The sequence below is a fragment of the Pinus tabuliformis genome, chromosome 8 (assembly GCF_031772625.1).
Source record: "Pinus tabuliformis cultivar Carrire ecotype Pingquan chromosome 8, CPIR1, whole genome shotgun sequence".
Taxonomy (NCBI): domain Eukaryota; kingdom Viridiplantae; phylum Streptophyta; class Pinopsida; order Pinales; family Pinaceae; genus Pinus; species Pinus tabuliformis.
In genome coordinates this window covers 606,128,786-606,272,964 of record NC_142294.1, presented here as the reverse complement: position 1 = coordinate 606,272,964, position 144,179 = coordinate 606,128,786, and positions in this window count along the sequence as shown.

Sequence of the window (144,179 nt, the reverse complement as noted above, 5' to 3'; positions counted from 1 at the left end):
TCCTCAATGCTTATTCAATAGAAACAAAAAGTATATAACTATACCATTGTCGACCTTTCAGGGAATTTAAAAGAAAAATTAACTACATAATGGTCATGATGAACAAACAATAGTTATACTTGTCGTCCCACTCGATTCAACCAACTTGTACTTAATTAGAGGCATCTGAAGCATGACAAATTTGGGTGTTTCCTTTCGAACCAAAAAAAATGTTCTGCTTCCCTCAGTGTTTTGAATATACAAAACTTTCTTTTAATATTAACGCTTCATGTCATTCAATAGTATCCCAATTTAGGTTCAACTTTTACAAGTTAACCAACGTGTCATCTTGTAGTTATCGTTTTATATTATTCTTTAAATATTAATTCCTGATTGGAAAGGTAGCAAACAATGGAGTTTCCTTAACAAAATTTAGAACTAAATTTACCAAATATGAAATATCTCAATGCGGTTTATCACACATTTTGTTTCTTTACGTTGTTAATAAAACAATTTTCCTCTCTTTACTTGCTTTCTCCTACCATGAACAAATACGATGGAATTTGAAAACTAGCATACATCTTTCACGTTTCTAACTTGCTTTGAAACCCTGCAGTGGCTAAAACAATTTTATTTGAATCATGATATGAGAGGTGGTGTATTCGTGTCACTCCTCGTCAAATACCATTATCTACATAAGCCATCTAAATCGGATAATATGTTGGAATATACCTTTCTAATTAAGAGGGAGTGATGTGAATCCAAGTGGAGGGGTCAAACTGCACTATGTTGAAGTTCTAGAGACGGTTGAGGTTGAGCAGCTTGAGGTAGATAACTGTTCCTAAGTACCGTGCTACCTCCTTCTCTAGGCCGACATCAAACATTGGTAGCATTTCTTAACAACAAGGTCTCTGATGCCTACGTGCACCAATGCATCCCCTCAACACATCATCACAGGTTTCTGGCTTCAGTGCCTCTTCTGTACATGATTAACTCTCCCTGCCTGATCCGCCACTCGCAGGGCTACCTCCCCACTTGGAACGCTACGAGTACCTCTGTATTTTCCACAGCCATAATTGAACCCAAACCTGTGACATCGATATAAACACATCAAATTCCATTATCACTAGCATTCGTCGTTGTAAAATGATCAGTATAACTGTGAGTTCAAATAGAAAATCCAATTTCTAGTTTTGCTCTCTATGTTAATAGTTACGATTCTTTCCCTTCCCATAAATATAAAGACGTGTATATCTTTTTTGCAAGAATGTAGCAAATTTCCCGTCTACTTTGATTCAACCCATGTTTCAACAGAACAAGGATAATCAGAACAAGTAATGACAATTGAGAAAAAATTAGAGCATCGTAATTCGGAAAAAAAATTTCAATATGGATTCCTATCGAGCAAAGGGAAAATATATTGTCCTTGAGAAACTTAGGGATCCAGATTTTATACCAGATTGTTCTATTGATAAAGCAACTCTCGGCAAGAAAAATCCCAGCCAGGAAATTTTGGTCTAAACTATTAGGGTATCAACAACAAGACACCTCCTTGAGGCATCATCATGGGCGTGGACAGCTGCTGCACAGAGCTTCCTCACACTGCCCTTAACCAGTCCAACTTACTTACCATTAATTTTTTTATCAAGCATGCAGTGCAATTTTTTTCTGGTGTACAGAGTTTGCTGACGCCAAATCCATGCTATCTCTAGTGCATAATGAGGTCTACAGAGGACTGAGCTTGCTCACTTATTTATGAGTAACCTCAATGCATCGAAGGATAGAGTACTTAGTTAAAGGTTGGGATAAATATTATCTTCATGGCTGGGTTTATCTTTTCATGATTGTGTTGATTGCTTGGATAAGACGGATAACTTGATCCAAATACGGGTGGGGATAATCATTATCCCAACCCAACGCCTTCAACTCATTGGATAGGTACGCACCATCGACAGAAGGAAACAAGTAGAGATTCGGATTTTTTTAATCCCTCCATGGAATCAGTAATGTTGGCTTTGTGCATGGCTCCAAATCTGTGGTAAAGCAGACACGAAAAGGGAAACTGCTGTAATACGACCCTTTTCTCCGATTCTTCTATGGAAAAAGGTATCGCAACCCAAACAACATCTATAATGACACGCATTGTTTCTTTTACCCAGATGTCACTCAATATCCTCAAAATGTTTTTGGAGGTAAATCTATCCTCTGCAACCGCCTTCAGTTCAACGAACTATCGGAGAGGGTGACGACTTTTGTAATTTTTTTGTGCTTTTGAATGTGTTGTTGCTAAGCACTACCCATAAAACATGGGTTACAGCCTACCAACCTGGCGTTCATCCAATGCTATCGCTACTTTTTCAATAGCACATGGGAAATAAATATATCACCTAAAGATAACATTTTCGCATCAAGCGCCAAGTCACATGGGAGGGGTCACCATTCTTCCAGCAATTTAATTAACCAACTTATTTTCTCCAGAACAAAATACGAGCCACTGTCTCGCAGAAGCCTCGTTTCGATGTTGATTTCCCCTCTTTTCTTATGTATACCTTCCTTTCTTCTTCTATTGAGGAGTTTCTCAAACCACTCGTTGCACCATCTTCCTTGTGGAGCATCCAACGTTGCATACATAATCGATATTGTATGCCAAACATAAATGCAAATGAATAACATTTTCACCTCTTGTTCTGAGAGCGGAACATCATGACCTATTTCCGATCGTCTGAATGTAGCCATATTGGCATCAACATCGCTAGGAAAATACATTTGTTTATAATGATATACAATGTGTGAGGGGAAAGCTACCCACTAACCACAAGAAGCTATTGCACATCGAGTGGATAATCTGAGAGGCAGATTCACATGATTGTATAATCTTAGATTGACTATGACAAGTTCAACAAGAAGTCAATGCTCATTTATGGATTTTCCATTTTTACTATACTGACCCAAGTCTGATGTGTAGTTATATTTTTAATAAATGTGCACCTTATCTGATATTTCTTATATAACCCATTATTAGTTACAATTTTGCATGGAAACAATTCAAGTAGTGTTTCACATTACTTTTGTATAATCATGAGAACATGTATTACAAGCAGTCCATATGAATATGCACTTACAACTTGACTCGTGGCATTGTGTATCTTAGATAAAATTAAGGTTTGGTCCAAAAGGGCGAACTTCTTTAGTTCTTAACTTAATCAATTAAAACCCTTATTTAATAAGAACCATGTACATAGAAACCCTCATTAGTTTGAAATATGATTGACATACACACATGTTATTGATCATTCAATAACCATGTTTATGTTTGGATTCACCTTCAAAGAATCCTAATTTCCCTTGGTGGTGAGAAATCATTATGAAATTCAGGTGTTCAAATTTCGAGATTACTTTCGGGTTTTTTTTTATAAACTTTTTATAATTAAAACCTATCAATGAAAACACTATGAATATGGATTAGTGCATAGGCCTCAATGTTTGAACATATGGTCTGATACCATTTGTAACATACCTCTTCGACACCCCCTTAAATTTACACCAACTACTAGTAGGTACTTCCTAGCCACAGTAGTAAAGGCAACATAATGGGTTCCTTTACTAATTTTAGCTTGTAATAAATTTAGATGTAATGGTTGTCACCTACGCTCATATATAACTATCTCATAACAAAGCTAACACTGACAGTTCTAACCATGCCCACATCACATCACATGTTGGGTGTGGAGCGTGATTATCTTCTGTATTCAAAGGCATCACCGCATTGGACCCCGGTTTGTAATGGGGCGGCAACGGGGTGACTGTGACCTTTGGGAGTCCCCCCTAGTGGGGGAATCAGGGGCAGCACCCCTGAAGCTAAAAATAGATGTAAATTTGCCTTGTAAAATGTTGTAATTTCGTAGTCAATCTGGGTCGTTCATTAGGCAGAGATATAATGGTAGAAGTTATGTTTAATTTAGGGCTTTTTTCCCTAGAAGGAAACCCCTCACTATATATGAGGGAATTGTATTGTGTCTATGTAGATCTATATTCTGAGTGACGAAGAGAGAGGAGATTGAGAGTGAAGAGGGAATTACAACGGATCTGTTGTAGGTTGTATCTCTTCAGTTTGCTGGATAATATAAAAGGAAGGACTGCTTATTTCTTCATGGATGTAGCCCAAACTGGGTGAACCGCGTATATCTATGTCTCTCTTGTTTTATGTGTTTATATTTCTGTAATATTTTATGTGTTCCATTTCTTTGTAATATATAATTTTCTAACAACAGGGGAGGGATCAATCCAGATTACTGGATATGATGTCATCCATACACTGTAACTAGCTTTGCCATATAACATGTTCATGGGTTCCTACTGCCATGGCCGAGAGTAGAACTCTATCACTTCACAACATAATCATGTATCATAATCCTTTTGCCACAGTTGCATGGCATGTTAACATGTGTAGCTTAAGGATTATGCATAGTTGGTCAAAATAGCAACATTAGATGCATAACATAAATAACCGGTACCATAGTTTATACAGTTGAACCTTAACCACAGTTATCAAATTTGCATAGCAACTCAAACATGACTATTCACTATCTTACAAAGACTGGTTAACAATAATACTGCATAAGATCCATATATTGTGATCGTTACTATAATTAGATTTGTGTGCATACATAATGTCATCTCATAAATGCCATACGCAATTCATTAAAACTCGAGCAAATGCTAAGGAATTTACAATGTCTCATGCATAACTATTTGCCAAGTTAAACTAGAGATATCACATAAGTTAAAGGCATACTATATTCCTTCATTACATTTAATAAGGATCAAGTTCAGATTCATCAACTATCTCAACATTAACATATGACTATCTCATAAACGAAGTTAGTACCAGTTATTCTACTATTGCACAATGGTCACATGCAGAGTCGATCATGAGTAAACTAACTCCTTGGCACAAGTAGTCACAATTATCTACTATGATTCTACCACTAACTTGGATGCCCTAAGAGTCACATGCATAAAATTGTTATTATTTTCATGCATACCAATAACACATCATCTATACAACTGAGCTATATGATTTAATGACATAGAGAGTAAGAGACCAACATAAAAATCATCCCACGCATGTGAAACCAACAAGATAATAAATGAGGACAACATCACTTGGAGAGCGGAGCACCACCACCCAACCATGAACCACCTCTGATTCCCCCCTAGCCGAGGTTCTTGCCATGGCTCAACTAACTCTAATTGATTTATGCATAGGTATTTAATACCCTTTTTCATGATATAGTTTCTTTTAGTGGCGTCCTACTTTTAGGTGGATTTCTCATCCAATTTCCTAGGGCTTTTTTCAAAAAATCTCGCCTTTATCTCCTGCAAGGTTTTTCATCATAAAAACTTGCGTTTATCTCTTGTAAATATTTTATGTTTTTCTTGATAAATATTTATCTCCAATCCATCCATCTTATCTAGAATCACATCTAGAAGGTTTATCATGAAAGATTTATCCTATCCCATTCCTCAATTGGATTTGGTAAGAATCTCATCTCTTGGTGTCTCGCTTTTCCAAGTGACTAATTTATTAATTATTTAATAATGTATTTACTTTCCATATTACACATCATATCTAGCTTTCCTCAGCTTAGGTTTGCAATAGTTTAACACACAAGGGAGGGGTGCTACAATGTCTAGCCTTCGCTAATAATAATAGTGGGCTAAAATATAATGATTTTTGAAGACAAAAGTGAGGAATTCCTCCATTAATGATGCATTGCAACTTCTATGTTGTTTAACTGCGACTAAAGATAGTGCATAATTTTACTTGATAAATGAAATTGTTCAATATTGGGACAGATTTTATGTCGATGTTGTTTGCTTGATAAATTTAAAAGATGTTTGTTTGGGACCTTTACCATTGTTTTTGAACCTTCAATATTGGTTTTCCATTAGGGTTTAAATATTAATTGGTTGGGTATTTAAATATTGGGTAGTGAATATAGAGTAAGGATTATATAAAGACGAATAATTAAATGTAGTTAAGATTTGAAATATTAATATCATTGTAGTAGTTATTTTATTGGTAGTAGTTGTTTTATTATGTTCTTCATTAAAATGCAATAAAGTCATTTTATGCATAGAAACAATCAATGTGAAATTTGGATTTTTTCGCATTATGCGTTCGAAAGCATGGTATTTTTGATTGCCAATCTCTTAAGCCATGGATACTCCCATTTGGTACATTAGATTTTTAATTATTTATTTGGTTGTATTTTGGGATTTCTAAATTTCTTCTATGAACCATAGCTTTGAGGACTTAATATCTCTAAATTTCTCCATTGGTTTTAATAATCTTGATAATCTTGAGGATTTAATTTTATGTGACAATTACATGTTGGGGTGAGTTTATAGTGAGTTACACAATAATTTCTCTTTATGGATTGGATCATTATATTGTTCTTCATTTATTTTGATGTTTACAGAGTGATAAAAATTGAACTAATTAGCTTGCAGGGTAATTTTAATGGTGGGTTCCATTTTGGAGTCATATTTTTGATCTTTGTTTTGGTATTTCAATGTGTAGAAAAGTCGAAACAGATGAAGTTTATGGTTGTTCCCATTTCCAAAGGTCTGAAATGGTTTTTAACTAAACAAATTTCATTTCTCAAGGCCACTTTTGGTTGTTTTTACATTAGCTGTTTTTTGTTTCCCATGTTATTGGGATGTATTCGTCTGGGAGGGGGAAGAGCTTCCATTTCATTCATGGGGTTTTAGTACGTTCATCGAACTATAAGACGTCAACAACCTAGATTTTTAATGGGAAAGGATCCCTTAGATCATGTGATTGACTCACACGTTGGATCACTCATTGTAGACTCATTGAGGTTCTCTCCTCTGGCCTCAGTTTCCAAGTGGTTTGGATTTTAGAGATTTTGATAGAAATTGCAATGACTCAAGCAATCAACTGAAATTAAGAGACACAAATTCTACTACACTAACCTGCGGAATGGAAATCACAATTTAGAATGACATGTATACACATGCAACGAGAAAAACCATAAGTACATAGTGATTTCTAGGGGAACCCCACTCGGAAAAACCCATCAAGCCTCTTTGCATTAATTATTTGAATAGAGAAACTATTACAATTGCATGATCCAGTTCCGAACACCACCTGCAAATGAAAAATTATTCCCTTTGTTGAATTATAACCTCTTGCCAACACTTAGCCAATTTCTGCCCCTTCCATCCTCCTATTTCCTTTCACAATTTTGAGATAATTTGAGCTCCTAAATAGTAGGTAAGTCCTCATTTCCTTGCACAACTCCCTAGGAATTGATCTCTTGACTGCATGCAACAACTGTACACTCAACTAGTATACAATTAATATTACACTAGCCTATCTCCTCCACTTTAGCTGGTAAATTCAAATTCCATGCATGTCTAGGTTATTTTGGGCTGATTGATCAGTTAGCTGATAGATCTTTGAGTTATATTTTTGTCTCACTACACAAATGAGCTTCAACTAGCTCTATTAATTGTTAGATGTTAGTTAACCGAGTACAGCTAAAAGTAACTTAACTAGATTGCCATAATTTATCAATCAACACATGCATGAATGAACTCGAAGCCCACTAACTCAAATTCGCTAATCTAATTGAATGACAAGAACCATGTCACACTAGTTAACTAACTCCAAGTTGTCCAACTGATGTGAAAATTGAATTTACTCAATTTGACTAAGGCTAAAGTCAAAATTTTCCTTTATTGCTACACTTTCTAACACTTCGTCTTAGCAAGAAAGGGAATTTTCATCACCCCTATGCTACACCTATGGGATTCAAATTTACTTCTTAACAATTCCTTTTTCAAGATTTCAGCATCTTGCACCATAGTTGGAATGTATTGTAGCAACATAATTCTCCTCTACACATAGTCCCGCAAATGATGATACTAGATATCAATGTGCTTGGACCTGTCATCAAATACCCGTTCCTTGGAGAGCTTAATGCAACTCTTATTATCACAATATATCACTCTTGGATCCATCTTTTGACTGAAAATATACGCAAGTATTTTCCTCATCCATACGGCTTCACATCTTGCTTGACTTGTAACCATGTATTCAATTTGTATTGAGTTGAGAGCCATACATATATGCTTCCTGTTGTACCAGGAAATAACTACATACCCAACACTGAAGATAGCACTTGAAGTACTTTTTCCTATTTGATAGAATCCCTACCCAACCTACATCGCTGAAGTCTTAGAGATTCACTCCTTTTGTCCTCCTGTACTATAATCCATACTCGGTAGTGCCTCTAAGGTACCATAACACATGATTCATTTCCTTCCAATACAATTTGGTAGGCATCACCATAGTTTTCCTAAGCTAGTTGACTGTGTAGCACATGTCAGCCCTTATGTTCACAAGATACATCAAAGACCCCACAACCTTCCTGTAAATTGTAGCATCAACCTCCTCACATGAAAAATCATATCCCTCCTCTACTTTGTAGCTAGAGGTGTGTCCGTGGGCTTAAAATTATCCATGTGAAATATCTAAAGTATTTCAGAGGCATACTTCTCTTCAGACACAAACAATTCACCATCACCCTACCATACTTCCAGATAGATGAAGTAGTGCATTAAGCCCATGTTTTTCATCTCAAATTCCCTTGTAAGATCCTTTTTCAAGACCAGGTTAGTTGCCCATCACCTGTCAATATTAAATCATCAACATATAAGAAAAGAATAAGCAACTTATCATCTAACACAATGTGATAGAGTTTCACATCTGCTTCACTTTTGGTGAAGCCCAATCCACAAAGATAATTGTCGATCTGAGTGTACAAAGCTTGGGGTGCTTATTTAAGGCCACACAATGATCTCCTTGGTATGTACACATGTGAGTCTTGATCATATGTCTCAAATCCTTTTATCCTCTCTATATAAATATCCTCCTCAGCAACACCATTGAGAAAGGTGATCTTGTTGGGTCCCTATAATACTAGTGATTACCCCATTACTATTGTAGTTATACCCCTTATTTATATTGTTGTGCCCCTATTACCCCCATATTGTTATTTCTGTGCCCCATAGAATCCCTCTATTATTATTTTTGTGGCTTTATATTATTATTGTTAGGTCGGCTGGATTATATTGTGACTCCTTAGACTCCTTTATATAGAAAGGAGGTTATTTCATTTGTATCATCCAAAAATTGTTCATTTATGTAATGTAAAGGAGGTTGCCCCCTTGAAGAGGCTGAATTCTAAGGTGTTGATCTATCTTTTCTATCTTTTCTTGAGCTGGTTTCATAACATTTGGTTTCAGACCTTTGGAATCTAGGGTTTCGCTACTCCAAACAGTTCCTTGTGGCATTTTCGCTATAAATTTTTTCTGTGACGTTTCAGAAGTTGCAAAAAAAACCCATTTGAGAAATCGTGTTGAACCTTGGGTCAAAATTTCAGAGCTTTTCGCGTGATATTTGCGGAGATATGATCTGAGGAAGCTGGTCTTTTTGTAGACTCCTGAATTACATTCAAAACAGGTGACCTGGGGAAAATCGTCATAACTTTCTCTCTGGGAACCAGATTGAAATTTCGTAAGAAGGTACAGAAATAGGACGGATTTTAGTTTCTTGTATATCTTTTTCAGAACCAAAGATCGAAAATTGTACACGTGGCACTTCATAGAAGTTCACTCTTCTGGAAAGGTCTATAATCAAGTCATCTTGGGAGATTGTGCATAACTCTTTCTTGGAGATTCCAATTTGGATTATACTTGTGGCATTGGAAAGAGGACATAGAGAGCCACTATAGGTCACAAATTCAGAACTAGATGATTGGAAAGTACAGAGATACATCAGAGGAAATATCAAGCTCCTACTAAGTGAAAAAAGGTGTGTATATTTTTTTAAATTTTTGCTTAAGCTTGGTTTGAAAATTTATTTTGAAGGAATTAAAAGGGAATATGAGAGAATTATTATCGGTAACTGATGCCCCGAGGAAAGAAAATGCAAACACCTAGTAAGGAACCTGAAAGCTCTAGCATGACTCATGAAGAAGAGGAAGAAATGCTACATGATATATCAAAATTACAAGAACAAGTGCAACAAATGTCACGCTCACAAAAGTTAACAGAAGCTAAGCTAAATGGCATGGAAGCTAAGATGAATGGCATGGAAGCTAAGATGGACAATTTGAAGATAGATTTGAACACAAATTTGAAGACAAGCATGGAAGATTTGAAGACAGATTTGACAAATTTTCTACAAGAAATACTTACTAATGGTGAAAAGGTAGTAAAGGAAACTCATGATGAGAAAAAAAGAAATGTTAATCATGATTCCATATACTCTAATGTTGGATCAAAGAATCACCATATTCCAAAAATCGATATGAGGAAGTTTGATGGCAAGGATCCCGCCACATGGATATTACAGATGGAACAATTCTTCGATCTCAATAATGTGCAAAACGCACAAAAGGTACGTATGGCAACTGTATAATTGGAACCAAATCAGTTTGTATGGAATCAATGGCTTTGTTCTCGTAAACAATTTATCACTTGGGCAATTTTTACGAAAGAATTGATAGCACATTATGAGGATACAAAAAGCAACATTTTTTTAGCCAATTGATAAGTCTCAAACAAAAGGGTTCAATAATGGAGCACATTGAAGAGTTACAAAAATTGAACATAAGGGTACAAGATATTCCAGAGGAGCATAGGATTGATGTGTTCATAGGGTCTTTAAAGGATAATATCCAACATGATGTTCGCCTTTGGGAACCTGATTCATTAGAGAACGCATTCAGGTTAGCAAGAAAAACAAAAAGAAAAATTATGGCAACCAGGAAGCATACCACTCACAACTATAAAGACGGAAGTGTTGTTGTCCCTAGTCTTCCACAACCTACAAGGTTGACACCACAATAATTGGAAGAAAAAAGAGAAAAAGGGCTTTGTTACAGTTGTGATAGCAAATACACAAAAGGTCATAAGTGTGCTGAGAAGAAATTATTCTACAGAGATTGTGAAGAGGAAGAAGAAAAGGAGCAAGAAAGGTCAAAAGAAGAGGACATACTCCAGGAACAAAGCCTAGATGAAGAACAAATAAATCCGACCATATCTTGTAATGCATTGGTGGGAATTACCACTCCTCGAACCATCAAGATAGAAGGACAAATCAAGAAAAAAAAGGTAATAGTGTTGATTGATTCAGGAAGCACCCACAATTTTATTCATTGTAGGGTAGCAAAAGAATTGAATTGCTTCCTATATCCAGCACTAAAGTGTCAAGTGATGATTGAAAATGGAGGAACAATAAATTTCTCTGGAAAGTGCCATAATATCAAGCTATCCATGGGAGAATATGTATTGACTAGCCCAATGCTTTCCATTCCAATGGGAGGTGTTGATGTTGTACTAGGAGTCCAATGGCTACAATCCTTGGGTACAATAGCTTTTAATTTTCAAGAACTTTTCATCAAATTTTCTATGGAAGGAAAGGAAGTTGAATTAAGGGGTATTGCAGGGAAACCAGGAAAGATAATAAGCTCTAATGGCATGACAAAGCTTCTAAAAAGGGAGAAAAGAGGTGTAATTGCACAATTATGTTCACTAGATGTTTCCACATTGGAATCATCTATTTCTCCAGATCTCCAAAAAGTTCTGGACAGTCATTCCAAGGTATTTGAGACTCCCAAAGGTCTCCCACCTATGCGTGATCATGATCATGTTATTCATTTGATTCCAGGAAGTGTTCCTCCAAACATCAGGCCATATAAATATCCCTATGTCCAAAAAAGTGAAATTGAACGTATCGTTGCAGAAATGCTAGAGGCTGGTATAATTCAACCGAGTCAAAGTTCTTTCTCAGCTCCAGTAGTATTGGTGCACAAGAAGGATGGATCATGGCGCATGTGTCCTGATTATAGGGAGCTCAACAAGCTCACTATTAAAGATAAGTTCCCCATTCCTGTCATTGATGAATTACTGGATGAATTGCATGGATCAATTTACTTCACCAAGTTGGATCTTTGTTCGAGATATCATCAAATCAGAATGAAGAATGAAGACATTCCGAAAACGGCATTTAGAACTCATGAGGGTCATTATGAATTTTTGGTCATGCCTTTTGGCCTTACCAATGCACCTTCAACATTTCAAGGTTTGATGAAAATTTGTGTTAGTATTTTTTGATGATATACTAATCTACAGCAAGTCTTGGAAGGATCATGTTGAACATGTTGACAGGGTGCTACAACTATTGGAGGAGAAACAATTATATGCAAAAAGATCCAAATGTTTCTTTGGAGTCCAGGAGGTGGAATATTTGGGTCATATTGTATCTCATGAAGGAGTTAAGGTAGACCCTAGCAAAATTAAAGCCATTAAGGAATGGAAAATCCCCACATCCATAAAGCATCTGCGAGGATTTCTTGGGTTGACAGGGTATTATCGCAAGTTTGTTAAGAATTATGGGAGAATAGCAGCACCTCTAACAACATTATTGAAGAAAGATTCATTTTCATGGACTCCGGAAGCAACAAAGGCCTTTGAACATCTTAAAGAGGCAATGTGCCAAGCACCGGTCTTAGCTACAACGAACTTCACAAAAACCTTTATTTTGGAATGTGATGCTTCAGGAAATGGAATTGGTGTTGTTCTAATGCAAGATGAAAGACCCATTGCTTTTGAAAGTCATCCAATCAAGGGAAAGTTTTTAAGAAAAGCTATTTATGAGAAGGAAATGTTGGCAATACTCCATGCACTTAAGAAATGGTGACCCTACCTAATGGGAAGACACTTCAAGGTAAAAACGGATCATGATAGCCTTAAATACTTTTTAGAACAAAGATTATCCTCTGAAGAGCAACAAAAGTGGGTCACAAAGATGTTGGGTTATGACTTTGAAATCATCTACAAAAAAGGGAAGCAAAATGTGGTGGCAGATGCACTCTCAAGAAAGGATGAGGATGTGGAAGCATTTTGTGTGCCATTTCTATTATCCAACCAGATTGGATAAACGAAGCAAGGGAGGAATGGAAGAATGACGAAGAAGTGTGGGCACTTATTCGAAAGCTACAACAAGATTCCAGTACTTCTGATACATTTAGCTGGAAAAATGATTCGTTATGGTACAAAGATCGCTTATACCTCTGTAAGAATTCCCAGCTAAAACAAAAGATTCTTATGGAATTGCACAATTCTCCCTTAGGAGGGCACTCAGGATTTTTAAAAACTTACCACAGGGTTAAGAAGGAATTTTTTTGGGATATCCTTAAATCAGATATTCAAAAGTTTGTGGCGGAATGTTTGGTTTGCCAACAAAATAAAGTTGAAACAATTAAGACACCGGGTCTATTACAACCTTTATCCATTCCAAGCCAACGTTGGGAGGAGGTTTCAATGGATTTTATCACAGGTTTACCCAAGTCTGAGGGAAAGAGTGTCATCATGGTGGTAGTTGACAGACTTACCAAGTATGCACACTTTTTTGCATTATCACATCCATTTAAAGCCAGTACAGTTTCTACTGCATTTATGGAAACAGTTAAAAAGCTACATGGAAACCCAAAGATTATTGTAAGTGACAGAGATCCCATTTTCACTGGAAATTTTTGGACATAATTATTTTCTTGTCTTAGTACTCAGTTAGCTCATAGCTCATCTTATCATCCTCAATCTGATGGGCAAACTGAGATAGTAAACAAATGTTTGGAAGGATATCTTCGTTGCTTTGTATCTGATAAACAGACACAATGGGTCAAATGGTTGCCTCTAGTTGAATGGTGGTATAACACTTCCTTCCATACAACAACAAAAATGACCCCATTTATGGCACTTTATGGGTATCAAACACCATCCATCACATCATATTTAAGAGAAAATTCTAAGGTTCAGGTAGTGGAACATCACATCGAACATCAACAACAAGTCCTCCAACTCTTAAAGGATAACCTCATGTTGGCACAAAATAGAATGAAACAACAGGCAGATCAACATCCAGCGAAAGAAGTTTTGATGTAGGTGATTGGGTATTCCTACAGCTACAACCATATAAGAAAATGTCCCTAAAGCAAGCTAAGAAGGATAATAAATTATCACCAAAGTATTATGGTCCGTACAAGGTGTTGCAAAAGATTGGTACTATGGCATACAAATTGGAGCTTCCTGCAGCTTCTCGATTGCACCCAGTTTTCCATGTTTCATGTTTAAAGAAGGTTATAGGCGACAAGATCCCAATTCAAACAATATCACCAGAACTTGACGAGGAAGGAAAAATTATATTGGAACCGGAAGTAGTCACATAAACAAGAACTTGACAGCTACGAAATCGATCAATTTCAGAGTATCTTATCAAGTGGAAGAACTTATCCGTTGAAGATTCCACATGGGAGGATGAGAATTTTATGCAGAAGTATCTAGAACTACTCAAGCGTTGAGGACAACACTTTTTTGGAGGAGAGGGGCATGTTGGGCCCCTATAATACTAGTGATTACCCCATTAATATTGTAGTTATACCCCTTATTTATATTGTTGTGCCCCTATTACCCCCATATTGTTATTTATGTGCCCCATAGAATCCCTCAATTGTTATTTTTGTGGATTTATATTATTATTGTTAGGTTGGCTGGATTATATTGTGACTCCTTAGACTCCTATATATAGAAAGGAGGTTTTGTCATTTGTATCATCCAATAATTGTTCATTTATGTAATGTAAAGGAGGTTGCCCCCTCAAAGAGGCTGAATTCTAAGGCGTTGATCTATCTTTTCTATCTTCTCTTGAGCTGGTTTCATAACAGATCTTCACATCCATTTTGTGGATCTTCCAACCCTTCTACATAGCCAATGTAAGAATTGATCTGATGGAGGAATAACTTTCCACAGGGGTAAATGTTTCCTCATAGTCAACTCCCTCTACCTAAGAAAATCCCTTGGCCACAAATCTGGACTTGTACTTCTCGATGCTCCAATCAACTGCATGCTTCACTTTTCAGATCCATCTAGAACCCACCAATGATTTCCTTTGTGGTCTCGGCACCACCTCCCAAACACTATTATTCATGATGGATTCATATTCTTCCACCATGGCATCAACCCAAACAGGTTGAGAAACTGCTTCCTTAAATGAAGAGGGCTTTGTCTCAATGAGCTCATTCATGAGAGGCATGTAATCAGTGTACCTCTCAGGTGCCCTCCTCTACCTGCCAAATTTGAAAGAAGTCCTACATGCTCCTGTGCATCCTGCACCAGTATATTAGCTTCTTTGGTTCTCTTTCTCCCGTCTCTGGATGTTTCTAGTTGAGTGGGTGTCTCCACTCGACCTCCTATTTTCTCCTTCATTTGTGGCTACTCCACAACTTCTTGAAGCTCATATTGAGGCTCCTCCTTTGGACCTATAAGCTTCTTCTCATGTTGGATACTCAACTCTTATAAAATGGAACATCTCATAGCTTTCTCCTCATGAAACTTGACATATGTCCCATCACTACTGTCATTCTGAGTGAAGGAAGATACACCCAGTAATTGTGTGGAGTTTGGGTGTATCCTACAAAAACTCCCAACTCCACTATAGGCTCAAGCTTGTTCCTCGAATCCTTAGGGACATGCCATGTAAACTAAAGCTACAAAATTATGAAATGAGACACATTAGGCTTTCACCCAGAGAAATATTCCTTTGGTGTGATCATAGCAAGTATTTTATGAGGACTCTAGTTCTAGAAATAAACTATTGTGTTACATGCTTCTGCCCACAAATGCACTGGAAACCCCTAGTCATGTATCATTTCCCTTGCAGCTCCAACTATGCTCATGTTCTTCCTTTCAGCAACCCCATTTTGTTGTGGGTTATGGGGTGCTACCAATTCTCATCAAATACCTTCTTTGGCACATAAATCCTTGAAGTCATTCGAAAAAAATTCACATCCATTGTCTCTCCTGAGAGCCTTCACCTTCTTCCTAGTCTCATTCTCAACTAATGCCCTAAATTCTACAAATTTTGAAAACACTTCATCATTTTTCCTCATGAAGAAAATCTAGCATTTTCTAGAGAAATCATCAATAAGAATGACATAGTACTTATGTTTTGTTGTCGAGGCTGTAGAAAATGGTCCACATACATCAGAGTGGACTCAATCCAAGATTGCATCCATTTTGCTATCTCTTCCATGGAATGTGGATTTGCCGTATTTCCTTATTTTGCAACCCTTGCAGACATCATGCTCAAGCGAGCCTTTAGGGAGATGAATGGTAATCTGTTGCATGAGTTTTAAGGCACCATGGTGTAGATGACCCAATATCTTGTGCCAGAGTTCTCCAACATTCTGACTCTGAACATTTTCTACCTTATTGCATAATACAACACATGCTTCCACCTCAGTTTTGAACAGGTTCTTGACTTAAACTCCAATATTCTTCACTTACCTAGAAGTTATGTGTCTCAAAAAAGCTTTCCCTTTACTAAAAATAACATCATAGTCTCTATCCTCCAAATTGCAACAAATACCAAATTATGCTTGAGACTTGGTACATACATGACATCTTTCAAGTGGAAATGGGAGCCCAACTCCCTCTTAAAGCATGCAATCCCAATTCCTTTGGTGTTGTACCTCCCATCATTACCCAATTTGATGTGCATTTGGAGATCCTTCTCCTCTTGGTTATTGAAAAATTCCTTACACACTATCATATGGAATGAGGCACAAAAATCAAGGTACCACATGTTAGAGCCTAGATTTGTCTCAGGCTGAAAAGACAAGGTTCTAGGTCCACATCAAACCATGCTCAGCCTCGTAGCTAGCCCTACGAGGACAAGAGGGGGCTCTCTCTGGGTCAATCTCGACAAAAGGTAATCGATGAGGCTCGAGATGACTAAATTGGCAATTGATATTAGGCTAGGTATGAAGTACAAGGAGTTTGAGGTTGATTTTTGAGGTTTTTGTTGAATCAAAGGGAAAGGCAATTTTGGGTGCGGGGATGAGACACAGTTTTTGCAGAGGTCTACTTGTGGCAAGGTAGGCGACCGTCTTGATTCTTTTAAAGAGAATTAATGGCTAGATCTGACTGGTGAGAAGCTAAGGAGAGCAATAAGCTTTCAAGGATTCTCCTTAAACAGATGAAAACATGGAATATCAAACAAATTCAAAGGCAGAGCATAACAACATTCTGACTCTGCACATTTTCTACCTTATTGCGTAATACAACACATGCTTCCACCTTAGTTTTGAACAGGTTCTTGACTTAAACTCCAATATTATTCACTTACAATTACTGAAAGAAGCACACCATCAACACATAAAACCACATGGATCCCAAATAGTGCTGCAAAACCCTGGTGTTTCCTTTGCCAAAACTGTAGATGTGAATGTACAATAGAGTGTCCAGCTTTTCCCAAGAGTCCAACCCTGAAAATGACTTAGAAATTACATAATATAGGCAAGCCAACCTATTCCCTTGCCTCTAGGGGTGGAGCTCATCATTTTAGGAGCTGTTTCAACCAATTCTAAACAAAGCACTACAATCTAGGCAATCAAAACAACTTGCCTCTATAAGGTAGGAAATTGATTCATTCATTAAATTTTCACTCTTTGTTGAATGAATCTTCTAGAACAAGTAAATAAGTGACAAAATTACATCATGTTCACTCAATTACATTAAGAGAAGTCAAAAATTACATCACAAAGAAAAACTAGTCAAACTGGCCGAATTTCTGAGCTGAAAGATGAAAAATTGGGCAAAAAATCTATATGCGCCGTACTGATTTCTATATGTGCCACGCTACTTTGCTGCTGATTTTTGGGCACTTTTTGAAGTCCAAATTACGCTCATGTTGGCCTATTGGAAAGCCCTACCTATCTACTTTCTAGCCCAAGTGGAATTTTCTAATTTGGTGTCCATTTGCCCTGTCAAAATCAAATCTCCCAAGACTGGTCAAAATGTGCCAAATGAGGCTGCCCAAAGGCAGAGTGCTGTTACAGTCAACTTTTGGATGCCTTCCTCAACTCCAAATTGAGCTCATGATAGCTCATTGGAAATATATTTGTGTCTAGTTATCATTTGACTCATCAAGCAATTAATTTGGCCAACCAAGCTAGGAGAAAACTTGATTTTCCCAAGGTCACGTCAGAGGTGCATTCAATTCTCCTGAGGAAACGGTATTTTTGACATTTCTCTAAAACCATGACACTTGTGTAAAAAGTGAAGGAGGTTTTTCTTCCTTGGCCTGTTATGGACAAAACCTCTCTTAGTTTTCCAAAATTCATCTTTTATTGCTCAGAAACATCATTTGAGTGAAACCTATCCCGATGTGTGGAACAAGGGAATTGTCGAAATGAAGCGAAATGAAGGGGATAAGGGGCTTCTAAATTCTTGAGAAAATTTTTGGAAGTAGGGAGGGATACTATGAAGCAGGGGAATGTGGAATCTCAGAGATTGAGTGAGGGGAAGGGGTCCAAAAGGGCAAAACACAGGCTGTTATCGGGAAAAGTGTCTATTTAGAACTATTCTATCCCACTAAGGTGTGACAACTACCTTAGAAACAAATAGAGAAAACTACTTTTGTATTCTTCTTTATGAACTATAAACAAAGAGGAATAGGATGAACCAACCTATTTCTTGTGCTAGTCCTTCGATCCAATCTCTTTTCTCTTTGACAGCTTCCAGCTACCTGCTCCCTTACTTGCCCAGCTTCACCAATCACCTGTAAGGTCACAGAAGAAGGAAACTATACAAAAACATGGGTTTATATTCATAAATATCTTAGGATCAGATTTAAGTTAACCATACAAATGTAACAAACATCAATGAAACACAAGCATGGAGAAGAAACTCAAATAGTTTTATTGATATTCAAGAAGATACAGGAGGAGTTACAACCGATGATTCCTGACCCAGCATCAACCTCCCAGCAAAGAAGTCCCTTCTTCACCCCCAACAAAGCATAGATCACCCAATTCTCTGATATGTATCTCAAAACCAACAACAATTCCTTACAATGTGCAAAATCCCAACCTCTGGATCTCTGGGATTAGGGATCCATATATAGATGTATGCAAGGAGGATGAGTCAGCTCATGATTTGATTAGTGGCTTCTCTCTGTCAGTTCTTACTTCCACTTGGAGACTGAAAGCCTCTTACTCATCCTTGGTCGAATTCAGTGAGGCAAGTGTCATTGGATAAGATTCTGGAAGCTTCCATTGTCTCTCCACCTCGTGGAATGACACTGCCACTTGTCATTTCCCACTCAACGCACCCTGGTAGTGCATTTAGGTGCATTGCAATGCACCTAGCTAGTGGACTTAGGTGCTATGCAACGCACTTGGCTAGTGGAGCAGCTGAAATGATCCTGTTTTGACTTATTCTGAGCAGTTTCTGGTGGATAACTTCTGGGAGAAGTTGTAATTTGTTGACCTTGTTCCTTTAGGAGTTAGAACAACACTTTTAGGGACATAGGAGCCCTTGGTTTATGGAAATTTCATGCTTAGAGCTGTAAGGCACAAAAATGTCTATAACAGTTGCCCCCTAAAGTATGAGGCTGTTTATCGGGTGAAATGCTTTATTAGGAGGATCCGAAGTTCTTTCAATGCTGGGAGGCGACCTATAATAAGATACAATACAATACATTATCTTCATATTGTTTTCATGATCTAGCTGAGGCGGGCATTCCCATGCTCAGCTTTATAAATTCATTTTCATGTACATAGGACAAACAATCGTCTGATGGTAGACTGATGATTCTGATAGGGCCATCATCCTTTTGGTAGGGATTATCTATGCTGCAATGATGTACATTTCAATGTCTTTATTTTCCTGAATATATATCGCAGCCCAGATGGATGAAACTAGATCCAGGGTCTTCAATCTCGTCCGATCTTCACTCGAAGTACAAGTCAATCCATGTGAGAAATGTTTTGAAGTCGAACATGGAAAGACATTGCTTGATTACCAGTCAATGATGTAAACTGTTAACAAGCGTGAGAGGAATCACCGATAATGATAATGACCCTCAAGCTACTGCAGTACAATTCACGTGGTTTGAATAAAGTACTTGGCGTCGAACACCACGCAAAATCTTTCGGTCGAAGGTCATTGATGTAAACCTGTCGCCGGAAGTGAGAAACTTGCCATTGAGGCATGCAAGCTTCAAAGTACTGAATGGGGTGTTCCTAGATCAACTTCTTGGATAATGAGCTGATGTCGACAAGAAGTGATCCATCATAGGAGGGTCTTAATGAATCCCACATCAATGACATGGAACGGAGCAAATGATTTTGATGGAGGTGAAAACGATCTGATGATATATGGTTCAGGGTGGCGGTCATGAAAGAATGGAGTATAATGTATGGTAGTGGGCGGGACACAGGTGGCCTTTCTGGATGACTTCTCTTGAACATGTCGGCAACACTTATGTGATGGATTGGTAGAATTAACCCCAAATGTTGATGGTATGGCGAGACCATGGCGATGTGACCGGTGAATGAAACAACCCAACTCGACTCGGGCATGGAGTGGAAGCGTCATGTTCAAGAGCGACTTGTTACCAATAAAGATTCTTTGAGTTTTCTTCCCAATTTTTCCCCAGACATTGCTGACCAGTACCTCTTTATTTTTGTCAAGCTTGAGGAGGATAACATATGCTTGTTCTATAATTTTCCCTTCGGGCAAACCCATCGCTATGTTTTAACGAGCCTAGCGATATTGAAACTCGTTCTCATCTAAAGACAAGTTTGTCGCTATTAATATTTTTAATGAGTCTAACGACAAAGATAACTCGGTCCTTTTCATTTTTAGAGAGTCTAAAAAAGTACGTAAAGGTAACTCCAAAATTCCCTTTTCGTCGTCTAATCCCTTAAGTCCGAAAAAGTATAAAACAATACAGAAGGGATGAATTTTCGATTGTTTTAACGAGCCGAACAAAACAAGCGCTCGATCTTTTTGTGCAATAATCCCTCAGGTCCAAAAAGATTAAAATATAGAGGAGGGATAGCACTTCCGGTCCCTTTAACGAGCTGGAAGGCCAAGGACTCGACAATCTTTTCATATTTTATGAGTCAGTTGAAAAGAGCTTAAAGAAGACTCGTCTTTTGTGGAACGAGTGATAAGATGGGTAGCAGTTGATTCCAGGTAAGGTTTGGAATTTTCCAATCACGGCAGTGTCACAAGGATGGCTAGTGAAATCACTCTTCGCAGCTGTTCCTCAAACTGGGTAAACAAACAAATGGAGGTGAATGATTGGCCAATGAAAAAGTGGAGGTGACGGTGCAAACACGACCAAGGCTTTAATGGCTGAAATACTACATTCACGGTGGTTATTTACCAGGGGATAGTTCATTTTTTAATGAGCTTAAACGCGGGTGGAAACATTTGCTCGGTCCGGGTTTATTTTTTAACGATATTGAACCTCGCGGTAAACACTGCTCAATTAATCCAGTCATATGATAAGAATGTCTCATATAAAAATGGCAACTTTTAGATTTTTGCCCCACATCCTTTCTTTATGCAAGTTAGGTGACGGCTAATCCTACGAGTTTAAAGGGTTAGAGGTCCTAGAAATTTAAAAAAATAAATAGTCGCCCTTCGCTTGCGCTCCAAAAGGTTTGCATGCCCCCAGGTATAAAACAGAGTTTCAAGGTCACCCTCTATTCGAGCTGACAAAACATTCATTTTATCAGGAAGGGTACTACCTCTTACAGGTTACCCAAAGATTGTTCTATTCACACAGCAAACAAAACACTTCTTCGGCGATGTCTACCGAGATAAACGAAGGTGAGCGATGATGCCCGCCAACTCACATAAATTTGACAAGAGAATCTTATTCTATAATAACCCCTCTTCCAATCACGGATGGGGTACAGACTAGTCATATTCTCTCGTGGAAACCTACCCTATACCTGAAGTTTTCCTACCGAAGTAGACCAGGACGCATGCCCCCTGGGTTTCAGTCATATCCCTCCGAATTACTCGCGCTCATCGGGAGGATGGACTGGAAATTGAGACATTTCTTGCGTGAAAAGACCATTTAGGGACGGTATATGACTATTTGCTATGCGTGATCCGGGAAATGAAAGCTGGTCCACGAGCTTGACCACTCTTCCTTCCTGCGGAAAACACATTACTCTAAAGAGTGAGGAGACAATCGCTCCCATGCAATAAATATAGTCTCGTCCAAGGAGTAGGTTATAATCCAAGGGTCCTTGAACTACCATTACGTTCATGCTAACTGTCTTCCTTCTCAATGTTATGGGCACATCGGGAAGGATCCCTAAAGGTCGACTGGTTCCTTTATCAAATCCTGTCAGATTTCTCATCTCAGGCAAAAGCGATGGCGAACCAAGTGCTTTCCAAGCAGTAGAGGAAAGGATACTCACAGACGCCCCCTCATCTATGATGGTACCAGCCATGACCATTCTATATATTTCAATGATAATTCGGAATGGTATGATTGCTGGTAGGTGGGGTCTGCCTAGTTGATTCCAGTCGAAGGAGACAACTAGGTTACTTGGAGGTGGGACCAAATAGACGGCCGAGTATGGCTCTGACGAACTTCCTTCCTGCGGTAAAGTAACGGGTATATTGCCCCCATGTTCGTCGGAGTTTGTGTTTATAAAGAGAATTTGGACGGTGTCATCCTTGTTCTCTTCAGTGACTGTATCATCTGAAGACGAAACCTCTGAAGGCAAGACCGGGTCAACTGTCGCCTCGAACCTTTGACTTTCATCTGGTATGGATTCAGTTGGTTTATCTTCAATGATAGGCACTTCAGCCGACCACCTGAGCGGGCCAGCTGGATTCTCAACTAGTGACGGACTCGGCAAGAGTTTTTTATATCCAGGAGGAAGTCGTAACGGTGAAACCGGACAATCATCCAAAACTCTTTTAGCTTCGTCTAAGAAGGGACACAGGTGGAGGTCATGATTGCCTTCGCACAATTTACAAGATAATCTAGCTTTCCCTTTTTGTCCTGGGGCTTCACTTTCATTAGTTGACGGCGTGCTTTCAAAATGATCACCAGAGGTTGACGACACCGGGTTGTGCAAACGAGGAGACCAGTCCCTTAGTATCCGGGGGATGCAAGGACAATCTCTGTGAAAGTGGTCTCCTTTGCAAAATTTGACACATGGCGATTTAGGCCTGGTCGGTGCAGTGTGTGGATTTTCGTTAGACGACACTCGTTTCCCCCATTCGCCTTTGGCTCCTTCTTCTTCTTCTCTTTCTTCTTCTTTTCCTTCTTCTCCTTAGGAACATGGCTTTTAGCTTTACCAGTTCCATCAAGCGAAGAGGAAGGAGGAGAGGAAGAATTAGAGGAAGTAGAAGGCTGGTGGGCAACTCCGGACTCGTCTAATTGTTGATTCGATTGTTTAGGAATAGTGGTGTTCTGAACAACATTGGTTGAGAAGAGCCATACCGGCAAGCCAATTGTCAGTCCTGGAAGCGACAATGTGGCCATATGGGGCGCACCAACATCTCCCCAAGAGGAGAAGGGACTAGGATTTCCACCAAGGGGAATTCCTTGGTTGGTAGGCTCCATTTTCTCAACCTAATATCAACATAGGAAAAGGGTATGAATATTCCGTTTAAAATAAATTTTAACACGCTTTGACACAACTTGCTTTTTCAGTTTTTAAGAGTCGACAAAAAACAAAAGATGACTCTAGTCTCCTTCGATTTTTAATGAGCCTGAAGTGACAAGTGCTCAGATGAACCTTTTCCGTTAAGGAGTCTGAAAAGGAACGATAGGGACTGCTCTGGAGGTCTAGGTAGAGGGAGTACCAAACCAATCACAAAACTGCAGAATACTTTTTACGGTACGGCAGTCAATCTTCCTGAATGTTGTGTTCGGTGCATTGCGATCAGTAGCGCGGCCGACACGGCTTCCTATGGATAAAGGATTTAAGCCTATAGGGGTCTCCCAATATATACTCGACGGTACGTGGGAGCACAAGTCCATACTGGCACTTATCGTCTCAAAGTGGAGGAATCACCCAACCATCAGTGAGGACAACAGTTACCAGGCTTTACGACGCCGGAATGCGTCTCTAGCCTAGACCTCTAAATGTTGTGCGTTAAGTTCCAAAGCGTTGTTAGGTTCATTGAATTTATTTTAAGTTGATCTTTCTTATGAATTTTGCCTTTTGGGTTCACCACGAGATGTAGATGTAATTCGTAAAATGCAATCTAAAGATGATAAACAAACTTTTATCTCTTTTCAACAATGAAAATCCTAGCTACTAGGGGAAAAGAAAGACACAATCTTTTCGCAAAGAGCATACTGTAAATGCACTTTTCCTAAATCAAGCCAAACAGACGGTCAATATGAAAATGCACATGCATGTATTTGTTTTTCACTTTCTTAATATTGATGCCTAAAAAGAAAGTTGATGTACAAATCTGAATTTGCTTTCAAGCGACAAACATAAACAAGCTTCTTTTCGAAATCAAAAGGTAGAGATGATTACGAAACTTTATGATTTTGAAATAAATACTCGTTTCGACACTAGAAAGTCACAAATTCAAACCAAAGGAAAAAGTAAAAGCATAATCGACTATCAACAGCAAATAAACTTTCTCCTATGATCAAAGTCGACACTTGCGACAGATCTAAATCAAAGGACGACAGTACGACTATTCTACTTTTGCAATGGAAAACTGTAAATGACTCAAAAAACACATAAAAACATCTACAGTTCTTTTGTACAACTGAGGCAGAATATCAGTAAGGGAAAGGGGTTTGAAACAGTCAAATACTGATCACAGGCTGCAAAAATCAGAGACAAAACTGGAAAGAATGAAGCAAAGAACCTCAACTGCACAAGGCTAGGCTGATCAGCGCACCTGTTACACAGAGAAACTGCATTGCAGCGCAAGTAGCCCTCTCGGAAAGTGCGTTGAAATGCATAACCTCTTCATAGAGCCTGCGCTGGGGCAGAAACGAGAATTCTATCCGGGTTCTAGGTCACGGTTTGCACTTTAACCTTTGGTTTTTGGCCGAGTAAAAGCAATCAGTAATGCACAATCAGAGGTAGATCTAAGGGGGGGTCTAAGAGCTATCACAAGGGCAATCAGTTAGTTTATGAATCAGTTGTTCAAATCATAAACAGATCCAGTGAATGGATTGAAGCAGCAGATGTCTACTTTTCATTTGTTAATGGCAAATGCAGTTCGATTGCTACTTATAAGTTTATGAAACAAACAACTAGAGAAACACAAACAAGCTAACTAGACACGATCGCCAGCGGAGTCGCTATTTTGTTATCGGGAAAAGTGTCTATTTATAACTACTCTATCCCACTAAGGTGTGATAGCTACCTTAGAAACAAACAGAGAAAACTACTTTTGTATTCTTCTTTATGAACTATAAACAAAGAGGAATAGGATGAACCAACCTGTGTCTTGCGCTAGTCCTTCGATCCAATCTCTCTTCTCTTTGATAGCTTCCAGTTGCCTGCTCCCTTACTTTCCCAGCTTCACCAAGTACCTGTAAGATCAGAGAAGAAGGAAACTATATAAGAACATGGGTTTATATTCATAAATAACTTAGGATTAGATTTAAGTTAACCATACAAATGTAACAAACATCAATGAAACACAAGCATGGAGAAGAAACTCAAATAGTTTTATTGATATTCAAGAAGATCCAGGAGGAGTTACAACCGATGATTCCTGACCCAGCATCAACCTCCCAGCAAAGAAGTCCCTTCTTCACCCCCAACAAAGCATAGATCACCCAATTCTCTGATATGTATCTCAAAACCAACAGCAATTCCTTACAATGTGCAAAATTCCAGCCTCTGGATCTCTGGGATGAGGGATCCATATATAGATGTATGCAAGGAGGATGAGTCAGCTCATGATTTGATTAGTGGCTTCTCTTTGTCAGTTCTTGCTTCCACTTGGAGACTGAAAGCCTCTTACTCATCCTTGGTCGAATTCAGTGAGGCTAGTGTCATTGGAGAAGATTATGGAAGCTTCCATTGTCTCTCCACCTCGTGGAATGACACTGCCACTTGTCATTTCCCACTCAACGCACCCTTGTAGTGCATTTAGGTGCGTTGCAACGCACCTAGCTAGTGGACTTAGGTGCTATGCAACGAACTTGGCTAGTGGAGCAGCTGAAATGATCCTGTTTTGACTTATTCTGAGCAGTTTCTGGTGGAGAACTTCTGGGAGAAGCTGTAATTTGTTGACCTTGTTCCTTTAGGAGTTATAACAACACTTTTAGTGACTTAGGAGCCCTTGGTTTATGGACATTTCATGCTTAGATCTGTAAGGCACAAAAATGTCTATATCACGGGCCCAACCTAGAAAATTGCCAGGTTGTAGCAAGAAACTAAGGTTTGTGCGAAAATGAGGAATTTGGGGGATTTCAGTGATGGGAAGTGTTTAAGAATGTACATGAAGGATAGGGGAAGGTGTATGAAAATTTGGATACAAGTTTTTCTAATGCATTGAACATTCAAGAGAAATTGCCTTCAAAACCCTAGGAGAGGGAAATGAACCTTGCCTAGGCGCAACTGAAGCATGAACAAGGTGTAAAATGACCCAATGGAACCTAACATGATGATGAAAACCCTCTGAATGATAATAGAATCAGCTGAATAGTGACATAGACTAACATTTGTTCAACTTTGTAAGGAGTGAAAGCAAACCCTAGACCTAATGCCTAGTGACCAAATTTTGCTTGAAGACTCACTGAAATGAAAAAATTTGACCTTGACACTCTGAGACCACTTTGTAAGAGCATATTTGATCACTGGAGGAAGGCTGGAAAGACTGAAACTAACACCACACACTCCCCATAACAGTGTTGGTCATGCATGATATTAGGGTAAGGTCCAATTCGAATTATGAAGTCAGTGCTTCACCTTTTGCTCCTCTTGACGGCTTATTATTAGACATTTTGTGTGGACACTTTGTAACATACTTCCCATATTCATGGTAGTGAAAACATTTTATCTTGCTCAAGTCTTTATTCTTGCCATTATTTTGGCTGGAATCTCATTTGATTTGGGTCTTCCTTCCTTTTCCCTTCTTACCCTCTCTGCTCTGAATGATACTCCATCTCTGGCATTTCTCCTAATCTCTTCTTATAACATAGCCAACCACAACCATTTCCAATTTGGTAATTTCTCCCTTCCATTCACAATGTCCTAGTAGTTGTGCCAGGGTTTTGGAAGGCCTGGAAGAGCAAGGATCACCATGCAAAATTCTCCCCAACCCCTCCAATATCATCTCAAACTTGAGTGAATCTTGTTAGTATTGGACCATAAATTCATTCTTTTTCATCCTAATGTTTCGAAGTTTGTCTTTCAGGGCCAATTTTCTATCGTCACTATTATTTTCTAATAGCTCAATCAATGTCTTCCACATAGAAAATGGTGTCTCTTTTCCATGGATATTTGAGAAAAAATGGTCTCTCACACCTTTCAGAAGAATTCTCGTGGCCTTTACAACATCATTCTTCCATTGGGTTAACTGTTGTGCATCCGAATTTGGATGTTTTGCAATATCATTTTTTATATATTCTAACACACCATTGTCATCAAGTACTACCTCCATCCGGTCCTTCTAGGATATGAAATTTGAGCTACCCTATAGAGAATTCTCTAATCTTAGTCAATTGAAAGACGTTAACCCAAATCTAAAGAAACACTGCTACACTAAAGCTGCAAATTCAAAATTCCTGAGAGGGAAATTTGAAATACTGATTCTAATATGATTTCAGGGCTTCGATACCATTTAGAAATTTTGATAGAAATTGAAATTTCTCAAGACATCAACTAAAATTAGGACACATAAATTCTACTCTACTAATCTACGAAATGGAAATCATAATTTAGAACCACATGCATGGACATGCAACGAGAAAAACAACATGTACACAGTGATTTCTAGGGGAACGCAACTTGGAAAAACCCCACAAGATTCTTTGCATTAATTAGTTGAATAGGGAAACGATTACAATTTCTTGCTCCAACTCTGAGCACCACTTGCAAAAGTAAAATTGTTTTCTCTACTGAATGAGAACCTTTGGCCAACACTTAGCCAATTTCCGCCTCTTCCAACCTCCTATTTCATTTCAAAATTATGAGCTAATTCGAGCTTCTAAACAATAGGGAAGTCCTTATTTCCTTGTGCAATTCCCAAGGAATTGATCTTCTGGTTGCATTCAACAACTATATACTCAACTAGTATATAATTAATGTTACACTAGCCTTTATCTCCTCCACTCCAGCTGGGCAGCTAAAATTCCATGCATGTCTATGCTATTTGGGGCTGACTGACCAGTTAACTAACATCTCTCTGAGTTAGACTGTTGTCTCAATGCACAACTGACCTTCAATTGACTCTACTAAATGATAGAGGTTAGTTAACTCAGTACAATTGAAAATAGCTAAACTAGATTGCTATAATTTAGAAATCAACTCATGCATGACTGAACTACAAGCCCAATAAATCGAATTTTCTAATCGAACTGAGTGACAAGATCCATGTCACACTAGTTAACTGCCTCCAAGATGTTCTGCGGATGTGGAAATTCGATTTACTCAATTTGACAAAGGCTAAAGTCAAATTGAGACTTTTTTGCTACAATTTATGACACAGATAGACTATTTCATCAAGGGAATTATTGTAAAACAATTCAATATACTAAATTACATTACACTAAAGCCCCATCTCAATTGTGATTTTGAATTAAATTGTATAGTTTATTTTATTTTTTCTCAAGGTAGATTGAGCTTAGGTTAAGGTGGAAGAATGATGTGATGTTGTAAGTATGATTATATTTTCCACTTTAATTTTTCAAAAAACTACCCAGTATGTTAGAGATTTTGTAATGTAATGTTTAACATTTTGACTAAGTCAAATTAGATAAAAAAAAAATTAAATTAAATTAAATTAAATTAAAATATTAATATAATGTAAACATTTTAACTCCATCAAAAAATAAAAAATAAAAATAACACTATAATAATAATATAATGATAAAAATAAAAATGGCCCATGGTATTGAGAACCCATGGTATTCACCCATGGTATTCATGTGGAATATAGATTATTAAGAGGGCAAATTAAACCAACTTAGATCCATCTTAATTTTGGATCTACTAGAGAGGATCAAATCTATCACTCTAAAAGAGTTTACACATCGAGAGATTTGATCTCTCCACACTTGGTAGATCCAGAATTAAAATAAATCTAAGTTGATTTATTATAATACACACTAAACAATAATTTATAAAATTAAGAAAATTGTTACAGTTAAATTAAATTATTATAACTATAAATCTATTTTAAATTTACATTTAAAAATTATTAATAAAAAATAAATATTAAAAATTTTAACATTTAAATTTAATTTTTTATATTTATAAATTCAAATTTATTTATTTTTTCCTTGGAAAAAGCGTAATTTTCATTAATAGTATAAGAAAATTACATGTTGTATAATATTGCTTGTATGAGATGCTGTCACAGAAGGGGTCACTTCAAAGATATTATAAGCTTTTATAGAAAACCATCATGATGTAAATTGATAATAAACTATAGAGAAGTTTAGTAATCATTAGGAAAAAGTATATACCTGATTTTTGTTCCAATATACTGTAGAAACCATCTATGTACATAGAAAAAGGAAAAAATAGAAAAATTCTTGAATGATCTAGAGATCATTCAATGGGTGATCATTCATGTCCATGAATGGTCGGTGATAATAGTTGTAGAAAGTGCCTTCCTTGAATTCCTGTATCTTCCATTGACCTCTGTTCAGCTGCGCTGCTTCTTTGGAAAGACGATCAACGATCTCATTCCTTTCCCTGTATATATGTAAGCATGCAAAGGAATCAAATTGAGACTTTAGTAAAAAGATATCAGTCAGAATATCTCTAAGTGTGTGCAAGTGACAATGATTAACTTCATTGGTCCAGTTTATAGTGAGCTTTGAGTCTCCAAAGATCTGAATCTTTTGGCAGTTTAGTTCTCTTGCAATAAGGAGGAGGTGTTTTAGACTGCTCAATTCAGCAAAATTGTTGGTGCCTCTACCTAGACCAACTTTGATTCTATAGTTCACTATGTTATCGAGATGAAAAATCGCTCCAGACCCAAGGGGGTTTGACATCCAGGTCCTTCGGGAGCAGGTTGTAGATGGCTAACAACGAAGTACTGAAGGCTTCCCAATCGATCTTGGCATCCATGAAGATGGTTTTCTTTCTGTTAAGCCAGATACCCCAACAAATAAGCAGTGGTAGGTTTCTAACTTTCTGTGAGTTGGCTTTTAACCACCAACTATGCCAAGCCTCTTCAACTTTTTGCCCCGTCCAAGCAATATGAAAATTCAGTGAAGCGAGGATCCTTAACCAAAATGATTTCGAGACAGGACAGGTAAGGAATAAGTGAGTAGTATCTTCCTCATGTTGCAAACACAGGCAACATTTGGAGGGACCAGAGATAGCACGACACATAAGCATTAGTTCGGTAGGAACTTTATCCATTAGAATGCACCACATGAAAAGCCTAGTTTTAGGGGGGGCTTTTAATTTCCAAAGATGTCGCCACCACTAGGAAAATTCCCCAGAGTGTCTGGCAGCCATTGAGTACACATAACCTGCTTTGGGGGAATAGATGCCTTGGGAATCAATCGCCTAAATAAGGACATCATGTTTTTTAGTGATCTGCATGTTGGCGTCCTCTAGGGAACCAATGAAAATCTGCCAGTCTGCAACCCAAGCATCAGGAATGTTGAGCATTCTGTGATCCATCCAGGGCTGGCTTTGCCTAATGTCGTGATTACCAATAGCTAACTGTGCTAAGTGAGTAATAATAGAGGCCTGTAGGAAAATTCAAAGAGGTCTGGGAAGAATATGGGCATTCCTGTAGCCACTCCAGGCATCTAGTCCAATCCGCACTTGCTTCCCATTGCCAATATTCTTGGCCAGACCTCGCTTGATGAGGGGAATAGAATGAGATATTGCTTTCCATGTTATGGAGGAACATGCTAAAAGAACAGAGTGGCTACGGATCCAGTCCAAAACTGTGAACAGATAAATATATTTGTAAAATGCAATTTCCTACCAAAGACTTCTAGAGTTTATAAGATGCCAACAAAATTTTGCAGCCAAAGCATCAACAAATAACTGAAAGTTTTTTATGCCCTATCCTCTTAGTTTTTTTGGCTTGTCAATGCAGTCCTAATGAACCCAGGCAAATGTTCAATCAATGCTTTGACCACGCCAAAGGAAACGGCAACAAAGTTGTTGAATTGTTTTTAAGATGCCTTTAGGATTTAGGCCAACGACATCTAATAAACTGGGATAGCTTCTAGAACTGATTTGAGTAGAGTGAGCCTGCCTGCACAAGAGAGCCAGCATTGTTGCCAAATGTTGATTCTGCTTTCTATCTTAGCAATAAGGCAAGCCCAGTCTACTATTAGATAACCATTTGGTTTCAATCTGAAGCCCAAGTATTTTAGGCTAGCATCTAGGTCTTGTCTCGCATAAGAAAATAGTTGACTAGAAAGTCTTGCTTCATTCGGCTAGCAGGTTATTATGATAATTGTTGATTTCACAAAATTTGGCTCCATACCTATAGCTTTACAAAAAAGGGATAGTATGGACTTGAAAGCATAAGAGTCTTGAAAGGATCCATTTAAAAAAATCAGAACATCATCTACAAATAAGAGATGGGTTAGAGATGACATATCAGAGATCCAGCCACCGGCCAAGGAGCTTTCCTCTTTTCTTTTTTTAATCAGCCTGCTAAACCCTTTCATAATGAGGAGAAAAATCAAAGGTGAAAGAGGGCATCCCTACCTAAGACCTCGTTCCACATGAAAGATACCCGAGGCTGCTCCATTGATGAGAATGTTGTAGTTGATTGAGGTAAGAAAACCCATGATCCAATTGATGAAAGCAAAGGGGAAACCAATGTGGGTGAATGTAATCCAGAGATAAGACCAACAGGCACGATCAAAACACTTTGGAGAGATCAATTTTTAGGATGACTTCTTTTTTATGGATCTTTTTGATCGAGTGCAGGCCTTCTTGAGCGGTACCAATGGCTTCATGGATCTGACGATGATAGAGAAAGGAAAATTGTTCCTTGGAAATAATACGGGAGAGAAAGGGCTTGATATGAAGAGCAATTGTTTTGAAGATGATTTTGTAAATGCTATTGTAGAGGGAAATGGGCCAGTAGTCATCAAAGGACAAAGGGTTGTCAGTTTTTGGAATAAGGGCTAGGAAGGTTGAATTGAATGGCTCCAAAACTCTACCAGATCTTTGACATTCTTTTATGGTCTATAGCAAATCTTCTCCTATTAGCTCAAAGAAGGAGTTGTAGAATTCAGCTGTCCAACCATCATGTCCTGGGCTCTTGTCCTTTTTAAAGCACTTCAGTACCACTTCTAGCTCTTCTATGGAAACCTCAAACTTCAAATCATCAATTTCCTCCAGATTGATAAATCTAGGTAAAGCCTCAATTGTGTGGATGATTCTTGGAAGAGTTATGGCTATGGGGGCTTTGTAAATTCTAGAGAAATGTCTAATCCCCATGTCTGCCAGCTACTCGAAGGAGCCCACTATCCTTCCATTCATATCTTGTAACTCCTAGACTGTGTTGATGGATTTTATGCCCTTGGCATATCGTTGAAAAAAAAAGAGTTTTCATCCCCAGCTTGAAGCCAGATCACTCTGCTCTTTAGTCTCCAACTTTCTTCTTTTTAACGAAGTAGTTTAACTCTTTCAATTTCAAGCTGAACCAACTGGGCCTTTTGCATAACCGAGTATGTACCATTGGGGGCTGATTCTTCAGAATCTAAGAGAGCCAATTCAATCCTTTGGAGATCTTCATCATATTTCCTTTGTTTTTCTCTAGCCCAGATTATTGTTTTTTCTTTTAAGGTTACTAAATTCTTCACAAAAATCTCCTCAGGGGAGAAGAGCTCTTCTTGAGACTAGTGTATCCAAGAAGCCGAGACTAAATTCCGAAAACTTGGCTTCAGTAGCCAAGAGGAGTTGAATTTGAAAGGTGAAGGGGGTTTTGAGGAGTTACCCTTGAGCTCCAGAAAAATGGGAGAGTGATCAAAATTCCCACCACTCCCCACCCATTGACAAAAAAGCTTTAAAATATCCATGAGAGGGGCTTTGATCAAGAACCAGTCTAGCCTTCTAGCAATAGCTTCAACCCCCATTCTGCGATTCCTCCAAGTTGGTTTAAGCTTTGCAGGGTCAATATTCAGAAAATCATGGGAGTCGAGAAGATTTTCAAAAAAGGCCGTGAGATGGTCGCTTTGGCCCTGGGAGCCCCATGATTCAGCTAAACAAAGTGATAAATTAAGATATCTGCCAATGATTATATTCTCTTGATTCATAAAGTCAGCTTCCAAAATATGATTCCAATAAACTTCTCTTTTCTAGCAAGGCCAATAAATGTTGATAATCCTGAAAGGTCTGTTGAAATCCATTGATATGATGTCAACCCCTAGAAAACCTTCACCTCCCTAGACATTGAGGATTTTTGTGGTGCGTTTATTAAATCCCAAAGAAAAACCTCCAAAGAGTCCCTTCACATCCAGGAAGTGGAAATCCCAAGCTGGGAGAAAACTTAAAAGGAGCTTATTGACCTGTAGACCTTCTCCCAGGGTTTTTTGTAAGAGTATTGCATCCAATTTTTCAGACAGGCAGAGTCTCTTTAGAGCCAGTTTTTTATCAAGGTTGGCTAGACCCCTACAATTGAAGGAGAGACAAATCATGGGGGGGCAATGAGGGGGTTGTTGTTTGCTCTAAGAACCCAATCGGTTGGGGTTTGGACCTCGGAAGCCACTTTAGCACTAGCCCTTTTGATTTCCTTGGAGAGTTTTGATTGGCGACCGTGAGGAGGTTTAGGGGTAATGGTGGGGGCGTGGATCAATATCCAGGCTGAGGGCAGTCGGGGGAGCAACGGGAAGGGACCCAAGGAAGTAACGGTGAAACCCACTTGAGAGCAGGCAGACATCAAGCGAGGGGGTGGTTTGGTCCACATTGGGATGAGGGATGGGGGATGATGTAGCAGGAGGTGCAAAGGGAACTAGACAGACTAGAGAATACAATATATTAACTTCTGCTAATGAACCAACAAAACTCATAGTAGTAGTTAAATTAACAGAACCCATTACAACTTGAGATAAATGAGGAAGAGAGGAGGAGGGAATACCCGCAAATGCCATGTCCCGAGATTAGGATTGGACTAGAAAAGGTTCAGTTGCTCTGGCGGACTGATGAGATGTTGCCTGCTACAGCTCCGAGTAGAGGGTGGAGTAGTCTCATGGATGTCCACTGGAGAAGGAAAAACTAATTCCTGAGTTTGAGTGGAGCATGAGACCAACAACTTAACTAGAATATGATTCTACCCATAAATTCTTGGGCAATCTTTATAGAGATGCCCCACTTCATGAAATTTCCGACAACAAAAGGGAATGCCTTCTTAATCTAGTATTGTTGTCGGGTAATGTCGCTCATCTAGAGTAAGTAGATCTCTACCAATCCTTCTTTGGTGTCTAGGTGTACTAGGATACGAGCCATCGCTAGGGAGCCTGTATCTTGATAATTTCTGTCATGATCCAAGTAGACACCTAAGTCATCTCCTATAACCTTGAAGATTTCCTCCCCCCAAAACTGTAACAGAAGAGCAGGCAAATGAACCCAAATTGGTCTAGCTCCATGGTTTTCCTTTTCCAGGTTGAATATTGGCGACCATATTTTCAACAAAACTAGGGTCATCTCAATATGCCAATACCGAGTGAGAACCTGTTATGAAACCAGCTCACAAAAATATAGAAAAGATAGATGAATGCCTTAGGAATAAGCCTCTTCAAGAGTGCAACCTCCTTTACATTACAGAAAGGAACAATTCTTGGATGATACAAATGACAAGACCTCCTTTCTATATATAGGAGTCTAAGGGGTCATAATATAATCAGAGCCGACATAACAATAATAATGTAAGGGCACAATAATAACAATAGTGGGCTTCTATGGGGCACAATAGTAACAATATGGGGACTGCATGGGTACAACAATATAATAAGGGGGTTGTACTAATAACAATAAGGGGTTACACTAGTAGTACAGGGGCCTAACATGCCCCTCTCCTTCAAAAAGTGTTGTCTTCAACGCTTGAGTAGTTCTTGATGCTTTTGTATAAAATTCTTGTCCTCCCATGTGGAATCTTCAGTGGGTAAGTTCTTCCACTTGATGAGATACTATGAAATTGATCGATTTTATGGTTGTCGGGTTCTTGTTTCTGTGATTGCTTCAGGTCCCAATATGATTTTTCATTCCTCTTCAAGTTCTAGAAATATTGTTTGAATTGGGATCTTCTGCAACTTTTCAATGAGTGGCCATACTTCTTCGTCCTTATTCCATTCATCCCTTTCTTCATTTATCCAATCTATTTGGATAATAGAAATAACACAAAACAATGCTTCCACATCCTCATCCTTTCTTGAGAGTGCATTTGCAACAAAAAATTTCTTCCCTTTTCTGTAGATGATGTCAAAGTCATAACCCAACATATTTGTGATCCATTTTTTCTGTTCTTCTAAAGATAATATTTGTTCTAAAAAGTATTTAAGACTATCATGATCCATTTTTACCTTGAAGTGTCTTCCCATTTGGTAAGGTCGCCATTTCTTAAGTGCATGTAGTATTGCTAACATTTCCTTCTCATAAATAGCTTGCTTGAGATGTAGCAGTAAAAATACCCAATCACCTACATCAAAACATTTTTCACTACGATGTTGATCTACCTGTTGTTTCATTCGATTTTGCACCAAAGTGGCGTTATCCTTTAAAAGTTAGAGAACTTATTGTTGATGCTCGATGTGATCTTTCACTGCTTGAACCTTTTTCTTCTTGATATGTCATTCTATCTTGAGAGTTTGAGGAGTGGTAATTTCTTGCAATTCTTTACAAGATATGGTTGGATTCATTTCTTGATGCTCTATGTGATCTTTCACTTCTTGAACATTTTTTTCTTGATATGTCCTTCTATCTAGATAGTTTGAGGAGAGGTAATTCTGGCCAATGCATTACAAGATATGGTTGGATTCATTTCTTCTTTCTTGATGTGATCCTTCAATTCTTAAACCTTTTGCTTCTTGATACATCCTTCTAACTTGAGAGTTTGAGGAGTGGTAATTCTTGCCAATGATTACAAGATATGGTCAGATTCATTTCTTCTTTCTCTGGGATTGGGTCCTGGTGTATATCCTCTTCTTTTGATGTTTCTTGATCCTTTTCTTCCTCCTCTTTATACTCTATGTAAAATAATTTCTTCTCAGCACACTTATGACCTTTAGTGCATTTTCTATCACAATTGTAACAAAGCCCTTTTTCTCTTTTTTTTCCAATTGTTGTTGTGTAACCTTTGTAGGTTTTGGAAGGCCATGAGAAACAACACTTCCATATTTATAGTTGTGAGGGGTAGAATTCCTTGTTGCCATAATTTTGCTTTCCACTTTGTAACAAAGCCCTTTTTCTCTTTTTTCTTCCAATTGTTGTGGTGTTGCTCTTTGTATTCTCATAATATGCTATAATTTCCTCCGTGAAAATTGACCACGTAACAAGTTGTTTACGAGAACAAAGCCCTTTATACCATAAAAATTGATCTTGTTCTAAATATGAAGATGCAATACATACCTTTTGTAATAGTGGTACACCATGTAGATCAAAATATTTCTCCATCTGTAGTATCCAATTTACCGGATCCTTGCCATCAAACTTCCTCATCTCTCTTTTTCTTGATTTTAGGAGCTCAATCTTGAAACGACTGTAACTCTGTACTTTCGGATCTTTAAGTTTTGAAATTGCAAGTTGCAATAGCCCTCTATGTCCTCTTTGCAATGCCACTAGTTTGATCGAATTTAGATTCTCCAAGGCAGAGTTATGCACAATCTCCCAAGGTGACCTGATTATAGACCTTTCCAGAGGAGCGAACTTGTATGAAGTGCCACATGTCACTAATTTGACCTTCGGATCTAAAAAATATACACAGGAAACTATAGTCCGTCCTCTTTCTGTAACTTCTTACAAAATTTCAATCTGATGCTCAAAACAAAAGTTATGACGATTTTCCCCAGGTCACCTGTTTGGAATGAAGATTTCTAAAGGAATGAATGAATTACAAATATGAACAAAAAAAGAAAGGTACAATGAAAACAAAACTTTAATTCATTAATAAAAAAGTACTGCAAACTATGTACATGCAAAATGGAAATAAACTAGCTCAGGCGATGGTAACTTATCTCTAAGAAGAGATGTGGTGGCTACATGCCTTTTGAATTGTCTTAAAACGAGGCTTGACAAACTTTTTATCATGAAGAAACAATGTGAAACCCTAAACATCCAAAAACATAACCCTAGGAGATGAAGCACCAAAATCTGGTGGGCCCCATTGGGGTTAGTTGGAACGTTAACTTCTCAGGGTCGTAACTTTGGCATACGATCTCTGTTTGACTCTCATAATACCTCATTTTGAAGATCTCCTAGGGTAGCCTAAACAATGATTGGAAAACCATCTAGCACATTTTTTGTCTCTCTGTTTTCCCAAAAATAAATGTCTTTTAGGCCCTCAAAATGGCTCCAGAAGTTCAAGACCTGAAAAAATTCCAAAAATATTAAGTTGTGCTACAATCAAGGATATTAAAAACAAAAAATGGTGCGGGGTCCAAGTGGAACAAGCGAGTGGCAACCAATATCCATCTGAATCAATCCTCCCCCCTTAGGAAGCAATGATCCCCATTGCGCTGAGTGCTTCCATGAGATGGAGAAACTTTTGTTGAACTTAGTTCCTAGTTGGTGCAAGGGTTGGCTAGATTTGACAATCCAATACAATTGGATCATCTTTTGGTGAGTGTTCTTGATCTATGTGTCCATGATCCTATCAATTGTGGCATGTTCCATGTGGTCTAGGTTTATCTTTATTGGTGTGAGTTGTTCCATAATATCTTATGTGTCTAATGATGGTGGAAAGTATGGCCAAAGGTAGTCCACATTGAGAACTCGGTGCAGGCCAAAGAATAGGGGAATGCTTAGCTCAAAATAATTATCCCCCACAACCTTGGCGATGGTGTAAGGTCCATATATGAGTGATCCGAGCTTCCGATGGGCTTCAGTAAGGAACTCTTGTTGCAAATGAAACCAAACTTTTTTTCCCAACTAAAACTTGTGTGGTACCTGATGTTGGTCATGTCCTTACTTATACTTGGCATTGGAATTCTCCAAGATATCGTGAACCCGTTGGTGGATGTGCTAGATGTGTTCAATAAACCTGATTACCTTATCAACCTCAAGTTGTATATGTGTGGATTCTTTGTGTGTAGCCACATGAGGCATGTTGACATACATCAGACACAACGGTGGAAATCCCGGACCCACTTGAAAGGGACTGCGATCAATTGAGCTATGGAGAGCTCTGTTATAACTATGTTTCACATAAGGAAGGCTTTCATCCCAGGTTTGTGGATGATTGGAATTGTACATGTGGACTATGTTCATGATCATCCTCTTAATGACCTTTGTCTAGCCATCAGTTTGGGGATGGAATGTAGTCGAATTTGTGAGATTTCTGTCCAATAGTAACCAAAGGCTTGACGAAATTGTGCTCAAGAACGTGCTATCCTGATCTGATATAATGGTCTTTGGGATCCAAAAGTGTAGCCATATTTGTTCAAAGAAGATTTTGGTAGTTTCCTATGCTCTGATACTCTTCTTGTAGGCCACTAATATAGCCATATTAGAAAATTTGTCCACGACCACAAATACACAATCATTACCTTGCTTGGAAAAGGGAGGCCATACAGATAGTCCATGGATATGGATTCCCAGGGTTGGCTAGGAATAGGCATAGGAGTTTACATCCCTTGCTTCTTAAGAGTCAGTGCAAGACCTGATATATTTTCTAACATCTTATCACAGTTTTGGCTAGTAAAATTACTTATGTAGTGCAACCAAAAATTTCTCCACACCAAAGTGTCTTACGACTCGACTGTAGTGTGCCTCCCAAATTAGCTTGGAACACTTGCTTGAAGGAAAAAAAAGGTGGCCTAGGTAGCATAATAATGAGTATTGGAGGTAGAAATCGAGAACTTTCTTTCCATTGACTAGCGTCTGGTATGTGGTGGCAAAATATGGATCATTTTTGTACAGTTGCGACCATCCAAGGGTCTCTTGGCCACAAGAGTTCAAAACAATTGTTAGTGTTGTGACTAGAGACCGCTGAGGTAATCTGCAACATGATTAGTGCTACCCTTTTTGTATTTAATGTTCAAGTGGAATTGTTGTAGATATGTATACCACTTCTGATGACAATCGTCCTACAACTTCCCTTGTGTCTATATAAACTAAAGAGGTCGGTGATCAATGTTGTTGTTGGGAAAAGTATCCAATACGGAATCACCCTATCCCATTCTAAGGGTGATAGTACCTCAGCAACAACCGAATGCAAAGCTATTCAAGATTACTTCTTTATGAGATGTAAGAGAGAGGAGAAAGAGATCCACTAACCGTTGTCTTCCACTAATGATTGATCCAATCTTCTCCCTTTGCTGCTTGCTCCCAGCTCCTTGCTCTTTCACTGGCCCAGCTACACCAAGATCCTGCAAAATAACAAGAGAGGGAAACTACAAGACGCATACATTCATAATTGATTCAAGGATTAGGATAAATCAAATATACAAGTATCAATACGCCATGGAGACACATGCATATAGAAGAACCTCAAATGCTTTATTAATGGAAGAAGTAAAGTTCCGAGAGTGTTACAACCATAAGAGGCCCAATCCAGCAACACCTCCCAGCAGAAAGAAATCTCCTCTTCACCTCCTTCAAGCAAATCACCCAATAGTTCTATACTCAAACCAACAGCACTTCCTTACAGTCACAAGATCCCAGCCTCCTTAGACCTCATGAGAGAGCTCTATATATAGGAGATTTGGAGAAAGGATGAGTCAGCTTGAGGCTGGCATGAAGCTGACTAGTGTCCTCTCCCACTTCGGTTATTCTTCAGTTCTTAAGTCCACTTGGAGGTTCTTGCTTCCACTTGGAGATCAAGACTCTCTTACTCATCAATAGGTGAATTCCCTGATCCAAGTGTCATTTTGGAAGCTTCCTGGGCATTTGACACATTGAGGAATGACTGTGCCACTTGGCCAATCTCGCCCAGCGTAGGTAGCCTTCATTGCTTTTGACATTTAGCGCAGGTACAGAGTGGAGCAGTTGACATTCAGCGCAGATGCTTAGTGGAGCAGCTGACATGATCCAGAATTAGCTTTTTTTTGAGTGTTTTCAGGTGGAGAACTGATTTTCAGTGCTGTGGTTTGCTGACCTTGTTCCTCTAGGGGTAGGAACAACATGTTTAGGGACTTTGGATCCCTCAGATTATTGACATTTCATGCTTCATGCTGTAAGGCACAAAAATGTCTATAACAGTTGCCCCCTAAAGTATGAGGTCGTTCATCGGGTGAAATGCTTTATCAGGAGGATCCGAAGTTCATTCAATCGCTGAGAGGCGCCCTGTAATAAAATAAAATACAATACATTATTTTTCATTCTGCTTTCATGATCTAGCTGAGGCGGGCATTCCCATGCTCAGCTTTATAAATTCATTTTGGTACATATAACAGACGATCGTCTGATGTTAGACTGATAATTCTCTGCTGAAATTATCATCCTTTGAGTAGGATGATCATCTGCTGCAATAATGTACATATCAAATGTCTTTATATTTCCTGAATATATATCGCAGCCAGGATGGATGAAACTAGATCCGAGGTCTTCCAACTCGTTCGATCTTCACTCTAAGTACAGGTCGATCCATGTGAGAATTGCGCTGAAGTCGAACATGGAAAGACATCGCTTGATTACCGGTCAATAATGTAAACCGTTAACAAGCGCGAGAGGAATCACCGATAATGATAATGACCCTCAAGGTACTACAGTACAATTCATGTGGTGTGAATAAAGGACTTGGCGTCGAACACCACGCAAAATCTTCTGGTCGAAGGTCATTGATGTATACCTGTCGCCGGAAGTGAGAAACTTGCCATTGAGGCATGCAAGCTTCAAAGTACTGAGGGGGTGTTCCTAGATCAACTTCTTGGATGATGAGCTGAAGTCGACAAGAAGCGATCCGTCAAAGGAGGGTCTTAATGAATCCCGCATCAGTGACACGGAACGGAGCTAATGATTTTAGTGGAGGTGAAAACAATCTGTGAGATATGATTCAGGGTGGCGATCATGGGTGGATGAAGGATAATGTATGGCAGTGGATGGGACACGGTTGACTCTTTCTGAACAACATCTCTTGAACATATAACGACACTGATGTGATGGATCGGTAGCATTACCCCAAATGCGGATGGTTTGGCGAAGACCATGGTGATGAGATCGGTGAATGAAAACAACCCAACCCGATGTGATACGGAGGACAAAGTGTCATGTTCAAGAGCGACTTGCTACCATTAAAGCTTTGAGGTTCTCCCAATTTTTCCCCAGTCATTTCTGACCAGTACCTCTTTATTTTTGTCAAGCTTGAGGAGGATAACATATGCTTGTTCTATAACCTGCCCTTCGGGCAAGCCCATCGCTACGTTTTAACGAGCCTAGCGATAGGGAAACTCGTTCTCGTCTAAAGACAAGTTTGTCGCTATTTAATTATTTTAACGAGTCTAGCGACAAAGACAACTCGGTCCTTTTCATTTTTAGAGAGTTTGAAAAGGTACAGAAAGTTAACTCCAAAATTCCTTTTTCGTCATCTAATCCCTTAAGTCTGAAAAAGTATAAAACAATACAGAAGGGATGAGTTTTCGATAACTTTAACGAGCCGAATAAAACAACCGCTCGACCTTTTTGTGTAATAATCCCTCAGGTCCAAAAAGATTAAAATCTAGAGGAGGGATAGCTCTTCCGGTCACTTTAACGAGCTGGAAGGCCAAAACTCGGCAAACTTTTCATATTTTACGAGTCAGATGAAAAGAGCTCAAAGAAGACTCGTCTTTTGAGGAATGAGTGATAAACAGGGATAGCAGCAGATTCCAGGTACAGGTTGGAATTTTCCAATCACAGCAGTGTCACAAGGATGGCTAAGTGAAATCACTCTTCGCAGCTGTTCCTCAAAAATGGGTAAACAATCATATGGGGGTGAACGATCGGCCAAATGGAATGGAGGTGGCAGGTGCAAACACGACCAAGGCTTTTTATGGCTAATAAATTTACGATCACAGTGGTTATTTACCGGGATAGGTTCATTTTTTATTTAAAAATGAGCTTAAACTCTAGAGGAAACATCGCTCACTGCTTATATTTATTTTTTAATGAGCATGAAGACCGCGTTAAAACTGCTCGGATCTTGCGTTTATTTTTTAACGAGCATGAACTTTATGCTAAAACTGCTCGATAATACCAGTCATAAGATAAGAATGTCCCCTGTGAGATCTCTATTTTTTATAGAGCTTCATCTTCACTAAGCTTTACTCCCTCTCATCCTTTCTTTATGCAAGTTCGTGTAGAAATTTTGAATAATATGACACATATTCAACAGAGATTATCCTGATCATACAATTTAAGCGGAACATGTATAATACATAATCTCCTCTACGTTGATCATCAAATTACAGAAGCAGAAACATCCACAGGCACACATAGAAGCATCAATCAAACTCATAAACACAGTATGTATCCCGGGGAAAGCATCTCGCTAAAAACCCCACACTATCTGTATATTATATTGATTGAATCATGTAACAATACAAAGCATAATACTTCTCACAAGTATCTCCACCTGTTACACACAATACAGCTCAGATTTGATCTCCAAATCTCTCCCGCTGCTTGCCTGCCTCCACTGCTCAAACCTGCTCGAGAACTGATGAGAATAGCTTCCCAAACTCGATTTTACACTGCAAAATAGTCACCCACACTATGTTGGATGTGAGCAACAGCTATAATATCATGAAGATACATGAGCAAACTCATTGGCATACTCAATCCTTTGATTGTGCAAGATCTGATGCACAACTATAGTCACAACTGATAGCAATCTGATCCTCTAACACCTGTCCCTGCTGAACTAAACATGCACTGACATGCAATTGAGTTAACTGATGTATTCTATAGTTGCATTATGAGTTAATAACTTGTGAATTAATTAATAACTAATTCACCCAACTCATCTTTAGTCTATTGATCAGTTAGACTAAATACAACCAATTTAACACAGCTAAACTGAACACAACTCCATCAACTGTACCTCCAGTCCACTAAACTCAACTCACTTGAGTTCTAACTGAAGTCATGCATGCAACAACTCAACTGACTCATAAGAAAAACGAATTTCCTTCTGTCAGCTGCATGTGCCACTTCCGTAGCTCAAACTGAAGTGCTCCAAGAGAATAAGATTAAGTTTATAGTCCAAATATTATTGTGAGATAATAATATTTGACTTTTCTATTTTTGACTTTGATCACTCACACTGTGATCACTCACACTGTAATCACTCACACTGTGATCACTCACACTTTCATCAAAAATAGAAGTCCATCTATTTTTCCCAACTTGATCAATCATCCATAGACATGATCCATATGTCTAAAAATAGACATAGTCTAAAAATAGACTTGCGCCAAAAATAGCCTGCGGGCCCACTTAGTGAAGGCGACTCTTTTCACTAAGCTCCATCATCTTGTTGCACTCTCAACAAGCATTTCTTGTTGCACACTTTTCAACACTCCCTCTCAACAAGAAAGGCTTCCTCTCAAACCCGATCCTGTAAGTTTGGAATGTTCTCCATGCAACACATTTGGCCGGTCCACTTGCTCTGTCATCAAAGTCTCTGACTGTTATTGCCTCTGTCAACTGAAACTCTGCATCTCTGTGCTCTTCAGTATCTGACTGCTCTAGCCTCTGTCAGTTTGATCTCTGACTGCATCCGTGCTGCTGCTGGTTCTATCTCCCAGCATTGCATCCGCACTGCACCTCCCAACTGACCTCCCTGTTGGGATAGAAACATCCTCTGATGCTGAAGCTCTACCTGCTACTGACAAGTGCTCCCTCTCTGACATCTGCGCTACTGCAACATCTCCATGCATCTCGCACCATTGCACACCTCTCTGTGCCGCCTAACACTGTGCAAAACACTTGTGCCTCTCGCATTGCTACAGCCTGCTAGCTATGTGCTGTCCTGGGATTCCCTGCACTGTCGCTCTCTCTGCCGCTCCATCCGCATCTGTCTCTACCCAATCAGTCAGTTCCTGCTACTACACATCGGGGCTCCCGTAGCAAGGTCTCATCCAAGAGGTTGGGTACCTCAAGGATCTTACCCCTCCTCCTTGGGACAATCAATCCACATTACCCCACCTCCTACCTGGAGGTATGGCTGCATGCGATCCCTCAGCCCACCTGGCTTGAAGTTTCCCCCTACTGGAGGTCTCTGGATGAGTAGATGTCTCTACTCGATCTCCTTTCAGCTTCCCCTGTTGTGGCTCCTCCACAATCTCCTGAAGCTGCTGCACCAATCGTGGCTCCTCCACAATCGTCTGAGACTTCTTCTGGCTTTGCATGTTGATAGGTAATATACGCTCCCTCTCAACCACCAAGTCTCCATCAGTTGCCTTGCTGCTCAAGGCTTTGCATGCATCTTGAACCTCAAGAGCATACAGGTTCCTGACCCATGAACCAATCTCATGACAACGAAAGCATCTCACCTTCGATTTGTCAACATTCTTCCCATCATTGGAAGAACAAGATTCGGAAAGAGAAACCTTCCCCTTCCCCTTCCTCGCCTTACTCGCTAAGGCACAGTTCTCCTCATCATGCACAGATGAAGAACTGTCTCTGGTGCTCCGTCTAATCTCCTCCTGCACCAAATCCAACCATGGTCGTTCCCAATTTTGCAGTTTCTCCCTTCCATTCACCGAGTCCTGGTAGCTATGCCAACTCTTAGGAAGGTCAAGGAGTCCTAGACTCACCATCCTCATCATCAACAGTAACCCCCACACTTCCCAGCTCATCTCGACACTGAGTGAACCTCGTGAGATACTGGGGCATACTATCTCCATTCTCGAACTGAATGTTTCTGAGTTTTATCTCTTGCTTTGGAATTAAATTCGAATTCCACCAGCACAAAACTCAACTGCTTCCGATCTAGAATTCGTGAGAATAGTAGATCTGATGATCAATCCTCGCTTGATATCCTGTAAAAATCTCTTCTACAAATCAAGCAGCTCTGATACCATGTAGAAACTTTTTCTACAATTATCTAGCTCCGATACCATGTAGAAATTTTGAATAATATGGCACATATTCAACAGAGATTATCCTGATCATACAATTTAAGCGGAACATGTATAATACATAATCTCCTCTACGTTGATCATCAAATTACAGAAGCAGAAACATCCACAGGCACACATAGAAGCATCAATCAAACTCATAAACACAGTATGTATCCCGCGGAAAGCATCTCGCTAAAAACCCCACACTATCTGTATATTATATTGATTGAATCATGTAACAATACAAAGCATAATACTTCTCACAAGTATCTCCACCTGTTACACACAATACAGCTCAGATTTGATCTCCAAATCTCTCCCGCTGCTTGCCTGCCTCCACTGCTCAAACCTGCTCGAGAACTGATGAGAATAGCTTCCCAAACTCGATTTTACACTGCAAAATAGTCACCCACACTATGTTGGACGTGAGAAACAGCTATAATATCATGAAGATATGTGAGCAAAATCATTGGCATACTCAATCCTTTGATTGTGCAAGATCTGATGCACAACTATAGTCACAACTGATAGCAATCTGATCCTCTAACACCTGTCCCTGCTGAACTGAACATGCACTGACATGCAACTGAGTTAACTGATGTATTCTGTAGTTGCATTATGAGTTAATAACTTGTGAATTAATTAATAACTAATTCACCCAACTCATCTTTAGTCTATTGATCAGTTAGACTAAATACAACCAGTTTAACACAGCTAAACTGAACACAACTCCATCAACTGTACCTCCAGTCCACTAAACTCAACTCACTTGAGTTCTAACTGAAGTCATGCATGCAACAACTCAACTGACTCATAAGAAAAACGAATTTCCTTCTGTCAGCTTCATGTGCCACTTCCGTAGCTCAAACTGAATTGCTCCAAGAGAATAAGATTAAGTTTATAGTCCAAATATTATTGTGAGATAATAATATTTGACTTTTCTATTTTTGACTTTGATCACTCACACTGTGATCACTCACACTGTAATCACTCACACTGTGATCACTCACACTTTCATCAAAAATAGAAGTCCATCTATTTTTCCCAACTTGATCAATCATCCATAGACATGATCCATATGTCTAAAAATAGACATAGTCTAAAAATAGACTTGCGCCAAAAATAGCCTGCGGGCCCACTTAGTGAAGGCGACTCTTTTCACTAAGCTCCATCATCTTGTTGCACTCTCAACAAGCATTTCTTGTTGCACACTTTTCAACACTCCCTCTCAACAAGAAAGGCTTCCTCTCAAACCCGATCCTGTAACTTTGGAATGTTCTCCATGCAACACATTTGGCCGGTCCACTTGCTCTGTCATCAAAGTCTCTGACTGCTATTGCCTCTGTCAACTGAAACTCTGCATCTCTGTGCTCTTCAGTATCTGACTGCTCTAGCCTCTGTCACTTTGATCTCTGACTGCATCCTTGCTGCTGCTGGTTCGATCTCCCAGCATTGCATCCGCACTGCACCTCCCAACTGACCTCCCTGTTGGGATAGAAACATCCTCTGATGCTGAAGCTCTACCTGCTGCTAACAAGTGCTCCCTCTCTGACATCTGTGCTACTGCAACATCTCCATGCATCTCGCACCATTGCACACCTCTCTGTGCCACCTAACACTGTGCAAAACACTTGTGCCTCTCGCATTGCTACAACCTGCTAGCTATGTGCTGTCCTGGGATTCCCTGCACTGTCGCTCTCTTTGCCGCTCCATCCGCATCTGTCTCTACCCAATCAGTCAGTTCCTGCTACTGCACATCGGGGCTCCCGTAGCAAGGTCTCATCCAAGAGGTTGGGTACCTCAAGGATCTTACCCCTCCTCCTTGGGACAATCAATCCACATCACCCCACCTCCTACTTGGAGGTATGGCTGCATGCGATCCCTCAGCCCACCTGGCTTGAAGTTTCCCCCTACTGGAGGTCTCTGGATGAGTAGATGTCTCTACTCGATCTCCTTTCAACTTCCCCTGTTGTGGCTCCTCCACAATCTCCTGAAGCTGCTGCACCAATCGTGGCTCCTCCACAATCGTCTGAGGCTTCTTCTGGCTCTGCATGTTGAGAGGTAATATACGCTCCCTCTCAGCCACCAAGTCTCCATCAGTTGCCTTGCTGCTCAAGGCTTTGCATGCATCTTGAACCTCAAGAGCATACAGGTTCTTGACCCATGAACCAATCTCATGACAACGAAAGCATCTCACCTTCGATTTGTCAACATTCTTCCCATCACTGGAAGAAAAAGATTCGGAAAGAGAAACCTTCCCCTTCCCCTTCCTCGCCTTACTCGCTAAGGCACAGTTCTCCTCATCATGCACAGATGAAGAACTGTCTCTGGTGCTCCGTCTAATCTCCTCCTGCACCAAATCCGACCATGGTCATTCCCAATTTTGCAGTTTCTCCCTTCCATTCACCGAGTCCTGGTAGCTATGCCAACTCTTAGGAAGGTCAAGGATTCCTAGACTCACCATCCTCATCATCAACAGTAACCCCCACACTTCCCAGCTCATCTCGACACTGAGTGAACCTCGTGAGATACTGGGCATACTATCTCCATTCTCGAACTGAATGTTTCTGAGTTTTATCTCTTGCTTTGGAATTAAATTCGAATTCCACCAGCACAAAACTCAACTGCTTCCGATCTAGAATTCGTGAGAATAGTAGATCTGATGATCAATCCTCGCTTGATATCCTGTAAAAATCTCTTCTACAAATCAAGCAACTCTGATACCATGTAGAAACTTTTTCTACAATTATCTAGCTCCGATACCATGTAGAAATTTTGAATAATATGACACATATTCAACAGAGATTATCCTAATCATACAATTTAAGCGGAACATGTATAATACATAATCTCCTCTACGTTGATCATCAAATTACAGAAGCAGAAACATCCACAGGCACACATAGAAGCATCAATCAAACTCATAAACACAGTATGTATCCCGGGGAAAGCATCTCGCTAAAAACCCCACACTATCTGTATATTATATTGATTGAATCATGTAACAATACAAAGCATAATACTTCTCACAAGTATCTCCACCTGTTACACACAATACAACTCAGATTTGATCTCCAAATCTCTCCCGCTGCTTGCCTGCCTCCACTGCTCAAACCTGCTCGAGAACTGATGAGAATAGCTTCCCAAACTCGATTTTACACTGCAAAATAGTCACCCACACTATGTTGGACGTGAGCAAAAGCTATAATATCATGAAGATACGTGAGCAAACTCATTGGCATACTCAATCCTTTGATTGTGCAAGATCTGATGCACAACTATAGTCACAACTGATAGCAATCTGATCCTCTAACACCTGTCCCTGCTGAACTGAACATGCACTGACATGCAACTGAGTTAACTGATGTATTCTATAGTTGCATTATGAGTTAATAACTTGTGAATTAATTAATAACTAATTCACCCAACTCATCTTTAGTCTATTGATCAGTTAGACTAAATACAACCAGTTTAACACAGCTAAACTGAACACAACTCCATCAACTGTACCTCCAGTCGACTAAACTCAACTCACTTGAGTTCTAACTGAAGTCATGCATGCAACAACTCAACTGACTCATAAGAAAAACAAATTTCCTTCTGTCAGCTGCATGTGCCACTTCCGTAGCTCAAACTGAAGTGCTCCAAGAGAATAAGATTAAGTTTATAGTCCAAATATTATTGTGAGATAATAATATTTGACTTTTCTATTTTTGACTTTGATCACTCACACTGTGATCACTCACACTGTAATCACTCACACTATGATCACTCACACTTTCATCAAAAATAGAAGTCCATCTATTTTTCCCAACTTGATCAATCATCCATAGACATGATCCATATGTCTAAAAATAGACATAGTCTAAAAATAGACTTGCGCCAAAAATAGCCTGCGGGCCCACTTAGTGAAGGCGACTCTTTTCACTAAGCTCCATCATCTTGTTGCACTCTCAACAAGCATTTCTTGTTGCACACTTTTCAACACTCCCTCTCAACAAGAAAGGCTTCCTCTCAAACCCGATCCTGTAACTTTGGAATGTTCTCCATGCAACACATTTGGCCAGTCCACTTGCTCTGTCATCAAAGTCTCTGACTGATATTGCCTCTGTCAACTGAAACTCTGCATCTCTGTGCTCTTCAGTATCTGACTGCTCTAGCCTCTGTCACTTTGATCTCTGACTGCATCCGTGCTGCTGCTGGTTCTATCTCCCAGCATTGCATCCGCACTGCACCTCCCAACTGACCTCCCTGTTGGGATAGAAACATCCTCTGATGCTGAAGCTCTACCTGCTGCTAACAAGTGCTCCCTCTCTGACATCTGCGCTACTGCAACATCTCCATGCATCTCGCACCATTGCACACCTCTCTGTGCCACCTAACACTGTGCAAAACACTTGTGCCTCTCGCATTGCTACAGCCTGCTAGCTATGTGCTGTCCTGGGATTCCTTGCACTGTCGCTCTCTCTGCCGCTCCATCCGCATCTGTCTCTACCCAATCAGTCAGTTCCTGCTACTACACATCGGGGCTCTCGTAGCAAGGTCTCATCCAAGAGGTTGGGTACCTCAAGGATCTTACCCCTCCTCCTTGGGACAATCAATCCACATCACCCCACCTCCTACCTGGAGGTATGGCTGCATGCGATCCCTCAGCCCACCTGGCTTGAAGTTTCCCCCTACTGGAGGTCTCTGGATGAGTAGATGTCTCTACTCGATCTCCTTTCAGCTTCCCCTGTTGTGGCTCCTCCACAATCTCCTGAAGTTGCTGCACCAATCGTGGCTCCTCCATAATCGTCTGAGACTTCTTCTGGCTCTGCATGTTGAGAGGTAATATACGCTCCCTCTCAACCACCAAGTCTCCATCAGTTTCCTTGTTGCTCAAGGCTTTGCATGCATCTTAAACCTCAAGAGCATACAGGTTCCTGACCCATGAACCAATCTCATGACAACGAAAGCATCTCACCTTCGATTTGTCAACATTCTTCCCATCACTGGAAGAACAAGATTCGGAAAGAGAAACCTTCCCCTTCCCCTTCCTCGCCTTACTCGCTAAGGCACAGTTCTCCTCATCATGCATAGATGAAGAACTGTCTCTGGTGCTCCGTCTAATCTCCTCCTGCACCAAATCCGACCATGGTCGTTCCCAATTTTGCAGTTTCTCCCTTCCATTCACCGAGTCCTGGTAGCTATGCCAACTCTTAGGAAGGTCAAGGAGTCCTAGACTCACCATCCTCATCATCAACAGTAACCCCCACACTTCCCAGCTCATCTCGACACTGAGTGAACCTCATGAGATACTGGGGCATACTATCTCCATTCTCGAACTGAATGTTTCTGAGTTTTATCTCTTGCTTTGGAATTAAATTCGAATTCCACCAGCACAAAACTCAACTGCTTCTGATCTAGAATTCGTGAGAATAGTAGATCTGATGATCAATCCTCGCTTGATATCCTGTAAAAATCTCTTCTACAAATCAAGCAGCTCTGATACCATGTAGAAACTTTTTCTACAATTATCTAGCTCCGATACCATGTAGAAATTTTGAATAATATGACACATATTCAACAGAGATTATCCTGATCATAAAATTTAAGCGGAACATGTATAATACATAATATCCTCTACGTTGATCATCAAATTACAGAAGAAGAAACATCCACAGGCACACATAGAAGCATCAATCAAACTCATAAACACAGTATGTATCCCGGGGAAAGCATCTCGCTAAAAACCCCACACTATCTGTATATTATATTGATTGAATCATGTAACAATACAAAGCATAATACTTCTCACAAGTATCTCCACCTGTTACACACAATACAGCTCAGATTTGATCTCCAAATCTCTCCCGCTGCTTGTCTGCCTCCACTGCTCAAACCTGCTCGAGAACTGATGAGAATAGCTTCCCAAACTCGATTTTACACTGCAAAATAGTCACCCACACTATGTTGGACGTGAGCAACAGCTATAATATCATGAAGATACGTGAGCAAACTCATTGGCATACTCAATCCTTTGATTGTGCAAGATCTGATGCACAACTATAGTCACAACTGATAGCAATCTGATCCTCTAACACCTGTCCCTGCTGAACTGAACATGCACTGACATGCAACTGAGTTAACTGATGTATTCTATAGTTGCATTATGAGTTAATAACTTGTGAATTAATTAATAACTAATTCACCCAACTCATCTTTAGTCTATTGATCAGTTAGACTAAATACAACCAGTTTAACAAAGCTAAACTGAACACAACTCCATCAACTGTACCTCCAGTCCACTAAACTCAACTCACTTGAGTTCTAACTGAAGTCATGCATGCAACAACTCAACTGACTCATAAGAAAAACGAATTTCCTTCTGTCAGCTGCATGTGCCACTTCCGTAGCTCAAACTGAAGTGCTCCAAGAGAATAAGATTAAGTTTATAGTCCAAATATTATTGTGAGATAATAATATTTGACTTTTCTATTTTTGACTTTGATCACTCACACTGTGATCACTCACACTGTAATCACTCACACTGTGATCACTCACACTTTCATCAAAAATAGAAGTCCATCTATTTTTCCCAACTTGATCAATCATCCATAGACATGATCCATATGTTTAAAAATAGACATAGTCTAAAAATAGACTTGCGCTAAAAATAGCCTGCGGGCCCACTTAGTGAAGGCGACTCTTTTCACTAAGCTCCATTATCTTGTTGCACTCTCAACAAGCATTTCTTGTTGCACACTTTTCAACAGTTCGGACACGGCTAATCCCAAAAACAGATAAATAACCGCTCCTAGCTTGCACTTCAAAAGGTTTGCATGCCCCCAGGTATAAAGTACAATTTCAAGGCTACCCCTACTTATCCGATAAAACATTTGTTTTAAAGGGTGAGGCTTGCCTCTTTCTGGTTACCCAAAGATTGTTTTGTTAACACCATCAAAAGAAAATGTTTCCTCGGCACTGCCTACCGAGGTAGACAATGGTGAATGACTGTTGTCAAACAAGTAACCTTAACAAAAGAATCCTATCCCAGAACAACCCCTCTTCCAAATACGGACGGGGTATGGACTAGTCATATTCTTTCGTGGAAATTCTACCTTATACCCAAGGTTTCCTCTGCCCGAAGCAGACCAGGATGCATGCCCCCTGGGTTCCAGTCCCATCTTTCCGAATCACTCGCACTCATCGGGAAGGAGGACTGGGGGTGGAGACATTTCTTGAGTGAATAGACCATAGAGGGTTGGTATCTGACTATTTGCGATGCGTGATCCCGAAAATGAAAGTTGGTCTACGAGCTTGACCATTCTTCCTTCGTGTGGAAAACACATTACTCTAAAGAGTGAGGAGACTATAGCTCCCATGCAATATATATAGTCTCGTCCAAGGAGTAGGTTATAATCCAAGGGTCCTTGAACGACCATCACGTTCAATTGAACGGTCTTCCCTTTTAATGTAACAGGCACATTGGGGAGGATCCCTAACGGTCGACTGGTTCCTTTGTCAAAACCCGAGAGATTTCTTATCTCAGGAAAAAGCTTCGGGGAACCCAGTGCTTTCCAAGCAATAGAGGAAAGGATACTCACAGATGCCCCTTCATCAATGATAGTGCCAGCCATTACCATTCTATAAATTTGGACTATGATTCGGAATGGTATACTGGCTGGCAACCGAGGTCTGCCTAGTTGGTTCCAATCAAAGGACACAACCAGGTTGCTTGGCGGTGGGACCGAATACACGGCCGGATATGATCCTGACGATGTTCCTTCCTGCGATAAAGGAATGGGCGCATTGCCCTGATGCTCATCAGAATCTGTGTTGATGAAAAGAATCTGGATGGTGTCATCCTTATTCTCTTCAGTGTGGGTGTCATTTGAAGATGAATCTTCAGTGACGGTGTCATTTGAGGATGAAACCTCTGAAGGAAGAATGGGGTCAACTGCCGTATCGACGTTTAGACTTTCGTCTGGTCTGGATTCAGTAGGTTCATTTTCAATGACTGACGCTTCAGCTGACCACTTGAGTGGGCCAGCTGTATTTTCAACCAACAAAGGACTTGGCACGAGTTTTTTGTATCCAGGAGGAAGTCTCAATGGTGAAACCGGGCAATCTTCCAAAACTCTCTTCGCTTCATCTAAGAAGGGACAACGGTGGATGGCGTGATCGCCTTCACACAGTCTGCAGGGGGATCTTGCTCCCCCTCTTTGTCTTGAACCTTCACTTTCGCTGGTTGACGGTAAGAATTCAACATGGCTATCAGAGGTTGATGCTCCCGAATTGTGCAACCGAGGGGACCAGTCCCTTAGTATCCGGGGAATATAGGGACAATCTCTATGGAAGTGGTCTCCTCTACATATGACACATGGCGATTTAGGCCCGATCTGTGCTGTGTGTGGATTTTTGTTAGATGTCTTTTGCTTGCCCCCAGTTGCCTTAGGCTCCTTCTTCTTCTTCTCTCTCTCCTTCTTCTCCTTCTTCTTCATGGGAGCTTGGCTTTTGCCGGCTCTACCTTTTGAAGATGAAGGATTGGAGGAAGAGTTATAGGAAGTAGAAGGCTGGTGGGCAGCTCTAGACTCATATAACTGTTGACTCGACTGTTCGGGAACCATGGTGTTCTGAACTACATTGGTTGAGAATAGCCAAATCGGCAGGCCAATTGTCAGTCCTGGAAGCGACAATATGGCCATGTGGAACGCACCAACTTCTCCCCAAGAGGAGAAAGGACTAGGATTTCCATCATGTGGAATTCCTTGGTTGGGGCGTTCCATGTTCTCAACCTACAGATCAACGCAGGAATAGGAGGTGATTATGTTCCGTTTAAAATAAATTTTATAACGACGCTTTAGACACAACTTTCTTTTTCACTTTTTAAGAGTCGAGAAAAAGCTAAAGATGACTCTAGTCTCCTTCGATGTTTTAACGAGCCCGAAGTGACAAATGCTCGGATGGAATTTTTCAGTTATAGAGTTTGAAAAAGGCCAAAAGAAACTGCTCTGGAGTTCTAGGCAGAGGGTGTGCCAAACTTTTCGCAAAACCACAGAATACGTTTTACGGTACGAGTGGTCGATCTTCGTGAATGTTGTGTTCACTGCATTGCGATCAGTAGGGCGGCCGACACGGTTTCCTATGGATAAAGGCTTTGTTCCTATAGGGGTCTCCCAATATATACGCGACGGTACGTGGGAGCACAAGTCCGTATTGATACTTATCGCTTCACCGTGGAGGAATCACCCAACCACTCAACGCTAAGATATCACGTTTAACGACGCTGGAACACGTCTCTAGCTTAGACCTCTATGTGTTTGCGTTATGTTTCAATGCGTTGTTATGTAAATTCAATTTATTTTAAGGTTGATCTTGTTTAGCAGTTTGCCTTTATGAATCACCACGAGATGTATAGTAACACTCCTAAATGCAGTCTAAGATGATAAGCAAGCTTTTCAATCTTTCAACTTTGAAAATCTTAACTACTGAGGGAAAAGAAAGATAACATCTTTTCACAGAGATCACACACTAATGCATTTTTCCCTAAATCAACATGCAAACTGTCATAATGCACATTCACAATGCAAGTATTTCTTTTCTCTTTCTTAATGTTTGTGCGACACAAAAAGAAAGCTGTTGTATAATTTCGAATTCAATTTCAAGTGAAAGCAAACAAGCTTGTCCAAAATAAAAAGACACCTTAAGATTTACTTGTTTCGACACTAGAAATATGTAAACTCAAACCATATGAAGAAAGCAAAAGCTCAATCAGCTATGAACGGCAAATAAACTAACTCTTAAGATCAAAACGACACTTAATCACAGGTCTAGATCTAAGAGGCCACGGCAAGACTAGTTCACTTTCGTTATGGGAAACTGCAATTGATATAAGAAATACACAAAGAACAAACACAGTTTCTTTATACAACCGAGGCGGAATAGTGGCAAGGAAAGTTGGTTTCAGATAGGTACATTGACTGGTAACAGGCAGCTAAACAAGAGTGAAAACAGGGCAAGAAACAGCAGGAAACCCCAGTAGCACTAGGCAAAACTGGTTCAGCGCAGGTAGTACACAGGCAGTTTGACCTTCAGCGCAGGTAGCCCCTTCGGGAACTGCTCTGAAATGCAGACAACCTTCACACAACCTGCACTGAAGAACGAAACTTTCATTTCTCTTGGTTTTCGGGTCACAAATTGCTCAAAAATTCACAGTTTTTGGCCAAATCAGAAGCTATCAGTCAAGTACACACTAAGGGATGAAAAGGAGGATGAAAAGCTATCACTAAGAGCTATTTAGAGTCCTTGTGGATCAACTCTTCAAATCATAAACTTGCCTAGAAACTGAGCTAGAGTAGCTGCCCTCTACTTTGCATTTGAAAGATCCAAATGCAGTTCGATTCGGTACTCCCTTTGTTTATGAAATGAATAGCAAAAACACAAACAACCAACAAGATACGATCCCTAGCGGAGTCGCCAATTTGTTGTTGGGAAAAGTATCCAATGCGGAATGACCCTATCCCACTCTAAGGGTGATAGTACCTCAGCAACAACCGAATGCAAAGCTATTCAATATTACTTCTTTATGAGATGTAAGGGAGAGGAGAAAGAGATCCACTAACCGTTGTCTTCCGCTAATGATTGATCCAATCTTCTCCCTTTGCTGCTTGCTCCCATCTCCTCGCTCTTTCACTGGCCCAGCTACACCAAGATCCTGCAAAATAACAAGAGAGGGAAACTACAAGACGCATACATTCATAATTGATTCAAGGATTAGGATAAATCAAATATACAAGTATCAATACGCCATGGAGACACATGCATATAGAAGAACCTCAAATGCTTTATTAATGGAAGAAGTAAAGTTCTGAGAGTGTTACAACCATAAGAGGCCCAATCCAGCAACACCTCCCAGTAGAAAGAAATCTCCTCTTCACCTCTTTGAAGAAAATCAACCAATAGTTCTATACTCAAACCAACAGCACTTCCTTACAGTCACAAGATTCCAGCCTCCTTAGACCTCATGAGAGAGCTCTATATATAAGAGATTTGGAGAAAGGATGAGTCAGCTTGAGGCTGGCATGAAGCTGACTAGTGTCCTCTCCCACTTCAGTTATTCTTCAGTTCTTAAGTCCACTTGGAGTTTCTTGCTTCCACTTGGAGATCAAGACCCTCTTACTCATCAATAGGCGAATTCCCTGATCCAAGTGTCATTTTGGAAGATTCCTAGGCATTTGACACATTGAGGAATGACTGTGCCACTTGGCCAATCTCGCCCAGCGCAGGTAGCCTTCATTGCTTTTGACATTCAGCGCAGGTACATAGTGGAGCAGTTGACATTCAGCACAGATGCTCAGTGGAGCAGCTGACATGATCCAAAATTAGCTTGTTTTTGAGTGTTTTCAGGTGGAGAACTGATTTTCAGTGCTATGGTTTGCTGACCTTGTTCCTCTAGGGGTAGGAACAACATTTTTAGGGACTTTGGATCCCTCAGATTATTGACATTTCATGCTTCATGCTGTAAGGCACAAAAATGTCTATAACAAATGTGGATGACATCTCCTTCCCTGGAATGTAACGTTTCCATTATTGACAAACCTGCAAGATAAATTACATTTCTTATCATAGGTCGGGTACTTCTAAATTGCATTGAAAAGAGTCTCACTATGATAGGCCACTGGATTCGCATGCTGGGTTACGAGAACACCAATAGCATAGTCAAAGCAATTTATATCAATTTAAAATGGCTACTACAAGTCTTCCAAAGGTGCATTTCTCTAAGATGGCACAGAGTTTGTGCTACCCTAAGGTTTGAAGGATATGTTGAATGTGTTTCAAGTGCTCTTCCCAACCTTTTTTGAAGATGAGGATGTCGTTCAGATAAACAACCATGAATGGTTTGGTGAAGGGTCACAAGGTGTCATCCATCAACCTCATAACAGTAGCAGGGGCATTTTTCAACTCGAAGGGCATGACTAACAGGTGGTATTCCATACATCTGTGGGTTCTATTTGGTGATATCTAGACTTCAAATCAATCTTGTTGAGATACTTTGCCCCCTTGAGCTGGGCTACAAGGTCATCAATCCAAGGGATTGGATATTTGTTCTCGACAGTAATTTTTTTTAGTGTCCGATAATCAATGTAGAGCCTCCAGGTCCGATACTTCTTCTGTACAAATGCAATCAAGCTCCCACGGGGTAAGGAACTTGGTTAAGTGTTCCCTTTTTACAACAACTCATGGATCTGCCGCTTGATATCTTCATTTTCCAAAATGGAGTGGCAGTATATCAACTCATTATATAGGGGTGCTTTGAGAGTCAAATCGATCAAATGCTTGACCTAACAGTGAAAGGGTACCCCTGTGGGTGAGGAGAAGATGTCCATATATTCTTCCACGAACTTATCCACCTGCTTTTGATGTGTGGAGGAACCCTTCCTACGGGCCATGATATTCCACTTACTTTCAGATTGAATCAGAAAGAAAACAAATTTCTCGGTATGGGAGATGATCTTACTGCATTACTTAGAAAATATAAAAAAGATGGGAGTAAGAGGGGCTACATTTGGTATCCTGTATAACTTATTTCCCAAAGTAACAATAATAGTGCGAGACTTAAAATTATACACAACATGATTCTTCCACAAGTATGGTTGGCCTCATAACAAATCACAAATTTCAAGAGGAGAAACATCTCACAACACCTCATACGTGAAGGGTTTGATGTTGTAGGGAAGGAGACATTGCTGACTGACACGAAGATCTCATCCTTAGTGAAGCCATCTGATGGTGTATGACTATGGGTATGGTGTGGTCGGTAGGCCCAACGACTTCATGACCTCTCCTAAAATGAGGCTATTTTGGCTCTTGCTTTCAACAATGAACTGCAACAGAGAACCATTCACCCACATCTGTGAGTGGAAGAGACACTTCCCCCTCCTCTAGATCTTCAGGCTCAATATTCTGGAACTTCATTGTGGCAATGGTGGCATTGGGTTCTACATCAATTACTTGATTCCCCTTGTCATTCCCCTTGTTAGGTTCTCGCTCAGAATCAGAACATGCATCAAACTATGATGCTTTCAACTCGGCCACCGATGACTGCTTGGCACAACACTCATTTGTGTTGTGAGTGGGGCTCTTGTGAAACTCACATCACTTTTCATTGTCCTTCTTTGTCTTTGCGGGGTTGTTCATTTCTTTTGGCTTCGATGGGTTGTCCTGGTTCTCTCCATCTTGGCCCTATCCTCCTTTATATGGTTTGGGGGTTCTCTTACCTTGCTTCTAATTCAAATATCCAAAGTATTTCTTTTTTGTTTAATTTTTTGTTCAATCTTGGTAGCATGTCGGTATGCTACACCAAGTGAGGAGATGTCTAGGAACTTCATTTCTTCTTGAATGTATTTGTGCAAACAAGCACAATACTTGACCACTAGATGTCACTTAGAAACTTTGATACCGAAATTTGTGCTTAGAGTATGAAAAATATTTGTGAGCTCATGATGCAGAGCTCTTAGCTTCTAGAATTAACAAACATCTTTTACTTTTGTGATGTTAGAAGAGTTGCATATGAAAGAGTATGAAAAGCCACATGTGCATACTGTAAAGAAGAGGAAACATAATGAAAACCATCGAATCAAATAACACACCCACATTGATAATGGAGTTCACCTATTTTGGGTTAAATCTTTGGTCCCAATGTCAAGATTGGAGAGGCCACTTTGTTAAATGTTGTAAGGTGATGATGAGTACATGGTGCATTATTTGTCATTACAAGGATACATTCCCTTAGACAGAGTAGTGTGTCTCTCCACTAGATGTTCTCCTATAATAAATCTCACTCATATGGACCCTCCTTCAAGATCAGAAGCTAGTAAATTCTCACATGACATGGCATACAAGTATCCTTCAATGTAATGGTAACAAGGATCTCAACAACAAAATCATCATCTCAGCAAATCAAAAGAAAGACATGGAATCACTACATCATATACCTCCACTTCCAGGGATGGCCTGAAAATGTAAAGTTCAGATGAAGAAAAAGACATCACCATTGGATTTGTGACACGAAATCATGTCGAATGACTATAAAAATGACCCATTTCTCACACTGTCAAAATATGGACCCTCAGGAATCTCAAAGATTCTCCAAAGATTCATTTTTGAAGATCGAAGAAAAATTCGTTGCTCAGAATAGAAAATTAATCATACCATCAGACTCGTGGCAAAATTCTCATTTGTTTAAGTATAAAATTGACATGATTCTGTCACTATGAGAAATTGACTCCAAGGGAATCTTTTAGATTCCTCATGATTCCACGAAGTTTCCTCATTGTTGACTTCTAGAAATTATGTTGCTTAGATGAGGAAATTGATCATACCATTGCATTCCTTTCCAAATTCTGAGAAAAATGATTATCAAGTTGGCATCATTTTGCCTATGTTAAAAATCAACCTCCAAGGGAATTTAAAGATTCCCTAAGCATTAAATAATATTCCTACAAGATTCTATCTCGAACAATGTTCTAGGCATGGTTCCACCTTGGCCACTGTTTCAAGGTACCTCCCTCTCGACCCTTGTGCTCGACCTTCATTGGATGGACAATGAAATGAGTGGTTTAATATAATTTTTTCAGAAGAGAATACAAGGTAAGGGTCGTTGGCCCATTAGTAAAATGTGGGGTTAGTTTATGAGGGGTTGGGGGTCAAATCCCCACCCGTCCAAACATGGCGTATGTTTTTTTTGGCATATTTTAGTTTGAATGGTTGGTTGGTATTGGTGTTGGTTGTTTGTGTGAATACAATTGGAAATATGTGGAAGTCAGTGTGAGTGGGACCGATCGGCCAATGGCTAGGCAAGTTCGATCCTGCCAGCCTCGTTTTCAACGATAGTCAATGTTGGCAATATAAAAATGGTCGTAGGCCATATATGTATATGATATATAAAGCCTTGGTTGGGGTGCCCTTTTTAAAAATAATTTTTAATTTTTTATAAAACAACTTAGACATAATTTTGCCTCCAGATTTTCGAGGTCACCGGAAAAATTAAAGAGGTGACAAATTTTCCTGTTCCATCCGTCAAAATCCATGCACCGACAAATGTCAAAATGTTTCCTCGTTAGTGGTTTCCATTGGACCTAGTTTGACTGAAACTTTGACCGGCTATAACTTTCACATACGAACTCAGATTGAAGTGTCATTCACGCTGTTGGAAATCTTGCGTCGAGATCTTCAATTTGACCCTAGTTTCACTTCAATCCAAAATTTTTGAGTTTTGAGATTTTCCAAAGCCACTTTTAAATTTTGAGAGTATTTGAAGCCACTTGGATCATTCCTCCCTACTAAGGAGATTTTTGTCCTCGAAAATCATGAACATAATCTACAACTATTGTGTTAAATTGTCTATAGAACAAGTGTCCTGACAGGTCACACTTCCTTCCCCTTCACCCTTGTTCTTTGGAGCCATAAGTGATGAATCGACGCTTGGATCCTCTGTAAACCTATAGTACAATCTTTACAAACTGCATGTTTAATTACATGACCAATCATGACCCAAGGATCCCAATACTTGCTAATTGTTTATAACACACACTTTGTGGTCAAGTTTACATCATAATAGAAACCAATGCCCCAACTATCAATAAAAGGACAAAACATCATCGTTTCTTTAATAAGTGATGGAAAACACATAATCACTTTTAGAATTATATTGCAACACACAATTTAAAAAATGCATCCATGAAAAGCTATTATATCTAGTAAGACCATCTCTTACTTAAAAAAGTGAATGGATCATCCCCCTATGGTAGATTCGCTTGTTGAACATCTTCATTAGATTGTTCCTGCATGGGTTCTTTTTCCTTGAGACATTGTTTTGGATGGAGTCTCCAACATTTGGCTCTTTGATGTCCACCTCTATTCCAATCATTGCAAAAATTATTCTTCCTCCATACCTTCTTAACCTTCTTCCTTCCTTGATGTGGGAAAGGCCTTTCATGCCTCATCTTTTTTCTTGTTGCCATTCTCTTACATCACTCAAAAACCACATGATTATGCAAACCAAAAAAAATACATAGTTTTCTATGCCATGATTTATGTTAATCATTAACAATATGCTTGTAATCAAAATGAAATTTAGAATATGGAGACTTTTAATACTTCTGTTGTCTATGTCTAGTGTAATCCTCGCAATGAGAGCTTGCCTTGGCTCTTCCTTTGCAATGTACACTCTTATGGGAGGATTGTGATGTGTTCCCATCGTCCTCTTTACTCAATGGTTTCGACGATGTATTGGAAGCTTCTGCTACCTTGGAGGACTCTCTTTTAGTGTATCCCATCTTGGTAAGGAGTCTTAGGCTAGTTCCTGAAATGGGTACCTCAAGGATTCCAACAGAAATAACGTCACGTGAAAACGAAACTGAAGAATCATTAACATTGTTTACCTCAACTGTCGATTCTGAAGTAGGTAATGATGGATTCGCTAAGCCTTTATTGTGCTTCAATTATTTCAAGGCCTCTTCCATGGCTCATAACCGAAGCTATAATATTTGTTTCTCCTCTTTTTCTTATCATAGAAGTCTCCTCAATTCAAAGTTTTCTACTTGAAGGCTCTAATTGATATCCTCATCTAAATGATGAGAAGATGATGAAGAAGACAAATAATCACTGGAAGATGGAGATGGAGCATCATCCTCTTCTATTTCTTTCTCTTGCTCCTCTCTTGCCATTTTATTCTCATAATCTGTATACATTAAATATACCTTGTTGGCCATCTTGTAGAAGGCCTCCTAGAGATCTTTGTCATCCTCCATTTCCTCTCTTGTGGCACATCCAATCATGCAATTCGCATCAACAAGAATACCTCTCTAATACCAAATTTGATCTCGATCTCTTAGCTACCAGAATTAACCAAGATATTTTACTTCTGTGATGTTAGTAGAATTGCATATGAAAGAGTATGAAAATCCACATGTGCATACTGTAAAGAAGAGGAAACATAATGACAACCATCAAATCAAAGCACACACACACATTGATAATGAAGTTCACCCAGTGTGGGTTACGTCTTCGGGCCTGGTGTCAAGAGTGGGGAGGCCACTTCATTAAATTTTATAAGATGATGATGAGTACATGGTACATTCTTTGTCATTACAAGGATAAATTCCCTCAACTAGAGTGGCATGTCTCTCCACGAGACGTTCTCCTATAGGAACTCTCACTCATATGGGCCCTCCTTCAGCATGAAAAGCTAATAAATTCTCACATGACGTGGCATACAAGTATCCTTCAACATAATGGTAACAAGGATCTCAACAAAAAAATAATCATCTCATTGTTGGCTTGATGGGCCCGGACCCAGGTTCAGCATTAGTCAGCCAAGAAAATCCCTACACCACTGGCCCTTTTGGCATCAGTTCGTGGAGCACAAACTGAAGTCTCACCTAAAGCAGTATGGGGGGATGCAAGAACCAAGTTTCTCCACCATTAGATGGTTGTGATGTCGATTTTATACCTTAAACCGTTCCTTCACGTAGATCGATAAGCCTTTAGGGCTTATCGATATACTTTCTCTTCCGTCTCTTAGAACCTTCACGAAGGTATACGATCGTCCTTCGTGCAACCCTAACTAGTGACTCAGGCACTTATGCACCTTTGTTACTACATTATTTTATAATTTTTCAAATTATCTTAAGTGTTCTCTAATTTTACCATGCAATTAAGATTATCTTCACATAAACATATATCCTTATTTTCATTCATATAGCAGATAGAAACATATATATTCGTGCATCAAATTAGCATTATAACATAAACCCAGAACTTAACATAACATAATCGCATGCAATCCATGGAGGAAAAATACATATTAATTTCAAAATACTTCTCGTTATTGATGATTCAGATTTCCAGTACAAACTCTATCTCCCTGCACACACAACTATAGGGGTCCGTGCACTTAGCTGCGAACTTCTAACCTAGGTCTCTGCACACTCAGCTGCAGAGCCTCTTCCTATGATAAGACTCTTGATCTTATCTCTTCATAGAATCATCAAGAACTTAAACTTACTTAGAACTCTACTTCTCTCCCTTAGACTCTTGTAAGACTCCCTTTTTATACAATCTCATGGTCCGCGAACCAAGGGCAGATCTCTAAAGCTGACACAAGCTATCTAAACTGAAGGCGGAAACCCTTTTTTGACTCTTGATATCTTCATGCTCCGCAACCACAAAATACAAAGAATTTGCATTCCTTTATACAAAATTCGGGCTTTCTGCCCCAAAACTTGGGCTTTTAACCCTTAAATTGACCCTAAGGGGCCCATTCCCAATAGGTGCCCAACACAAATATGGTGATTCACCCCCAAGTCACTCTGCTGGTGTGAAGATATTGTCGTGAAGTCCTTCTAGCTCCACTTATACCACTGTGACTTTGGTAGTACACTATGTTTTTGCGTGCTTCATCTCCTCGACCAACTACTCCATTGGTAACCCTGCGCCGTTTGACTGAATTTTCTGCTAAGTCTCCTGCAGACTAGCTAGCTTGCCTTCAATAGTGGCCATGATCAAATAGGACTTTTCCAACCAAGGTTTTAAGCGCGCCTTCAGCATGACTTCCTTGTGTTGAGTTGCATCTACCTGCTCTTTCAAAGCCTTGGCCTCTTGCAGCTTTGCGAGCCTCTGCGTGATGGCGACAGTGTGCGTCGTCACTTTAACTTCATTATAGCACTACTACAGCTCCCGTGCTTCTATTTCTAGCCTCTGCACAGTGGGGTCTTCTTGTAGGCTAGTGACCACCTTGATCGACTGCTCGAAGAGTTTCATTCAGTCCTTCGTTGTGCTGTCTACTACTGCTACAACATCTTTCACAACTAACTCGCGATGTTCATTGATTTATGGTGGAGTCGAAGGTTGGGCCATCAACTGCAACTCTATGATTTTGAGGTTCAGTTCCAACTAGACCTTCTCCAATTCTGTGTGTGCGTTGCGTACCCTAGCAGCGACCTTCCAAACCTGTACATCTACTAGCTCAGCCTCGAGAATGTCCATCTCTGGGACAGATCTACATGTCTTCGCCATGCCATGCACTGATTCTTGTCCATAAGGTATTTCACAAGGTCAATGGTGGAGTCTCATTGTAAAACCATTTGTGCGTTGTTTACCTTCTGCTCACTGATTACCTGTAATGCATGCTATTCACAGGCCCGTAGTTCCACGATCATGACATCCTACAAAAGGTGAAGCACCTCACTGGGAAGTGTCGCCAAGTTAAGTCCAACTCCCTTGAAGGTGCTGACAGCGCGCCTGTCAGCTTCTATCTCTGTAATCAGTGCTCCATCTGACAACACTATTCCTTGGGGATCCCATGTGCGTAGCATCCCCGCGGCTTCTGAGGTGCTAGGCACCAAACTGGTTGACACCACACCAGTTTGTACCTAATATGCATGGATCTGCAGCTCATGCAAACCCATCTAGATAGCACACAAAGACTATTGTTGTTGCTGCTCGAGCTACTGCAATAGTTCTATGGTGGCATCCCTCACCATATCACCTATGTCATTCAAGTCACCCTCCGTTAGGGTGATCAGGTAGAGAGATGGATTTCTTGCCTTGGAATTCTTCCACGGCCCTACTTTTTTTGGATCTCTATTGCACTTGATGTGGAACAAAGTCGTCTTCGGGTCCACTCCTCCCTGCTTTGTCTGTTTTTCCTCTTCCTCTGTCTCCGGGGAAGGTGACTTCTGACTTCGGTTAGAGCCACGCTCCTCTTCCTCCACTTGTCCACCCATCTACTTCACGACAACGCACTATGCCTTGGACTTATCCTCAGCCTCCTTTCTTCTCTTCGCGGTCAACTATTCCATCTTTAGCCTGACTTCTTCCTTCTTTCATTGTGTAGTGGACTTGCTAGATCCCGCTATCAAGTCCATGGCATTGCACCAATCTGCCAGCCAGTGATCAAGGACCATTGCAATCATGTCATCTGTGGCCAACTATAGTAGGTCATACCATTCTTTTCAAGGTCCTTTCACACACGTATTGAGACATGGCGGAAGTCGGCCTTGAATTCCACGTACTACTACAGGTTATCAAAATTTGTTGGTGACAACCGTGGCTTACTGTTGATGGCCATATGGATGCTCATCTCCATCAAGATCCAGAAGATCTTTTTGTCCTTGATTCGCTGAGGATCCTTAATAGCACATAGCGAAGCAAACTTCGCTGCTTCCGGTAAGTCTGGCATGACTAGAGGAAATTGGCTATCCTCATGTAGCTCCCATGCAACCAACACTATGGACAATAGTAGTCATGCATAGTGGAATGTCTTACTATGATCTTGTGCCTCATGGTAGTTCATGAGGAACTCATCACAGAGGTAGTGCGCCCAGTTAAATTGTATGCTCTCTGTGCACTAGGCCACCAAGGTTATCACTAGTGCTGGCACTTCATATGCGTAACACTTCGTCATGGCCTTTCCTGCCAAGATTTGCGTCGCCACCTTGACTGCGGGGTCAGAGATACGGGTGATGGCATAGTCATGCGACTTCTTTACTAACTTGAATTTTTACTTCATCGCCTCAGCAAGGGCATGCTCGTCGGAATTTCCTCCAAATGCCATGGTCGGATTTTCTCTTGAGTGCGGCAGCCGTGTGATCCTATGGATCAACATGTTAGTGATGGTTATCGGCTCCTCCAACCACAGACACCCATCCTTCACCAAGCACAACAGCTACTCGATCATGATCATCGTGATGGGTGCACGATTGTAATGCAGCACCCATATAAGGTTTAGAAGGCTTGCCTTGTCCACACCTTTTGGCCACTTCCTCGGCTCCAAAGTGGTAACTCCAGTGTTTTTGTAGAAGACACAGTGCATAAGTTGGCCTATCGCTAAATGAGGAAAACGCTCCATGTCTGCTAAATCCTAGTCTTCCAATTTTAGAAGGGGTACACACCCCAAGCATGGTCCCTCAAATACAATTTGGTCTGGTAGTAGGGGTGTCTACAGGGTTACCTTATTCTCCTTAATATCCTTCAGCACCTTCGTTTTTCCCTGCATGGGAGAATGTACTCAGGTAGCTTAGAAATGGGGTCAGACCCCTCAACCTCAAAATCATATATTTCCATCACAATATCCTCATCATCCATGGGGATTTCTTTGACCTCTTCTTCCAGTTCTGGGTTAACCACCTTGCCCTTTTCCTGCATCGTGTGCTTATCCTTCTATGAGCGGTTTCTAGGAGATGTGCACATCGGCTACGGTGTCGCGACCTGCTTACCTTTCCTGTTCTTTGGACCCTCCTTGGTCAGGGTAGGCCTCAGCTTGGGTGACCGTTGTGACTTAGGTACTTCAGTTGGTACTTCCGTAGTTTCAACCTCCGAGGCAACTCCCTCGGCTACCGTGGCTACCTATGGAACAACTCCTTCAGCGGTCATTGCTTCCCCAACATTTACAGTCTCAGTTGGTGTCGACATGATGCTATTCAACAACTTCTCTGTCTCCTTTGGCAACTTCTCGAACACTAAACTCACTATTAGAGCTTCAAAGTATTCACGGTTCATGTGCACCTGAGAGCTCAACACCTTAATTCTCAAAATGCCAAGTGTTTTTCGCTGGGTAACCCATTGTAATTTATAGGCAATTTTGAATTCAAATCAGACGTTCCCCCCACAATTGTTTCATTAATGCTAAATTGGCGGAATATTTTCGAAGATCTGTTCCATAAATTCTGACTTAAATTCCCCCCCTCGCTCCATTTGGTCGTTTTTTCATCGTCAAATCATAAATAGTGACTTTAACGGTCATTTTTCGGTTGTCCTGCACAGTTTTTCCTTTGGTTTCACAGCTGTCTATGCACTTTTGTGAGCTCTGTGACGTTTCTTTCTGACCCGGGCAATGTAGTTTATAGTCCCACATGTCCTTTCAGCTGGCTAGAGCAATAAGACTGTGCTTCCCTCATATATTCACAATCGACTGCTATTCACCTTCCCTGGGAAGGGTTCTCCATTCAATTTGACCAGCTGAACTGCTCCACCATCGGTAATCTCCTTGATGGCATACGGCCCTAGCCAGTGCATCCTAAATTTCCATAGAAATTTATCAAAGTTGCTGTCATATAACAAGACTAGATCATTTACCTTGAAGGTGCGCAGTTTGATGTGCTGATCGTGCCATGCCTTTTCGCACTCCTTTTGAATTTGTTGATGAAATCCAGCTAGAAATCGGTCCTCCTCAAGCTCTGTTAGCTGTGCGAGCCTCTCTTCCAGGGCTCCATGATCTTCCATTCTTGTGAATGCCTCTATGTGTAGATAAGGTATAATGTATTCAATTGGAATTACAGCCTCTACGCCATAGATGATTCTGAAAGGCATTTGTCTAGACAGCTTCTTGCAAGTTGTTCTATAGGCCGATAGCACCATGGGTATGCCCACATCCCAGTCATTTCTCTAAGAATTACAAACCTTCGTCAATGTTCTCTCTAGTATCTTTTTAAATTCTTCCACCATGCCATTAGCCTATGGATGATAAGGTGTACTTTTCTGATGATACACTTGAAATTCCTCTGTCAACACGCTGATTGATTCGTTAAGAAAGTGCGTACCGCGATCACTCATCAAAATATTTGGATACCCAAATCTTGTCAACACATACTAAAAAATAAATTTTGCTACTGTCGTGCCTATGTTGTCCTTCACAGGATGTGCCTCTGCACATTTTGTCAAAAACTAAGTCGTGGTGATGATGTACTGCGCACCTGTCTTCTTTCCTGGAGGCTGAATTGGTCCCACAAAGTCAATTGCCCATTTTTTGAATGGTTGTAACGTCACCTGCAAGATCAGAGGTAGCTCATCCCTTTGTGATGGCCTACCAGTCCTTTGACATGCATCACATGCCCTACAATATGCTTTCGAATCATCATGCAGGGTCAACCACCATAACTCAGCGCGTAGAATCTTCTGCGCTATTGCTTTCCCTACATAATGTCCTCCCACAGCTCCTCCATGAGCCTTAGCAAGGATGCTGCTTCATTCAAAGTTAGTCACATAATGTCGCAATATTTTTTATGATCCCATTTTGTAAAAGTGCCCTACAATGATAGAAAAGTCTGTCGCGCGCACTACTAGTTCCTTCTTTTGTTCACTTGTATAACCTTCTAGAGCCGTTCCTCTCATCAGGAAGTGGATAATATCTTCAAATTGACTGTCCGCGACGCACACTGTAAAGAGTTGTGCATCAAGTAGTCCTTCCTCTAAATTATTATGTTCCTCTCTAGTTTCAATGCATGATAGATGATCAGTTCCCACATTTTGTCATCTTGGATTCACAATAACTTCGAAGTCATATTCCTGGAACAATAGAAACCACCTACATATTCCCCCCCAACATTGGAATGTTGACCAGCTACTTCAACACGGAATGATCTGTAAACATCTTAAAATGTCTGCCCAACAAATAGTGCCTAAACTTTTGGAGCACGTGTACCATAGCTAATCCTTTGCGCTCTGTTGTGGAATAATTTCTCTCCAATTTAGACAGCTTCCTACTTGTGAACGCTATAGGATGATCCAATTCTCCCTCACCTTCTTGTTTCGGTACAACTCCCAGTGCAATACATGATGCGTCCACGTGCACATAAAATTCCTTCTTCCAGTTCGGGAAGACTAGGATCGACACGGTGACCATTTTCTCTTTCAGCGCATCCAAGCTCTTTTGACATTCATCATTCCAACAAAACATAGCATCCTTTTTCAACAATTTCTCCATATTTGCGGTGATCCGGGCGTAACTCTTGATGAACTTCCTATAGTATCCAGTATGCCCCAGAGTTGCATGCAGCTGTTTCACACTCCTCGGCACTTCCAAGTTGATTATCACTACGATCTTCGTGGGGTCAACCATCAATCCTTGTTTGCATACCACATGACCCAACAAGATCCAAAAAGGGACACAAAACAAACACTTCTTCATATTGAGTGCAATCTGGTATCTCTTACATGTATCTAGAATCAAGTGTAGACTTTCCACATGGAGCTTGACCAATCCAAACACTGTCCAATCATCAAAGTATACCTCCAGAAATTTATGAATGAAGTCTTTGAATGTTGCAATGACTACGGGTGAAAATATCTTCGGTGCATTCTTCAGTGTAAAAGGCATTACAGTGTATTGAAAACATCCCCATTCAGTTGTGAAGGTCGTCTTGCTTCTATCCTCAGGCGCAATTTTGATCTGATGGCACCCAATGAACCCATCAGTGAAAGAGTATGCTTCTTGGTCGCCTACATTTTCCAGGACCTTGTCGGTGAACGAGGTCAGGAAAGGATCATGCACACAAGCATCATTCAATTTCCTGATGTCTACGCATATCCTTATTTCTTCCTTCTGTTTCGTTTCCTGAACCACTATTGGGCTTACCCAATTAGATTCTTCCACTAGTTCAATAATACCTATTGTGATCATCTTATCTAGCTCAACATGGACACTTTCCTTATAATTTGGATTGAGGCAGTAAGGTCTTTGTTTCACAGGTTTCACATCTAGTTTTAGGGTGATCCTCATGACACCCAGGTCTCCTATTATTCCTTTCAGGTGAGAAAACATTGTGGGGAACAAATCCTGATATTCGTGTAGTAGTTCGGCGACCTTATCTACTCTCGCGTCATCCCAATAATCCCTAATCTTTGCAAACTTCGGCTTTGCTTTTGTGCCAATGTTTAACTGCCTAGTTTTGAGTGGTGCAGTTATGTCTGAGTTTTCTACCTGCGATCCTTCAACTTTGCAGTGAACTTCAGTTTCTGGAATATTAATTTTCCTGGGATCCTCATCCTCTTCTTCAACGGTCACGTTATAGCATTCTGGGGTGTGGCTCAGCTGAGTGGTCCAATCAGGTTGAATTAGATCTAAAGGATCATGTGGTATCCTAAAAATCGATGCTTTAACCTCTTGTAGTTCTTTGTCAATACAGTCAAAACAATACTCAATGCTGAGCGTCATTATGAACCCCTAGCGCAAAATATCCCATTCTTCAGTTTCATGGTGGAGCTCCGTCTCTAGGTACCGATTCATTGGTATGACATCTAGGGTATGATAGAACAGATGCGCCCATTTAGGATGAGGCTCTAGTCTATAAGCTTTAGTCCATTTGGCCAAGTGATCACGCATATCATCCCTCCCATCATACTTATCTGTCATCCATATTTTTGGTTGTCCAAAAAATATTCTCATCATCCTCCTATATTCATGCCAATCATCGAAACTAACCTTGTGTGTACCCCACCATATTGTAAGTGCAGCACATAGCACCCAATCCAAGGCCTATAAGCGATGCATTTCTGGCACTTCCCTTTCAAATGCATCCAAAAATATGGGCATCCGTTGTTGGATTCACCCAATCTTGATATCGCTGTTATCTTATATATATGGTCCAAATCGTCATTGATTTCATAATCACAGACCGATTCAGTATATTGTAGTCCTTCTGCAGGATCCAGGGTACTACTACACGAAGCGATTTATTTTCAGTCGTCATCTTTCACTTCTTCAGGTTCATGACCCCATTCATATCAGTATCCCAATCAATCCCAAGGAGTGCAAGGTAAGGGTTGTTGTCATCCACAATTTCTATTACTTTAAAATCGGCCAATGCACTCATGCCTTCAATATCTATAGTTACTCCCTGCAATCAACTTATGGGAATGATCTTTCGAGCATTTTCCATTCTTAACTGAATTAGAGACCATTGCAGTGCAGGTCTCCCCATCCGCTCCCATGTCTCCTTAGGCAGAACATTCGCGTTCGACCCTAGATCCAGAATAATTTGATCCATCTCATATTCTCCTATCTGCGCAATGAGTCTCATCTCATGTCTCGTTCTTTCCTTATGCTTACCAAGCTTTCTGATTACGCACAATTCTCTAGTAGCACTATCCTTGCCTGTGCATTGATTGATCAGTTCTGACAGTCCCTTTATAGCCTTACTATCGCAGAGTATTTTCATGCAGGTCTCCAAGAACGTGGTAATCATGGATGGGTCTATTTCTTCAATTTGTTTCTCCTGACTTCCTGAGGCAGAGGCCTTAGCGAAGCTTTTCTTTACTTCCATAAATGTTTCTTTTGTGCACTCCAGATCAAACCCAATCTCCTTTTCTAGTGCTTTGTGAACCCACTCACCTTCTGCATGTCGCTTCCCTTTATCCTCACCAGTCATCATTCCACTTCGCAATATAATTTTTACCTTAGGGTCTTCCTCACGAGGCTCAGCCCTCATCATATGGAGGTTCTGCATCGACTGTGCCCCCCTTTTGCGAATCTTAGCCAACAATATAGGGCAATCCTCAGTCGCATGGTCAAACTGGGTACAATAGTGGCATGACATTCATGTCAGATTTGGGCCATCTCTTGCATAGTGTCCTGGTCCTCCACAATTGTAACAAATAAGCTGCCCTCGGCCTCTACCAGGCCCCCCTCCACCTTGGCCTCGACCATGCCCTTGATACTCACCTCGTGCTCCCCCAACACCTTGTTCCGGAGGCAGCATTTCTACCTACACTCTGTATGCAGGCGTATTGTCCATCGTTAATTCATAAATACGACAATTGTGCTTGTCATGACCATCATTAATTCATAACTACAAAAATTGCAGAAGAGATGTTGTGGTGTCTATACGAATTTCTGCAGCAAATGGATATTGTCATTCGCATGGTTCCCAACTACCTGCCATATAACACACCATAGTGCGAGCCCTGTACTTGGCCTTGTTACAGCCTCCGGCCTTAGAGTCATTGGTCCCCCTACTGCAACATAATTCACAAATATTGGACAATGATCCTTGTCATGCACTTGACCTTTGTATTTTAGGCACCATACTTCTTCGTGGGCCTTTGGTCGAGCTATTCTATATTTCTTAAGGTTTTGCAATTCAAGGAAAAGGTTTTGCAACTGCGTGTGAATTTATTGAACCCCCAAATTAGCATCCTGCATTGGTGTCTCATGCAGTCTCATCACGATTTCCAGAGCTTCTGCCTGGGTCCCAATCTTTTGTTGTGATAGTGCAACCCTTAGGTGGGGTAGGAGCGAGGCCACAAACCATTCACGGTGTTGCCCATTAGTTAGGTTCATGTTGGCTTCACAAATCATACACTTCAATCTTTGATTCAAATCAAAGGGCATCTCCTCAGGCTTCATCATGATATCCTTGAATCCAACAATGGATTTCGCTTGAGACTTAGGCCTACTAAATTCCCTATTCAGCGCAATTTGGATATCTACCAATGAAGATGTCAGGTTCTCAGTAATGTACTTAATGTAACACTTTAGTGAGTGATCCTGCAAAGCACTAACCAATGTTGCTTTCTTCATTTGATTGTCCGTGATACCGTGAGCTTCCCATACAGTCTTTGCGACGAACCAAAACTGTTGAGTCTTCATTTCCTACTCCCTTGAATACAGGTAGCTTTACAGACGTCGCCATGTTGAATAGTGGTGGAGGTGGTGGCAATGTGGACGAAGGGGTAAGTGGAAGAGGTGAGGATGGAGGCGGTGTAGGTATTCGTGGGAACCCTTGTCTTATCAACTAAATAGCACTCAGTGAGGAAGCCTGCGCTGCTCCTTCATCATCACTCAAAAGGGGCTTAATCAACAGGCTATACTGAAGATCTTTTCTCCCTCTGTCCCTAAAAGACATTCCACTTCACGTAGCTCCAAACATCAATGTATCTGCATGACTTAATTTTCACATAAGAGAATATTAATCCAAGTATTTAATGATTTCAGGTACTTACCTCTGTTGTGTGTGGAGCATGATTGTTCAGAGGTATTTGTTTCAGTCGGATGTATACCCCAGGAAGTTTGTACACCCCTCCACGGGGGGGGGGAGGGTGCGCGGGGGACTTGTCCCCACCGCGGGGGTCTGGGGGGGCCGATCGCCCCCGACTGGGGGGTCTGGGGGCCAGTGGTCCCTTGGCGGGGGCTCGGGGGTAGCGCCCCCGAAGCTAAAAATAAATGTAAAATTTCCTTGTAAAAGTATAGTAATTTCTAGTCAATCTAGGCCATTCATTAGGCGGATGATCTGATGGTAAAACTTATGTTTAGTTTAGGGTTTTTTGCCCTAGAAGGTAACCCCTCTCTTTGTATGAGGGCATTGTATTTGAGGCTGTGTAATAGATGTGTAGATTGTGACCGAGAAACAGAGAGGTGAGATTGTGAGAGAAAACAAAGGATATTACAGCGGATCTGCTATAGGTTGTGTCTCTTCATTTTGCTAGATAATAGAAAGGAAGGACTGGCTGTTCAGGGTGGACATAGCCCAAACTGGGTGAACCACGTATATCTGTGTCTCTCTTGTTTTATGCATTTTCTATGTTTATATTTCTGCAATATTTTATGAGTTCCATTGCTCCGTAATATATAATTTTATAACAATTGGTATCAGAGCCAAAGGTCTATTTGGCTGATAAACTCACAGGAAAGAAGGGTTCCTCGTTCGAGTGGGAGTAATGGTAGAAGATGGTAAGTTTAGGGTCGAGAAATTTAATGGCCAAAACTTCTCGCTATGGAAGATGCAGATGGAATATTATCTGTATCAGAAAGATCTGTACCTACCATTGAGTGGAAAAACAAAGAAGCCAACGGCTATGACAGATGAAGAATGGAACCTTCTCGATAGAAAGGCACTCGGAACAATACGGTTGTGCCTCGCTGCGTCAGTCGCCTTCAACATTTCGAAGGAAACAACGACAGAGGGTTTGATTTAGGCGTTGTTGAAACTATATGAAAAACCCTCGGCCTCAAACAAGGTATTTATTATGAAACAATTATTTAATATGAAGATGTTGGAAGGTGGATCTGTTGCAGATCGTTTAAATGATTTTAATACAGTTACAAGTCAGTTAAGTTCTGTAAGGGTAAAATTTGAAGATGAAGTTAGAGCTCGGTTATTCTTGTGCTCATTACTAGAAAGTTGGAATGGTTTAGTAATGGGCATTAGTAACTCTGTCTCTGGATCTAGTACTTTAAAGTTTGATGATGTTGTCGGTGCTATCCTTAGCGAGGAAATGCGACGGAAAAGCTCCGGTGAGACATCGAGTAATGCTTTAAGTGCAGAGTCTAGGGGAAGAAAAATGGAAAGAGGAAAGAGCTCAGGATATCGTAGTAAATCAAGGAAAGGTAGATCCAAGTCCAGATCGGGGATAGTGTGCTAGAAATGTGGAAAGAAAGGACACCTAAAGAAAGACTGTAGATCTCGGAAGAGAATAGAAGGAGATGCACAACAAGAAAACAATCATGAATCAAATGTGACAGGTGAGGTGTTACAAGATGCTTTGATTCTTCTTTTCAAAAATATCACTGATTCCTGGGTGGTAGATTTAGGGGCTTCATTCCATGCCACACCTGATAAGAAATATTTTCATGAGTATGTTCAAGGAGATTTTGGACAAGTTCATTTGGGTGATGATAAACCCTGTAAAATTATTGGAATGGGTAAGGTTATTGTAAAACAACAGAATGGAAACCAATGGCTACTAAAGGAGGTAAGGCATGTTCCAGATCTAAAGAAAAATCGGATTTCAATAGGGCAGTTAGGCGGTGAAGGTTGTGTGACAACTTTCACAGATAAAGCTTGGATGGTAACCAAATGAGCCCTGGTAATAGAAAAAGGCGAAAAGGTTGGTACATTGTATTTAGGCAATGGTATTTCTAAATCTGTTAATGCTTTAAATTCCAAAGGAGTAGATGCAACATTATGGCATCATAGGCTCGGCCACATGAGTGAAAATGGGATGAAGATTCTTCACTCAAGGAATTTGTTGCCGGGTTTGAAGAATGTTGATTTGGACTTCTATGAGAATTGCATTTATGGAAAGCAAAAGAGAGTCAGATTTCTCAGAGTTGGGAAAGAAAAGAAGAGTGAAAAATTAGAGCTTGTGCATACAGATGTATGGGGACTTGCTCAGGTATCATCTCTCGGTGGCTCTCGTTATTATGTTACTTTTATTGATGATGCAACTAGAAAAACTTGGATTTATTGTATTAAGAATAAATATGATGTATTTGATACTTTCAAGAAATGGAAAGCTTTGGTTGAGATTGAGACAGGAAATAAATTGAAGTGTCTTAGATCAGATAATGGAGGTGAATATTGCATCAAAGAGTTTGATAGGTATTGTTTAGAGCATGGAATTCGCAGAGAGAAGACAGTTCCAAGAGCACCACAAGAAAATGGTGTGTCAGAAAGGATGAACAGAACAATCATGGAGCGTGCAAGGTGCATGAGATTTCATGTAGGATTTCCTTTACAGTTTTGGGCAGATGCTGTAGATACTGTTGTTTATCTAATAAACAGAGGGCCTTCAAGTTCCTTGGATGGTGGTAATATAGAGGAAGCATGGACAGGAAAAAAGGTAAACTACTCTTTTTTAAGGCCTTTTGGTTGTGAGGCCTTTGTCTATATTGATAAAGAAAATAGAACAAATCTTGAGGCAAAGTCAAAGAAATGTACCTTTATTGGATATGGTGTTAATGATTTTGGTTATCGCTTAAATGAATACGAAAATCACAAAATAATTAGGAGCAGAGATGTAATATTCAATGAAAAGGTTCTGTATAAAAATCAGTTGCATGAAAAGAAACACGAAAAAGAAAACAAGGAATACGTAGTTATTGATGAAATCACTGAAAAAGTAAAGGTGTCTGAAAATAATAATAATTAACAGCAACCACTAGAACAGCAACAGGCACCCCAAACACCTGAAAGTGGTGTTAGAAGATCTACCAGGATAAGTAGACCCCCTGAACAATACTCTCCTTCATTATATTATTTATTGTTGACTGATTTTGGTGAACCCGAATGTTATGAAGAAGCAATGTAGGTTGAAAGTAAGAAGAAGTGGGAGGTAGCCATGGAAGAAGAGATGGAGTCCTTAATGCATAACCAGACTTGGGACTTAGTCAGGTTTCCTATAGGAAAAGCTACATTGAAGAATAAATGGGTTTACAGGCTGAAGGAAGAAGATGGAGGAAAACAGAGGTACAAAGCTAGACTTCGGGTGAAGGGGTTTGCACAGAAGAAAGGTATTGATCTTGATGAAATATTTTCTCCTGTTGTTAAACTGACTTCAATCAGAACTATTTTAAGTCTAGTAGCAGCTAAAGATTTGCATCTTGAGTAGTTAGATGTAAAGACAACCTTTCTCCATGGGGATTTCGAGGAAGAGATATATATGCAGCAGCCACAAGGATATGAGGTGAAAGGGAAGGAGAAGCTAGCGTGCATGTTGAAGAAGAGCTTATATGGCTTAAAACAGGCTCCAAGGCAGTGGTATCTAAAATTTGACAAGTTTATGTCTAAACAAGGTTATACTAGATGCCACTTTGATCATTGTGTTTATCTGAAAAAGGTAAAATGATGGCAGCTACATTATATTGTTATTGTATGTAGATGACATGCTTGTTGCAGGGTCTAACATGTAGGAAATAAATGTTCTCAAAATAAAATCGGCAAATTCATTTGCAATGAAGGATTTGGGATCTGCAAAACAAATCCTTGGTATGAGAATCACTAGAGACAGGAAAAATAAAAAATTAACATTGTCTTAGAATGAGTACATACAAAAGGTGTTGAAAAGATTTAATATGCACAATGAAAAACCAGTTAGTATAGCTTTTGCTAGCCATTTCAAACTTAGTAACGAAATGTACCCAAAGACCCAAGAACACATAGATTATATGTCTAAAGTTCCATATGCATCAGGAGTTGGAAGCTTAATGTATGCAATGGTCTGCACAAGGCCTGATATTGCACATGCAGTGGGAGTTGTAAGCAGGTACATGAACAATCTAGGAAAGGAACATTGGATGGTAGTGAAATGGATTCTCAGATATTTGAAAGGTACCACAAATCAAGCATTATGCTTTGGTGGTGCAAACATTTTTCTACAGGGATATGTTGATGCAGATATGGCAGGTGACAGAGATAATAGGAGGAGCACTACAGGATATGTATGTACTATTGGTGGGACAGTTGTCAATTGGGTTTCAAAAATACAAAGTGTTGTTGCACTTTCAACAACAGAAGCAGAGTATGTTGCTGCTATAGAGGCTAGTAAAGAAATGATTTGGTTACAAAGGTTTATGGGTGACTTGGGTAAGGACCATGATATGGGCACATTATACAGTGATAGCGAAAGTGCCATTCATCTTGCAAAAAACTTAGCATTTCATTCTAGGACTAAACATATAAAGCTCAAGTACCATTTCATATGATCAGTATTGGAATATGGAGATTTGAAGTTGGAAAAGATACACACTAGCTAGAATCCTGTAGACATGCTAACAAAAGTTGTAACCAGGGAGAAACTGAGAATATGCTCAGTTTCAATTGGTCTTCAAGGATGACGATGAAGATGAGAAATAGCCAGGTCCAAAAAGGAGTCATTGTCCAGCAAATGAAGCAGCGGTGGAGTTTCTACAATCATTCTCTAAGTGGGAGATTGTTCATTGTGGAGCATGATTGTTCAAAGGTCTTTGTTTCAGCTGGATGTATACCCTAGGAAGTTTGTACAGCCCTCCACGTAGGAGGGTACGGGGGTGACTTGTCCCCCCCGCGAGGGTCCAGGGGCCAGCGGTCCCCCACTGGGGGCTCGGGGGCAGCGCCCCCGAAGCTAAAAATAGATGTAAAATTGCCTTGTAAAGTATAGTAATTTCTAGTCAACCTGGGCCGTTCATTAGGCAGATGATCTGACGATAGAACTTATGTTTAGTTTAGGATTTTTTGCCCTAGAAGGAAACCCCTGTCTTTGTATGAGGGCATTGTATTTGAGGTTGTGTAATAGATGTGTAGATTGTGAGCGAGAAACAGAGAGGTGAGACTGTGAGGGATAACAGAGGATATTACAGTGGATCTGCTGTAGGTTGTGTCTCTTCATTTTTCTAGATAATAGAAAGGAAGGACTGAATGTTCGCAGTGGATGTAGCCCAAACTGGGTGAACCATGTATATCTGTGTCTCTCTTGTTTTATGCGTTTTCTGTGTTTATATTTCTGTAATATTTTATGTGTTCCATTGCTCCGTAATATATAATTTTATAACAACCTCGCGGTCCCTTGAACAAGCGGTGCTCTGCTTCGTTGTAACCGACCAAAGTATTAACCGCGAACTCTATCACAAACCCTCCTATTACACAGTTGAGCCAATGATCGACAACACACATATTCTTATCTTCAAAGGCTTCCAATCTCTGTACTAACTCTGGGGTCTAGACAATCGGATTGTCAAGTCTCCACCTTCCTTAGTCGTCTGCCATCTTTGCAATCCACTTGTATAGTTCAACCAGAAAATAATAGAATATTTCGTGAATTTGTGTGTACAAATATCTACCCAACCATTACTCCTTTGTCAATCGTGGATTCCCATTTTCTTGCATCGTGGATTCGTGGATCTTTCTATCCAATCTATCTTCAATGTCTTTCTTAGTTGGATTCCAATAGTGTGACATCACACATCTCGTTATGCAGATCCCGGTCCCGAAAATGAAACCATTTGCTTGTTTGATGGGTCCTGACCCAGGTTCAACGTTAGGCAGCCAATAAAATCCCTACTCTACTGGCCCTCTTGGCATCAGTCCATGGAGTGTGGACCAAAGTCTCACCTGAAGCAGTATGGGGGGATGCAGGAACCAAGTTTCCGAACCCTGAGATGGTTGTGATGTCAGTTTTATACCTTCAGCCCTTCCTTTGCGTAGATCGATAAGCCTTTAGGGATTATCAATGTAATTTCTCTTCTGTCTCTTAGAACCTTCGCGAAGGTATGCGATCGTCCTTAGCACAACCCTAACCAGTGACTCAAGTACTTACATGCCTTTGTTACTTCATTATTGTATAATTTCCTGAATTATCTTAAGTGTTTTCCAATTTTATGATGCAATTAAGATTATCTTCACGTAAACATATATCCTTATTTGCATTCATATAGTAGATAGAAACATATATATGTGCGCATCAAATTAGCATTATAACATAAACCCATAACTTAACATAACATAATCTCATGCAATCCACAGAGGCAAAAAACACAGTAATTTCATAATACTTCTCTTTATTGATGATTTAAGTTTCCAGTAAAAAATCTATTTGCCTTGTGCACACAGCCGTAGGGGTCTGTGCACTCAACTACGGACTCCTAACCTAGGCCTCTCTGCACTCATCTATCGAGCCTCTTCCTATGCTAAGACTCTCGATCTTAGCTCTTCATAGACTCATCAAGAACTTAAACTTACTTAGAACTCTACTTCTCTCTCTTAGACTCTTCTAAGACTCCCTTTTTATAAAATCCCATGGTCCACGGACCAAGGGAAAATCTCTAAAGATGACACAAGATATCTAAACTAAGGGCAGAAACCCTTTTTGAATCTTGATAACTTTTCACTCCACAGCCACAAAATGCAGAGACTTTACATTCCTTTATACAAAATTTGGGGTTTTTTCCCCAAAACTTGGGCTTTTAACCCCAAACTTGACCCTAGGGGACTTGTTCCTAGCACTCATCAAATCAAAAGAAAGTCATGGCATCATTACATCATATACCTCCACTTCTGTGGAAGGCCTGAAAATGCAAAGGTCAGTTGCATAAACGTACATCACCATTAGTTTTAGGGCACGAAATCACATCGAATGACTGTAAACTCAACCCCTTTCTGTCACCATCAAAATCTGGACCCTCGGGAGGCTCAAAGATTCCCCAAAGATTCATTTTTGGAGATGGGAAAAAAATTATATGCTCAAAATAGAAAACCGATCATGCCGTTAGACTCGTAGCAAAATTTTGGTTCATTTGAGTATAAAGATGACATGATTATATCACCGTGAAAATTGGCTCCAAGGGAATCTTTTAGATTCCTGATGATTCCACGAAGATTCCCCATTGATGACTGTCTAAATTTTATTGCTCATATGAGAAAATTGATCACACCATCACATTTCTTGCGAAATTATGAGAAACATCACTATAAAGTTGGCATCATTCTGCCTCTATTAAAAATCAGCCTCCAAGGGAATCTACAGATTCCTCAAGAATCAAAGAATATTCCTGCAAGATTTTGTCTTGAAAAATGTGCTAGGAATGGTTTCACCTCGGACATGGTGTTAAGGTTCTGCCCTCTCGTCCCTCGTGCTATACCTACATTGGTTAGACAATGAAATGAGTGGTTTAATATAAATTTTGTGGGCGAAGAATACAAGGTAAGGGTCGTTGGCCCATTAGTAAAGCATGGGGTCAGTTTCCATAGGGTTGAGGGTCAAATCGACAATTATACAAACATGGCGTATGTTTTTAGGGGATATTTTAATTTTAGGGGTTGGTTGGTATTGGTGTTGGCAGTTTCTGTGAATGCGGTTGGCGGTATATGGAAGTTAGTGTGAGTGGGGCCACTTGTGGAGTGGGTCGGCCAATGGCCGAGCAGGTTCGATCCCCGCCGGCCCCATTTTGAACATCGTTCAATGTTGGCCATTTAAATATGTTCGTAGGATATATATGATATGATATATATAACATTGGTTGGGGATTTGGCAGGCTCGCCCCTTTTTTTAAATAATTTTTGAACTTTTATAGACCATGTTGGACATAATTTTTCCATTGGATTTTTGGGGTCACTCAAAAAATAAAATAGAATACAAATTCACCCATTCTAGCCACTGGAATCTATGCACTGGCAAATGTCAAATTGTTGCCTCATTAGTGGCTGCCACTGGGCCTAGTTTGACTGAAACTTTGACCGGCCATACCTTTCACATACGAACTTAGATTGAGGCATCATTCACACCGTTGGAAAGCCTATGTTGAGATCTTCGACCTGACCCTCATTTCACTTTAATCCAAAAACTTTGATTTTTGAGCTTATCCAAAGCCACTTCCTAATTCTAACTATTTTTATGTCACTTGGATCATCTCATGCACATTTTGGTCCATTTGTTGTTATTGTTGTGTACTCCACTATATGTACGTGTCCTCATCTCTCCCGACGGGGTAATATTGTTCCTTGACAGCATCTTAGAAAGAGTTCCAAGAGGGGACAACCATAAATAGAGAGGGTTCCTTGGCCTGTTTCTCATAGTAATTTTCACGCTAGTCCTTGACATGGGGGGCTACCTTTAGAAGTGCAAAAGTAATCTTCTCCCTATTAAAGAAAATATGGATGGAAAAATAACCCTCCAATGGATTCAACAAATTATCTACAACATCTTCATCTAGGGATATTGAAGTTCACTTGTACCTTAAAGGGGGTGGCGACTCTGAAGTGAGTGTTAGATGAAGATGCGTTGTTGATGTGCATCCGTCGAAGGATTTGGGAAAAGTTTTCCATCATCTCGTTCCTTTTCCACTCAAGGGATTCTTTGAGAAATAGTTTGATAGGGTCTCCTGCTCCCTTGTCTTTCTTTTTTTCCACCATGGGAGATCATTGGTGTTGGTGAAGATGGTTTTCCAATGGCTCAACCAGTTCCAATCCCAACTCCTTATACCCCGACCTCGGTCGAGACATGCACTAAAAAATAGAGAAAGAACAGATTTCTTTGATACCACTGATCCAAATTTATGAAGGAACAAAATAAAATATATAGATGGACATAAGCACAGAGGTACAATGAAAACAAAACTTTAATTCATTAATAACAAAGTACTAAAAATTGTTTGCATGTAGAATGCAAATAAACTAGCTCAAGCGATGGTAGCTTGTCTCTAAGAAGATATGTGGTGGATACATACCTTTTCAACTAGCTTACAATGAGGTTTAGTGGCCTTTTTATCATTAAGAAATAATGGGAAACCCTAATCATCTAAAAACCTAACCCTAGGAGATGAAGCAGCAAAAGCTGTACCCCATTTGGGGTAGTTGGAATGTCAATTTCCTTTGGTCGTAGCTTTGGCATACGATTTCTGTTTGACTATCATAATAACTTTTTTTGAAGATCTCCAAGGGGAAGATGAGAAGAGATTAAAAGCTAATCTAACACTTTTTCAGTGTTTTCTTTTTCCCAAAAAACATCTTTTAGGCCCTCAAAACGGATCTGAAATTTTAGGACCCGAAAAACTACCAAAAATAGTAAGTTGTGCTACAATTAAGGAAATTGAAATGAAACAGCGGTGGGGGTCCAAGTGGAATAGGCAAGTGACCACAAATATCCACTTGAATCACATCATCCACATCTTCAAATTCAGTAAGTGTTGGTAGTTAGGAAATTCTAAGGTAAATGCTTTCAATTATCTTGATTTATTAGGGATAATGGAAATGATTAATTTGCAATTTCTCATATTCCTATGAATTCACCTTCTTTCCTATTTAATTTCATCGTTATCATATTCTTTATGTCACTTTGATTACTTCCTATCCATCTCACAACCTTGATCCTTTCATTATTCTATCCTAAGTCCCTTATCTTTATGATTCCATAAGGAAGTGTTGGGTTACGAGTTGTAGGCATTTTATATCTGAATGACATAATACCAATGATGATGACAATGTTTATAACAGTACCAAGGGAGATAGTGGCTTGGTTCTCAGATTAATAGCTTTAGTGTGATTACAAGGATAAAACAAGCTCTAGTGGTGAGTAGCTCAATTATTTTTATGAATCTGGAATCTAAAATGGCATGGGGAGTCAAAATTGAAAACAATGGATAGAGTTTGATAACCAGTGTTAACGATTGCAAAGGATCATAAATATTCCCTTCTGTTAGCAACATGTGTAATTTGTGTAATAACTTTAATCTGGTTATAGTTTTCACATCAAACTAGGCTTGAAAAACTTGAAACGTATAGTAGAAATACGATAAGGGTGTATTGGAGGTTTCTATTTGTTGATTTGGTTATTCATAAATGGTCAATTTCTACTACATGTAAATGGTGATTTTTTTTTACGCTTGTGTATTTTTTATTAATGATGGAAGTTTGAATTTGAAGCTATTTTATGAAATTTGGTGCTCATAGGTATGGCTATGAGTTTTCAACATACATGATAATAGTGTCAACTAGCCTACAACAAACAAGCGAAAATGGAAGAGTACATAAGGGCCATAGTAGATGGTGGGTAGTTGAAAACAATTGAGTCTATAAAGTAGAAAAGTATGTCATCAAAACTAACAGTTCAAGTGAAATTGAAATTCCATGCCATAAGCAGGCTAAGGCCTCAGTGATTGAACCTCAAATCTTACAAGATGTTATAAAGGAGCAAGCACAAAGAAGAAAAAGAAGATGAAATCCCATGCCCAACAAGAAAACCAATTTCCTCCTCTAAAGGAGAAGTTGTCTGACATTTTGGCCATGATGTTCTCACTGATATTTTGGTTGCAAATGTCCAAGAAAACTTGGCAACAATACTCTATGGATTGCAAGTTATTTGTTCAAATGCCAACAATGCTATGTTGGTGTGTACAAATTTTGATATTCAAATGTTGGAAGCATGAAAAAATTGAGAATCAAATTGTGAAAATCGCGCACTCATCTATCTAGTGCATATTGTATTCTTATTTTTGCAGGATTGGGTTTTTGTCCAACTAGCATTTCTACGATTTGCAATTATTTTATTGCCTAGGGGGGATCTATTGGCTTCCTTGCTCAAGAAGTTTTCCAATTTTATCATAGTACAAATAATGATTATGATGTTGACAATGAAAATGGCGATTATTGGCTCTTTTTTAATATCAATATCTTTCATTTCAACCATTTTTCTTGTAATAAGTAGACACACATGGTCTTGGTCTCAGGAATGAACATTCTTTTGTTATATTGCATTCATTCCTTGTGATTATCTATAGGTTTTTGGTTCTGTTAGTAGCTAAGAATTCATGAGGCATTCCTTTTGAATTCATATCCTTTATATTGTTTGTCAAAAGAAATCTTGGTTTATTTTGGACACACAATTATTTTGAGGGTGTCTAATTAATTAGTACCCTCTATACACTACGTTGGCATTGGCAGTGATGGATACTACAAACATAGGGATCTCCTTGATATATAGTCCCAATTAGACCTCACACCATTTGGTGTAGGAGTCCCAATCCAAATATGATCCAACTGTCGTTACTTAAAGATATGCCTTGACTTTTGTTTTAGCACGAGAGAGAAGTGAAAATGTCCTTTTGAATGGGGAAGAGAGTGCACCTTGTGAATGTTCTATTGCAAATGTATCAAAGTTCTCTTACTGGAAAGGGGAAAATAAAGTGAACCTTTAAGAGATAAGTAATAGTACTACCCTAATGGAGACACTCATAATTGAGAAAGGCTCATCTAACATCAAGCGAAATAGTTCACATAGAGGCAACGATCGTTATAATATTAGAAGACATTTCCGATAATTAAGAATTGAAGTCACCACAATAGTTCATTCACTCCAATAAAATTGAAAGAAAACATGAATCATAGACATCCAAAGAATAGTCTCAGAGATATCCACAATTCATGTGCGAAAATGTGTTGGCATGTAAGGCTTTGATATTAAGTAAAATTTGCAAGATAAATAAATACAATGAACATCACTAGCTCCAATAATGGAGCCTTAGATCCACTACTTTCTCGCAAAAAGTACTAACTCTTTCTCTCTAATTCATTGTGGGATAAGACAAGGTTAAAATTCCTTTACATGAGAAATGATGATCCTTTATAACTTGAGGCATGACCTTTCACATCGCCATGAGTCTTGACTTTCCAACTCCTAATGACCTTTTGACTTCTACAACCTTTGGAATTTCAAATGACTTTTGGAATTACATATTTATTTTGGTATTAAATGTCTTCTGGACTTCCATGATTCTTTTTTCCATACATAACTATTGGAATTCCACTTATCTATCTTTACAATGATTACAACATTACATCATAACTTCCACATCATCATGTGATGAAAATGTCACATGTCACTATATTTGATGATTATGACTAATATTTACTGATGACATGGAATTTCTTTAGTGGTGACATGATTTCCACTTGTGTCTTCATTCTTCATGCAACTTTGATCATTGATGTATTCACTCTCCAAAGGATCTTTGATTTAATGGAGTCTTCAAGGTGCTTTGATCATGAATATTACAAGTGTTCTTTGTTCTTCAATGCTTCCTTTGTTTCCCTCTTTTGATGATATTCCTCATTTGTTTTGCATGTTATTCCTCGAATACTTGTATATGTAATCACTCATGACAAGCAACCATTAGCCAGAAAATCTCCTATTCTACCATGTTCAATGCATATTTTATGTTCATTCCTTGCCAGTGTGTCTAGAAGGGATAAGGAGCGCTTATGGGTGCAAGGGTGCATGTCAAAAGGTTGAAGGCTTGAGAGGTGGAGGCTTTAGGGCTTCATCATGCACTCATGCACTCAAGAGAGAGAGGCAATCAAGGTAGGCTCCATGGCACAACTCTGAAGGACGAATGGAAAGGCTTCAGGCTTCCTGAGTGTGTTGTGCACTTGAGGGAGATAAGGAGGGTGGAGAAAATACTCCTGAAGGTTGAAGGATGGAAGATTCAGGCCTTCGGGGTGGACCGATGCACTCAAGGGGCCTAGGAGGGTGCATAGCACAAGTCTGAAAGCTGATGGGAGAAGCTTCGTGCTTGTAGAGTGCGCTTATGCACTCAAAGTGTTAATAGGGCATATGGTACAATTGGGAATGCTAAAGGGTGAAGCTTAAGTTCTTTGGGGTGTGCTCATGCACTCAAGGAGGGAACACTTACTTGAGTCAAAGGAGTGTGCTCAAAGGAAGACTTGGTTTCATAAAGGGCATAGTTTGAAACAAGGAAGGGGAAAGGGTTTAAGGAGTGCACTTTGTGATCTTGGAGGGTGCATGACGCACTTCCAAACAACAAAGTATCCCTAATTAAGGCTTTACAATGTGCTCATGTGCTCTTTGCCTTGATGGGTTTGCTTTGCAACCGAAATTTTTCCAATTCTAGCACATAGGGTAATGGGCCAACATGATGAGTTTAGACATAAAACTACATGTGACACATACCAACTCGTCAAGAAAACCTAGAAAATCTTGAAAAACGATAAGTATACATTAAAACGCCACTTTGCATGCATTCTCCAAGTACAAGAGGTGAAGTGTGTGCAAATGTGACCAAAAGTGTTGTTTTAAAATAACAAGGATGTTATGACCATGGAATGCACTTAATGGTGTTCTGATAATTAATGTGACGACACTTGAGAACATTATATAACTCTTGAAACATATAGAATAACATGACACGACACTTGTCGATCAAGGTGACACTAAATATGACATCGAAGTAGGCTCCAAAATTTGAATGTAGTGATTTTTTTTGGAGGGCGTTGTAGCAGCGACAACACTTGGCGACACATTGGGAAAGCTTCATCTTCTATGTCTAGGAATAGGTTTTATTTAAAGGGTTAGAAATTTAGGAAGTATCAATTTCCTAGATTTCCCCCTTTCAACCTGATTATATACATAACATCTGACTTTCTTCTACTTGTTTGAACACAGAGACGATACACCATATCACAATTGTTTTAGTCCAGGAAAGGATAATATGCATGACAAGTTTATGATATTCAGAGTAGGAGTTTTCATCTCTGGTGTTGCACCACCGCTAGCAGGCCTAGACAGTACCCTGTTTACACTTTAGGAGCACAAATGTTGCTTTTCTACTAGAGAGCCTAGATAGTACCTCGATAAAGTTGCTTGCTTCGCCTCCCTGCACAGGAATCCTTTCTCTTCTTTCACCCTTTATTTATTTATTTAATAGGACTATTCATTAACACTTATTATTTTCAACTGGTGGAAAAGGGATCTTGACTTATTGAGAGTAGAGGAGGTTTCACCTTCAAAGAGGTATTTTAAGAACTCTGATATTGGCTTTCTTGCTTTAGATTTTTCCCTTATCCCTTCTCTAATAAATTGGAGAAGCATTAACACACAAGTAGATTTACACCAAGTTGAGTTGTTTAGATACTAGCATAGTCATGGATCTAATAAGTTCCCTGAAGGTTATCCTTTTGAACGAATAGTATTTTCCATATGGACTAAACTCAATCTATGGAATTTTCCCAAACAAAGAAGGAGAACAATAAAAGTTGAGCGTTGTGGTTGTCACACTTCTCTTATATTACACCACAAAGTCCTTTTAAGCCATGTATTTTTACACAACGGTATTATTTATGTACAATGACCAACAGACACAACAAGACATGACATGAATAAAACAAGATAATTATGACTGACACATATGAAAAGGAAAAGAAACAAAACAAACTCTATAGGAAGAACAACATCTAGCCACCATTGAAAATAATGGTTCAGATCTCGACCATTTATGAGAAGGGGATCAATCCTTCTGTCTAAGGATTTTGGCTTGAATGTGTTATGATCAGGCTTTTATTCATTGATGAATGGTCCAATCCACAAAGGCTAGAAATTCATGTGTTTTCCCTTTTCTTCATCGGGTTTATCCCACATCATTACTAGGTCACCCACATCAAAACTTCTTGCCCCTGCAATTTTTTAATCAAACTAGCGCTTTACATGTTTTTGGTGAAAAAAAAATTTCGCATTGTCTTTTAGCCTCTCTTCCTCGTGTTTGAGTAAAGTGTCTATCTTGGTTTGAACCAAAAGGCAAAGTCTACCTTGTGACTATTGGGAGAGTTGCAAGGTTGGAAGATACAGGTTCGGGGGAAAGATAACTTCTTTACCATAAAACATAAAGTATGGTGAGGTCTTCAACGAATTCTTAGGAGTAACATGGACAACCCATAATGCATTGGTCAAAGCTTTATTATAGTTCCTTTTCTTAGACAAGATGGTTTTCTTGATTCTGTGAATAAGTTTTTTGATTGTCGATTCAACCAAATTATTTCCCTGTGGGTAATAATTAGATCCATGTTTTAATACAGTCCCATTCTCTAGTGTGAACTCATAAAGTTTTAATCCTAAAAAGTAAGTCGCATTATCAAAGGCAAGTGATGAAAGAACACCCAACCTGATTATAATATTATGTCGCAAAAAGTGGACGAATTCTTGGTCATTTGCTTGTCTCAAAGCAACTATTCCTGACCACCGAGTGAAATAATATGTTTCTATCATAATATATTAGCGTTTCTCTTACGAATGTAAATATTTCATCCATGAAGTCTAAGACCCACTACTTGAATGGTTCCTCAACTACTACTGGTAATAATGGGACAACTAACCTATGACTGTGATTGATGCATCTTTGACAAGCTGGGCACTTGAATAGATAATTGTGAGCATCTATGAATAGAGAGGGCCAATAATAACCAACCCTCATAGCTTTATGCATTGTAGTGTTACACGCATAGTCACCACCTTCTGGTCCATTATGGAAGTCTCTAAGTACCTTCTCTATATCTTGCAGCTCAAGACATCTTAGTAAGACACCATTGTGGTGCTTTCTGAAAAGCACTCCATGAAATAGTTGGTAATATAGATATTTTAAACAGATTTCCCTCTTTTTCTTATTCTATAAGTGCACGGGTAGGGTGCCATGCTCTAAAAATTGTCTTATGTCAGCATACCATGGCACTGTAGATGTGGACTGAGGAACATGTTCAACATTATACATTTCTATCTCCTGCTCCCAACCTGAAAGATCTTTCTCGGGAGCATCTCTTGCTTCGACTGCTAGCTTACAAAGGCCATGACCCTTTATGGTATGAACTGGTTTGAACTCCAAATTGTACTCATGTAAGTAGGTCATCTAGTTATCCCTCTTCTCACCCAACTCCTGTTGCATGAAGAGTGTTCTTACCATTGGATGGGGTACAAATATGATCGTATGAGCTTTTAAAAGATATGGCCTAAAATACTTAATTGCCTTTTATACAACATATGCTTGTTTTTCGATGGTAGGTTAATTTAATTCTAGCCCCTATAGGATGGTGCTCATAAAAGAAATAGGATGCTCATTTATTCCAGCATCCTTTTGAGTAAATACATATGCAATTGATGAATATGAAGCAAAGGTATAAAGTAGGAAATATTTTCCATATTCTAGACTAAATAATGGAAGTGCATCGAAAATAGTCTACTTGATTTGAAAGAAAGCGTCTTTTTCCTGTTTATCCCATTTGTATGTTGCATCTTTCTCAATCATCTCTTATATAGGCTTAACTATCTCAACATAATCAGAGATGATTTTTCTTAGGAAATTGATCTTTGTAAAGAAAGACTACATATACTTCTTATTCACTGGAAACAGGATCTGTGTAATGGATTTGAACCTTTCAGGGTCAATTTTAATTCCACTCTTTGCAATGATATGCCCTAAGGGAATCCCCTCTGACACACCAAAGACACTGTTATTGGAATTAAGAGAAATCCCATACTTTCTACACTGCTTAAATATATGTTTCAGATGATGTACATGATCTAGCATTATCTTGGAAAATATAGTAACAACATCCAAATAAACCACTATGCTCTGACCAATAAGGCCACGGAAAGTGATGCCTGCCACTCTTTGGAAAGTAGCACTGAAATTGATAAACCTGAATGGAATCTTGTTGAAGGAAAATGTTCCCCATTTGGTCTTGAAGGTAGTCTTCAATAGATTAAGTTCTGCTGCTAGCACCTGATTAGAACTAGAGAAACCATCTAGTAGCGAGGCTATCTGGAGTATCTATTCCATGGATAGCACTAGATAATTGTCTTTATCATATTCCTGGTTGAGATTACAGAAATATACACATAGACCTATTTCACCAGACTTCTTTCTAATTGGGACCAAATTTTAAACCCAAGTGGGGTGTCTAACTTTAAAAATTATCCAAGCATCCAACAACTTTCTCAATTCCTTTTGGATAAGGGGTTACAGTGTTGGATGAACTCTCCATAGTTTATGCTGGAAAAGTTTTACCCCTTCTTTTATGCGAATGACGTGTTGGATAATATGAGTATCATATGTCTTTAAATCATCACATTTCCATGCAAATACATCACAATACTATTTAATAAGTAGATAAATGCTCATCATTCTTGTGGAGAACAACACGTACTGAGGTTTACATACTTTGGATCTTCTTGAGTCCCTAGATTGACTTGTTCAGATGATAACTTTGAACTCTGAGTGTTTGTGTTGGTTGGTCCTCTAAAATGGTTTTGTAGGTCATATAACCTCTCCAAGGACACCATGCCTTTGGGCATAGTGTTTCCTTTGATTACACTATATGCTCCTGCAAAGCCTCATCATGCTGATCCTATTCTATGGTAGCATATTTGACTACATCAAAATTATCCATAAAGTGCAGTACCTTTTGGTTCTTATTGAAAGAATGAAAATTAGTGAAATTCTCATGCACAGATGGTTTGTATATAATTTCAACAGAAAAACCATTTTTCAATGGCAACATCCTAGCTACTACATTTTCTAATGTATTTGCTACAATATTTCTAAATCTAGGAACATAAATAATATTAAAAACTTTAAAATGATTAATCAAATGCCATAGCTCCTTCTGGTAGTTTTTAAGATTCGGTGATGCATAGTGGATAATATCTCCTACCTAATGAGTAAAAACCTTTGAGTCTCCAATTACCTTGAGAATGCCTACCTTCATATCGATGGCTTTGTTTATTCCAATTACGAGTGATTTATATTCGACAATATTATTGGTACACTCGAACTCTAGAAAACATGAAAGGATATGCTTCTTATTGCATGGGTCTATAAGTACACAACCAAATCCAGAGCCATCTTGCATCTTCGAACCGTCAAAATATAGAGTCCAAATATAATTAGCTAATAGGTTGCTTCGTATATTACTATTAATTAGTATGAACATCTATATTACATGATTCAATTTCACCAGTTGGAGAATAAGGAAAGATATCCATCTATGTATGTGGTGGAATGGGTGATGACTTATCTTGATAACACCTGAGGTCGGTTTCAAGGAAAAAATTTCCGAAGATTAGGTTGACAAAAGAAATAGGCTCATTGTGGCCCTAAAGTGGCATAACAATGTGTTTCATGTATCACTCACTTTCCACTTGAATATGGTTATTCTAGCCCTTGTATGGAAGCCATAAATGTGACTAGTCTATAGAAAAATACCCATGTAATTTTCTAGACCAATCTCTATTGAAGATCATATTGTAGGCTTCAGGGATGTCCCCAATTACAATATTTAAACATTGATGAACTAAATTATCTGATGATAATCGAATAAGAACATTCTTGAGTTCACTAATAGCTTGGAAGAGAGACATATCCAGCTGAATAATATGTGCATCGGTTTTTTTCCAATTTAGCATTTATTTTCGTGGCAACAGATAATGGAATTATAGTTACAGATGCACCAAAATCGACCAAACAATTATGGATATTGTAATTAAATTTTCGAAATTTAATAAAAAAAAGGGAAGAGAGTGTTAGATTTTAATGTTACAACATTAACTATAGAATCAAGGGAACCCAAAGACTTACCAGAAAAATTTTGAGAGGAGGAAGCTTTATCACCTATTGAAGGTTGTGAAAAGTCCTATATAAGTAGTTCACATTGGCTTGCTATTTTAGTGAGATCAAAAATGGAAATATTTACTCGAGCTCTATCCAAATATTCAACTATGTTATACTTGATTGTTTCACCTTTAACATGCAGCGTTGAAGTGTTTTGAGGAGTGGCGTTGTTTCAAATTTGCAAAGTTATGGAATTACTTTTGTTGCTGGGGGAAGTGTTCTTGGAATCAGTTTCATTTCTAGACTTCCTTTGTGCATTCTGAGCAGGATTGACTAGTGGTGAGATCCATTTTTAGAAATTGTTCCTTCAATCTCTGTCTCATCACCTCATGATCATAAATGGGCCCTTTACTCCTTACACTATCTCAACCATTTTCCTTTTGAGAGGGTCCCTCACTTTATGTTGGTGCTTCAACACTCTTCTTGTGAATATTAAAAACATAATAAAAAGTGTTCACAACATGTCCAATACTAGTACTTTCTTCAGCTGCAACAGGTACTTATGTTTCTTCTACTTGTGTCATCTACTCATATGTTAGTAGGGAATCAACAATGTTTATAGCCAGAGCATTCATGCTGTAGTTCCACTGTGGGAACATATTTTCTAAATTATATTCTTGGTGAAAATAAAAATAGTTTTCGATACCCATACTTTCTATATTCAGCACAAATTTCAAACTCTGGACAGACTTGGTGGGATTATTTTTGTTGTTATTGTTATTATTATTCCTTTGAAAAATGTGAAATACTTGGGAGGCTTGCCACTAGTAGAAGTCTCACTTGACATTCTCTTTAGTTATAAAATTACATTAGTAAGTGATTTTACTATCTGAGTCAAGCTTTCCTTGGAGTCTTTTGATTCATCATCATGAGTAATAACTCCAATAGCGTGCAATTCATTCTTGACGGTGATTTCTTCTGCAAAGTTTTGTGACAATGTTTCCTTTGCAACTCTTTATAAAAATGAGGAAATGTTAGTTGGAAAGGTAGCTGTGTAATAATCAACAGTAATTGAATCATGTGGTTTTGTGCCCAGCAGAAACTTGTTCAATATACAATTGAACTTTTGATTAAAGTATTTAACTTTCTCCTTCCCTCCCCCCCCCCCCCACATCTTGTTATTTTTGAGCTCTTTCAATAACATGGTGGGAGTCTTATCATCAACAAATTTCTCTAGAAATAAATTTTTAAACTCCCTCCAACTATGGACTAAATTGATAGGAAAACCATGGTACCATGTTTTTGCTCTACCTTCTAATGTATAAGGGAAAAGTATGTAAGAAACATCATTCTACCTTAACTCCAACATCTGTATACGTATGTATAAATAGTCAATGTGAGATTCTACCTTTGTCTTCTTGTATGGATCGAACTTTGGTAACAACTTTTTTTAGATGTTTAGGCATATTATGAAGATTGTCTGGAAGAGAAAGAGGCCATTGGGCCATACAATCGAAGTCCTGGTCATCCATGTCTTCTTCTCTTGGTTCCTCCTCCTTTTCAAAATATGAGGAGTCCTCCCCTTCACCATTTAATAAGTCGAAAATTTCATTAGAAAGAACAAGGTCATTCTCGTACCCTTCATTAATTGGTGGAAGTGGATCTTATTTCACAATGTCATATGAGGATTCTGCTAACTCTTCAAGAGTGGAAAAACCCAAGTCTTCTTTTGTAGAAACTAATATACCTGTAAAAGTTATTTCTTTCTTCTTCAAGAAATGCGGGAAATTCTACGCACCAAGAATTAATATGATAGCCTTTGTGAACTAACGGGTTATAGGTCAAAGTGCTTGGATTTGTCCATAGGTAACCTCATATGTAAACTCTAGGCTAGGATGATAAGACCCTCCTACTTCATGAATAGGAGTTAGAATGGTGCTCAGAATGTTGCTACCTTTACCAAAATATGAATGGTTAGGGTGTGTGGAGTTATCAACCATAAAAAATTGGCAGCACTCCTAGTGTCAATATGTTGGTGGTGTTGGATACTGCCAACATACAAGGGATCTCCCTGATATAAGGTCCCAATTAGACCTCACACTATTTGGTGTAGGAGTCCCATCCAGAATATGACCCAACTGTCGCATACCTAAATATATGCCTTGGCTTTAGCTATTAGCATGATAAAGAAGTGCAATGTCCTTTTGAATGAGCAAGCAAGTGCACCTTGTGAATGTTGGATTGCAGATGTATCAAGGTTCTCTTACTGGAAAGGGGTAAATAAAGTGAGCCTCTAAGAGAGAAGTATTAGTACTACCTGAATGGAGACACACATAAATGAAAAATTATCGTCTAACATCAAGCAAATTAGTTCACATAGATGTGATGATCGTTATAACATTACAACACATTTCCAATAGGTAAGCATTGAAGTCACTGAAATACTTCAGTTACTCCAATGTAAGTGAAATCAAACATGAATCATAAAAATCCAATTAATAATATCAAAGACATCCACAATCCATGTGTGAAAATGTGTTTCCCTCGCAGGCTTCGATATTAAGAAAAACTTATAAGATACATAAATACAATGAGCATCACTAGCTCCAATAGAGGAGTGTTATAGCCAATACTTTCTCTCGAAAAGTACTAACTCTATCTATCCAATGCCTTGTGGGAGAAGCCATGGTTAAAAGTCCTTTACATGAGAAATGAGGATCCTTTTATAACTTGAGGCATGGCCTTTCACATCCCCATGACTCTTGAATTTCCAACTCCTAGTGACCTTTGGACTTCTACAACATTTGGAATTCGAAATGGATTTTAAAATTACTTATATCTTTTGGTATTACATGTCTTTTGGACTTCCATGACAATTTTTTCAATACATGACTCTTGCACTTCCACTTATTTCTACTTAAAATTATTGCAACATTGCATCATAAATTACACATCGTCATGTTATGAAAACATGACATGTCACTACCCTTGATGATTGGGACTAATAGTGACTGATGACACAAACTTTCTTCAGTGATGACATGGATGCCACTTGTGTCTTCTTTCTTCATACAACTTCAATCATTGGTGTATTCACCCTCAAAATGGAATTTGATCTAATGGAGTCTTTAGGGTTCTTTGATGATCACTATTACAATGCATTATTTGTTCTTCAATGCTTCCTTTATTTTTCCTCTTCACCTGATCTTCCTCATGTGTGCTTGTCATTTGTTCGTTGAATACTTGTATCTGCAATCATTCATGAAAAACAACCATCATCTTGAAAATATCCTATTCTACCATGTCTATGCAAATTTTATGTTCATGCCTTGTCACTGCACCTAGAAGGGACAAAGAGAGATTTTGGGAATGAGGGTGCACTTTGAAAGGTTGAAGTCCTGAGAGACAGAGGTTCCAGGGCTTTGTGTTAGAAAATTATATATTACGAAGCAATGGAACACATAAAATATTGCAGAAATATAAACACAGAAAACACACAAAACATGAGAGACACAGATATACGTGGTTGACCCAGTTTGGGCTACGTCCATCCCGAACAGCCAGTCCTTCCTTTCTATTATCTAGCAAAATGAAGAGACACAACCTACAGCAAATCCACTGTAATATCCTCTATTTTCTCTCACAGTCTCACCTCTCTGTTTCTCTCTCACAAAATACACGTCTATCACACAGCCTCAAATACAATACGCTCATACAAAGAGAGGGGTTTCCTACTAGGGCAAAAAAACCAAAACTAAACATAAGTTCTACCGTCAGATCATCCGCCTAATGAACGGCCTAGATTGACTAGAAATTACTATACTTTTACAAGGGAATTTTACAGCTATTTTTAGCTTCGGTGGCACTGCCCCCGAAACCCCCTGCTAGGGGGGGGATCCCAAAGGTCGCAGCCGCCCCCCTTGGACCCCCCCTGTAGAAAATATTTTACGGGCGGCGTTGTCGCCCCCATTTTGAACTGGGGTCCTATGTGGCGATACCTTTGAATATAGAAGATAATCAAGCTCCACACCCAACACTTTGGCATGTGCTCATGCACTCAAGAGAGAGAGGCAGTGAAGGAAGAGCGCATGGTGCAAGTTCGAAGGATGAAGGGGAAGGATTTAGGGTTTCCAAGCGTGTTATGTGGTCAAGGGAGAGAAGGAGGGTGCAGAGCACACTCATAAAGTATGAAGGATGGAATATTTAGCCATTTAGTGTGCTTTGATGTGCTCAAGAGGCCCAGGAGGGTGCATGGCATAGGTCTAAAGGATGAAGGGAGAAGATCTGTGACTTCGGAGTGTACTCATGCACTCAAAGGGTCAGGAGAGAACATGGAACATTGGGGGAGGCTGAAGGGTGAAGCTTAAATCCTTCAAGGTTCACTTAGGTACTCAAGGAGGGTGCACTTCTTTGAGTCAAAGGAGTGCGCTCAAAGAAAGACTTTGTTTAATGAGGGGTGAAATTCAAAACAAGGAAGGGGAAAGTGTGTAAGGAGTGTAGTTTGTGCTCTCAGAGGGTGCATGGAACACTTCAAACCAACAATGTATCCCTGATCAAGGCTTGAAAGTGCGCTTGTGAACTCTTTGCATTGATGGATTTTCTTTGCAACCAAAATTTGTCTAAATATGTGACATAGGTAAATGGGCGAACATGATGATTTTAGAAATAAAACTATGTGTGACACATACCAACTCATCAAGAAAACTTAGACAAGCTTGAAAAATGATAAGTATACATAAAAATTCCACTTTTAATGCATTCTCCAAGTACAACAGGTGAAGTGTGTGTGACTGCGACCAAATGTGTCGTTTTACAACAACAAAGCTATTGCGACCATGAAATGAACTTAAAGATGTTCTAATGAATATCATGAAACTTGACAACATTATTGAACGCTTGAAACATATAGAATAACATGAGACGATACTTGACGATAAAGGTGATGCTAGATACGATGGTGAAGTAGGCTCCAATATTTGAATGTAGTGAATTTTTTTGGAGGGTGTTGTAGTAGTGACAACAGTTGGTTAACTGATGGTTGAAGAATTACAGAAAGGACTTGGAGAATTGGATGGAGGTTTAGAAAGTGAAGAATATTTATGAGTTGGGATCGTTCCTGCCGTTTCTCTTAGTTTTCACCAATATGGTTGAGTTGGTAGAGAATAGATGGCATCAACATAGGCTGGGTGGGGATAAAATGGTCAAACATTGCCGAAATTTACACCATAGACTAGTGAGTTTTCTACATTGGAGTGGTGAGGGAAAACCATGGTTGCACTTGGAATCAAAGAAACCTACCATTTGAATAATCTATGGCCCCATTACGATATCTACATCTTGTCATCTCAAGCTTAGGAGGAAATTGAAACTCCTGATGGTGAGGGGGCTTGTCTTAAAGCTCTAGAGCTAGTTTCTATATTTTGATAGCATGAAAGCTCAATTGATCTTGGGGTTCTTGTGTTGAACACATTTATTATTTATTTAATTACCTATGATTACCATTTTAGGGGTCATTTTTTCTAAAACTAGTTAGTACCATGAAGTTGTGAAAACTCCTAAACCAGAATCCCTACTGCAACAAACGATATTATTTATCCTACTTGTTAGATTTACATGAATAAGTTATTTGCAGTTTCCTACGACAAATATTGAAATACATACAATACATCCTTCACTTAATTAATGTATATACGGAAACAAGCGACTGAGTAAGAAAGAAAATACAACACAATAACACTGTTATTTTTGGACAAATGTCCCCAGAGAAAACTAATGCAGGAAGACTGGTGCAACAGTTTTGATGGTTTATTGTTATTAAGTAGTAACAAATTATGAATACATATTTGAATACCTCAAGCGTTATGTAGTTACAGAGAGAGAAATATTGGCAGAAATCTTGGTTATCTTACCTCACATAATCACTGAGAAAAATCTCGACTCATCTGGATATTGAATGAAGTGCCTCTAGTAGGCCCTACATTGCCTCTACACAGTCCCTACATCAACCTCTCTAGGTATGGTGTCACACAATATTATAATTGATTTTCTGCTCAGAGTCTCTACTCTTTGCCTCCCAGTCTCACACCCAGACTCCTCGCTTCTGAAAGTGACTCTCCCCAGAAAAATCTCGGACTCTCTCTCACCTTCTACGCTGCCTTTGCATGGCCCTTCATGGCCCTACGTTAGTCTCTCCGTCTGGGCTACTGGATCACTCTCTTCCTCTCTCTGTTGATGATTCTCTAGCTGAGAATATATCTCTTTCTTTGGATGCTATCTCTTCCCCTCAACTGCAAGAAATCTCCTCAATCGGACTTCCTCCTGAGAACTTCTCACTTCATAAATTTGATCTCTTGATCTCTCAGTGTGTTTTCCAAATGATCCTCAAGCTTCCTTAACTAATCTTCTAATTTATATTCAATGAACTGGATTAAAGCTAATCAATGGTTAAGATCATTTGAGCTTGATCCTTGTCTTCTTCTAGAAGCTACACCCATAATTAGATTAACACCCATTAATATTTTTAATTTCCTAGGTTTAGACTTAGGGGCCCATTCAAAAATATTAATTATTTTAATAAAATTGTTTTTGGGTGGAATTTCCCAAATCGCTTTCAAGGTTCATTGGAATACATGTGCCTAATCGTCCCTACAAAATTTTTGGCCTAGAGTACATCTGATGCTACCCAAAGTCAACACTCCCTCTTAGCGAGGAATCTCCTCTAGCAATATACACTGTTGCATACTTCTCTAACCTTGAAGCATCATCCTCAATGTTGTTGATGTTTGACATCTTGTCCACCAACTACTCTGCTACTGATGTAACTGTATTGTTGATGACACTGCCACTGTCAGCACTATATCCATACTACAACTCCCTCTCAAGTGTTGCATCTATGCTACTGCTATTACTGCCACTAACAACTACCACTGCACTACAAATTGTTATTGCTACTCCATCAACAATAGAGAAACATCCAAAATTATTGAACTAACTATGTTCAATATGATACCACGTGAATGTTGAAGCCTGACTGCTACTAGTCTCTACACTAACCCTCTATATCTACTGCGTTGTTGCTGACCTATGCTCTGTGCCATATACACTACTGCCAACTCTGCTCTACACTGCTTATACTCTGGTGCTCCTAGTCACTGCATCTATCTCTCTGACACACCTCAGCACCATCTGACACTAGTTCATCTTGCTACTCTTGATCTAGACTCCTGTAGCAAGGTATTGATCCAAGAGGTGGACTGCTCAAGGATTTTGCCTATCTGTAGCTCTTTCGAACTACATATCCAAATCATCCCACCTCCCCCATGGAGGTATTTCAACTGTCATTGTGAACTCCTCCTCTTCGAGATTTGCGAGTGCAACCTTTAGATCATGTTTCTCATCCTTGTCCTTCTTCTTGATAGGACACTAAGTAGCGCAATGACCCATCTCACCACACCTGAAACACTTGATCTTCGAGACATCCTTCTTATGTCTCTGTTGCTATTATTGTCCCTTCATTTCAAACGTTGCATTATCCTCCTCCTCCTTTGGCTTCGACCCACTGCTGCTGCTGCTTCCATAAAGTTTGACCTTGACTATGTCTCTCCTTAGCTACTCTTGTTTTAGAGCTTCCCACACCTCATTCCAATTCGACAATGCTACTTTTCCCAGAATACTTTGGAAAAAGACTTGCCACTCATCTGAGACATAATTGAGGGCTAGTCTAACCAACTCTGAATCCTGAGGTGTATGCCCCGTAGCAAACAACTCATCACAGGTCTCCTTTAGCTTCGTGAGGAATGAATCCACACATTCTCCCTTCTGCATCTAATCAGATCTTAGTTTTTTTTCTAAGTACATCTTCCACTACTTGGAAGATCCATGATATAACATAGCCAAGGCATTCCACATGTCCTTAGCAGTTCCTCTAGTAGAAATGTGATACACTACATTATCCTTGACTCCATCCAGGATCATCCTCTTGACCTATGCCATCTCAGATCTGTACATCTTCAACATATATGCAATTGTAGGTTCAACTACCACGCTGTCGACATACGTCTTGAGGGCATGTTCATCTAGAAGGAAATACATTCTAGCCTTCCACAAGATGTAGTTGGATGCTCCATCCAACCTTTCCTGATCCTCAAGACACTAGTTTCCATATCTGTCAAGAATGTCAAAAATCTCCTCTCCGCTTCTCACTACTTCTTCTCAGCCAATGAGAAAACAAGTTTCTCAACAGGAAGTCTGCTGAGGAAAATTTTCCTCAAGGTGCTCCTCTTCTCTCTTCTGATGTTTTTTATCCCATCAATCTACCTATTGAAAATGTCTCACCATCTCTCCTCACGTTGATGCTTCAGAACTGCTCTCTCTTCCCCAACAAAAATTAGAACTAGAAGTCCTTCTCTCTGTCGACTCACTCGGGGAGAGACTGCCTCAAAATTTCAGCTCTCTAGCTAAGAACTGTGTCAACCCTCTAGGGTTTCGAACTGCTGCCTCTTGCAGATTTGTGTGGATTGTTTTGTAATGTTACAGTTGTAGTTCACCTCTAAATTGATTTTAATAATTCATAATGATCTTTCTTGACTATCATGCATCCCACAATATATAGCCTACACTCTCATTGTGGAAATCAATTTTTTCGAGACACTTATTGTTCATTTTCATCATGTTTCTCATATTGATGTCTTTGTATGTGGGGTATCTTGAGCCTAGCTTTATTGATGGCTAGATTTATGCTCTCTTCCAATAGATGCATAAGGACAATCTAAAGGATATGGATTTGTGAAATTTCAACAAGACAAAGAATCATAAAATGAAATAGAAAAATTGAATGGTATGCTTATCAATAACAAACAAGGTTATGTTGGGCCATTTGTGAGAAAGTAGGAGTTGAAGAAAGAAAATGGAAGATCCAATTTTAAGATGATGCAAAACATTGTTTTGAAAGTTTAAATGGAAAGAAAATTAATGGTAAGGAATGGTATGTTGGAAAAGTATAGAAGAAGTCTAAGAGGGAGTCTGAATTGAAGGGGAGATTTGTAAATATGTTGAAGGAGAGGCCTTGGTAGCATATGTTGGTAAGAATTTTTATATGAGGAAACATGATGCATAATTGCATTATTTGGCACCATATGATTTACTTATTTTTGTGGTAACAACTACAATGTATATGGGTTTGCAATAAATGTCGTCATGAATTCTTTACTGTATTGTTTTCCTAATGTTATGGAAGCCTAGTAGTCATGGTGTTGAACATCAACAACATATATTTTACATTATGGAATCAGGTATACTAGAGGTCTATTGTGGTGAACAAGGCATGGAATCATTGCTTCTATAAAAAATGTTGGATTTTTCAACACTATGAAAATCAACACATCTTTGATTTGAAGGTTTATCTTCCTTAACGATTTTGTGCCCAACAATCAACATAATGTCATCTACAATGTTATTAGCTTCTCTAGATTAGTAGTAGATGATTAATTTTCTCGGATCTATGCTAATGTTGTGTTGTAAATAAGCCTCAACAACTAAATTACAGTTAAAAAGGTGTATCATGGTATAATTGATTCGTATTTTGTTTCCTCAAAGAGAAGAAAGTCTGCCAACTAATAGAGCAAGAAACCTGGGCATGTTAAAGCTATGAACTACATTTCTAAGAATTAATGTTGTAGAATTTCTCATTCATATCATTTGTAACTATCCATGAGATTAAGTGTGAAGGAAGGATTGTCATACATTTGGAACAATAATGTTAGTAACCCATTTGTTAGCTTCAAGAAAGGGTACAAGGGTATATTTTTTTATGTTATTGTGTCTACTAGTGCTCCATCTTTTCCAAAGTTAGAAGCATTCTTTATTAATGAAGGGATGGACCTAGGTAATATACTTGAGAAAATTGTTTTTCAAGTCTTCTTCACAAGCCTGAGGATGTGGGTTTTAATTGGAGGATGTTGAATGTTGAACTACTTTGGAAACATCACTATGATTTATAGAAAACCCTGGATGATCTCTATAGTGCAATTGGATGGGATCTCATGTTCGAAGGGATTTAAGGCATGAGATTGTATGATTCAAGGATGAACATAACTTTGTTGGTGAAAAAAGAATGAATTATAAAGAAAAATGTTTCATTAGGGAAGTTTGGACACTTAGATATATTTGTTAAGGTTTTGAGGAAAGGTTTCTTTTGCATGAGCACATGCAAATGTCTCGATGTGGGGGAAATGTAAAACTTTGGTCTTCTCATCTTTTTAATGCCATTTTTTCTCTCTTTTACCCTGCACATTTTACCTCCATAACCACATACTTCCATTCCTAACATACAATTTTAACCCTTTTGACCTGAAACCATTTTGACACAAATTTTGAGATGAAAGTTCCTTATTTTCATTTATTCTTATGTCTCTAATAAAGTAATTAATTTTAAGTTATTTTTACTAATGATGAATTGTTTAGCTCAGTTTTTGTACTAATCGTGCACTTTCAGTACTCGATCATGGTTGCGATTTTTGCGACCTTCTAAAAGAAATTATAACACATGGTTTTTATATCATGTTGGATTAGGGGGTCCTAACCCAGGTTCAGATTTAGTTGTGCCAACAAACAAATCCCTACACTACTAGCCCTTTCGGCAACAACCTGCATAGCACAAGTTGGAGTCTCACCCAAAGCAGTATGGGGGGATGCAAGAACTAAGTTTTTACATCCACGAACGAGTGTGATGTCTTTTAGCAGCTCAAATTTTCCTTCGTGCAGATCGATAAGCCCTTTGGGCTCGGTAATACAACTCTGTTAAAACAACCTTCAGACTTTCGCGAAGGTCTGTGATTAGCCTTTGCGGACACTATGCCTGGGAGGGCCTATACCCATCACATACATGTTGACTCACATAATCACGCACCTACTATATGAAGGCTTGAACTCTGCTAAGGAGTTTGGCAGAAACATGGGGGAGAAGGAGCTTGCAGAGAGAATGAATAAATATTACGAACTTGTAAAGAAGTCACGCAGGTATTCAATTTTATCTATTTGAGACCTCGCAATTCAATTGGCCACTCAAATCTTAGTAGGGAATGTGATGAGGAAATGTTGTGCGGATGAAGTTTCGGTGCCTGTAGTTTCCTTGGCTACACAGTGCGCTAAGGGTGTGTAGTTCAATTTGTCCAGATACCTTTATCAAGAGTTCCTCGTGAATTGTCGAGAGGTCAAGGATGAAACCAAGTTGTTTCACTATGCTTGGTTATTGCTGGCCATTGTGCTTGTTGCATGGGAATTGCCAAAGGACATCCAATTTCCTCTGTTTCAGGAAGGATTGTTGGAGGCAGTGCAACTCGCCTCCTTATGGGATACAAAGGACCCCGCGTGGATCACAAAGACGAAAATATTTTGGGTCCTTATGGAATTGAGTCTCTGCATGGCCATTAACCAACGTCTAAGGTTGTCCCCAACCTTGTACATGTAGCTGTTAGCCTATGCAACATTCAAGGCTAACTTCCACAGGGTGTGTATCTAGTTGTGGAAGGATCTAGCGCAAAAATGGCATGACTTGCCATATTTGGTAGCATAAATGGATGTACAAGAGGTTGTAGCAAGATGGCTCGCAGAATGGCACACCCCTTTAGATATCGTTGTTGACCCAAGCATGGGTGCGGAGAAAGGAAGGAGGAAACTAAGCAAGCTATACAAGACCTCGCAGCATAGAAAATGAAGGATGCCATAGAGAAGGCTCATGTTGAGAAGGAACAAATTGCCAAGGAGAAGGCAGAACAAGAGCAGCACGAGTCCCAAAAAGGTGACAAGTCACCTTCGTCGGAAATAGAAACAGAAGAGCTTATAGGGAAAGGCGGCGAAGGCAAGGAAGGGCAGCACACCCCCTTCATTTTAAAAAGGCATGCAGGACAGTGCCTGAGCTTCATATCCCCAAGGATGCACAACCAAAAGCAAATATCAAAAAACTAGCTGTTAGTGTGTGCGAAACCAAAGCTGAGGTTAACCAAGTTCAGTTCGAACTCAACATGAAGATCACCGAGCTGCAATTAAAGTTGCAGCTCATGGCTATGCCTTAGGTGAGGGAGAAACATAGAGCCACGATGAAAGAAGGAATGGCTACTTTGGATGCCACAGTTTTTAACTGCATGGTATTGTTTGAGCGAGCAATGGATTTGGTGACCAATTTGCAGGAGGATCCAAACCTGCAGACACTGAATACAGAGGTCAGGGAGCTGCAGTGGTAGTACGATGAAGTTAGGGCCACGATGCACTCCATAGCACCAGCACAACACCTAGCCAAATTACAGGAGGGAAAGCAGCTCCTAGCGCAGGTAGAGGAAGCACAGAAGAAGGAGGCCTTGCTAAAGGCCAGATTGCAGCCATGGTTGGAAGAGGCTTATCAAGTCACGACAACCATCCAAGATAAGCTTAAAGGCTTGCAACAAACACAATAGACAATAAGGTTGGCTACAAAAGGACTAGCTACAGAAAAGTTAGTTGAGGAAGTCAAGCAGGAAGCAACTCAGAGTGCTACCAAAGTCGCAGTAATCCAGGTGGAGTTGGGGGATCTTCGCAGCAAGATCACAGCGCCAGCCAAGTGACTTGAGGGTGAGTCAAAATATTTTTATTGGGCGCCTATTGGGATGGGGTCCCCTGGGTCTGTTTTGGGGTTAAAATAACCCAAGTTTTGATAAGTTTTTGTAATTAATTTAAATTCTCCTTGATTTGGATGCAGAGCCCGTAGATGATTAGGAGTCAAGGGGTTTTAGCCCCTTGTTTGTGTAAAGTTTGATTCAGTTTTGAGATCCACCCATTGTCTGCAGACCATGGGATTGTATGAAAAAGGCTATAAATAGGTGTGTCTTAGAGAGTCTAAGGCATGATAGGAGATAGATCATGTTAGTAATGGACATATAGAAGAGAAGGGATAGTGCAGAAAAGTGGGTTAGATAGAAGAAGAAAGTCTCTACAGCTGAGTGCTCAAAGGCCTAGGTAGAGTCTACAACTGAGTGTGCGAACCCCTGTAGCTGAGTGCTTAGGGTAGTTTTGAGTTTGTAAATATAAATTGAAGTCTATCAATAAAGAAAGTTATCGAAGAATTCCTGTGCATATTTGTTTATTTTTGTTAATGCAGTTAATATTATATGTTGCTAATGAATAATGTGTTTATGGAATAATGATCTAATGATGCGCGATTCTCTTAAATAAGTATTAATAGATGTACGCAGTTCATGTTAAGTACTTTCGAGAAGACTTTGATGAATTTTGTTATGTTTACTAGATAACCTAAGTAGATCTGCACAAACACTAATTTAGGGTTGTTCTCTGATATGTGTAAGTGGATAAATCGACTGTTAAGGGTCCACAAAGGCTGATTGTAGACCTTCGCGAAGGTCTGAAGGTTGTTTTAACAGAGTTACAGTACCAAGCCCTAAGGGCTTATCGATATGCACGAAGGCAGATCAGAGCTGCTAAAAGAAATCAAACTCATCTCTGGATGTAGAAACTTGGTTCTTGAATCCCCCCATACTGCTTCAGGTGAGACTGCAGCCTGTGCTACATGGGTTGTTGCCAAAAGGGCCAGTAGTGTAGGGATTTGTTTGTTGGTGCAACTAACTCTAAACCTCGGTCAGGACCCCCTAAGCCAACATATCATATGGTGTAAAACACTTCTAGAGTGGCCAAGTCACACCTATCTTTCATGTGTAAGGTGCCAACATCAAAATCGTATTACATGTAAAAAGTTCTAGATTCCAACTTTAGGCACGATTCCCAAGGTAATGAAGGTGAATATGAAGATTATGAGAGATGGGTTTTCTTCATAGAAAAGAAAATTAGCTAATTTGCTGATTTTTTTCCTGAGATTCATCATGTTTTGGAAGATATTTGTGGTTCTTTGAGGTGATTGTGCCCAAAATGCACAATTTCCCCATATTTCAAATCATACCCAAACTTGAGGAAAAGGAGAAATTAATCATTCAAACAACAAGGGGAATGACTATCAACTATTTTCGAAGTATAATAATCATCATGTATTATCTCATTTTCATTTTAGGGAGAAAAATCACCCAATATTTCTTTGTAAAATCATTATTTGTTATCTTGAACGTGTCTCATTGTTGGGTGAAATATGAGATTCGGGGACAAGTCTTGACCACCAAATAATCCTATATGTACAAATAATGAGATTGAGAAAATATCTCAAGTTTGTCGATCATTGACTCATGTAATATGATGGATAGGTAGCTCATAGAAGGTTGTTTATGGAAGCGAGTTAAGTACTGCTCCTCTTTGTAATAATGTTGGTTTATCATCATTGGAAGTTTCTTATTTGTCATCCTTGGTGCATCTGTTCATGGAAACCTCACTCAAGCTGATAAGGATCCCTCAATGTTGGGGGATGCCCTACCTCTTTAATTTATTCGTTTAGCTTAGATTTATTAGATTATTTCCTTCGTAATTTTACATTGCTTTTACTTATGCTTTATCTTTATTTATTTTTTATCAGCTTAGTTAAATCTAATGGTTACATGTTGTTTTGACGTGTAGAATAAGATATCCACTATAATAAAGGGTCATTAAAGTAGCATCATGATAATGAGTTAATCTTGCAAAGTTACATGAATGCACAAACTATTTGTATGAAAAATTGTAGCTTAAAATCTTTAAGGAACTTGTTGTCCTCTAACCAAGTGATGGATTCCATAGTGTTATTTTCAATTCCTTATCTTTAAATTCTAGTATTTGATTTCATTAACTAATTACTAGAAATAGAATCATATGTTTTTTCAGATCTAACTTGGTATTGAATGCATGAATGCTAACATGCGAGCAGTGAAAGATTGCATTTCGCTACCTTGTTAGACGGTATGGGTCAAGGATTGGCTAGATGGTCTTTAATTTCATTGTGTATCTATTTTCAATCATTTCTTTTCTGAACGTGTTATTTACTTGTTAATTTTGAGGAGTAATTGTGGGAAGTAGATTAGATTAGATTAAGCTTTGATCTTGCATATATTTTTCCAGCACCTCTAAGTATTATGATCCCACTTCAATAATTAATTGTTCGAATCATAATTACCTATATTTTGACAAACAAGGCCTAGTTTAGGATAATGACTCTTTTGTTGTAGTGCATATCACTAGAGCTAATATTTGAAGTAGAAGAACTCAATTTTGTCTCTTGAATTTTGTAAGCAAATAAGAAAATATCAATTTAATTTTTTTTTTTTTATAATATTAAAGTTATTATTTCTTATATCATATTTTACTTCAACAAACATAATTACATAATTATCATTTTTATCTTTAATTTTGAATTATATTTAATAATATCTCTTATCTTATTTTGTATCATTTTTGGATATATTCATAACTTACTTCAAAACTTACCATTTCCTCTTTTTTATACAATTCCCCTATGAAGTCCTCGAACAAGGTGTATACAACTTTTATATAAAAAAGGACATGAACAAATAATTGAAAATTTAAAAAATGATAAATATGTATTTGTATAATCCCGATTTCAAACGTGAGAAAGACAAAGAAGTGAAAATTTAGTGAATTTCAAAAATGAGAAAACCATAGAAGTGAAAATTTAGAGATGCAATTTTGAGATTTTGCAAGAGAAATCAAGAATTATGATAATGTTAAGGTGGATAAAGTTTTAATTGTGCATGGTAACATTAAAAAATAAGGATTGGGATGAAGGTTTATAAAATATTTAATATATAGTATTTTAAATATGTGGAAACAATATAAATGTAATAAATTTGTATATATCATTAGTATTAATGATATGTTTAATTAAATTGGTGAAAAAATGCAATAATAAATTACTTTTTTTAATTATGTTTGTATTATTTTTAAATTTAAAAATACATTAATTAGAGTATTATAGTTCATTTAGTGTCTACAATATTTGGTGTCAATTTGTCTTGAGGGAAACCATAACTATGGACCATTTTCAGAAGTTCAACTCTAACAAACATAAAAACATGTTCTATTTTAAGCTACAAAAGCTACCATGTATTTGACTACAAGAAGAAGAAAAAATCCATATATGATATCAAGATTTTGAGGAGGTCATTGAATTTGGGTCCTAGGAAATTACACATGTAGGAGTAGGAAGCTTGGGTGCACACTTAAGGTGACTTTCCAGGTGGGTTAGCTAGGAATCCAAACACACCAAACAAGAACGATGATATCATTGCATCTGATTAATTTCATTTAAAGAAGAGATGATATCATTACAATACTCATGCTTAAATTTGAAGACCTTGCCCATAATATTTTTCATCTTCCAATAATGGGTGATGGAGTTTAGGTAATGGATTTGTATTCCCTTGGTATGAATAGATTCCACTGGTATGAATAGGGTTAGGAACCTAATTGACTACCTTCAATAGGACATTAGAGTCAAAATAATCTTAATGTTCATTCCTAGTGACGGCCTCTAATTGATGTATTTCTTCATGAATTTTGAGGAGGTAGAAGACGGAAAGATAGTTGTCACTTCCTAGACCTAGGATTGGGCATGTGGCATGCCCTGGGGGCCTCTACCACCAACTCCCCAGGGATCGCACATATGTTGTCAAGGCATATTGCATGAAAATAGGGAAATCTAGTTAAGGAAACTATCCCACAAAAGACCGAGACTGAAAAGATTAAGACTTAGCATGCTGAAAATAAAGAAAAGCCAAGAACGATTAGGTTTTCTATGAAGCTCAAGTTAGCATGAAAGGAAGGAGAAATAAATATAAGACACGAGTGAAAACCTTTAGGAAGGGACCCACACAAAGCAAGAGACATCGTTAAGCTTGTTGTAATACACACCCCTATAATTTAAGGAAAATCCACCAATCATACACCAAAGATAAATAGAATTAGAGAAGATAGGAACAAAGCCAAAGGCATGATAATGTACACTAATATCCAACGCTTCTTGAGCCTATGAAGTTTCTTGCATAGAGGATAGGAGGATGCCACTTGAAACTCTAACGTCTAAGTTGTTAATTTTTAGGTACATTCTATGCTTAGAGAAATTTATTTCAATTTTCACAGTTAGCTCAATGTATTTTCCATATTAGCAATCACATTAGCATAATAGTAAATTGCAGATAGAACATGAAAATAAATCGCAGAAGACAAGCCAAGACAAGAGGACAAAAGATGTGGATCTAGCTAGGGACAAACCCCAATGTGGGGAAACCCTTGATCAATTCTTCTTATACGTTCTTCAATAGTTCAACAGAGAGAAAGAGAGATTCTGCATATACAATAGAAGTCAACACTTTGACTTCTCTAAGTAAGAGCATAGTTCATCTCTAAGTAGATGATACATGAGGTAGCTGAACTCAGTTGAAGACATGTTGCTTCAACTGATTCTCCCAGGTGACTCCATCACCATGTTGCACCTATCATTGTGTTGCTCCTCATCATCATGCTGCACCTTATTGTGTTGCACCATGTTGTACCCATCATCACTATGCTGCATCTCATCATGCTTCACCAATCATGACTGTACCCATCATTGTACTGCATCATGTACCATTGTTGTCCCATGTGCCATTGTTGCACCATGTTGCCACACTATCATCCCATGTGGCATGTTTTTGCCATACTATTGTCCCATGTGCTTGCAGCATCATCCTTGCCACTACTATCCCATGTGCTCAATGCACCATGCTTACCATATTGTCCCATGTGCTTGCTGCACCATGCTTGCCACCATGTGCTTGCTACACCTTGTTTACCATATTGTTGTCCCAATGTGCTTGCAGCACTATGCTTGCCACCATGTGCTTGCTGCACCTTGCTGTTGTTGCTGTCCCATTATGTCATTGTTGCACGATGTCATTGATGTTGTCCCACTGCACCATGCCATTGCCTCTATCCCATTATAACATGTGATTTATGTTGTCCCATTTTAACCTACAACAACCCAATAATCATTCCCAAAACATACCTTTAACAACCTCAATAAACTGCGGCCTAGTTAAGGTAGATTTTTGCCTCCACATGCTATTTTTTTGGGCATATGGCAGCCCCTAACACTTCCACGCTGGCCTATTTTGGAGTGCCTAGGCCTACAACCTACAATAGACCTCTATTGCCACCTATAGCCCATTTGAAACACCTTACGTTTCCCTATAAACTGCTCGTAGGGCTTGCAACTTACCCACAACAATCTACATAGCCTGTCACAATGAGTTAGACACCTAAGAACTCCTCCACGCAGGTTGTAGTAGCCTTTCCTTGTCTCGGCCCTTTAGGGAGTAATCTCGGTCTCCCTTATAGCAAACTCAGCCCTCCAAAATATCATGAAACATGCCTCTATAACCACGTTGTTCAGCTCTCCTTTCTTGTAGCTAAGACAAAGTTCCCTTGCCTCCAAATTAGGGCTATCTTCTTCACAACATGACTGCGTCTTCTTGGATTAGGGCAGACTATGGTTGGATATCCTTTATGATTGTGGCTAGGTCATCCTCCTTAGGACTACGGCTAGGGAATTCTCCTCAGGACTGTGGCTAGGGCATCCTTCTTAGGGCTGCATTTTCCTTGCTAGGGAATCATCTCTAGGACAACTCCCTTAGTCTCCTTTCCTCCTGCATCTAGGGATTCATCATCTACATTTCTCTTACCACTAAAACCTAGAACAAGTGGAGAGAAATAAAGAGTGAAGTGTGTGTATAAATGACTATCAAGTCACCTCCTTTCATACTAAAATATTGAGCACATGTGGGGGTTATTTGGTTGCTGGCCAACCTTGACGAATTGTCTTCTAACACGAATGAATTCATAACTCCATGAATACTTATCAGAATCGGATGATCTTTAGATCAATCCTACACCTCTTGATAAAAGGGATCCAAAAAAATTATTAGCTATCATAAATAATATGGCCCACATGGAGTTTGGCCCTAGTTGCCAATTTTAACACTCCCTCTCAACTAGGGAGAACTCCATCCACTAATCCATCTACCAGACTGTACTATCTCTATCATCAGTGCCCTGCACTACTCTGCTCTACTATACTCTGTTGTGTTGAACCATGAAGAAGAATAATTGATTGAGAATGTATCATACCATTCTCTACTGACCCGAAGTGGGTCCCATATGAAGAGAGTGTGTCATACCACTCTTATTGATCCCAGATCAATACCAGAGAGAGTGAGTTATATCGCTCTTATTGACCTGAAGTCAGTTTCATTGATCCCAAATCAATATCACAAGGGAGTGTCTCAATTCACTCATATTGATCCTAGATCTGTTCTAAGAGAGAGTGAGCTATACCACTTTTATTGGCCCCAAGTCAATTCCAATTGATCCCAGATCAATGTAGGTCATCCTAGCGTAGGGAGTACAGTAGATACAATGATGCGTACATTGATAGTACTACTATGGTCCCTCACCCCATTTACCTACTCATTGGCCAAATGAGGGGTACTTCCCATGAGTCCCAAACTGCATGGGTATAATTCCTCGACACGAGAACCACTCACCATGTCCATAAGTCCCCACAAGGTATCATAGGGGAAGGCTGAACCATTCACCCTGTACACAATGCACCACTAGGGGAGGGTGAGTTGCCCTATGGTCGCTTGTTGCTCCAAGAACTACCCAAAGGCCCCTAGAGCTCCCATAGCTCAATGCATGCATCTTGCAGGACCCTCAGAAGAGGGTCTCTCAACAAATCTAAGTCGTTCTAGAAAGTCACAAATTTTACCTTTCCTCAGGGCTTTAACAGAATGTTTGTGACCTACACATCTGTCTCAATGCGATGGAGCATTCTTGCTCATTGATGTACCATATCCCTGATAAAGTGGTACCTGATGTCTATATGTTGGAGCAATCATAGAATATGGGATTCCTTAATAATCAAATCCCCCTCTGGTTGACACAGAAGATCACACTGGTATCCATCATCTATACAAATACCTCACTGAAGATATTCCACAACCAAGAAGTTTCACATGAGGTCATACTCGTAGCTATGTATTCGGTCTCAATGATGCTTATAGCAACTGACTTCTACCTCCTGCTCATCCAGGATATTGAACAGAACCCAAAGAGAACCGGAACCCAGAAGTTCTCTTGCGATCCTCCACACTACCTGCCTAGTCAGCATTCGAATAATCATGCAGCTTCATATTTCCAATAGTGTATCTCAATCCATGAGATATTGTGCCCCAAACATATCTCAAAAGATTCTTGGCACCAATCCAGTGAGGCTCATCCATATATGAGCTCAACATGCTAATTGCAAAACATATATTCGAATGGGAGTTCACCAAGACCATCAGTGATACAAAGAGTTTATGAAACTCAGAGGGATTTCCTAAATCAAATCTAACATCACTACCACATAACTTCTGAAAGTTAGGATCCATCGAGGTAGTCACGAGCTTGCATTTCACCATTCCAAATATGGAATCCAACTCCCTCTTACTCTTGCAAATGAGAGGGTCTGCACCTATCAGAAAGAGGTCATCCTCATAAGTTTCCAGTATGAGAGATCCATTATCCACAACCTTGAAGCAATGGTTTAGATCGACTTCACTCCTAGTGAATCTCAACTTCATCAAACAACTATCAATCCTCTCATACCAAGCCTGAGGTGTTATGCTTCAATCCATAGAGGAATTTCTTCTACCTGCATACATGAGATTCCTGATCATGAATATCAAACCCCTCGGGTCGTTCCAAACTTGTGGACCTGCTACATGAGGGGAATGGTCCCCTTGTAATATTTGCCTTCAGTACATCTCAGACATGTGCCTTCATGCTCCTTTTTGAACTCAGGCATCCCTATAACCATCTGACTCACATCGATTAAGGTCCCATAATAAGTAGACCTCCAGTGCTATATATGAGATGTGTTAACCAACATGGTCCCAAATGGACTTCCTACAACTTGATACAAATTTCCAGCCCTGAACCCATGAGTAAAAGCATCTTTGAAAATTATATTTTCAAACACGTACCTTTCCATCGATGAATGCCACCCTGAAACCTTTGATTTCCATTTTCGAAATGGACACTAGGTTCTTCTTGCGGTCAGGTACATAAAAGAGATTCTTGTAAATGAATCGATTTACCCTCATTCAATTGAGAGGTAACATTCCCTACACCCTTTTTGGGATAGGTGGCATTGAATCCAAGTATAATCCCATGATTGTTTTCATCTCTAACAAATTAGAGAGTGCACCCTTCTATCTGATGAAGTGCCTTGAAGCACTACAATAAATAAGCCATATTCCCAAAGAGTCTGGAGGAGAGGGAAAACATAAGATAATGTTGGTTTATCTTGTCAAAAATAACATTTCATTCTTCATACCTAGAGTTCCTTTCTTTCTTTGAAGAGTCAACTGTTTCCTTGATGACCTACATTACCTATCATTCCTATAATCATTGAATATGTCCCAGGAATGATTGTTATCATCATCAAGTGATGTTTCCCTACCATTCAGACACTCCTTCGCATAATGGCTGAACTTATTACAATTAAGGCATCTTCCTTTCCTTCCACCTTTGGATCCAGACTTCCCATTGAAGTGATCTGTAGGTCATCAGAAGCTTTTGTTGCATCATTCTGATAATGTTCTCTGCTTCGACTTCACCCTTGGTGAATTAAAAGAGAGATGAGGAATCCACTGATCCTATTGTCCTTTCCCAACTGTCTTCGGTGATTTCTCTTTCACTCTTTCTTGGGCTTTGTCCTCACCTCAACTCCGATACCATGTTAATTTTTAGGTATGTTCTATTCTTACAACAATTTATTTAAATTTTCGCAGTTATCTCAATATATGTTCCATATTGGCAATCACATCAGCATAATCGTAAATTTCAGATAGAACATAAACATAAATCGCAGAAGACAAGCCAAGAAAAGAGGACATAAGATGTGGCGCTAGCCAGTGAAAAACCCCAATATGGGGAAAACTTTGATCATTTTTTCTTATATGTTCTTCAATAGTTCAGCAAAGAGAGAGAGAGATAGTACATATACAACAAAAGTCAACACTTTGACTTATCTAAGTAAGAGCATAGATCATCTCTAAGGAGATGATACATGAGGTAGCTGAACTCATTTGAAGACATGTTGCTTCAACTGATATTCCCAAGTGACTCTGTCACCATGTTGCACCTATCATTGTGCTACTCCTCATCATCATGATGAATGTTATTGTGTTGCACCATGTTGCACCCATCACCACTATGTTGCATCTCAGTATGCTTCACCAATCATGGCTATACCCATCACTGTATTGCATCATGTACCATTGTTGTCTCATGTGCCATTGCTGCACCATGTTGCCACACTGTTGTCCTATGTGGCTTGTTGTTGCGATATTATTGTCCCATGTGCTTGCAGCATCGTGCTTTCCAATACTATCCCATGTGCATGTTGCACCATGCTTGCCATACTGTCTCATGTGCTTGCTGCACCATGCTTGCCACCATGTGCTTTCTGCACCTTACTTACCATACTTGTGTCCCAATGTGCTTGCAGCACTATGCTTGCCACCATGTGCTTGCTACACGTTGTTCTTGCTATTGTCCCATTGTGCCATTGCTGCACCATGTCATTGTTGTTGTCCCATTGCACCATGCCATTGCTGTTGTCCCACTGTAACATGCCATTGTTGCTGTCCTAGTGTAACCTACAAAAACCCAACAATCATGCCCAAAACATACCTTGAACAACCTCAATAAATTGTAGCCTAGTCAAAGGTAGATTGCTTCCTCCACATGTTATTCTAGGCATATGGCAGCCCCTAACACTTCCACATTGGCCTATTTTGGAGTGGCTGGGCCTGTGGCATACCATAGACCTTCGCGGCCACTTATAGCCCATTCAAAATACCTTACGTTGCCATCTAAACTGCTCGTAGGGCTTGCGTCTCACACAGCCCGTCACCATGAGTTAGACACCTAAGAACTCCTCCATGCAGGTTGTAGCAGCCTTTCCTTGTCTCGGCCTTTTAGCGAGTAATATTGGCCTCCCTTACAACAAAATCAACCCTCCAAAAGATCATCAAATAATCCTCTATAATCATGTTGTTCAACTCTCTTTTGCTGCAACTAAGGCAAAGTTCCCTTGCCTCCAACTTAGGGCTATCTCCTTCACAACATGACTGTGTCTTCTTGGATTAGGGCAGACTGCAGCTCGATATCCTTTATGACTGCAACTAGGTCATCCTCCTTAGGACTGCAACTAGGGAATCCTCCTTAGGACTACGGCTAGGGCATCCTTATTAGGACTGTGTTTTCCTTGTTAGGGCAACATCTCTAGGGTAGCTCCCTTAGTCTCCTTTACTCCTGCATCTAGGGCTTCATCATCTAGATTTATCTTGCCACTAAAACCTAGAACAAGTGGAGAGAAATCAAGGGTGAAGTGTGTGTAGAAATGACTATCAAGTCATCTCCTTTTATACTAAAATGTTGAGCACATGTGCAGGTTATTTGGTTGCTGGCTGACCTTGACAAATTGTCTTATAACACAAATAAATTCATAACTCCATGAATACATATCAAAATTGGATGATCTTTAGATCAATCCTACACCCCTCGATGAGAGGGATCCAAGAACAATATCATCTTCCATAAATAAGATGACCCACATGGAGTGTGGCCCTAGTTGCCAATTTTAACATAACTATAGTGAAATCCTCAAACCCCCATGGTACGTAGCCTTCATGTGCCTATAACTAGTCTCTATTCCAATATCTATCATCCCATGGGAACAACAAGTCGCTCCATACATGTTAGAATTGTAGCAAGAAAAGGCTCCTTTTGACTTGTGCCTTAGTCAAATGGAGAAATTCGATTTTCCAGATTAGCAGGATGACTTGGATTATAGTCAGCTGGAGTGGCATGGCTTTATATCTTAGTTAGATAAAAAAATTCAAGTTTTTAGGGCAAGAGTAGAGTTGTGCATGTATTGATTGCTATACTTTACAAATCTAGTGAATTTATTGTTAGTTAAACTTAATTAATTGAGATCTAGTTACTATTTGAGTCAATACGAATTCAGTTGAGTAGTTATCCCTGGTGTCAACTCACTGATCTCTCTGTTAACCGGTAAATTTACTAAAAATATTCCCAGTCATGCATGGAATTTGAATTACCGAGCTAGAGTGGAAGAAAAGCCACATTATAATTATCATATGTATACTAGTTGAGTGTACATGCTTTTTCATTGGAGCATGTGATCAAATTCCTTTAGGATTTTCACAAGGAAATAGGGTTTTTTCCTATTATTTAGAAGCTAATTTCCTCCAAAATTGCACAAGGAAATAGGAGGAATATTGAGGCTTGAAATGGATAAGTTTTGGTCAGAGCACATCAATATGAAGGATATAAAAATTTTTGTGTAGGGTGTGCTTAAGGATTGAAGAAAGACATTGTAATTTATCCATATTCTCATCTAATTAATACAAAGCAACGAAGGGGTTTTTCTCTATTGGGTTCCCTTGTAAAATCATTGTGTTCCTTGTGATTTAATGGTTCCATGTTATTGCATGTGGTTCTATTATGTGTTTATGTCTCTCGTTTTCAGTTAAAATTCATCAATAATTGAAAATTTCATGTCATTTCTACAATACATAGAAGCCTAATTGGGTTGCATGCAAACAAAGGCTACTATGACTTTATTTCCAGAGCAAAATGAATTCAGCTCAAGAAAAATCCATGAAATATGTCATGTCTCTACATTATTATTGCGACACAGAGACCAATCACTATTAGAAAACAAATAAGATAGTCCCACCTATGATAGGGAAGGAATCCAAGAAAACCATAAGAACCAGATAACAATCTCTCCTCTCAGAGTGATTGAACAAAGGAAGGCTTGACATGATAATGAATGATGCAAGAGAGGTTTGCATGTGTAATTCATGGAGTGGGATGGCCATGCCATCCCCCATCATAAATGTTGTGGTAGGTAGTGAGGTGGCGGGCTCATCCCCAATCTATAACATCACTTCACCCAACACTCAAATTATGAGAATAAGTTATGAAAAATTACTTTTTAAATTTTTAGTTTAGAATTTTTGTAAGTGAAAGTGGGAAACTCTCTCTCTATTTCTTAATGATTGATTAAATTGATTTGGGATAAGTTTGGTATCAAATTGACATGTTATTCTTATAATCCAAAACTATATTTAGTAAATTATAAGTTAAAAATATTAATAACTAGCACAACCGTCAATTGAGTTTAGCATGGGTGGGTTGGTAGAACAATTCTTATCCTCCCCACCTAAGTTCAAGTCTTGTAAGTTGACATATTTATACTCTCTTTGTTGTGCTCTTAAGTGAGTCTATATTGAGGGTTAGCCTAGTAATCCAATGCCCAAAATTTTACCTTGGAAAAAAAACTAACACAATTACATTAATAAAATGGTTGATATATGTAAATTAATATAATTTTCCACTTATAATGACACAACTTAACATATGAATAGTGAAAAATGATACATGTCGGGAGACCAATTACTATTTCCACATAGAGACCAATCACTATTAGAAAAAAAGAATATAGTCCCACCTACGATGAGGAAGGAATCCAAGCAAACCATAAGAACCAGATAATAGTATCTCCTCTCAGAGTGATCGAACAAATGAAGGCTTGACATGATAATGAATGAGGGAGGAGAAGTTTGCATGTGTAATGTATGGAGTGGGCCATCCCCAATCATAAATGTTGTGGGAGGTAGTGAGGTTGCGGGCTTGCCCCCAATCTAGAACATCACTTCACCCAACGCCCAAATTATGGGAATAAGTTATGAAAACTTGCTTTTTAAATTTTTAGTTTAGAATTTAGTAAATTATAAGTTCAATATATTAATAACTAGCACAATTGTCAATTGATTTTAGCATGGGTGGGTTGGTAGAACAATTCTTATCCTCCTCACCTAAGTTCAAGTCTTCTAAGTTGACATGTTTATACCCTAGAATAGGGTAAATTTGTTGTGCTCTTAAGTGAGTCTATACTAAGGGTTATACCAAGGTTTAGCCTAATAATCCAATGCCCAAAATTTTATCTTGGAAAAAATAACTAACACAATTACATTAATAAAATGGTTGATATATGTAAATTAGTATCATTTTCCACTTATAATGACACAACTTAACATATGAATGGTGTAAAATAATACATGTATCACCTATTTTATTAATGTAACAAAGTTAAAAATACATTTTAAATACATGTGCAAGGGCTTTCATTCAACAATGCCTCTAGCTTTCTAATCATATAATAAAAAATTAAGCACATGTAGAAAGAGTCTTAAAAATTACTTCTTACTCTTTAAACTATAAATCATTTAATATTTCTTTTATATTGCTATAATAATTATTTTAAAAACTTATAAAAATAAAATATAACTAGCATTTTCACCAAATGTTGCAAAAGAAACACCGTAAGGCATAAATTGAGGAACAGTCACTACATGGGAATGGGAAAATCTAAATGAGATGCAAATATGTAGCAGAAATGAAATTCTAACATTGTATAAACAGAAGTTGATTTAGGGTGCCTCACACCATTTTTTTATTAATTATTGAAATGATATTGCATATAAATCTCATAAAATTCAACCAACTTATAATTTAAGGTTTTGATATAAATTTGACTTTGGGTCATTAACATGGTGATGTCATGTCTCAACTAATTAACCACTAAACCATAAGCCAACAAAGAAAAGACTGAAAAATGTTACAGACATTACCATAGTAAACCCAATGACTCTACACACAATAATTTTTGGGGGAGGGTGTTAATGGAATTAATAAATGGCATAACAGGAGGAAAACCCTTGTCTTGCTTCCAATCCTTGTTTACAAAAGAAAGCTCATTTTGAATGATATATCTTAGGCTTGGATCGGAAGGCAAAGCTGAAGCCTCTGATAAAAAAGAGTGACATTTTTCCTTCACTTCATTAAAGCGACTGTAAGTGGGAATATAATTTTTGTTAGTTTTGAAGGTAGATGGAGCATTGAATTCCAGTAATTTGTAAGGGGATGGACTGGCCTCATTACATTTGTTGTGGTCTAAAGTGGTTGTTAGCTATTTTTGTGGTTGATGTGAGTAGTTTTATGAGCGTGGCCTCAATGCAGAGTGTTCTTTGTCTTCTATGCTTCTATTGCATTGTCTACAAACTCATTCTAGTGAAACTTGGGCTTGCTAGGAATTTAATGCAGAACCTACTCTACCAATGAGCTACCTGCCCTTTTGATGATGGGCATATTTACCGGTTTGATATCAAGGTGTGAATTGGTACCTCCAACATTCCACTGGGTTAATGCCAAATGGTGTAGTAGCACATAGGTAACTTTTGCAATGACGTTTCAAAGGAGTAGTTCAAGTTCTATTGATATTCAACTTCTTCTGCTAGCTAAAAACGTGTTTTAGGTATGGTTACTCAAGGTTGAAGTTATGATAATGAGAAAGATCAAGGCCTAGGTTTTGGGTTGAGTTCTTTGTATGTTTAATTTGCTACATGTGCCTTTGGTTAGAGTTCCTTCTTGAATACTTACTTGAGTTGGTGGAACTCAGAGTTCATAACACTTTCCAGCTTATTTCAAAATTCATTCCATATTTTCATGCAACATTGCCTGAAAGTTTCCATGGCAGAATGGATGTCGGCACTGGTTGCCTTTTCTCTAGACCAATCCCGGTTCAATTATGAAAGTACTCTTCTTAATAGCATACGCTGTGTTGGGTGCCAAATTATACATTTCTGTCATTGAAATTCAACTCGATAATATGGTAATATGGTCATATGGTCATATGTTTATTATGTTTTATATTTTCCAGTTTTGGTCTGCCAATCATGTACACGAGCTTTTTTTCTTATCTTCACAAGATAATATAATGCATGCTATGTATGTTTAGGAACATTTGAAATCTTCTTAGAATTGATGGAAACAATAGATGTTATTATGGAAAAATCAGATGAGTCCAAATTAACATCACATGGATCTATTGATGAACTAGTAGTTGTACCTAAGCTAACCTTAACTGACAACACCTACAAGTCATTACCAACTCCCATGTTTTATGATGCTAAAAAATAACTTATAGCCTTATCTGTTACAAAAATGGTTCTCCATCAACAAAAGGAGCATTCTACATCTGCAAGTGAATGGATTTATTTGAATTTCCATCACTGACAGGGAGGGGATTGAAACAATCATAGTTGTTTTTCTCTTCAGAAAAATGTACACGATGAAGACAACTGCAAATTGATTAATTTTAAAGATCCTTATTTGAAAGTGACTTCAACCTTTTTAAATATAATGGAGTATTTGGATAAGCACCAGGATAATCAACCTGAAAATAATGGTCTAGAGATCTCTGAAAGTGTTGGTATATCAGATATTCCAAGGTTCAAGTCTGAGACTATTCTGGGTGGGGTACCTAACCACATGGACATGAAAACATAGGATAATATGAAAAATGCACTTTAGTCAAGAACTAAGAAGGTCTCTTTATTGTTCAACTCTATGTTTGTATCCAGTGATCTATCATTTTACTTGAATGTGAAAAGAAGTTTTGTAAGATGTGGAGATCCTTTAGCAAAACAAATATGTAGCATGCAAAATTCTTTGCATACCGATCTCAATGAATTCTCAAATACTATTGCATTCAATTTTTATTGTCAAAAGAACATGATACAACTTCATCATATTGAGATGTCCAAATCTGTCATAGACATTATTGATTGCATTCGAACAGATTCTGAAATGGTTTATGAGTTAGATAATGAGCTAAAAAGAATAGTAGATACATTTCCAAAACTGAAAAAGCTTTTTATTCTACATGTTAATCAAGTAGATCTATTGAGTTTGATCAAGGACAGGGTTTCCCAAATAGGTTCCTTGAAATATGATACAATTTTGAGAGGACTAGGCACTATGCATATATTATAGAAGACAACTTTTGATGCTTGTTTCTAAGTGTTCAAGTAGCATATCTGTATTTGATAGAGTTGGTTCAAAGCATAGATTTTTTGTAAGATTCTATAAAATTGCCCTATTCTTTGCTTAAATATGCCTTTCTTGACCATCAATAAGCACTTTGGATGTAACAACGCCAAAACAGAGAACTTTTGGAGGAGAGTCTACCATGGACTTCATTTCCATTTTCTTATACATTTGGTTAGACGTACCTAATTTGTTTAACGCATATATAATTTTTTCTGAGTTCCAATATGATGCTCACTAAAAAAACAGATAAATCTGATGCAGCCTTGCACCAATAAGTAAACGGTGTAACGTTTCAATTTAAAACACCAGAATTGGTCCACAGTAAAAAAGCCTTCAAGAGCCATCCATTTCCTCCAACTGGCTACCTCAAACATCTTATCAAGTGATATGATAAAACCTTGGCTTTTACACCAACAGGTATAACGATGTAATCATTCAGTTAAAACAATAGAACTTGTGCACAATAAGACAATAATGAAGGGTTATCTACTTTCTCGAATTGGCTACACCATTTTTTTAGCTGTTGAAAATGCATCATATACCACATTAAAAATCAAAGAGATCTGGTGATTGATAAAATATTTTGTAAAAAAAATACTTGTTTAGATTATAACAACCAGATCATTATTTACACAATGGATCACAAAAAGTCCATTTGTAAGGAAATAATAATCCTTTAACTTGATCAAAGAAGGGAAAGGGTACAGGGTCGCAGAAAATGAGGATTCATGCTGCTGCTGTAACGTTTTTTAGTAACCCACTTATTTTGATGATGTTTTTTGTTTTTTTCTAGATATTTTTCCATGAACAGGATAAAAGGTTGCTATAGTATTTTTTTTAAACATTTGTTAAATAAAATGCTATAGTATTCCATGCACCTGCCATGCACCTCAGTTTTTTAAAACTAACTTGTACTTCACGTTGGAAATAATACTGGGGGGGGGTGAATCAGTATTATCAAATTCTCTTCAATATATCTTGCAGAGTTATACTTTAATTTATTCTTCAGATATTGACCATTAATTTGTATTTCAGTACCATATAATAATGAGCAAGAACAAAAAAAACAGATAGTCACACCAAAGGACACTAGATATAAGGTGGAAACCCAATGTGGGTGAAAACCACCTGTTGCAATATGTCTCTATCTTCTTTCAATTAGAAATTCCTTTTACAATGATTTTTTATTGGTGCAGTCCTACACAGACTACAACCTGCAGAGAGCTACAACTCTCTCTCATTTTCCAGTCTCTCCTGGAAGGGAGCTACAGCCCCCTTAGCTCTTTTACTTATTTAAGGGCCACGTTTCATTAATTTTCAGACTGGATCCAAAAGCATAAAATAATCATCAAGTACATGTGAATCAACCAATCTCCTTATATAATGAAATCAATGAACCACCCAACTTCTCAGAATGCTGTAAACAGAAAACCAATTCTTGTAATCTAAACCCAGAACACTGCTGCAATAGATAAAAGGTAGCCAACAAATATTTCAAGAAAAGTCCGCAACTTCACCAAAATAAACCTGCGGATATCCATAGCTCTTCTGTGCCTGAACTACACAGATCCACACCTAGTCCTTCTTCTGCTCTGCGTACCTTCACACCTACTCCTTTCGCTTCACTTCGACCTCAGCTCAGATCCGCAACTGCACAATTTTCCTGACAGCGTACCTCTGCACTGGTCCTTCTGTATCTTTGCGTACCTTCGCACTGTGATTTCTGCTGCGCTGTGTACCTCGCACTAGCGCCTTCTACTTTGCTGTGGACCCCCGCTCCTACGCCTTCTGTTGCACTGCAGACCTCCGCACCTCCACTGTGAATCGCCTGCGGACCTCTGAATAGAGCCAAATTAACAGTCCTCCAATGAGCCACAGACAGTCAGATCCACAAATCTGATCATGCGCCCGAGAGATCATGACCTATCAATAGATTCGCCTTTCACCTTGATTTAGATCTAGCTTCTAAAACCGATTACCAAAAATTTCAGATCTTAAGATATTCAAATTTCACAAGTGTCTAGCCAAGTGATCTCCTTTCCTTTTTATAGGCAAGCCCTTATTCAAAGCACGGGACAAAACCATCGAAAACCAATACAAGGGATCTAAACTGGGGTTCAATAATTTAGAACCTATACCACGGGCCAAAACCATAGGATCATGAACGATAGGCTAAATACCAAGGGCCAAACATAAGAAACCCCACCTGTGCGCTCTTCTCTGCATTGGAGTGAGTGAACTGGGGTCTGCACCTTCTGAACAAAGAACCTGCGGGTATGTCCACTTCTTGGCCAGCGAACCTGCAGGTCTGCACCTTTTGAATGGTGCACCTGCGAACCTCTTATTTTCCATCATTTTGAGAGCCTAAACAGAGTTTTTCCACTTGAGTGAGTTGTCATCAAGTACAAAACTTGTGCCATAGCGCCAAACCTAAATCATAATGCGAACAATCTCCCCCTTTGGACTTGATGGCAACCTCAAGATCCCCAACGTCATTCTCCCCCTTTGACATCAAGGTCAAAGGGTTATGCTCCCCCTAAGAACATGCTTAAGTTTTTTCTCTACTGATCATGCTCCCCCTGACTATAGACCAGATCTGCAAAAGAAAAAAAATTCTTCAAGAAGAACCATAATCCACCATACACCATAAATGATCATGAAAGAGATAGACACATATTGCAGCAATATTCAGATCATCATCCATGTTCTCCTTTTGTGCTATCATAATGCCAACAAAGCATTATATATGATCCCTCTCAATCTGTGCCATTCGATCTTCGACCAATTCATAACCCAAAAAATGTACACGTATACCCCATATGAAACTTGCGTACAACCGACAATCTCTGAAACAGATGAGATTCAATAACATGATGATGCATCAACTACCCCCAGCTTTTGCCTGAGGTATTCAAAGGTCTCCGTAGGCAATGGTTTGGTGAATATATCAGAAACTTGTTCCTTAGAAGGAACATACTCCAACTTGACCTTTTGTTCAAGCACTTGTTCCCTGAGAAAGTGATACTTGATCGGTATGTGCTTGGTCTTTGAGTGCATGACTGGGTTCTTTGAAATGCTGATTTCACTTGTATTATCACATAAGATGGAGATAGGTGGAGTACAAGTGATTTGAAAATCCTGCAAGGTCTACATCATCCAAAGGAGTTGAGTGCAGCAGGATGCAACAGCCACATATTCTGCTTCAACTGTAGATAAAGCAATTGAACTCCGTTTCTTGTTGAACCAAGATACTAATCTGGAACCCATTAAGAATGCACCACCACTTGTGCTCTTCCTGTCATCCACGCTTCTGGCCCAGTCTGCATCTGTATAAGAATGAAGTGTGAGATCTGTATCTCTAGGATACCATAAGCCATAGTTTTGAGTTCCTTGAAGGTACTTGAAGATTCTCTTCACTACCTGAAGATGAGTTTCCTTTGGATTTGGCTGAAATCTTCCAACTATTCCCACTGCATGCATTATGTCTGATCGGGTACCTATCAAATAAAGTAGATTTCCAATCATAGATCTGTAGGTTGGTTGATGCACTGCTGCTGATTCATCATTTGCACTGAGTCTGCATCCTGTGACCATGGGGGTACATACTGGTTTTGCATCTTCCATGCCATATTTCTTCAAAATCTGCTTGAGATACTTGGTTTGAGACAAGAAGATACCGCCTTCATTTTGTTGGATTTGCAATCTAAGAAAATATGTCAGTTCTCCAAGCAAAGACATTTCGAATTCTTTCTGCATCACCAAGGCAAAGGTTTGACTCATAGCTTCTTCATTGCTACCAAAGATAATATCATCTACATACACAACACGTATTAGCAATTTGTCATTTTCAATTTTTATATAAAGATTGCTATCTGCTGATCCCTTTGAAAAACCTTGTTGATGAAGATATTTGTCCAAACGGTAGTACCAAGCCCTTGGAGCCTATTTAAGGCCATAGAGAGCCTTTTTTAGTCTACATACAAGATTTGGATAATTCCCGAGGATGAAACCATCTGGTTGCTCAATGTACACTTCTTCTTCTAAGTCTCCATTCAGAAAGGTTGATTTCACGTCCATTTGAAATACTTTGAACTTATGAAAGCTTGAGAGAGCAAGGAACATTCAGATGGCCTCAAGTCTAGCAATGGGAGCAAAAATTTCTTCAAAATCTATTCCTTCTTGTTGAGCATACCCTTTACAAACAAGTCTGGCCTTATTTCTAATTACTTCCCCATTTTCATTCAACTTATATTTGAAGATCCATTTTGTCCCTATGACATTCTTATCTTTTGGTCTAGGAACCAACTCCCAAGTGTTGTTCTTTTTGATCTGCTCAAGTTCTTCATCCATTGCCTTGACCGAGCATGCATCTTTTCATGCCTCTATTACATTTTGAGGTTCAGTGGAGGAGAGTAATGCCAAATAGCTTGAAGCTTCTGCAATTGTTCTCCTTGTTTGTACGCCTACCTCCTTTTACCCCAAGATTTGAGATTCTGGATGATTCTTTTGAACATACCTGGATGGAGTCTTCACTTATATCCTAGTCTATTCCTCTGGTGCCTCTTGAGGTTCTTCATCATCTTCAGTTTGATTTGGAGGGTAGTCTTCATCCTCTTCGATATTTTCATAATTTACTTGCCTAGGAATGTTTCCTTTTTCATCAACCACCACATCAATGCTGTCAACAATTCTCCCAAGTCTTTTATTGTAACACTTATATGCTTTGTTGTGGGGAGAATAACCAAGGAGAATGCCTTCATCTGCTCTAGGTTCAAGTTTTCCAATATGTTCATCATTATTCTTAAAATAGCATTTGCTTCCAAAAATTTTGAAATGCCTTACCGAAGGAGTTTCACCATACCAGAGCTCATGAGGAGTTTGAGTGATGTTCACTCGGACATTTGTTTTGTTGAGAATAACAACCGCAGCAAATGCAGCTTCACCCCAGAAGGTTGCGGGAGTTCTAGATCATCAAGCATAGCACGAGCCATTTGTTGAACCGTTCTGTTCATCTTTTCTACCACTCCATTTTGCTGAGGAGTCCTAGCTGTAGAGAATTCCCTTCTTATTCCATGTTCTTCACAGAAATCGTAAAATTTGAGGTAAACTCCCGACCTCTGTCAGACCTGAGGCACTTAATTTTGTGATCTGATTCGTTTTCAGCCAAGGCTTTGAAGGATTTGAATTTTTTGAATGCTTCATTTTTGTGTTTCATAAGTCCTAACCAAACCATCCTAGAGAAGTCGTCAATGAATACTATAAAGTATTCTTCTCCTCGAGGTGACCTTGTCCTAAATGGACCACATACATCTGTATGGACTAGTTCAAGAGGCCCACTGGCTGATCCTTCCTTCTCAGGGAAGTTAGTTCTGGTTTGCTTACCAAACTGACATGATTTGCATATGGTGTTGTCTGGAATTTTGATATCTGGAGGACCAAAATCTGCCTGGTATTTGCATGCTTTCCTTATTTGTGAAAAGCTTAGATGCCCCAACCTCTGGTGCCATAATCAGTGTTCATCATCCTTGCTCAAATAGCATTGTTGTTGTCCTTCTTCAAATATGTATAAATTATTTGGAGTTCTTCTGCCTTTGATTACTGTTTTTCCTGTATCAAGATCACGAACACTACATCCATTTGATCGAAATATTACCTCGGTTCCTTGATCGCACATCTCACTGACACTCAGTAGATTATGCTTCAAGCCATCAACATACAAAACATTTCTAGCTTTGACCTTTTCTTTCAACTGAGCATTGCCTTTTCCTTTTATGACTGTAGGGGTATCATTTCCAAAAGAAACTTTCTTTCCCTTTTCTAGAGCACTATATGATTCAAGTTTTTCTTTATCACCTATCATATGCTTCGAACATCTGCTGTCGATGTACCATTGATTTTCTTGTCCTTCTGCATATAAAGCTATCCCATATCTTTCTAGTTGTGGTTCCTTCATTCTCCATGTTCTGGCATTTGAGGTTTGTTCCTTTTGATTTGTCTTCCGAAAGCTGCTCCTGCATTCAGACTCTTCATGACCGAAGTTATTACAAATAGAACATTAAATTACACTTTCAAGTGCGGAAAAGTTGTTATAGGTCCTCTTCGTGATTCTAGACATACTTCTTTGTTTTTGAGCTTCTCTAGTCATGATTGTCTTATAGGAAACACATTGAGCTGCTTTGTGACCAAATTTATGGCAAGAGAAACATTGGTCATTGAAGAAACTCCTACGATTATCAAATCTGTCATCCAACCGATTGTAGTTTCTACTGACATCCATTCTTGAGGCAAATTGGGAAGATTTTACTTGTGGCTGGTTGTAGCTTATGTTTGTCCTTAAGGTAGCTTGCCCCCGATTTTCTTGATAGTCTTTGTTCGTTCTTGAGGTAGACTGTCCCTGATTTACCTGATGATTTCTATTAGGCCTTTGCTCGCTCCTCCTTGCTGCATCAAGATAACTTTTGGAGGTGGATTCTTGAGATGCTTCTCCATTATATCCCAGACCTATCTTGATTAGTGGATAACGCTGCACATTGATAATCTCATCTAGAGTTTCAGATCCTTTAACAAATTTAAGATTAAGAGCTTTTGTTTTCTCAATCTCTTTTCTAAGACCAACAATTTCACATTCCAATTTTTCAAGATGTTTTTCCCTTTCAGCCAGTTGACATTGCAGAGAATCAATAATCACATTTTTCTCTTCTAAGAAAATTTTGAGATTAGAAATCTCTTCATAAAGACCTTCTTCATCTATAGCATCCATGTAATCATCATCTTCAAAATCCATTAGAATTTCATAATTATTACCTCGTTCATCTTCATCACTATTTGAAAGTCCATCACTATCTTCATGAGTGTAATAACTTTTCTTATTTACAATCGGTTTCTTGTTCCATCTAACAGGTTCCTTCCCTTTGTCAATCTTATCCTTATGAGGACATTTGGCAGCATAGTGACTGACTCTTCCACAAGCAAAGCATTTGAAAGGTAACTTACCTCGGAATCGTCCAGCGCCCCGTTGAAGATTTTTGACAAAGTTTGATTCTTCTTCTTCTTCTGACATGTGTCTTGACTCATAGTAGTCTCCTTTGTCTAAAGCCTTGAAGACAACTTCTCTCCTGTCTGATGGTCCTCCTTTCCTCATTTCATAAGCAGTTAGAATTCCATGCAGCTGTGACATTTTAAGGTTTTGTAGATTCTGTTTTTCTTCTATTCCAGAAATTTTAGATTCAAACCTAGGGGACAAAGATCTTAGAACTTTTTCAATCACAACAACCTCTTTTATTTCTTCACCCAAGTTTTTCATACCATTAACAACCTCATCTACACGAATAAAATAGTTAGCCACACTTTCATCATTGTACATTCTGAGATTTTCATACTGAATTCTGAGGGTTTGAAGTTTTGCTCGTTTTACCTGATCATCTCCTTCATAGCTCAGAACAATCTTGTCCCATATTTCTTTTGCCAATTTATACTGCATAACCTTGACAAATACTGATTGAGATAAACATCCTAATAGAGTATTGACCACCTTTGCATTTGTTTCATATTTCTTCTTCTCAGCCGGATCTATAGGAGTTGCTGATGGAAAAGTATACCCTGTATCTATGATATCCCAGACTTTTGTACCAAGAGATTGAAGATAGGCAATAACTCTTACCTTCCAATATACGAAGTTTATCCCATCAAAAATCAGTGGCCTCATTGATGCTTCCCTCTCATAGTTTCTCATGATGAAAGAACTTCCTTCAAGCGATCAAGCTTCTTCTGAAGGAGCTGTTCTGATACCAATTGTTGGAAATAATACTGAGAGGGGGGGTGAATCAGTATTATCAAATTCTTTTCAATATATCTTGCAGAGTTATACTTTAATTTATTCTTCAGATATGGATTATTAATTTGTATGCCAGTACCATATAATAATGAGCAAGAACAAGAAAAACAGATAGTCACACCAAAGGACACCAGATATAAGGTGGAAACCCAATGTGGGTGAAAACCACCTGCTGCAATATGTCTTTATCTTCTTTCAATTAGAAACTTCTTTTACAATGATTTTGTACTGGTGCAGTCCTTTACTAGTACGTAGGCTGCAACCTACAGAGAGCTACAACCCTCTCACATTTTCCAGTCTCTCCTGGAAGGGAGCTACAACCCCCTTAGCTCTTTTACTTCTTTAAGGACCACGCTTCATTAATTTTCAGACTCGATCCAAAAACATCAAATAATCATCAAGTACATGTGAATCAACCAATCTCCTTATACAATCAAATCAATGAACCACCCAACTTCTCAGAATGTTGTAAACAAAAAACCAATTCCAGTAATCTAAACCCAGAACACTGCTGCAATAGATAAACGGTAGCCAACAAATATTTCAAGAAAAGTCCGCAACTTCACCAAAATAAACCTGCGGATATCCGCAGCTCTTTTGTGCCTGAACTGCTCAGATCCGCACCTGGTCCTTCTTCTGCTTTACGTACCTCCGCACCTACTCCTTTCGCTGCATTGCGTACCTCAACTCAGATCCGCAACTGCAATGTCTGCTTGAAAGCGTACCTCCGTACTAGTCCTTCTGTATCTCTGCGTACCTCCGCACTGTGATTTCTATTGTGCTGCGTACCTCGCACTAGCACCTTCTGCTTCGATGTGGACCCTTTCTCCTGCGCCTTCTGCTGCACTGCGGACCTCCGCACCTCCACTATGAATCACCTGCGGACCTCTGAATAGAGCTAGATTAACAGTCCTCCAATGAGCCACAGACAGTTAGATCCAGAGATCTGATCATTCGTCCAAGAGATCGTGACCTATCAATAGATTTGCATTTCACCTTGATTTAGATCTAGCTTTTAAAACTGATTACCCAAAATTTCAGATCTTAAGATATTCAAATTTCACAAGTGTCTAGCCAAGTGATTTCTTTTCCTTTTTATAGGCAAGCCCTTATTCAAACCATGGGAAAAAACCATCGAAAACCAATACAAGGGATCCAAACCGAGGTTCAATAGTTTAGAACCTATACCACGGGCCAAAACCATAGGATCATGAATGACGGGCTAAATACCAAGGGCCAAACATAAGAAACCCCACGTGTGCATGCTTCTTTGCATTGGAGTGAGTGAACTGGGGTCCGCACCTTCTGAATGAAGAACCTGTGGGTATGTCCGCACTTCTTGGTCGCTGAACCTACGGGTCTGCACCTTTTGAACGGTACACCTGCGAACCTCTTATTTTCCATCATTTTGAGAGCCTGAACAGAGTTTTCCACTTGAGTGAGTTGCCATCAAGTACAACACCTGTGCCATAGCGCCAAACCTGAATCACAATGCCAACACTTCAATGTAATAGGCTGTAAATCAGAATTGGAACACAAAAGGATAGTGTGCGAAAAATTTGAAATACAGAAACCAAAAATAGAAGTAAATCATTTTTTCACATCATATGTAAAAGAACTTATATTCAGATCTAAATGAAACATCCAGCTCCCCATAAACTTTATGTAATGGATGAGCTCGTATATGCCCTGTCATTAAAGGATAAGTAATGATTTCTGTCATGGATGCCCCCCCATATAATTTAAAGGTTCTCCCATTGAGATTTCCACAAATGGATGGGCTCTCAAACAATCTGCCATTAAAAGACAAGCAAACCATTTATATTAAAAATAAGATTATATGAGTCAAAAAAATACTTAATAGGATAACAGTGATGTGGTACTTATTAGGATAAAAGTGAGGCAAACCATTTATATTAAAAATAATGTCGTATTGAAGAGACTATATCGAAGCGAGCTCTGTTATGGCTCTTGCTTGTTATTCCAGATGAAGCAACCTTCAACAAGATGAATCATCTGCTTTAGCATCCAACATGAATTTTTTATAGGTATTGACTGGAAAGCTTTCCTTCCTTGGCAATATAATTATGTGAAGGGAAATATCTATGAGCCAACTTCATGCATCAATATCCACAAAGGACTAAAGCGCTGACTTCACTCTATTTTAGATTTTGTTTATTTCAAAACTACTAACCTATAAAATCAATAAGACGGAATGAGATTCATGCTAATCTTTTATCATTCATTCCTGCATAATTCTTTGAACCATCATTGGTCTCAAGAATGTATTTGAGAGTCCAATATTTGATGCATTGTTTTATTTGAAAGAAGCAAGCTCTTCTCTAGCTCTTGCTTTTTATTCCAGATAAAGCAGCCTTCAACAGGATGAATCATCTCCTTTAGCATCCAACATGAATTGTTTATAGGTATTGACTGGCCAGCTTTCTTTCCTTCACAATATAATTCTGCGAAGGAAAGTCTTTTCACTTGAAGTATCTGTCTAGAATATCCTGCATTCCAGCTGCATACATTATTTGAAGTAGAGATTTTATGAACAATTAGTCAAAAAACTCTCAAGAATATCTCTGTAACTTTTATGATTCCTATTTTCTGCTTCCAAAGATGACAAAAATGATGAATTAATGACAACATTAAAGCTTTGTGCAATGGACCATGATGCAATATAATTGACCTTTTGAATTATTTGAGGTATGTTTGTCAATCGAAGAAATTGCTAGAAACTAAGGGGTGAAATTGGATGAAATCTGCCACCTGGCCATCCATTGTAGTCCCAGGGATATGGGGAGTCATAGCATGGTTTGGAATGGAGCACCATGGATCATCTTTTAGAGCAAGTTGAGCAAACCAAGAGTTAGCAATGTACCTGTTTCAATCACTGCAATTGGCAGTTAGCAATGTGGTTATTTCCATCACTGCAATTGGAAAGCTAGATTTTTATAACAAACAGGAACATAGTTTAGAAATTTAAAACACAGAAGAACGATTCATTGTCTTTTAATTTCCTCCAAGAATGACAAAAAGACTACCAAAGCAGAAAAATAAAGTTACATTGTTTTATTAGCAACATATCATCATGGTCTTTCTGAATCTGAGATAAATGTTTGGTGATGGAACTTGTATGTCCATTATTGACATTGGGAAATAAGAGTTACATGGTGTTCTACCTCCTTTCACATGGTCTAATATAGAACCTAGAAGTCCACAAATGAAGTGGAAGCCCATTTACCAGAGATTTACCCAAATACTATATATTCACCAAATCAGACAAACAATGACTTGAGTATGGCTATAATCAAGAGAAACTTCAATAATGCTTTCCCACATAATTCTTTACTCAATAATTCTTTGTCTTCATAAAATCTTCGTCCATGACTCTATTCATTAATTAGGATTTTCAATTCATGTATATTCAAATTGGAGCCAGCTTTAATCAACCATCTAAGCATGCAAACATTGGCATAAAGAAGAAGACGAGCTTCTACCAGAGAAAAGGAGATCTTGAAGCATATGAGTCATTATTATCTCAAAGCTACTTGTGACTCAACAATAGTAGACTTCTGGGCCCCAGGGGTTAGACTAAGAGGACAAGGCTCAGGGGGTTAATGCTCCCGCCTCAATTTGAATTCATAGACTTAACTATTATGTGAGGCTGGGCCTCTCCGTGGGACCTAGGGTTTATAATGGCAGCAAAATGGACTCAAACCCATGCCTAGAGGCTATGAATCCACTCAGTTATTGATTCGATTAATAGAAATAAAAACAATAGACTTTCTTGCAAGCCTCGTACCATGCCATAGAATGGGCCTTACTGCAAATGGCCAAAGCCTCTAAGACTGTGTTTTAGCACATTGGACATTGGGATTTTTCTCTCCCCTTGCATGCAGTTATGATATATAAGGGGGCTTCTATATTTATTCTGATTAACATGTTGACTCTATTCCATCTACATCTATGTTCCAGATTTATTTTCTTTTTAATCAGGCCATCAATAGGGGCTTATAAATTTTCATGCCTTGTTGCTAGCAGGACAATTGCTATTCCAGTATAGTTCTCATGCTAGATGGCCTACTTTCTTCTTTATCTATCCATATCTAGTTATAAAAAACATGGATTTCAAGTGCCTACTTTAATGAAGTCTCCACCAGTGGATGAGTCACACTGTCTGTACAACATTCTTGAAGGAAATCAGATGCGAAATGGAAAGAGGACCTTAAGTAGTGCAAGAGCAAAGTAATGGTATTTTGTATTCCTAAGCCTATTAAGACAATGAATAATGCAGTGTGGAGAATGTGATTCCAACCTTCTCGATGATCTTTTGTATAGAATTCCTAATTATTGTGGATTGCAAGTGTTTTCGAGACAGGAATAGCTTGTAAAAGAAAAAGTTCCATCACACACTCAAGGAAGCTCATCTGGTAGTGGTCCAAAGTACCTTCAAAAAGGCCCTGGTACTTCATGAATTCAAAGGATGCATCTGGGTTTGCATGTGATCATGTTCTAATGAAATGTTACAATTTGTTTTAAAAATTTAAGCCAAAACAAAAATCTTGCATTGCATTCAGAAGTACAACTCACTTGGCCAAGGGAAGCAGTTTGAAATTTTAAGGAACTCAGCTTCCAGTATGTAAGGAGATAAGGAAATATTGTAGTAGACCTATTGGCTAATATTTCAATAGAGGAGGAATAGAAGGATCAGACCTAAACACAAATTCACTCAACTTAGCTAAAGGGGAATGGATGTCAAGCTTCAAAAATTGGGTCCAATCAAATTGCAATGATCTTTAGGAAGTCTTTTATCTAAAGTTCATTTGTCTTGTTTCAATCCCCTAATTTAAGAGGCATTTCATAGGCCCAGTATTCCCCAACATTACTATGGGTTATAGTCCAATCATGTAAGCTTTTTAAGAAGGACATGTTTTAATTTGAGAATTTATGAGAGAGATACCACATAGAATTCCCAGGTTGAAAGTAGATCAGCTTAATAATTTCGAAGGGTGGAAAAATCCATGCAAGGCTATAAATTTAATAAGAATACTCCTGGCCAGCTCAAAGAGGTAGAAATCTTGTTTCGCTGGAATTGTAAAGCCATGAGGAGGAATTTAGAAGGACCTATTTTAATTTGAGAATTTATGAGAGAGATACCACATAGAATTCCCATGTTGAAAGTAGATCAGTTTAATAATTTCAAAGGGTGGAAAAAGCCATGCAAGGCTATAAATTTAATAATAATACACCTAGCCAGCTCAAAGAGGGAGAAATCTTGTTGCACAGGAATTGTAAAGCCATGAGGAGGAATTGTCATGAGAGCCAAAGAATTTGCTGAGAAGTGAAAATTGGTGGGGAGAAGAAATGCATATGTAAATGCCCAAATAATAGTAAAGCACAGAAGACACCAGAGGTAGTAAGGGACCCAAGAGAAGGATCAAATAGGGGACAAAGCAGAAGCACCAAAGGAGCAATCTATCTTTCCCAATTTTGGAGTATCAACACAACATGGCCCATCAAGAGAGGCTCGTGGAATAAACTTCCAGGTTCTAGGAGGAGAGATTCTCTAGAAAAATTAAGGAGGCAAGGCAAGCTGTTTAGGCAGCCTGGTGTTGTAAGACCTGGGACAGTCCAAGCCACAAAGAAATACCTTCTTGATGGTGTAGGATGAAACAGGAGGTGCACTCTTTGGCTGGAAAGGGATTTGACCTGGAAGACAAGGAGAAAAGGAATGTGAATAAGTATTGTTCACCCTGTTCAGTTCTTTTGCTCACAATATTCTAGGATTGTTTCATACAACCTTGCATCTATAAAACAAAATTATGTGGAACAGAGCGCACACATACCAATCTGTAGTTTTGAAAATTTTGAAAACTACTTTTAACGACAAGCCTCTCGAATGATGTTTATCACCGCAGCTCACCAGACTTGAAAATTGCTTTCAAAATTACCTAAAAAAACTTTGTAACCCATTGGGAATATGGAAGAGTCCTAATGTAGAGCATAAAGCTTAAGTGAATGCTCAACAAAAATAATTAAAAGTATTCTTCACCCCTATCCCTCCAATTTCTATGTTTTCGGGTTTGATCCATACAACCCTTGCACTTTTAAAACCATTTCTATGAAAGGGTACCTATCCTTTAACCTCTAGAATGATGTTTGGCACTGAAGCTCATCTGTCAAAATCGTGTTAGCATACCATCTACAACTTCCCACCAAAAACAATGACCAGTGCCCTATGAAACACCCTAAAGTAATATTGTCTCACAAGTTTCCAAATTCACTAAAAGTTATCCAATGCACCCAAAATTCCATGACTCTAGTCATTATTATCTCAAAGCTTCTTGTGTCTCAACAATAGCAGAATTTTGGGCCCTAGGGTTTAGACTGAGAGGACAAGGCTTAGGGGGTTAATGTTCCTACCTCAATTTGAATTCATAGACTTAACTGTTCAGTGTGGCTGGGCCTCTCCATGGGACCTGGGGTTTATAATCGCAGCCCAATGGACTCAAACCCATGCCTAGTGGGTATGAATCCACTTAGTTATTGATTCCCTTAATAGAAATAAAAACAACAAGCTTTCCTGCAAGCCTCGTACCATGCCACAGAATGGGCCTTACTGCAAATGGCCAAAGCCTCTAAGTCTGTGTTTCAGCACATTGCACATTGGGATTTTTCTCTCCCCTTGCACGCAGTTATGATATATAAGGGGGCTTCTATATTTATTCTGATTAACATGTTGACTATGTTCCATCTGCATCTATGTTACGTGAAAACACAGGATTATCTGCAAAATTCACTTCAGTCAAGAACTAAGAAGGTCTCTTTATTGTTCAACTCTATGTTTGTATACAGTGATCTATCATTTTACTTGACTGTGAAAAGAAGTTTTGTAAGATGTGGAGATCCTTCAGCAAAAGAAACAAGTAGCATGCAAAATTCTTTGCATACCGATCTCAATGAATTCTCAAATACTATTTCATCTGATTTTTATTGTCAAAAGAACATGATACAACTTCATCATATTGAGATGTCCAATTCTGTCATAGACATTATTGATTGCATTCGAACAAATTCTGAAATGGTTTATGAGTTAGATAATGAGCTAAAAAGAATAGTAGATACATTTCCAGACCCGAAAAAGCTTTGTATTCTACATGTTAATCAGGTAGACCTAATGAGTTTGATCAAGGACAGGGTTTCCCAAATAGGTTCCTTGAAATATGATACAACTTTGAGAGGACTAGGCACTATGCATATATTATAGAAGACAACTTTTAATGTTTGTTTCTAAGGGTTCAAGTAGCATATCTGTATTTGATAGAGTTAGTTCAAAGCATAGAGATTTTGGAAGATTCTATAAAATTGCCCTATTCTTTGCTTAAATATACCTTTCTTGACCATCAATAATCATTTTGGATGTAACAGCACCAAAACAGAGAACTTTTGGAGGAGAGTCTACCATGGACTTCATTTCCATTTTCTTATACATTTCATTAGATGTACCTAATTTGTTTAACTCATATATAATTTTTATTGAGTGCCAATATGATGCTCACTAAAAACAAACAGATAAATTTGATGCAGCCTTGCACCAATAAGTATCTGATGCAGCCTTGCACTAATAAGTAAACGGTGTAACGTTTCAATTTAAAACAACATCATTGGTCCACAGTAAAAAAGCCTTCAAGAGCCATCCATTTCCTCCAACTAGCTACCTCGAACATCTTATCAAGTGATATGATACAACCTTGGCTTTTACACCAACAGGTATAATGATGTAATCATTCAGTTAAAATAGAAGAACTTGTGCACAGTAAGACAATAATGAAGGGTTATCTACTTTCTTGAATTGGCTACACCATTTTTTTAGCTATTGAAAATGCATCATATACCACATTAAAAATAAAAGAGATCTGGTGATTGACAAAATATTTTGTAAAAAAAATACTTGTTTAGATTATAACAAGCAGATCATTATTTACACAATGGATCAAAAAAAGCCCATTTGTAAGGGAATAATAATCCATTAACTTGATCAAACAAGAGAAAGGGTAAATGGTCGTAGAAAATGTGGATTCAAGCTGCTGCTGTAACATTTTTGAGTAACCCACTTATTTTGATGATGTTTTTTGGTTTTGTCCAGATATTTTTCCATGAACAGGATAAAAAGTTGCTATAGTATTATTTTTAAACATTTGTTAAATAAAATGCTATAGTACTCCATGCTCCTGCCATGCACCTCAGTTTTTTAAAACTAACTTGTACTTGGATGTAACAGGTTGTAAATCAGAATTGGAAGACAAAAGGATAGTGTGTGAAAAAGTTGAAATATAGAAACCAAAAGTAGAAGTAAATAAATTTTTCACATCATATGTAAAAAAACTTATATTCAGATCTAAATGAAACATCCAACTCCCCCATAAAATTTATGTAATGGATGAGCTCGTATACTCCCTGTCATTAAAGGACAAGTAATGATTTACGTCATGGATGCCCCCCCATATAAATTAAAGGTTCTCCCATTGAGATTTCCGCAAATGGATGGGCTCTCAAACACTCTGCCATTAAAGGACAAGAAAACCATTTATATTAAAAATAAGATTATATGATTCAAAAAAATACGTGTTAGGATAACAATGATGTGGTACTTATTAGGATAAAAGCCATGCAAACCATTTATATTAAAAATAATGTTGTATTGAAGAGACTATATCGAAGCAAGCTCTGCTCTGGCTCTTGCTTGTTATTCCAGATGAAGCAGATTTTAATTGGATGAATCATCTGCTTTAGCATCCAACATGAATTGTTTATAGCTATTGACTGGACAACTTTCCTTCCTTCACAATATAATTATGTGAAGGGAAATATCTGTGAGCCAACTTCATGCATCAATAGCCACAAAGGACTAAAGCGCTGACTTCACTCTATTTTAGATTTTGTTTATTTCAAAACTACTAACCTATAAAATCAATAAGATGGAATGAGCTTCATACTAATCTTTTATCATTCATTCCTGCATAATGCTTTGAACCATCATTGGTCTCAGGAATGTATTTGAGATTCCAATATTTGATGCATTGTTTTATTTGAGAGAGGCGAGCTCTTCTGTGGCTCTTGCTTGTTATTCCAGATAAAGAAACCTTCAACAGGATGAATCATCTACTTTAGCATCCAACATGAATTGTTTATAGGTATTGATTTGCCAGCCTTCTTTCCTTCACAATATAATTCTATGAAGGAAAATCTTCTCCCTTGAAGTATCTGTCTAGAGAATATCCTGCGTTCCAGCTGCATACATTATCTGAAGTAGAGATTTTATGAAAAACTAGTCAGAAAACTCTCAAGAATATCTATGTACTTTTTATGATTCCTATTTTCTGCTTCCAAAGATGACAAAAATGATGAATTAATGACAACATTAAAGCTTTGTGCAATGGACCATGATGCAATATAATTGACTTTTTGAATTATTTATTAGGTATGTTTGTCAATCAAAGAAATTGCTAGGTACAAAGGGGTGAAATTGGATGAAATCGGACACCTGGCCATCTATTGTATTCCCAGAGATATGGGAAGTCATAGCATGGTTTGGCATGGAGCACCATGGATGATCTTTTGGAGCAAGTTGAGCAAACCAAGAGTTAGCAATGTACCTGTTTCCATCACTGCAATCGGCAGTTAGCAATGTGGCTGTTTCCATCACTGCAATTGGCAAGCTAACTTGTTATAACAAACAAGAACATAGTTTAGAAATTTAAAACACAGAAGAATGATTCATTGTCTTTTAATTTCCTCCAAGAATGAGAAAAAGACTGCCAAAGTAGAAAAATACAGTTACATTGTTTTATTAGCAACATATCATCATGGTCTTTCTGAATATGAGATAAATGTTTGATGATGGGACTTGTATGCCAATTATTGTCATTGGGAAGTTAGAATTACATGGTGTTCTACCTCCTTTCACATGGTCTAATATAGAACCTAGAAGTCCACAAATGAAGTGGAAGCCCATTTACTAGAGATTTACCCAAATACTATATATTCACCAAATCAGACAAACAATGACTTGAGTATGGCTATAATCAAGAGAAACTTCAATAATGCTTTCCCACATAATGCTTTCCTCAATAATTCTTTGTCTTCATAAAATCTTCGTCCATGACTCTAGTCATTAATTAGGATTTTCAATTCATGTATATTCAAATTGGAGCCAGCGTTAATCAACCATCTAAGCATGCAAACATTGGAATAAAAAAGAAGACGAGCTTCTTCCAGAGAAAAGGAGATCTTGAAACATACGAGTCATTATTATCTCAAAGCTGCTTGTGACTTAACAATAACAGATTTTTCGGCCCCAGGGGTTAGACTGAGAGGACAAGGCTCAGGGGGTTAATGCTCTCGCCTCAATTTGAATTCACAGACTTAACTGTTCTGTGTGGCTGGGCCTCTCCATGGGACCTAGGGTTTATAATGGCAGCCCAATGGACTCAAACCCATGCCTAGCAGGTATGAATCCACTCAGTTATTGATTCCCTTAATACAAATAAAAACAACAGACTTTCCTACAAGCCTCATACCATGCCACAGAATGGGCCTTACTGCAAATGGCCAAAGCCTCTAAGTTTGTGTTTCAACGCATTAGACATTGGGATTTTTCTCTCCCCTTGCACGCAATTATGATATATAATGGGGCTTCTATCTTTATTCCAATTAACATGTTGACTCTGTTCCATCTGCATCTATGTTCCAGATTTATTTGCTTTTTAATCAGGCCATCAATAGGGGCTTATAAATTTTCATGCATTGTTGCCAACAGGACAATTGCTATTGCAGTATAGTTCTCATGCTAGATGGCCTACTTTCTTCTTTGTCTATCCATATCTAGTTATCAAAAACACTGATTTCAAGTGCCTACTTTAATGAAGTCTCCACAAGTGGAGGAGTCACACTGTCTGTACAACATTATTGAAGGAAATCGGATGAGAAATGGAAAGAGGACCTTAAGTAGTGCAAGAGCAATGCAATGGTATTTTGTATTCCTAAGCCTATTAAGACAATGAATAATTCAGTGTGGAGAATGTGATTCCAACCTTCCCGATGATCTTTTGTATAGAATTCCCAATTATTGTGAATTGCAAGTGTTTTCCAGACAGGAATATCTTGTAAAAGACAAAATTCCATCACACAGTCAAGGAAACTAATCTGGTAGTGGTCCAAAGTACCTTCACAAAGGCCCTAGTACTTCATGAATTCAGAGGATGCATCTGAGTTTGCATGTGATCATGTTCTAGCAAAATGTTACAATTTGTTTTAAAAATTTAAACCAAAACAAAAATCTTGCATTGCATTCAGAAATACAACTCACTTGGCCAAGGGAAGCAGTTAGAAAGTTTAAGGAGGTCAGCTTCCAGTATGTAAAGAGATAAGGAAATATCGTAGCAGACCTATTGGATAATATTGCAATAGAGGAGGAATAGAAGGATTAGACCTAAACACAAATTCACTGAACTTAGCTGGAGGGGAATGGACATCAAACTTCAAAAATTGGTCCAATCAAATTGCAATGATATTTAGGAAGTATTTTATCTAAATTTCATTTGTCTTGTTTCAATCCCCTAATTTCAGAGGAATTTCAGAGGCCTAGTATTCCCCAACATTACTATGGGTTACAGTCCAATCATGTAAGCTTTTTTAGATGGACCTATTTCAATTTGAGAATTTATGAGAGGGATAACACATAGAATTCCAAGGTTGAAAGTAGATCAGCTTAATAATTTCGAAGGGTGTAAAAATCCATGCAAGGCTATAAATTTAATAAGAATACTCCTGGCCAGCTCAAAGAGGGATAAATCCTGTTGCGTAGGAATTGTAAAGCCATGAGGAGGAGTTTAGAAGGACCTATTTTAATTTGAGAATTTATGAGAGAGATACCACATAGAATTCCAAGGTTGAAAGTAGATCAGCTTAATAATTTCAAAGGGTGGAAAAAGCCATGCAAGGCTATAAATTTAATAAGAATACACCTGGCCAGCTCAAAGAGGGATAAATCTTGTTGCGCAGGAATTGTAAAGCCATGAGGACGAATTGTCATGAGAGCCAAGGAATTTGCTCAGAAGTGCAATTTGGTGGGGAGAAGAAATGCACATGTAAATGCCCAAATAATAGTAAAACACAGAAGACACCGGAGGTAGGAAGGGACCCAAGAGAAGGATCAAATAGGGGACAAAGAGGAAGCACCAAAGGAGCAATCTATCTTTCCCAATTTTGGAGTATCAATGCAACATGGCCTGTCAAGAGAGGCTTGTGGAAGAAAACTTCCAGGTTCTAAGAGGAGAGATTCTCTAGAAAAATTAAGGAGGCAAGGCAAGATGTTTAGGCAGCGTGGAGCTGTAAGACCTGGGACAGTCCAAGCCACAAAAAAATACCTTCTTGATGGTTCTGCATGAAATAGTAGGTGCACTCTTTGGCTAGAAAGGGATTTGACCTGGAAGACAAGGAGAAAAGGAATGTGAATAAGTATTGTTCACCGTGTTCAGTTCTTTTGCTCACAATCTTCCAGGATTGTTTCATATAACCTTGCATCTATAAAACAAAAATATGTCGAACAAAGCACAAACGTACCAATCTGCAGTTTTGGAAATTTTGAAAACTACTTTTAACGACAAGCCTCTCGAATGATGTTTATCACCGCATCTCACCAGACATGAAAATTGCTTTCAAAATTACCTAACAAAACTTTGTAACCCATTAGTAATATGTAAGAGTCCTAATGTAGAGCATAAAGCTTAAGTGAACACTCAACAAAAATAATTAAAAGTATTCTTCACCCCTATCCGTCCAATTTCTAAGTTTTCAAGTTTGATCCATACAACCCTTGCACTTTTAAAACCAATTCTCTGAAAGGGTACCTATCCTTTAACCTATAGAATGATGTTTGGCACCAAAGCTCATCTGTCAAAACCGTGTTAGCATACCATCTACAACTTCCTACCAAAAATAATGACCAGCCCTATGAAACACCCTAAAGTAATATTGTCTAACAAATTTCCAAATTCACTAAAAGTTATCCAATGTGCCCAAAATTCCATGACTCTAGTCATTATTATCTCAAAGCTGCTTGTGACTCAACAATAGAAGACTTCTGGGCCCCAAGGTTAGACTAAGAGGACAAGGTTCAGGGGGTTAATGCTCTCGCCTCAATTTGAATTCACAGACTTAACTGTTCTGTGTGGCTGGGCCTCTCCATGGGACCTTGGGTTTATAGTGGCAGCCCAATGGACTCAAACCCATGCCTAGCGAGTATGAATCCACTCATTTATTGATTCCCTTAATATAAATAAAACCAACATTCTTTCCTGCAAGCCTCGTACCATGCCATAGAATGGGCCTTACTGCAAATGGCCAAAGCCTCTAAGTCTGTGTTTCAGCGCATTGGATATTGGGATTTTTCTCTTCGCTTGCACGCAATTATGATATATAAGGGGGCTTATATCTTTATTCCAATTAACATGTTGACTTTGTTCCATCTGCATCTATGTTCCAGATTTATTTGCTTTTTAATCAGGCCATCGATAAGGGCTTATAAATTTTCATGCATTGTTGCCAACAGGACAATCGCTATTGCATTATAGTTCTCATGCTAGATGGCCTAATTTCTTCTTTATCTATCCATATCTAGTTATCAAAAACATGGATTTCGAGTGCCTACTTTAATGAAGTCTCCACAAGTGGATGAGCCACACTCTCTGTACAACATTCTTGAAGGAAATCGGATGAGAAATGGAAAGAGGACCTTAAGTAGTGCAAGAGCAATGCAATGGTATTTTGTATTCCTAAGCCTATTAAGACAATGAATAATTCAGTGTGGAGAATGTGATTCCAACCTTCCCGATGATCTTTTGTATAGAATTCCTAATTACTGTGAATTGCAAGTGTTTTCCAGACAGGAATAGCTTGTAAAAGATAAAATTCCATCACACAGTCAAGGAAACTCATCTGGTAGTGGTACAAAGTAACTTCACAAAGGCCCTGGTACTTCATGAATTCAAAGGATGCATCTGGATTTGCATGTGATCATGTCCTAGCGAAATGTTACAATTTGTTTTAAAAATTTAAACCAAAACAAAAATCTTCAATTGCATTCAGAAGTACAACTCACTTGGCCAAGGGAAGCAGTTAGAAAGTTTAAGGAGGTCAGCTTCCAGTATGTAAAGAGATAAGGAAATATCGTAGCAGGTCTATTGGCTAATATTACAATAGAGGAGGAATAGAAGGATTAGACCTAAACACAAATTCACTGAACTTAGCTGAAGGGGAATGGACGTCAAGCTTCAAAAATTGGTCCAATCAAATTGCAATGATCTTTAGGAAGTCTTTTATTTAAAGTTCATTTGTCTTGTTTCAATCCCCTAATTTAAGAGGCATTTTAGAGGCCTAGTATTCCCCAACATTACTATGGGTTACAGTCCAATCATGTAAGCTTTTTTAGAAAGACCTGTTTTAATTTGAGAATTTATGAGAGAGATACCACATAGAATTCCAAGGTTGAAAGTAGATCAGCTTAATAATTTCGAAGGGTGGAAAAATCCATGCAAGGCTATAAATTTAATAAGAATACTCCTTGCCATCTCAAAGAGGGATAAATCTTATTGCGCAGGAATTGTAAAGCCATGAGGAGGAATTGTCATGAGAGCCAAGGAATTTGCTGAGAAGTGCAAATTGGTGGGGAGAAGAAATGCATATGTAAATGCCCAAATAATAGTAAAGCACAGAAGACACCAGAGGTAGGAAGGGACCCAAGAGAAGGATCAAACATGGGAAAAGGAGGAAGCACCAAAGGAGCAATCTATCTTTCCCAATTTTGGAGTATCAACGCAACATGGCTCGTCCAGAGAGGCTTGTGGAATAAACTTCCAGGTTCCAGGAGGAGAGATTCTCTAGAAAAATTAAGGAGGCAAGGCAAGCTGTTTAGGCAGCCAAGAGCTGTAAGACCTGGGAAAGTCTAGGCCACAAAGAAATACCTCCTTAATGGTGCAGGATGAAACAGGAGGTGCACTCTATGGCTAGAAAGGGATTTGACTTGGAAGACAAGGAGAAAAGGAATGTGAATAAGTATTGTTCATCCTGTTTAGTTCTTCATGGATTGCTGAACAAGTCGATTAAGCCATACCTTTAAACAAAGTCGATATTGAAAGGAGATGAGACTCCACTCTACCCGGCGTCCACAGCCTACCGCCCTCCGTTGCTAAGCAGTGCTGAGCTGTGCGGCCGGGGTTACTAGATTGAAAGTAGGCAAGGAAGGCCCCGATCAAGGGAACACCATCATCCAAATACAACCCATCCTACCTCTATGCACTCCATTGGTTTGCATCCCTGCACAAACAAGAAAACTAGTCAAAGAAAAGATAACCCTAAAACAGATCAAAAGAAAAACCAAGAAATCTAGCCTCGCGCTCCTCCTGCAGAAAAATCCACCCTACGCGGCCCCGCTCCTCCTCCTGGCCCTCCTTTTGTAGAAAAAGATCATGTAGTAGATGACGGACGGGCTAGGTAGACGGACGGGTTGGACTGGGTTTAATTAATTTTTTAACTAACTAATAATTGTTTTTTAATGTTTTTTTTGGATGGAAAATAATTGTTTAATCATCTAACAA